The sequence below is a fragment of the Symphalangus syndactylus genome, chromosome 8 (genome assembly GCF_028878055.3).
Source record: "Symphalangus syndactylus isolate Jambi chromosome 8, NHGRI_mSymSyn1-v2.1_pri, whole genome shotgun sequence".
NCBI lineage: Eukaryota > Metazoa > Chordata > Mammalia > Primates > Hylobatidae > Symphalangus > Symphalangus syndactylus.
The window spans coordinates 115,506,620-115,650,798 of record NC_072430.2 but is presented as its reverse complement, the minus strand read 5'-3'; positions in this window follow the sequence as shown (position 1 = coordinate 115,650,798).

Here is a 144,179-nt window from a genome sequence, read left to right as displayed (position 1 = left end):
AACAATTGCAGCATTGTGTGATTAAATATCATTAATACCCAGGTGACCCAAATGCAGTAAAATGTGAATCACTCCAAGTCCTTCCCCCAAAGTATTCACAAGTTTCTCTCTGATATGTATGTGTTTGTATGAGGCTGGTTTGGTTGTGATGAACAAGCAGAGGCTTTTTACTCTCACAATGAGAGCTATCAGTCTCCTGCTTCTGGGTTCAGGTTAAAATGTTCAGAAAAAAAAAATTCATATTTACAAAACGCAAAGTTATGTATTACCTTTCCTAAAGTGGGTTGCAGTATTCAATTTGCGTAATCTATTGGCATATATTTCTACATGTGGCTGTAAAAAGAAACCGAGTCCAAATATCCATAATAGGAATATTATTTTGGCAATGAAGAGCCAACCCAAATGTGATTTATAGTCAGAAGACTGACCTTTAAAGTAGACATTGACAGTTTTCTAGGTTTTTTTTTTCGCTATATACACACACACACACATATATATACACACACACATATATATACACATATATATCTACATATACATACATTATTTGTACCCCAAGGAATTTAAATCTCCACTCCCCAGCCTCCACCTTAAAAATATTTGATAAGTAGAATGTATTAGAGAAATGTCGATTCTTAAATTCATGTAATAGGACAGATTCTTCAAACTGAATTATTTATACTGTAAATATAAACAGTATGAAGTTCATATTTAAGGCAACTGTGGATATTCAAAAAGGAATCAAGAATAAGTACAGCGAAAATAATATTTTTTTTTGTTTCCCAGCTGGCAAGAGTTGAAGGGAATCAAGCCATAATAATCTAATGATAGAGAAAGACAAGGGAGAAGCCAAATCATTCAGGAAGAATTGCCATATGGCCAGAGCTGGGAACAAATGTGGGTGTGACTTACGCATTCAGTTATGCAGAAGGGGAACCATCAATAATTGCAGTCACTGCATCTGAGATCTGTAGATTCTCTCCAAATCCTCTTCTTTTGAATTTATTCTTTCAAGAAGTACTTATTATGCGAGTAAAAAATGTGATTTATGTATAAACAATTGATCGCATCACATACTTTCAGATTGTAATTTTCAGCCAAGTGTACTACATTTTTAACAACTGCATTTTACCATTTATGAATCAATTGGGTCTCTTAACGTAATACAAGTATTCTAAGAATTCCAAAACTGATTCATTTTGACAAAGTACCACAACTTAAGCAAATTCAAACATCACCAATAGCTGTATAGTTAACTAAATTTTCACTTTTAAAATAAATTACACTGCTCTTGTTTGACTGTCATCTGGGATTTCAAACCCACACTTTTGGAATTAAGAGATAGAGATATTTTAAAAATAGTTTATCTGATGAAGAGTTTTATTTTATATATAGCTATGTGTGTATGTCTCAAGCTGTTTTACCCCAAAGTGAAAGGATACTTGTATGAGAAAATAAATTTATAATTTGATGCAATACATAAATATGGACAAAAAGCCTTCTCATATTTTAAAAATAATTTTCAACTTCTTAGAAATATATTTATTAGTGAATAGTGCCATGAGAAAAAAATATATATAAAATCATAAAATTAGATGTGAATTTTATTGCTTATAAAGGTGATTAAAAATTAACAATTAAAAAAATGACATAAAAGAAACATTAGTTTCCATTTCCTGGGAAAGCTCCCAAACAAATAAACTCTATTTATTTTGTCTGTGGCTTATTTGTGAAAGCTGAGTTTGGACATATAATCTTTTCAGTTTCTTGTCGTCTCTAATAGAATATTTTGACACATTTTTCCCTAACACCAGCCTTGCCCAGGAAAGCAGAATATGCATTTTATAATGTAATGGATGAAAATAAAATGATTGGAAAGTAATAATGATAGTGGGCATAATAGTAACTAATATTTATTGAGTACTTATGTGTCATGCATTTTTCTAAATATGTTTGATGAAAAACTTCACTTAGCCTTCCCAAAGGTCCTATAAGATGGATACCATTACAATGATGATCTGACATAGGAGTAAACTGAGGCATAGAGAAGTTAAATAACTTTGCCAGGGTGATATTACTTATAAGCTTGAGAACCTGGAACCCAAAGCCCATGCTCTTGAGAACTAACAATACTGCCTTTTCCATGGTAGTATAATACACTTGCTGATTAAACAAGCTGAAATAGATATGCTTCCCGGTCTTAGCACAGCTTGAGTTTATGGTAAAATAAACAGGCTTGGCATTTATGATCATGCATTCAGTATTTTTGGTAACATTTACTTCCATTCAACATAATTATGACTTAGTTTTAGAAACGAAGGAGGAAAATTAAAATACGGCAAATTTACAGCTTTGGGTACCAATTTCCTATTTTCTTAAGGAGAGCATGTAGACAGTAATGTTGAATCCCCATGAAATGAATACTCTGGTTAAAAAAAAAACCTTCTTGTCTTTTGGGGGAAGAATGTAAGCCAAGAAAACAAAGCCAAGTCTAGTGGGCAAACTATGTTTCCCTTATTGGGCTGTACACAGAAGCAGATTTTTCAACCCCAAAAATGAGATGCTTTTGAAAATCCTCCAAAAAGCCATTGAACTTATGCCAGCAAATATCCCCTAACCCTCTGGAATAAACAAGAGCATCTGGCACTACTCCATGTGAGCTGTCACCTTTACTCTGCCTGTTCATAGACTTTCTGGAAAAGAAAATAGTGCTTCCATCTGGTCACAGCAGCAAAGAAAGCAGAAATCACTAAAGTGCTTCCACTGAAAATCTGAGAATAAATCCAGCAACTTTGAAACCCAAGCAGGGGGGAAATACAGAATTTGATTTTCTTCATAATGAATAGTCCTCAGCATAATGCTTAGGCATGGACTACTGGAGGAATTACAGAAGATTACTAACAATTTTCTCACTTTTACTTCGGCTCAGATTATATAACCATTTGTGTTTTGTTAGTAATAACAAAAAGACGTTTGAAATGTTCTGAAGATGTCCAGGCAAACAGAGGGTTTATTAACTTTATTTGGACAACTGAAGCTTTAGGATTTCCTTTCTAAAATGAATTGCAGACAAGCAAATAAAATTAAGTAATTAATCAGTAAGTAAATAAGAGGAAAAAAGAAAGGTTGGTTTATACCAGAGAACAAAGTGAATTTAACCTTAAGATTGAACTCTATTTTGACGGAAGGTGAGTCAGAGGAAATTTAAAACTTGGGATGACTTGATATAGCTTCTAGAGATAATACACTGAAACGGTTTACTTTATCTGAGGGAAAATAATCCAATTTGCACCTAGGTACTTGCTGACAGAGAAGCGTAACCATGTTTCTTAGAAGAGTAGGCATATGTTAGGCACTGCCTTTTTCTGTTCCACCTCCATCCACTTTCTTTAGTCCAAACATTTAACCTTAGAACTTTGGGCTACCTGAACTTCTTGCATTATGTTTTTTATTCAAGGAGATACTCATGTGTCACTTTTTCAGATTTCAGCTTCACTGTCACTATCATAAATTCTAAAATAAGTTATCTATGCCAATAGTCATTTTTTACTCTATTTAAACACTTTGTAAAAAAGGATCAGGAAAAATAACTAATGGGTACTAGGCTTAATACCTGGGTAATAAAATAATCTGTACAACAAACCCCATGACACGGGTTTGCCTATGTAACAAACCCAAATGTGTACCCCTGTAAAAGTTAAAAATAAAAACCTGTTGTGTTCTACTTAAATGTTTAATAGAAATCTTGACTATTTATTCTAACATCTGTGTATTTAACACCTGATCAGACATTCTGCAAGCAAATTAAAATATAAATAATTCTCATTTGGGTTGAATATTTTACCAGCAGTAAAATTATAATATTTAAGTTAGCTTCTTCCTTTTAGAGGAAATAGAGTTTTAAAAACATACTTTTATTAATATTCAACTGAAGTTCTAATCTTATTTTATATATAATATTGTTGACAGTAACTGTAATGGGTTTAAAACTGCCACAAATTATGAAAATCTCTTCTATCAAGATACAGAATATATTTTCCTACCCCTTGAATCTGAGCTTATTTTAAATGATCAATACAATTAAACAAAAGTGAAGTTATGTTGTATCAAAACATCCACTTAAGTTCTTTGATTTGTACCATTCCTTCAAATAAATTTGGTACTCCCCCCAAAATAAAAAAATAAATAAATACAATTTAGGAACACCCACAGTTCTCAGCTATTTGCCAAGTAGAGCTAACTGTTACCTTCCGTGTCTAATGAGGAATCCAGCTATCTGGGCCCAGGTTACCTAGAAAGAGGTCACAAGACTTCTGAGCAAAACCCAAAACCTTTCAGTTTTTACTTTTTCTTTCTAGGATGCTGCCTTCTTCACCTGAAGAGTCATTCCAGCTATTCTCACTTATTCCTGGGGATTCTCTCAACATATGAATGAGGTCATTCAGGACTACCAGCTAGCAGCTTTTCTGTCTCCTCACTGAAGCTATATAGGTAACCCAGGAGAGTTCTGCCAAAGAATCACACACTTGAGCCCAGACTGAAATGAAGAGCCTGTGTGCAAATAAATTGTTTTTAGCTACTAATTTTTGGGGTGATCTGTTATGCAGCAATAGAAAATTGATCATCGATATGGCTTTGACAAGAAAACATTATTATGATTTTCATTTTAAAGTGGATATTTTAGTAATTCTCTAAAATACATCCAAAAAAAGACTAATGGGAACTATCTATGTGTACCAGAAAAGGAATGTTGGGATTAAGGATAGTTTTTGCATTATTATGACATTTTAAAAATGTCTATGTATACTATGCACAAATTAAATAAAAACCAATTAGTTTAAAATCAGAATAGGTAAGTCTTTTTCAGATTAAAAATAAACTTTTATAAATGCACATCTATTCTTTTGACTTATTTAGTCTCTCTAAATCTTATGATAGATGAAGCTACGGGTATTTTAATGTGGAAATTGCATTTGGTATGGTTGCGTGAATTGGAAATAGGTTTGACAAACAACTCTAGAAACTGAATTGGCATCAAAAAGTAAAAATCTATGTTATTCCAAATGAAAATGGTAAACAGGAAAGATAAGGTTACCATAATTCTATAACAAAGATTCATATACATTCATACTTTTGATGTAAAGATATTTGCTGGACTGATGCTAACCCACTTGCCAAGTTATATGTTTGAACTTCCTTAACTTCACAAAATGGCAAATTGATGGCACAGTCAGACTTTAAATATTATAGTACCAAGTAATAGTGGGTAACCTTATTTATATGTCTTCTGTTAAAATAATACAAAAAGAAAGGGAAGAACATTAAAAGTACTTCTTTTTACTTCTTACTGTAATGTTAAGTGGAGACCACTCAATTGCTACTTATCTTGCTTCCTGAAGCCTCACTTCATGTTACCTGAGATTCAGTCTATCATTGCTTTGTTCTCTTGTAAAGGAAGGCCAAGAATTTTATAAAAGGAACTTCAAATGCTCTTCTATTTTGGACATAAATGAAGTTCACTGGGTTTAAACACATGCTATGATGCTGAATAGATAGGGTGTTGGTTACTAAGGCGGCAGGTATCCAATGATGGAAAAACCACATCTGAAGAGCAGTAGCTTGGTGTTCAAGGACAACTTTAGCAAATAGGACAAGGGTGATAGCTTTCTTTTCTAATTGAAGAAGACAGATAATTGATCATCAGAGTTGTTAGAGATGCTGCAACAATGAAAATGCATATCTATATCTAGAAGGGGATTTTATACACAATAGCAGTGCTTAAAGGGACAGTATATTGTATCCACACTGATTTTTATAAACATAAATATAGCCAATGTGGTATGTTTCATGCTTTTAACCTCCTGATAGCAAATATTTTGGTGAGATTTCCTGAAGTTATTATCATTCAGGTTCACATTCAATGCAAAGCCACCATCCTAGTTGTAGACCATGGAAACTGCACGTGTGCAGAAGCTATTTTTTTTTTTTTTTTTTTTTTTTTGAGACAAGAGTGTTGCTCTGTGGCCCGGGCTAGACTGCAGTGGCATGATCTCTGCTCACTGCAACCTCTGCCTCCTGGGTTCAAGCTATTATCCTGCCTCAGCCTCCTGAGTAGGTGGGATTACAGGTGCCTGCCACCCCACCCCTCTAATTTTTGTATTTTTAGTAGAGAAGGGGGTTTCACCATGTTGACCAGGATGGTCTCGAACTCCTGACCTTGTGATCCACCCGCCTTGGCCTCCCAAAGTGCTAGGATTACAGGCATGAACCACCATGCCCAGCCGCTTTCTTTAAATCAGCTCTACAAGTCTATATTACTTTCTTCCTACATAACTGATGAAAGGAGACCAAGCACACAACATAGCTTTGGCTCTTAGTCCTCCACTCTCTGCTTGCCTGACTTCCAAATTGTCTCATATTTCATCTCAGGTAATATTAAATATTACTGAACTTTATGTACTTTTATTTGAGGCATTTGTCTTACTTTTCCTTGACATGGTTCTCTCATCACTTGTAAATAATGCAAATTGAGTATATTCTTGTATTTTTGATAAAGGAAGAAAAAGTAACTGGTAGATAAGATTATTGCTTACCAAATTAAAGAATTTTATTTCATCGATAGAGTCTTAATAGTATCTGGAGGTAGGGAGGGAATAAAGACAAAATATGAGATTTTTGGATATCTGGCTTAATGTAGTTCATTCATCGTGAAAGCCTGTTTGTACTGGAGGAAAAAAAATGACATAATAAGATAGGATTGTGGACAGAGTGAGGCCAGGGTTCCCTGTCTTGAAAAGTAAATAGCCATTTGATGAGCCTGGTTGAGCTAGCTAAGGTCCTGAGTCCTTTCTTGAAGGCTCGCTGAGTAGTCTAATGCTCAGAAAAATGGACTTTCATAAAGGTCTTAAACAACCAATGTAAGTTATTTGAAATTTCATCTTCCTGGACAAGACAATCCTAGAATGACCAAGTCAAGATGTAGATGGTTAGATGACTGATTAGATTATTTCTCTTCCTACTTACAGAGGTCAGGAAGAATCTATCTCCAAACTTTAGAGAGAAAAGTTGAAAACAGTTAAAAGCTTGGGTCAGAGATATTACATAAAGTTTATTCCGTTTGGAATTTTTGGATGAGCCCAGAAAGGGTTTAAATTTAACTTAGTACCAAAAACAGCAACAGCAAAATTCACAATATCAAGAGTGAAAAGAAAATGTCACTAAGCCATGAAACCTCTTCAAGGGAATCACTTGTTCACTGAGCACTCAAGGCTATATAGCATTATTCGTCACCGATTCTGCAGACAAGGAAAAGATAACAAAATGTTTTCTGAGAAGGCAGTTTGTTCCAAGGTAAGATTGAGTTTAATAACCAACATTGTCCTTGGCCAAAATTTCAAAAGGTTTGTGTTCCACTTCTCTGTAATTGAACTTGTACTGAGCACACAAAGATTAAGAAAAGACTTTGGAAACAAACACACATTTTGAATAAAATTTATCTTAAAAAAACTATTTTGAGAATCACAATTCATTAAGAGAAGCCTCATTATAAATATAATCAATGACAACATAGACTTCATTGAACACAGCTTCTTTCCTAATAGATTTGATTATTGAAACTATTAAAAGTATGTTATGGTAATAAAGTCTAATTGCAATATCATTATATAAAATAATTCTAAGTATAATATTATAGTAAGTTTACATAGTTCTATTGTTACTACTGAGATCCTTCAAGATCCATATTGAAAAAAACAATGGAGTGTCTACATTCTGCTTAACTAATGTTTTTGTTTCCTTTTTTAAATGAGGGTGTTCAAACTAAGGAGAAATGCTACAACAGGAAAGAGAAGGAACTATAGTCTGGTGGAAGAAGAAAATAATGAGAGGTATACTATTATCGGCTGACAGTAGGAATCTTGAGAGAGTGGGGATGGTAGGAGAAGAGAATAGAAAGGTTAAAGATGTTGTCGGCAGCCTATAGAATGTTCTCAAATGATCTCTGACTCCTGGTATTGACACACTTGTGTAATCTCCTCCCCTTGAAAGTGGGCTCATTTATGACTCACTTCTAACAGACTACAATAAGTGATGGGACATCACTTCCAAGACTAGGTTATGGAAAGACTGTGGCTTTCATTTTGAGGGCCTGTCTCTGTCTCGTCTTGGACTTAGGGAATCCAGTTGCATGCTGTAAATAGGCCTATGAAGAGACCTACGTGGCACAGAAATGATGTATCTGGACAGTGGTTAGTAAGAACCTGCCAACAACCACATGACTGAGCTTGGAAGCAGATCCTTCTTGATACAGTTTGAATATTTGTCCCTGCCCATATCTCATGTAGAATTGTAATCTCCAATGCTGGAGGTGGGGTGTAGTGTAAGGTGTTATGGGGGTAGAACCCTCCATGGCTTGGGGCTGTCTTTGCAATAGTAAATTCTCTCAAGATCTGGTTATGTAAAAGTATGTGGCACCTGCCTGCTACTCTCTTGCTCCTGCTTTTGCCATGTGACCTGCCTGTCCCCACTTCACCTTCTGTCATGACTGAAAGCTCCCTGAGGCTTCACTAGAAGTCGAGCAGATGCCAGCGCCATACTTCCTGTACAGCCCTCAGAACCATAAGCGAATCAAACCTCTTTTTAAAAAAATAAATTACCCAATCTTAGGTATTTCTTTATAGCAATGCAAGAATAGCCTAACACGCTTACCTAGTTGAGCATTGAGATTACTGTATCTCAGTCAACATCTTTATTCTAGCCTTATGAGAGACCATAAAACAAAGGCATCACACTAAGCCATATCCAGATTCCTGACTCATAAAAACTACGAGAAAATAAAAGTTAGTTATTTAAGTTAATAGGGTTTTGGAGTAATTTGTTACACAGCAATAAATAATTAACGCATAAGTATTTGGTTGAGCATATCAATGTAGTATTTGATGTGAACTCTCTTTTCCACTTCCTGCAACTATCAAAATTTAAGTAAAATATCCATCTCTCATTAATTATTTCAGGGAATGTAGTGAACACTTCATTGCTCTGGATGAGTGAGAGTCTCCGGAGATCTGGGATACACGTTTCTAATTGGTTGTTATAAATCCCAAAGAGATCTTTTTAGGGACACAAAGAAGGACAAGGTAGGTAAGTAGCAATGTCATTTTTAAAGGAGCTGGCAAGTAAGACGTGGTCTTATCTTGCATAAATCTACATCTGACCTTTTAAGTTCTCAAGTTTAATCACTGTTTTACAGAGGGGCGTTTACTCTTACTAAATAGAGCAAATCACTAGGACAGCAGTGATTTTTTTTTTAAACTTATCTCTCAAGCTTGTAAGTAATGCTCATAGAATGTCATAAACCTAAAGGGAAAGATGACTGGCACCCTGAATTTTCAGAATACAGTAACTGAATTTTATATTGGGTAAATACATTATAAGCATGTATTTAGAGAAGGATACAGCAAGTTTTGCTATCATTTTGAAAATAATTTATAAACTTTGAATTTTGTTTAAAAAATTCTCACAGTATAGAGCTGTATGAGACAAAAAGGTAAAAAAAGGAACCACCCACCCATTCCCTAGGGGTAACTAGTGGACACTAAAGACTGTATCCTAAACACATTCCATGCCAAAGACAGTGACTGCCATAAGGAAGGCACTCAATAAGTATTTGTTAAATTAGCACAAAATATATTTGCTGGATTTTAATTGAGAGTTTTAGTTTATACGTGAATATTATCTGAATTCTAACACCTATAGGAGCAGTAATTTCACAAGCCTAAGAAAAGTTCTGGAAAATCTTCAGGACATGCAATAAATGTTCCCCAATTCATATCTAGAGGATCTGGGGTACAGAGGAGCAAGAGAATCGCCTACTTTTTATTAGGAAGGGCTGTGCCATTGCCCCTTTCATTCCTTGGAGAGAGGAGGAACCTGCTTTCCAACACCCACCACCTCACCTTCTATAGCTCCCAGCCTCCAACCTCATCTCAAGCCCAGAGAGCTCCAAGAAAATCTTAAGTGAAACAAGAGGTTTTTTTTTTTTTTTGCCAAAGGAGAACTTAGTTCTTGATGAGCCTCCTGGCTGGATAGCTGCTAAGCTGCAGGCCATGGAATCAGAGCAGAAGTTTTCAGACTTCTTGGCAGAATTTGAACAATGTACCCTGGAACTTAGGGATCCCAGTGGGTGGACTCACATGGCTCACTTCAGGAAAGTCTGATGGAAAGAGACTAACATGGTAGAGACACTTTTCTCACAACATTATGGAAGAGAGCTGGGTTGGAGTCATCTTAAAGCACTAGCCTGTTAGGATGACTGAGTGACATTTTGTTTCCATTCTTTAGTTTACACTTTGTAAACCTAGGGTAGTTATTCTTCCCACTCCCCCACTGCCATCAGGGAAGGGCGTCTTCATTAAGCTGGTGCAGACTTTGTGCATTTGAGGCACCTGGTACTTCAGGGGCAGGCAGTGAAGATAGAGGGTCAAGTCTACATGCATAGAGCAGGCCACTGAGCAACGCCATGTGCAGGCCAGAGAAGCACATGGGGTGTGGTAAGAAGTAAGCAGTTTGTGGAAGGTGAGGCAGATGCTCTCAAACTGAGCATCTAACAGAGCCTTGCTAATGCTTCTCAGCTCCTGCCTCTCCTTCCTCTATGCAGCCAGCACCTGCTGGGACTCTGCCCCTGGGTGGGTCTGCATGAGCCCGGCAGGTGGGCGGGTGAATATCTGCAGCCTGGTCAGCAAGTGCAGGGACCACTGGGTGTTGATGACGCAGATCTCACGCAGCCTGACATCTGCTGGGTCACAGTAGTGATGATCTCCAAAGAGAGTAGAGAATGGGGAGAAGGGTGCCATTTCCTCTGGTGCAGGAAGGCTAGCATGATCTCCTGTCTGTCTACAGGTGGTGCCCTTTTCCAGGCAGGTGATACGGTCCCTTATCAAATTTTCTGAAAGACTTGGGGTGGTCAGTGAAAAAGTTGGGCTTGTCCTCCCTGATGATAACCACATTTGCAGAGCTGGTGCCAATCAGAGCCCACCACGTGCCACACCCTTTTGTGTGAGAACCCTGAAGCTGAGAGCACTGCCATGATGAGGAACAGCTGTTTCATGGGGGCCACCAGGCGGCTCTGACATTTAATGTCTTTTTCTCTCTTAGGATGTATTTCTCCAGGTTCTGTGAGATCCACCAGTACAAGAGGCTTTTGAGAGATAACCAAGGTGTATTTATTGGCTAAAATATTTTAGAAACATCCTTAATAATTCAGATAAAATAGTCAATGAAACTCTTCATTTATTCTAGGGATCATTCTCAAGGCTTTATTCCTAAACAGTTCTGTGTCCAACCATTAGTTTAGGAAGGCTTCTAGTTGTCTTATGCCCACTATATGATTGACAGAAACCTACTTCTTGAATGTTATTTTGTCTGCCATGAATACACCTTTTTAAGAAGGTGCTTTTAGGAATACTTAAAAATTCAGAGAGCTGGACCATCATTGAACTTTCAGAGAACCTTGTAAGAACTATTTTGTTTGCCTGCTTCTGAATATTTGCTTAATAAATATCTGTGTGCAGTAGAATTTTTCTGTGACTTATTTTCAATAAAATCTGACAGCAAGAGTACAGTAAAATAGAGGTAGGTATAGCAGAGCAGGATAGAGCAGAGATAGTTCTCACATTTCTTTGGGGGATGCACCCATTGTTTACCAAAAATAACTTAAATATTGTGTATGACCACACTGGCTTGTTTAACATTCCCTAATATGATGTCCTGCCAGGAAGAGGTCAACCAGAAGAGAGAGGCTGCAGGGGTGTCAGAGCAGAGGCTAAAGTCGGGGGTGCACTAGTGAGTGCTTATGTCAAAGAACAGTGATACACGATTCACAATGGGTAAGTCTTTGAAGAAGCCACATGATCATTTTATGAGGAAAAGAGCCAGCATTTGGACGTAGGCCAGCATTTGGAGCACTGATACCAAAGTACAACAGAATCAGCCATGGTGATTTTGTTAATTTCTTTCCATTGCCTGCCCATGCTGGAGGAGCCAAAACAGCAGCTAGCTGTGGGGCAGAGAGAGAGAAAAACATAGAAAAGGCAGAACATGCCTCCCTGAGCAGCTGAGTACTGAGGAACAGGAGCAACTTTTAATCTGGTGTGAGATGAAAGTTCTGACTTGGATCACACTGAATATTTTAACACCCCCAAATCAGACTATTCTGATACTTCAGTAGTATAGTAGCATTGACCAAAATAATTTTTTCATGATTGAACTCTGTCAAGTTCAACTAAGTAATTAAACTACACGTAGATACACACTTAAAGAATTTATTATAAATGCTATATCATGAGCTTTGTTCACCAAAAATATCTTGGAGATATTTCAATGTCAAAACATGTAGGATTTACCATTTTCTCTCCAACAGCTTTGTAGTACTCCATGCTACACACACCATACTCAGCAAACCATAATTTATTTGACCACTAATTACTCGTTAGCCAAGTTTATTCAATGTTTTACTATTGCACACAATGCTTCAATAAACTTTGTGTATTAATTCAACATAATATTATGTTCAAATATAGGGAATATTAGGAAAGGTCTATTTCTTGTGAACAAGAGTTTGTTATCTGAGATTGAAATCATCATTATATACTCATGGCATTATCCTGGAATAGTTTATATAAACCTAATGTCTCCAATTTTTCTTTCTCATTCTCTCTTAAAACCACTCCAATCACATTTTCAATCGAACTACTCCACCTAAAGTGTTATCATGAATATCTTCCACATTGCAAAATCTAATAGCCAGCTCCTCATTTTTCTTGCTTATCAGAAGCATTTGACACAGTTGACTCTTCTCTCTTCCTTGAAATATTTTCTCCATTTAGCTTCTGGGACACTTAACTCCCTGGGCTTTATTCATATTCTTCTTGCCTTATCTTATCAATCTCCTCTTTATGTCTACTGCCTCTCAGTGTTTTAATGTTTCGAGATGCAATACTTGGACCTACTCTTTTCTACCTACTCTTATTCTCTTATTGATTTCGTCCTGTATCATAGCTTTAACATAACCTACTTTCTATATACTGATGATTCCCAAATTTGTAGCACCAGCAGAGATATTTTCCTTCGAATCCAAACATATATTTCATCTCCAGCCAACTTCCACTCAATCCATTTGCATTTCTAATAGGGAATTCAATATTCCAGAATCAAACTTCTGACTTTTTTAGCTGCTATCTGTAGTCTCAATATAAGTCCAGTCATATGTCAAATGACATTTTGGTGAATGACAGACCACATGTATGAAAGTGATCCTGTAAGATTATAATACCATATTTTTACCATACCTTTTCTAGGTTTAGATACACAAATACTCAGTGTTGTGTTGAAATTGCCCACAGTATTCAGTACAGTCATAAATATATTGAACAAATGAAAATAATTCATTTATTTCTTGCAAGTGCAATGTGCAAGGGTAATTTGTGATAAATTAACACAAATAGCTGTGGCTTAAGGCAATGTTAATATCTTTTGTTTTCTTTTTGAGGATAATTTTAGTCATGGTTATAAGTTGTATGCTGCTGTATGCCTGAGATTGTCTAGTCTAAAAAATATTTATTGTATCATGATACTTCTAGTTGTTTGTATTGAAGAGATAGACATTACAAACAAATATAAAAAAAAACAGAAAGCAAAACATGATACCTTGGGCTCTTAAACAAAAAGAAATTAAACTTTGATGAAGAAACAGGTGGAAGAGAACCTTGCAAAAAATACTTGTGGGAAGAAGCATAGTTGAAGATGTGCAACTAAATTTATGGCAGTTACATCATAGAATCTAATATATTCATTCCAAGTTTACTCGACCTTGCTTCTCAGCAAGTTAATGATAGAATGCTATTGTTGTATTTTAGCACTAACTGACTTTTTGTTATGAATTATAGTAATCCTCCCATATTTTCAGGAAATACATTCTAAGACCTCCAGTGGGTGCTTGAAACCACAGAGAGTCCTAAGCCCTATATACACTTTTTTCCTATACATACATATAATAAACTTTAATTTATAAATTATGAACAGCAACAGATAAATGGCAATAATAATAAAATAGTAGAACAATATACCATAATAAAATAGGACTCAATATGTGTGCTGGAGTAGACCTGATTGACTTTTAATAAACAAAAAGTTGGTTCATTTTTAAAATGGGTAATACATGCACACAGTACACCATTCAAATATGGTAAGTGATATTCAGTGTAAAAACATTTCCTCTCCCATCCTGTCTCCCAACCAGTCCCTTACCTATGCAGGGAAGTAAAACAGTTCCTTATGTAAATACAGAGATATTCTATGTACAGGCAAATGTATATAAGTGTGTGTATAATCATATAATCCAGAATATATGTTGCCACTGACTCTGCAAACAATTTTACTTATTTTTCTTCATTATATACCTAGAATTAGAGTAGCTGGGTCATAATGTAGATATATGTTTAATGTTTTTAGCAACTGCCCAATGATATTCTAAAGTAGTTGTAACATTTTATTTTTCCACCATTTGTGGTGTGAGAGTTTCAGTTCTTCCTCATCCTCATCAACACTTGGTATGGTCAATCTTTTTAATTTTATCCATTTTTACAGGTGTATAGTGGTACCTCATTGTAATTTTAGTCTTGCATTTTCCTAATAGCATTGCACATCTATTAATATGCTCATTTGCTATCCAAACATCTTTGAGCCATTTTGATAGGTGTTTAGTAGTATATTATGCTTTTAATTAATATATTCCTGATTAATTATATTAAGCACATTTTCACGTTTATTTTCCATTGGGATATTCTCTTTTGGCCATTTTTGGTCTTTTTTCTTATTGTAAGTTTAATATATATTACGTGTGCAGTTCTTTGTCTAAGATGTATTTTCCCCAGTCTGATGCTTACATTTTTACTCTTAATGGTATCTTTTGATGATAAAATGTACAAGTTGGGTAAATTACAATTTACCAGGTTATTTTTTCTTTTCATAGCTAGGGATTTTGTTGCTTTGTATGAGAAATCTTTGTCAATCTAATTCCATCAAGATATTCTCTTATGTTTTATGATAAATTATACTTTTAACTACTACAATTAAATCAACTTAATTTTGCTGTGTAATGTGAAGGAGCATACAGGGTTTATTTATTTATTTATAATTTTTTATGAATATCCCATGGCTCCAATACCATTTATTTTGAAGATATTTATTTTTCCTTTGAAGTGCATTGGTGCTTCTGGTGTAAATCAAGAGGTTGTGTACGTGAGGTCCATTTCTGCACTCTCTTCTGTTCCTTTCATGTGTCTTTTCTCCTCACAAAAATATAAGACATTTGTTATAAGAGGTTAGGTTGTAGCCTCTCTGTGTCTTTTATCTTCTCATATAACTTTTGGAATGGTCTTATATACTCTAACAAAAAATCTGCTGGGATTACACGGACTTTATTTGAAGAAAATTTACATCTATGATATGGTTGGGCTTTGTGTCTCTACCCAAATTTCATCTCAAATTGTAATCCTAATGTGTCAAGGGAGAAAGGTGATTGGATCATAGGGGCAGTTTCCCTCATGCTATTGTGATAGGGAGTGAGTTCTCACGAGATCTGATGGTTTTATAAGGTGCTCTTCCCCGTTAGTTTTCTCTTCTCTCACCTACCGCCATGTAAGACATGCCTGCTTCTCCTTATTCCATGATTTTAAGTTTCCTTAGGCCTCCCCAGCCATATAACACTGTGAGTTAATTAAACCTCTTTTCTTTATAAATTACCCAGTCTTGGGTATTTCTTAATGGCAGTATGAGAACAGACTAATATAATCTAACAGTTTAGAGTCTTTTATTCTATGAACATGGCATATTTTTCTATTTATTTAGATCTTTGATTTATTTAAGCAATGTTCATTTTGTCTATAGTTTGGAAAATTCTTTCATATAGCTTATTATTTTTATTCTTAGATATTTTATGGTTTCAGTGAAATTATTAATACTATTTAAAAATCTTGTATTGTATAATTGTTTGTGGCTAGTTTATAAAAATACAACTGGTCTCGTATTCTGTGACCTGGCTGAATTCACTTACTAGTTCTTGTAGCTTGTAAATTTCTTTGTATTTTTTAAATTCACAATCATGTTGTCAGTGTATAATGGCAGTTATACTTTATCTTTTCACTTCCTCCACTTTAACAATGGCCAGAGTAACCATCTATCTGCTCCACAGCCAACACAGAATAACTCTCCAGAAGGTAATTGTTATAGAGTATAACCCTGAACTCATTTCTCAGCAATACTCTAGAAAAATGATGGTTTTGGAGGGGTACTTGAACGTTAGTAGCCTGCCCATTCCTCTAAATACAGGCATACCTCAGAGATATGGGAAGTTCAGCTCCAGGCCACTGCAATAAAGCAAATATCTCAATACAGTGAGTCACAAATTTTTTGGGTTGTTTATGAATAGAGGACCTGTGTTCTCTAACAGTCAAGCCAATCCTAAGAAAAAGAACAAAGCTGGATGCATCACATTACCCAAATTCAAATTACACTCTAAGTCTGCAGTAACCAAAAAAGCATGGTACTGGTACAAAAACAGACTCATACACCAATGACACAGAATAGAGAGACCAGAAATAGTGCAGTACACCTACAACAATCTGATCTTCAACAAACTCGATAAAAATAAGCAAACGGGAAAGGAACCATTTAATAAATTGTGCTGGGATAACTGGCTAGCAATATGGAGAAGACTGAAACTGGACTCCTTCCTTACACCATATACAGAAATCAACTCAAGATGGATTAAAGATTTAAATATAAAACCTAAAACTACAAAAACCCTGGAAGAAAACCCAGGAAATACCGTTCTGGACATAGGTCCTGGCAAAGATTTCATGACAAAGATGCCAAAAGCAATTACAACAAAAACATAAATGGACAAATGGGGCCTAATTACACTAAAAAGTTTCTGCACAGCAAAAGAAACTATCAACAGAGTAAACAGATAACCTAGAGAATGCGAGAAAATATTTGCAAAGTATGGATCTGACAAAGGTCTAATATCAAGAATCTATAAGAAACTTAAATCAACAAACATGAAACAAACAACCCCATTAAAAAGTGGGCAAAGGGTGGCCGGGCACGGTGGCGCATGCCTGTAATCCCAGCACTTTGGGAGGCCGAGGCAGGCGGATCACAAGGTCAGGAGATCAAGACCATCCTGGCTAACGTGCTGAAACTGTGTCTCTACTAAAAATACAAAAAATTAGCCGGGCGTGGTGGCGGGCGCCTGTAGTCCCAGCTACTCGCGAGACTGTGGCAGGAGAATGGTGTGAACCTGGGAGGCGGAGCTTGCAGTGAGCCAAGATACGGCTTGAAAAGACACTTTTCCAAAGAAGACATGCGTGTGGCCAATAATCATATGACAAAATGCTAAAAGTCACTAATCATTAGAGAAATACAAATCAAAACCACAATGAGATACCATCTCACACTAGTCAGAATGAATATTATTAAAAAATAAAATAACAGATGCTAGTGAGGTTTCAGAGAAAAGGGAACGTTTATACACTGCTAGTGGGAATGTAAATTCATTCAGTCATTGTGGAAAGCAGTATGGTGATTTCTCAAATAACTCAAATCAGAACTACAATTCAACCCAGCAATCCCATTATTGGACATATACTCAAAGGAATATAAATCATTCTACCATAAAGACACATGCATGCATATGTTCATTGCAGGACTACTCACAATAGCAAAAACATGGATTCAACCTATATGCCATCAATGGTAGACTGGATCAAAAAATGTGGTACATACACACTATGCAATACTACACGGCTATAATAAAAAAATGAGATCATATCCTTTGCAGCAACATGGATGGAGCTGGAAGCTGTTAACCTAAGCAAACTAACACAAGTACAGGAAACCAAGTACTGCATTTTCTCACTTATAAATGGGAGTTAAACATTGAATACATATGGACACAAAGAAGGGAACAACAGACACTGGGACTTACTTGTGGGTGGAGGGAGGGAGGGAGGAGGATGAGGATTGAAAAACTACCTATCAAGTACTATACTTATCACCCAGGAGATGAAATAATATGTCCACCAAACTTCCATGACATGAAATTTACCTATATAATAAACCTGCAAATGTACCTCTGAACCTAAAACTTCAAGTAAAGTAAAAAGTTATGTTTACATTATACTGTGGTATATGAAGTGTGCAATAGCATTAAATCTGTAAAAACAACATACATACTTGAATTTAAATATGCTAACAGTCATCCGAGCCTTCAGTTATTCATAATGGTTTTGCTTAAGGGTCCTACCTTCAATGGCTGGCTGCTCACTGACCAGGGTGCTGGTTGCTAAAGGTTGGAGTGGCTGTGGCAATTTCTGAAAATAAGATAACAATGAAGTTTAGTGAATCAATTGACTTCTCTTTTCACAAAAGATTTCTTTATAGCATGCAATGTTGTTTGATAGCATTTTACTGACAATAGAATTTCTTTCCAAATTGAAGTCACTCCTCTCAAACCCTTGTGCTTCTGTGTCAACTAAGTTTATGCAACACTAAAATCTTTTGTTGTTAGTTGGGAGTGGTGGCTCATGCCTGTAATCCCAGCACTTTGAAAGGCCAAGGTGGGTGGATCAATTGAGGTCAGGAGTTCGAAACCAGCCTGGCCAACATGGTGAAACCCTGTCTCTAGTAAAAACACAAAAATTAGCCATGCATAGTGGCGGACACCTGTAATCCCAGATACTTGGGAGGCTGAGGCAGGAGAATTGCTTGAACCTGGGAGGCGGAGGTTGCAGTGAGCCGAGATCGCACCACTGCACTCCAGTCTGGGCAACAGAGTGAGGCTCTGTCTCAAAAAAAAAAAAAAAAAAAAAAAAAAAATTAAAATCTTTTGTTGTCATTTCAACAATGTGATGTTCACAGCATCTTCCCTACACAAGTTTCTACCTCAATAAATAAACTTTTTTTTTTTTGCTCATCAATAAGAAGCAACTCATTTATTCAAGTTTTATCATGAGATTGCAGCAATTTAGTCACATCATTGGGCTCCATCTCTAACTCTAGTTCTCTGTTTCCAGCATCTCTACAGTCTGAAGTCTTGAACCCACCAAAAAAGTTATTCATGAGGATTGAAATCAACTTCTTTCAAACTCCTGTTAATGTTGATATTTTGACTTCATGATTCTTTCATGAATCATGAATGTTGTTAGTGGCATCTAGACTGGTGAATCTTTCCTGCAAGGTTTTTAATTTACTTTGCCCCGATCCATCAGAGGAATTAAATATGGCAGCTATAGCCTTATGAAATGCATTTCTTAAATAGTAAGACTTAAAGTTAAAAATTCTCCTTGATCCATGGGCTGTTAACAGGCAGGAAAACAGCATTAACCTTCTTGTACATCTCCATCAGAAATCTTCAGTGACTAGGTGCATTGTCAATGAGAAGTAATATTTTTTCTGAGATGTAGATCTCAACAGTAGGCTTAAAATATTCAGTAAACCATACAATAAATGTATGTGATGTCAACCAGGTTTTGTTATTCCACTTGTAGAGCACAGGGAGAGTAGATTTAGCATAATTCTGAAGGTCTCTAGGATTTTCAAACAGTAAATGAGCACTGTCTTCAACTTAAACGCACCAGCTGCATTGGCCCCTAACAACAAAGTCAGCCTGTCCTTTGAAGCTTTGAAGCCAGACATTGATTTCTCCCTTCTAGCTATGAAAGTTCCAGATGGCATCTCCTTCTGATAAAAGGCTGTTTTATCTCAATTGAAAATCTGTTTAGTGTGCCACGTTCATCAATTATCTTAGCTAGATCTTCTGTATAACTTGCTTCAGCTTCTATACCAGCTCTTGCAGCTTCTCCTTGCCCTTTTATGTTATGGAGACATCTTTCTTTAAACCCTGAACCAACTCCTGCCAGCTGCAAACTTTTCTTCTGTAGCTTCTTCATTTATCTCATCCTTCATAAAATTGAATAGTCTCGCTGTGGATTAGGTTTTGGCTTAGGTAAATGTTGTGGCTGGTTTGATCTTTTATCCAGACCACTAAAACCATCTCCACATCAGCAAAACGGCTGTTTTGTTTTCTAATCATTCATGTATTCACTGGAGTAATACTTTTAATTTTCTTCAAGAGCTTTTCCTTTGGATTCACAACTTGGCTATTTGGCACAAGCAGGTTAAGCTTTCAGCCTATCTTGGCTTTCAACATGTCTTCTTCACAAGACTATTTCTAGCTTTTAATTTAAAATGAGACAAGTTACTCTTTTTCCTTGAACACTTAGAGGTCAGTAGGCTCATTAATTGGCATAATTTCAATACTATTGTGTCTCAGGGATTAGGGAGGCCCAAGAAGAGGAAGAGAGACGAAGAAATGGCTGGTTGATGGAGCAATCACAACACCCACACCATTTATTAAGTTAGCTATATCGGAATGGTTCATGGCATCCCAAAACAATTACAATAGTAATCTCAAAGATCACTGGTCACAGATACCCATAACAGGTATAATAATCACAAAAGAGCTTTAAATATTGCAAAGATTACTAAAATATGACACAGATACACAAATTGGGCACAGTATTGGAAAAGTGGTGCTGATAGACTTGATTAACGAAAGGTTGCCACAAAACTTTGATTTGTGAAAAAAAAACTACAATTTCTGCAAAGCACAATACAGTGTAAAAACCCTGAAATATGCCGTATTTAAAATCTCTCCATGAATAAAACACAAGACCCAGAGGATTACATACTGAGGTCATATCATTTTTGTCCCCACCAGAACTGCTTTCAGTGAATGTTACTTTGGCATGACGCTATTGACTTACATTGAGGATTATTATTAAAAACAGCTAGTGAACCAAGCTGTAGTATTTCCTCTAGCGGTGCCTTTCCAGATACTATTTGCTGCATTTTGTACAGTTACAACATAAGAGCACAAGAACTATATTTTTTGTCTGTAGACTCAGTACAGGAGTAATTATAAGTCATTTTTATCTTGAGAATCCTCATATGTATGCAACTGACCATGTTTTCTTATTGCACAGACTTCCAGAAAGTTCTTAGTTGAGGTACATTATTTACATATTTACGGCATAAGTTTTGTATAGTAACAATTCCCACCTCTATGCTATCTTTTTTGTTCCCATTTTTTCTATTTTATTCCAAGTTTTTAAAAAGCAATGGAATTTTCTCTGCCGCAAGAAACTAAAAGCATTTCTGCTTTATGTACATACTGTACATTAAATTCAATAAAATTATCTAATACAAAGTTATTTTTTCCAGATCTTGGATTTATTTTTAATACCCACATTTACCTATTTTGAATGGATTAAAGCCGGTAAATGTATTAATGATTAGCGATAATTATATTAATTTGGATTCTTAATTGTGATAGAAATTTAACCTAGCCAACTTTGAAAAGAAAGGTAAGGGTAGTAGCAGTTGACAATCACGTAATCTAAAGGAAGGTTGGTGTTATTTGAAAATTGACAAACCAGCAACGAAACAGGATCTACAATAGTGATTTTTATACCAAACAGTCTGCCATTGAATCACGTGGTCTTCAAATTTGATTTCCATCCCTTGCTCAAATTTCAAAGCTCTAGAGGAAAGCATTTGACTGGCCAATCTTGAGTCACCTGTTCACTCCTTAGCTGTACTAGGGTGGTGGACTGAAGCATTCTGCCACTTCAGCTTCAGTAGTAGGAGGCAAACCCTGGTTTCAACATTTCACTAAGACCACACACAGAAAAAGGGTGGAAATCTTCTGGAAAGAAATGGATATGCTCGTAAGGAGGAGGAATAGAGGCTAGGAGGACTGAAAAAAAGAAGACAAATGTTATTCCTCCGTTCCATCATGAGAGTCAGCAGCGGAGGTTGAAAGGACAAGAGCAAAAGAGAAAAGAATTCTATATTCTCCTCTCTGCAAAACAGGGACTTTTTATACTGGAAAATTGTATCTATGGAAGCAGAGAGACGACGTGGGAAAAGCACACAGCTTGGAGTCAGAAGCTATAGATTTACATTCTGGCTCTGCTTTTTATAAAATATGTGAAGGCTTGGAAGTAACTATTCTCTCTGACCCTCAGCTCCAAAATGTACAGAATGGAAACAATATTCACTTGACAGCCTTGTTGTAAGCATTCAATAAAATTATGTAAATAAACATAAGCTGCTTTCATTCCCTGCCACACATTTGACCTTTATTTTTGCTCGACATGGAAATTCATATATATATATACATACACACACACATACACACACACACACATACATACAGATTGTCCTTTGCTCACGAACTTTGAACTTACCAATGTTCACAAATAAGTGGCAGAATTAAAACCTGTGCAACCTGCCTATCACCAATAGAAGGCATTAGCAGTCACATGTGCTCACTTTTGAGGTTTGCTATTTCTAGTGTATAGTTTTCTTATTTTTGATATTTTAAAAAAGTATTAATTTCATTATGTTCAATGAGTGTAAAACTGTGAAGACCAAATTGTTGACACCTATAGAGTATGACAGGAAATCCTATCTCCATCTTTTCTTAGTTTAAATTCTCCAAAATTATCTGTAAATTTAATAATATTTAGATAACACTTATACTTCTTCTAGCTTCCTACCTAAAAGTGGAGATTTTATTCTTTAAAACTGTTGGATCCCAGTTTCAGTGTCACCACTTCAGGGATTCGATATATTGCTGGATTCTCTGTTGTCAATTTGTCCTGATCGCCAGCTTCTTCTTAGATATGTCTGCGTATCAAGGGAGAAGCTGGGAACTACATTTTCCAGATTCCCCTTCTCTACCTGGTTTCAAGTTAGAGTCAGCTAATGAGAGACACTTGCATGAAATCTAGAAAGTGAAAGACAAGGATAGACCATTAATTCACAGAAACAGATTTGGACAGATATGTGTGCTGGTGTCAGAGGTAACATTTGAAGCAACTTTCAGGTTAATTTCTTAAGAACAAGCTGCTTAGGTGCTGCAGGATAGGGTTGCTGGTAATAGCTTGCCTAATCTTTGTTCCCTGGGTGCTTCCAGTCATGGCATAATTATTTCTACTAATTTTACATTCAAATATAAACCTGTATATTTGAAATACATGGAGGTTTTTCTTGATGCCTCTCTGACTGCAAAGAAAGTTTCCCATTCAATTAAATGGAGGAGCTAACTGTTGATCTGAGTCTGTTGTATAATTTCACAGGTGGAAAACCATACTAAACAAAAAAGAAACAAGCAAACAAAAATTGCTGCCAAACCTAACTGTATCAACCTCTGCTCCAATTCTGTTTCTGATATAGTAAGTCAGAGTGGGACCTAAGAATATGCATTTTACTCATCTCCCCCAGATGATTCTGCTGTAAGTGGCCTAAGATTACAACTTAAGCAAAAACAATGTAAGGCTTTGGGCTCTATTAAAATTCAACTATTTCCATAATATTTTATGCATTTTCATTCATTTATTCCTACAAGTGACTGAAGTGGGTCCTTTGAACAGGTTAACAAGAGACTGCAAGGAGGAGGCATGTGTGCTGGGGAACGCTGGTGGGAAGATAACATTTTAAAAGAAGCTGAGAATTCCAAATACAGACTTGACTCTTTAATCATTCTTTTTCTGTGGCAAACTGGGAGGAAAAGAAGTTGGAAAACTAGTTGCAAGAAACATGAAACAAATATAAATAACAGCTTGGGAACTTCTAGAAGTCTTTGAATTAAACTCAGGGAAAGTAGATGCCTCAACCTACTGCCATATATCAGTGTCCATTGGTTCATTGGAAAGAGATACTTCCAGTTACAAACAATACTCTGGAGCGACAACCACAAAACCTTGATGGCATATAACAATAAATATTAATTTTAGCTCATGGGTCCACACATGGGCTAGGAGGTTCTGCTGATGTAAGCAAAACTCAGCTGATCTTGGCTGGCCAGGCTTATGCATCTGGGTCAGCTGGTGGATTGGCTCAGGGTTGGCTGGTCAAGGAGGATCTCAGCTCTCTGGGCTCTGCTCCTCATGGCTTCTCATCCTCTAGTACTCCAGCAGGGCTTATTTTCTTTGTTGAGGTAGGGGTCTGAGGTAGAGTGGTAGTACATAGAAACTTCAGAGGGCTCTGATCAGAACGGCACGCCAGCATTTCCGTCACATTCTTTAAGCCAAATCAAGTCACTAAACCAGCTCAGATTATAGGATGAGGAAATACCCTCCTTGTTGGGAGATGTTGCAAAGACCTTACAAAAGGCATGGATACAGGAAAGAATTGGGGTTATTTTAGCAATCAATATACTGTAGTCCAGATGGGATCACATCCTGGCAGGCGAAAGAATGTCTTGTCTATACTATTGTCCTTCTCTGCTTTTCATATTACATTTCACTGCCAGTAATCTAGAAAAAATAAATTTTGCCAGGTGTGTGACTGCAATTCAATAAAATGATTTTCCTGTTCAGATAATAAAGAGATGAGAGAGAGCTGCATAACGGCACTCCAAGTCCTCTGCAATATCTAGGGAAAGAAAAAGCATCATCACACTTCCCACACAGGTATAAGTATCAAGTTGGCAACAGCTACAAATACTATCCTCTGCCAATAATTCATGTCAGGTTCTTGGTATCTGTAGTGTTCCTTATCAACACCTAATAGGAAAGAGAACAAGCTTTGTTTTGTTTTTCCCTAAGTTTCAACTTAAAAGGCAAACCTTATTGTCTCACATAAAATACAAAGGTAAAAAAAAAAAAAATAGGAAAGAAAAAGGAAAGAAGAGTAGGAGTGAACGCCTCCACAGATTGATGAAAAGGAAACTTATGATTATACCCAAGTTAGTGGGTTCTTGTTCATACGGTAGGTTGGCCTTTAAAATCATTTGCAGGCCCCTATGAGCCAAGTTAATTTTGTTTTTTATTTCAAGGAAATGAAAAGAAAGTAGGTGATCTGGTAATGATAGCTGTGCAATGCCTAGTCAGGAGTCAAGCACATGATTCCTAACTGCCAGATGATAGTTAGATCCCCAACCTACAGTAAATTTTATAAACAAGTTTAGTGAAACGTTCTCGCCTTCTAAAGCATCAAGAAAGTTTTCAGAGGTCTTGGCTTATACAGCAAAGGTTTATTAACAAGGCACACATGTTGCTCTTTCAGCTTTAGTCTTTTTCTATATAATACAAATTCAGTTCGTATTTTCTTTAAAAAATTTTTGTAATGAACTTTCCTCTCCTAAACCTTAGCATTGATCTGGAAATACAATGCATGCTAAACTAACTCAGGATTTATTTTTAAAATCATGACAATATCCATAACTGGGTTGTGTATACCCAATGTCCATAGCAGCAAAACATTTAAAAATATTAGTCTCTGCTACTATCAATGGTAAATCCTTCTACTTACTCAGTCTTCCTCTTTTATTCTGACGTTTATTATATCCTCCTATGTATGGTACTATTGACTTGTTCTTTTAACTTGGTGAATTAAACAAAGAAAGATATTGACTAGCATGTAATGAGCCACGGTAACAGGAATTACATCTTTGATTCTTCTTTTTACACTATTTCTCCCTGTCTCTGGATTCCCTCACACTTATCCCAAGTTCTCGGTCTATTCTTCATCCTGATATTTTTGCTTCTCATAAGATTTAAAAATAATATTAACGGCCGGGCGCAGTGGCTCACGCTTGTAATCCCAGCACTTTGGTAGGCCGAGTCGGGCGGATCACGAGGTCAGGAGATCGAGACCACGGTGAAACCCCATCTCTACTAAAAAATACAAAAAAATTAGCCGGACGTGGTGGCGGGCGCCTGTAGTGCCAGCTACTCGGAGAGGCTGAGGCAGGAGAATGGCGTGAACCCGGGAGGCGGAGCTTGCAGTGAGCCGAGATTGCGCCACTGCACTCCAGCCTGGGCGACAGAGCCAGACTCCGTCTCAAAAAAAAAATAAATAAATAAATAAATAAATAATAATAATAATATTAAGAAGAAAAAAGCATCACACAAAGTGACATGTAATTGACAAAGCTTAATAAATGCCATCTATACTGACTGTTTATATGCTAAGAGTACAAAAAATCTTTGTAGAAAAAAATAGTAAAATTGCTATTATTCAAAAAGCCTTGCCAGGTTTTTAGCCACTTTCATATGGTGCTATGTTTTAAAATTATGAAAAATGCTTACGTTGTCCCCTCTTCCACATTGCTAGCCACTCTCAATATTTGATTATTTGGCATAAGATACATAGATTAATTATCACTTTATGTGGTTCCTGTCTTGTCCTCCCCTATCCCTACCTGCAGAGAAGAATAGAATGAGAGGAATTGATCCAGTTTTCATTTAGCTATGTAATATTTCAAATTAATAAATATCGTACTTCATGGATCCAAAGCAGTTCACAAAATAAAGGTGTATCTCATAATCAGTGACATGTTAGATTCAATAAAATATATAGTACTAAGCATATCATTTCCCACTCTCTTTTGTTTCCACCAGTATTCCCCCAGTGATATGAACTGTGAAGCAAGATTTTTCATATCAGACCAAGGGGCTATGTAAACAGATTGTGCACTGACTTAAAAAGAATGTATGGTTAAAAAAAAGATACAGGACCATTTAAGTTATGTATAAATAAACAAGTTAGCTTTTCTTTAAATAATAAATTTGCTTGGGATCTAACATGTGATTCTTTAATAAGACCGAGTTCGGTTAACACATAGTCTTGGAATGTTTCTCTGAGTTATATATTTATAAGAGGCACTGGAACATCAATTCAGCCTGTACCTCCAATACAGTGTTACTTCCCTAATATTTGGAGAACTTCAGGGTAAAAGATGAATTATTCTGGGTAATAATGTCCCATAAATATTATTGTAGTATCAGCTACAAGTGAACAGATTTTGGGTCCATATCCATATAAAACATTCCACCTCAGTATAGAGTAATCTTGTGAAACCATGTGAGGTCCTCATCCCTGCAGGCATTTGAAGCAGAAGCTGTCTGTACTTCTGTCAGGATTAAAATAAGCTGATTCTTAATTGGGTGATAAAGGAAGGACTCTGAAAAAACTGTCCCTTCCAAACTCGGAGTCAAAGATCTTATGGCATGACTGTACATAGGCTCATACACTCTATATTTAGAAAGCCAGTCCTAGCTAAAAAAAACTATGTATTTGTCATTTCTTGAAAACCAAGAAAACACAATGAACATTCTTTTAATATCTATGATATTACTCTACTTTCTATTCAAAAGTGGCCTTATTTTTTCCTCTTTCAACCCATGCCTTGTACTCTGTTTTAAAAAGTTGACTATCTAAGATGAATCTAAACATAGCTTTAGGCTACTCTTTGGAAACTGCTGACTTCACTAAAACAAAAATAAAAGTAAAAACTGTAAGTCCTGAAATAGTAGCAACTATTGTTCCGAATACTGCCTTCATATCGTTGGAGAAAAATTTAAAGTGCATATTACTCTGAAAAGAACCTGGTAATATCGAAATATAGAAGAGTGTAACTCTAGTGGGTAATAAAATTCTTCCAAATCCTGACATGCATTTACTGCCTTATTCACAGTTTTCCTATTTCATTTTATACAATATAACACATGAATGGAGCTCTTATAAATCCTTCTTTTCTGGCTTCTATCCTGTTTTGTAATCTCACAGACTCCTTCCCCTGACTCCATGCCTTTAGTTCCTTGTTTACTGCATTTATCAATTGTGCAGAAATACAAACCTCTGAAACCAGATTTGCTCTCAATAATTCTGTCATATCAAACACACTGATTGCTACACATTCAGTTTTTGACCTGACATATTTAAATAGAAACCCGATCCTGTGCAGCATGGGAGAAAGTCACTGGACAAAGAACTGCTGATCATGTCCACGGCCCAAAGTGTCTTCCCCAGAAATTAAGGGGATTTGCAAATCTGAATAGGAGATCTGAATCATACGGGCCAACCTTGGGCAAGACTAGTGTATATGCTCTGATGTGACTGTATGTATGTTGTCATACACAGCTGTAACCTAAATCCCTGCAAAACAGGCTAGGACATACTGTTCCCTAGAGAATGACCAAAAGGACAAAATATCTACTTGGCATGTTTTCGCTTATTTGTTTTTGACAGAATATATAACAAATCTATAATAAATCAACAAACCTATAATATAGATATAACAAACCTGTAACAAATGTAATCAGCTTATTTCATGAATCTCTAGGTCCACTTTACTCGCCTCCTTTTTTCCCAGACTTTTTACTGCTTTTCCAACATCCACATTGAATCTGATTAATTACAGGGTTCTTCCTAGGCCATCTAAGCTTAAATTTCTCTAATTGCAGAAAAAAGGAGTAAAGTCCATCAAAAAGCAGATGCAAACAGCCAAATTCAACTAAATTCCACCCCCAACTCCTACACCAACCACCAATTAGTTCATCCTAAAACTAACTTCTCTATCTTTAAAACAAGTTCTTTAGAATCAGAATGATTTTTCATCAGCCTTAAACCACAAGTATGTACAGGAGGGTTTACAAACCTGTCTTGAAAATCAAACATAGGATACCCACTTGCTTCTGAGTACCTTTAGGAAGTTATCAGATGACTATAAAGCCAAATAAAGTATAACAGATGTCCTAATTCAGCTAAAATCATGACTCTGACAGGCCCAAGCTAAGGAATTGGAAGGTGTTCCATCTTCCAAAGTCTTTTTATTGTCTCTGATTGAATTATGGACTGAAACAAAACAAAAACAAAGTAACGACTGTCCCTAACAGATGAGGAACTTGGGTTTCCACTAGGCTTGAGCTATGGCAAATAAAGCTGTTTAAGTACAGCTGTACTTACAACCCTGTACATACGTCTCCTATACATACAACCCTCCTGGACTATTCAGGGAGATCTTCAAGGAAGAGTTTGCTTCAGGGATAAAGGATCACAGCACAGGAATCCCACTCAGCAACACAGTCTACTGACTGGAGACCAGTGTGAATTGTGGAGTGTGGGAGTTGAATATAAAACTTTCTCCATGCTGTTATTCTTCGGCTTGTGTGGAGTTGCCAGATTTCAAGGTAGTATGTTGCTTGAATAATGAGAATATCACTGGTGACAGTGACAGCATAGAGACTGAAAGCATTTTTCTCAACACTGTATACTTTCACATTTTTCTGTGACTCTGCGAGTAAGTGCTAGCCTCCAAAATGACTAGCATTGCCATCCCTGACCAGCTGTTGACATGTTGACCCCAAGTCTACTATAATGTGACTTAAAAGATAAATAAATGTAGCACTGGTTATGTTGTAAGGTTGAGAAATAAGACTCTTGTTATGGTTCTAATACTCTGAGGTCAGGGAATTCTATGAAACTCTCTTAACCGTGCATCATAAAGGAAAGGAATATTACTCTCCTGAATTTGCATTGAAATGTCCTGAGTCCTGAAAAAATAGTAATAGTTGTTTTAGAGAAGTTAGCAGACTATGGCCCTTAGGCCATACCCAGCCTTCCACCTGTTTTTGTAATAAGCAAACAAAAAACAAAAAACAAAAATCCCCAAGTTTTATTGGAACACAGCCTCGCTCATTTGTTTACCTACTGCCTATGGATGCTCTGGTGCTACAAGAGCAGAGCTGAGTAGTGATAGACATGGTATGGCCCGTAATCTAAAATATTTACTCTGAAGCTCTTTCCAGAAAATTTTACCAACTTCTCTTCTAAAAGTAGGGCACGCAACTCAAACCCCTGGAAGCAGAGTGGGTGACACAAAAGCAGCTGCTAGCCAGCAGAGCTGTCTGAGTTTGCAGCTTAAGAGTCTAGGCTTGGCGAGCATCAGTCCCCAAAACAGCAGCCAATCTTATCCAGATACAGCATCTATTTGGCCTCCGATCATTTGTCACCCTCCATCAGCTATACCCTGTATTGCAGCATCATGCGTTCCCCCTTGTCAGTTCCTATGTCAGCCTGCTTCCAGCTGAATAAAGACAATAAAAAGTACTTGGGGAAAAATGGAAGAAGAGAAAGAAATCTAAGTATTTCTCGACCCTTTCTCTGCTTTTGGCAGCTTCTCATGCAGAGATTGTACCTCTTCCATGAATCCATTCCCTGATAGATTCGCCTTCTGCAGTTTCAACCTCCACCTTATAACCATGATTCCAAATTCTGATTATATCATTTCCGCCTTGTCCTTCCAGTTTAGGGACACACAGACTTGCTGCTATTGCTAATCTTAAGGGTTGCTCAGGATCCCCTGTTGGAATTCTCAGTATTTATATCACTTAAGTTACTACCTCCCTACATTAAATTCCCTTTGTTGTAAATAATTGAGGTGATTTCTACTTTTCTAGTACACAAGGGTCACTCGTATCTCAGATGAGACGAAGCAAAGCAGTTCTGCTTAAGTGGCCCCTTTGTGCTATAGTGGCTACTAGCAGCTTCAAGATCAGCCTCCGCTACCAGGGATTGTGAACAATAATCAGGCTTAGTTTGGAATGCAGTTAAATCACATCTTGAGGATTCTCTGAAGCACTTATGTAGTAATAAAATTCTTACAGGAGCAGGTGAGAGCTTGGCATCAGTGAAATTCAGGCACAGATGTTAATGTGACTTCAGTTATAATTGAAGAGTGGTAAGGAATAGGACATTCAAGTTCCAAAAAGGATTCCATTTTGAACTATAGTGCTATTAATTTGTCATTGTGTGTAATGCCATTCAACATTTTCCTTAAACACTAATTGACAGAGTTACAATTTCTTCTAACAAAAGAAGAAATTGATGAGATTTCAATCTGATGGTTTTAATTACTGTCATTAAAGATACACACGAGCTTTCAGACTTAAATGCCCTCTCCCAGTTCTACTCTGGTAAATTCTTTGGGAGTTATAGAAGCCACTATAATTCAGACTCATAGTTTGATAGGAAAAGTCAGCCCTAGTTAAATGCCATCAATAGCTAATGCAGTTTGGACAGTTTAATTATGTACTTGTCTGAACACTTGTCACACTTCTGGTGACTTCAAAGCAATGTAGTCTTCAGCACTAAAATTTGCAGTGTTTTATAATCAATCTTATTAGTGCTTCTTCACATTACAAGACTATGTGAGATATGAAGAGGTTAAGTAACTTGACCAAGACTATCCTGAACTGACAAGAAAAACTCGAGAGTTGAAACAATTAGCTAAGTGGTTCAAGCAAGATTAACAACCCATCTTTTTTTAGGGGGTGGGAGGAGTTTAAATTACTAAACTAAGTATCTGATAATTACCTAAACTCTCAGATCTCAGATTAAAATCATGGTCCAAATTCAGCATCACAATACTTAGTGCATTTCTTAGTGCTGTGTTTTTTATTGAAATTATGAACCCTTTGTTTCATATTTAAAAATTCTGTCACTGTTTTTGAAGTGTTACATATTTATACCGCCACCTGGTGGATTGATTTGTAATAAAGGCAGGCATATGGCTTGGGGTGGAAAAGGTGAGAACAATCAGCCTGGAGCTATTCATCCTTTTAAAGACACCTTTTCTCTTAGGCGCCTCACTTCTAACGCTGTACTTGAAAATTTTGTTCTGAATATAAACAGCCAGAGAAGGAAATTCAGAATCATGTTATTAACAGACATGTTTTGCTTCCTCAAGGAGAAACAGATAAATGAAGTCCCCAGTAGCCAGGAAAACATGAACATATGTTAAAGTCATTAATGGCCGTGTTGCTTCTGTTTAGCAGCAAGGTATAATGACACAACGGATTTGCTTTTTCCTCATTATGTGATGTTAACAAGGAGAATAATTATGACAGGGAAGATAGGGATGGCTGTATTTTTTAAATTAAAAGTAATGGATAAATTTAGTATAAAATTTATCTTTTTCTAGAAATAATAAATTTTGTAGAAAAGTTGACAGTTCTCTTTTGAGATATATCTGCTATGCCCTTAGAGATTAATTGGGACTCTGTTTTTGTATATTTATTCTCATCTATAACCACTTTAGGACAGAGCTACCTTTACTTAAACAGGTTACTTGTATTGGTCTGTTTCCACATTAAGACAATTTTCCAGGGTCATTTCTGTAGGATTTTTTTTGAAATGTAATATTCCTTGTATGTCCAGGGTACTAAGAGTTCATGCCTTTGTCTTTGGAGACAATGGTGTCCTTGCAACTGACAAAGCTTCTTTAAAAGGAATAAGCTTATTTCTGTTGAATCAGCCTCTTTACTTCTATACGACTCCTTTAGGTTTGTGATAAGAATGACTAGCAGAAAGAATAACTGAAGACATCCTTTATATCATTTAAACTTTTTTCTAGCATTTATGAAAACTAGTAAGGAACCAAATCCTCAACATTTACTTTATAATTGTTGGAATATTCTGGTTATTAAACAATTTTATCTTAAAAATGAATTAATATTCATATTTTACTTCTTTAAACTGGTATTTTACATAAAATTTTTTCTTTTTTTACTCATTTTCTAATTATTATTAATTAATTGGTTAAGCAAATTAAGAAGAAGTACCCAGTGATTACAAATTATACAAAATATTAAATATTTAAAATTAGTTTTGACCCTAGGCAAACATTTCAGACCCAGTATATTTTCTTCATTGTCTTAGCATAAAACAAATACAAAAAGTCTCTTTGTATTTGCAACTACTGGATAGGTGAATGACACTTTAAAACTCTAGGGATCTGACAATGAATGCACTGATACACACCAAATAAGATATATTATAAATTTTGGTCTCATCCATAAAGACAAACATTGGATAATCCAACACTTATTATTCAGAGTAAAAGTAGTACTTTGGAACTTTTAAAAGAAGACACGCACATGTGCACACACACATGCATACACACAAAAACACACACACATCTGTTACGTAGGATTCATTTAAAAGAAGCTTTGTGTACATAAAAATTCATTAATCTTTCTGGTCTTTTCAGTTGGCTTTGGAATATATATTTATATATATGTATGTGTGTCTATATTATTCAATGCTTACATAGTTATAGATATTACTAGTAAGTATTTTAGCTCAGTATCCAATACTATATTTGGCACCCTGTTAGTTGCACTCTGGTGATATTGTTGTCTCTTTGCATCTTTGATCCTTTCCTTTAATTTTACCCTACATGTTACAAGAAATTATAGATCTGTATAATTTAGAAGGTCAAAAATTTCAAAAGGTTTTCTTTTAAACAAAAAGTAACAGTCCACACTTTCTTTCCCCTATTTCCCAGTCCTCAGAAACAACTACTTTGATCTTTTGCCGATGATTATTTTACTAGTTACATTAATGCCTTTAAACAAGGTGGAATGCCTATCCCACTATGAAAGTGAGAAATCTGTTCTCTTTCCTTTCCTCACTTTATCTACAGCCTGAACTTCCTTTCTGTATCTCTTCAGAGAGAGATTACTGATTGCCTTATTTTTTTATTAGCTTAGTTTTCCATTCTTTTTAAAAACATATTCAACCTCAATGCTTTTACCTCATTGCCTATATATTCTCTCAAAACATCCAAAGACTGCAGGTATTCTACTAATGAATCTTCCTGAAGAATTCTGTCCTGGAAGCTTCTGTTCTGCTTCAGTCTGAACTTGTCCTCTGTGCTGGGTATGGAGCTGGCATCTTTATGATCTTTGTTGGTTTTATCATCTTTGTAGGTTTGGATCTTGTACTTTCCCTAATTCGTGCTCACTTATCTTCTGGATTACTGTTTTATATGGTGGAGCATGTTCCGAGAAAGGGTATAAGGAGGGAAAATTTTGAGACCTTGCCTGATGAAATATCTTTATTGTCCTTTCATTCTTGATTAATAGTTTGGTTACATAGATAATTCAAGTTAGGAAAATACCTCCCCTCAGAATATTGACAGCCTTCCTCCACTGCTTTCTAGTTTCCACTGTTCTTGTTGAGAGGTTCAAAGATATGATTCTTACTCTTCTGTAAGTAATTATTATTTTTCTCTTTCTAGAAACTTGTAGGGACCTTGTCTTGAATTATCTGGATTTATATGACAATAGGCTTTGCTGCATGTCTATTTTAATCTATTTGGTGGATATTCACTGAGCTCTTTAAATCTGAAAACTTCCTTCTCTTCTGAAAAACTTTTCTGGAATGAGTTCATTGATTCCCTCCTCATCTCCCTTTTCTCTTTTTTTTTTTTTTGTTTGAGACGGAGTCTCACTCTGTCACCCAGGCTAGAGTACAGTGGCACAATCTTGGCTCACTGCAACCTCCGACTCCCAGGTTCAGGAGACTCTCATGCCTCAGTCTCCTGAGTAGCTGGGATTACAGGCGCATGCCACCACGCCTGGCTAATTTTTGTATTTTTAGTAGACATCGGGTTTCACCATGTTGGCCAGGCTGGTTTCAAACTCCTGACCTCAAGTGATCCACCTGCCTCAGCCTCCCAAAATGCTAGGATTACAGGCATGAGCCACGCGCCTGGCCCCGTTTTCTCTAAAATTCTTATGCCTTGATGTTAGACTTCCTGGATTGATAGGTTAATTTATGTTTCCTCTCCCGAGTACATTCGAGACAAGCTTTTAAAAAATGTTGTCTTTCTCTGCATACTTCCCATTTTCTTTTCTTTTCCTCTATTTTTAATGTTAGAGGATTTCCTCAAGTACCCAGTAGTCATGGGTTTTCTGCTTATATTTAACACCCGGACACTAACAATTGATTTGAAGCTCATAACTGGATCTTGCAAATGTATACTTTGCTGTAGGATGCCTTGGGTGAGCCTTTTAGCGAGGAACTTTGATGTCAAAACCTGGCTCATTTCCCAAAAAGGTATCTCCAGTTCTTTTGCCCACAGGGTAGACTGGTACCTGTGTTCTGTGGGTTAAGGGGAAAAGAGAACTGGGGACTATTAGCACCCAGTATACATATATTTCCTAATGCCTAGTTGCCCTTTCTTACCTTTGATCTCAACTCCGTCAGGTGTTTTGCAGACACAGGAACAGACATTTTACTCTTTCCAGAGAATAAACTGCAGTCTTTTATTGCAGTGAAGGAGGAACAATATCCTACTGTAAGAAAAAAATGGAAGGGTATCTTCTTTGTCTTTTAATGCAATTCCCTCATTTTCACTTTTGGAAGTACTGATAGAGCAATTCTCTCATTGAGAGATGAAGCTTCTGTTCTTCCTTCTGAATCTGAGTGAATTTGTGACTGATTTTTACCAATAGAATACAGCAGATCTCATGTTATGTGATATCAAAAGCTAGGTCATAAAGGGCCAGGCAACTTCCATTTTTCTGGCTGGGAATACTCACTCTTGGTGTCCTGAATCATCACAGAAAAAGCTCAACTGCCTTGAACACCCTAGTTACTCTAGTCAACAATCCATGATGAACCTGTTTTTTGTCTAATCTATCCCAGTCATTAGACTGTAAGTGGAGAAGTAATCCTTAAAGTAGTTTCACCAGCTGTCTTAATGTTTGGGCTATTTTAACAAAAATATAGACTGGGTGCATTATAAACAACAGAAATTTATTTCTCACACTTCTGGAGACTAGGAAGTCCGACATCAAGGTGGTGGCAGGTATAGTGTCTGATGAGGCCCCACTTTCTAGATCACAGATGGCCATCTTGTGTTTTTAACTATCAGAAGGAGGCCAACGGAGCTTTTGGGGCCATCTTTTATCAGACACTAATCCCTTTTATTAGGGCTCCACCCTCATGATCTAATAACTTCCCCAAAGTCATACCTCCAAATACTGTCACACTGGGGAATAGGTTTTAGAATATGAATTTCTGGAGGGATGCTAACATTCAGCCTATTGCACCAGCCCTTGCTGTTCTAGCCCTCTGCCATTCATTTCAAAACCCCGTTTTGCTCCTAGACATCATAACACAGAGGACAGCAACCCTCATTGTGCACTTTTTGAATTACCAATCTACAGAATTTGTGAACGTAATAAAATGGTTTTTTTTACACTACTAAGTTTTGGGATAGTTTGCTATGCAGCCATAGATAACCTGTACACCTGATAATGCTGATTCATGAGCCATTTAGGATTCTGATTCAAGTCAGGTTAGTTCTGGGATTTCTTCTCCACAGGCTTAAGATTGTTTACTCCAATCTGTTAGGTCCTTTGTTACTAGTAAAACTATGGTTTCTATAATCTTTTCCTGCATTCCCAGTTTTTCTACATGTAGGCCTTAAACAAATAAATCCCTTTCATTTCACATTCAAGGAATGCATAGTAGGTACCTACATTCAAGCCACCTTTACCTGAAAGCCTATTGTTATTTGTAAACATCTAATCTTGTTCATGTATACTCCATTGAACTCCATATAGAATGATTGTCATGAGGTGAGGTTTATTATGTTTTGTTAGTGGTGTTGAACACATCTGGGCTAAAGAAACTTTCCACATTCCTGGTAGGTATTGCTGCTGGCGATCCTGATATTCCTTTGTTTACTGCTGTGAATAGCCCAGGATTTCTTCATTTGAACTGTGTCTGATATTTAGAGATTTTTTTTTTTTGCCTCACAGAACTATTTTAATTTCTAAATAACCCACTGAAAAATGTAACCAATAACAATGTCATTGAAGTATGTGCCTCTGCAGCAACTCTTTTTCTATAAGCAGTTAAAACACCTCAAGTGGTGTACATATTGATTTCATTTTAGCAGTCGTGTAAAGGGAAAACTTGAAAGCACTGTGGAAATGCCACCACTCCATTGTTTAGAACTTCCATGAGACCTTGTTCTCTTGGATAAGTCTTAACACTTGGGCCTAATAGCTAAGCCCTCCTTCAGCTAAGCCCACTCATCCGATTTGACCTTAAATTTTATCTACTTCCTACTGGTCTGATGGTGTCTTTTCAACAGTGCCTCATGTAGGATAGTCTTTTGATCATCTTTTGAATCCAGCTCAAGTTTTATTTCTTCAAAGAAACCTTATACAGTGGAATGAAAAGAGAGCTATACTCATCTCAGAAGAGCTACATTCATATACCAGCTCCTTCTCTAAAGTCTTGGTTCGTTTCCTCAGAAGTTTGCGGTAATTTGTTATAATCTCTAAATACAGTGTTCCTCATCTCTCATCTATAAATGAAAATAATAATACTTTCTCAATGTTTTCCTGGGACTGTTAGAAAAGGTAAGGATGTTAAAATATTTGTACACAATTGTAATGAGCTAATGAAAGCAATAAACCACAGGGACAATTACCAACAGCAACTGCCTAGAGTCTTGTACTCCACATATCTAATGCGTATCTGGCTCAATTTTATATTTTCACCCTTGTTTTACTTTCTTGCTCAATGAATTTACATGAACATGCTTTATGTGTTTCTGGAAGAGTTTTGATTAAATACAAATATAAATTTAAAATAAATTAATGAAAGCCTACATATTATGCTTTGAATTCCATTTATTAATATTTATGTTTCTAGACCATATCATGTTAGGTCATACATCATATGAGTATTATATTGCCAAATTAATTATGATCAACTAAAAGATAGGTAACTTGTAACATGTATTCTTTTGTGTCTTTCTTTCAAATCCAACTGGTTTCAGATGGGCAATAAGTGATTTCTAAATGCACACAGAATATATTTGGCAAAACAGTTTCCAGTACAATGCCAGGCAGGGATTTGGAGGTTAAAAAAAAAAAAGTAGTTTATCTTACAGATCTAGGATTTATAACTCAATTTTGTACCAACCAATGGCTTCCTCATTTGCATTTATGCAATTTTTCCAACCTTCCTACTAAAATATATTTTTTCCTAAATATATTCTAGTTTTGTACTCAAATATTTATTCTTACCCCTAATGACTCAATTTCAACTGGTTTTAAGTTGTCTGAAACATTTCCTTGTTTATTCCAAAACAACATTCAACACAACTACCTGATTTTGTCCATATTTGTTTCATTAAACCTTGAGCATTGGTATTGGTCTATAATTTTAAAACAAAATTGTAGGTGGTAGAAGTTTGCAAATAAACCACAAAGTACTAGACAAGGAGTGATCCCATGTCTCAGAAGAGTTAACACCTGGCTGTATTAACTTAATGATACAAATTATCTAGATAGCTTAAAGTAGACTATGGTGAATAATGCATCTATTGAAATTATATTTTACTGAACATTTTCCCTGAAGCCAATTCACACAGTTGACATGAAATGCTTATATAATCTTTATTTGTAGAGAAAATAAACCTCTACAATCTAAATCATCACAGATTCTTAACATATGATGGGCACATTAGTTCGCCTTCTGTTGGGTAGTCCTAAAATTGTTTTCCTCTCACAAAATGTATTTTTTCTGTTCCAACATCCAGAATGGAAAGATTCAAACTTTCCTCAATGGAAAGGCTGTCTGGAAGATTATCTCCAGCAACTATGTGTCCTATGAACGGCCTTATCTACCCGTATTGTAGGAATTCATTTTCAATACTCCCAGGCTTTTTGGCAATAGGTGATATGCAAATGAGAAGCACGAAATCATGGCAAACATCTATTATTAGTGCTCTGCTGCACCACTCATCTTCACTGTGCAGGCCTCTAGGCTTAAGTGAGTAATACAATAATCTAATTCAATTAAAAGTGCATCTAGAGAACCATGTAAATTTATACTTAGTGTTGATAACATGTTTTGTAGCTTTTAATATTTCCTATCATGTACTATTCATAACCATCTTTGTAGTCTCTCTCTCTCAACAGTTTCCTGGTGTTTCTTACCACAGCCTTTCAATTTAAAATTTTAGCCAAAGTGTTTAGCTCATGTTTGTAGTGTTGAATGTGAATAAAACAAATGACACACCTACCTTGTTACACAGATTAAATATAAGCTTCTTCCAGAACAATCCTTTTGTGAGATTAATATCTCATTAGTGAGTGGTATGAATATCTATCAATATTTAACAGAAAAGATTCTGACTTTGAATTCTATTCACTAATAATTAACACCCATACTGACGTTGTAAACGAAAGGATTTTGCATTCATTTTGTTGGCAGAATGATTTGAGGCCAAGGAGGAAATGCCGTTTGACAACCTCTGCACATTCTTCATTCTAGGGAGAAATGCATTCTGCTGGCTGTCCAATCAATTATGCAGACAAAATGAATTTCATCATAATTCTGTCAACAAAATGCTAACTTGGTTAAATTATTCTCTCCACAAAATGAATTAACTTAAAAATCCTTTTGTCCACAAAATAGATTTAAGCATTTAGTGAAGCCTTGTAAATACTATTGTCTGTTAGTTTAGCATGTGTAATGCAAATATGTGGATTGCCTATGTCAGCACATTTAGTTCTTCAGAGGTTATGGACCTGTCTGGTGCAGCTTCCCTTTTTCATTTACAGTCAAGTGGAGAGCAAGGTCGATTATCTAGAGAACAGTGTTTGGTAGATAAATGTGGCATTGTCCGAAAGTACTGTAAGTTGGATCCATCTGAACATCATGCACTTTTATAAAGTACAATTTAATAGGCTTGCCATCTAAATCTTTAATTACGGCTTCAAATTCAACAAGTCATTTTAGAGATAATTTTTTTGTAAAGAAAAGAGACTGTTGGTGTAACTTCTTGACAAGTTGCTGCCAAAGGAAAACTCTTTAAACATACATCATTTAAAAAGTATCCATGACCACCTTCTAGAATATTATTCTCCTATTTGATCATATTAGTGTTTTTAAATAAATGTCTTGGTAAATGCATGAATGGTGAATTATGTAATAATTTAAAAAATTAATTGGACCAAGCTTAGCTTACTTCATAGCATCCTTTTCAAAGGATTGTTCAACAACCTGATATCCAGAAACACACTGTTTGATATTCACTTATTGACTTTACTTGTTTATTAAAATATGAAATAGCAGTTTAAGGGTAATACTTTTCCCTTTGATTACTATATTTATTCAATCCTGTAGACTGGCATGTGTCACCAAATCTAAATCCAACTAGAATAGAGAGTTTTTAAAGTATTAAATATCATCTTTTCTTTCTATGAATACTTTATTGGCTTTATTTAATAGGCTTGCCTATTAAATATTAACTTCTCTTATACTATTAACTACTCTTATTCCAGTAGTTGTCAAATTATTTTATATGAAAGATGATCATGTTTCATATCATACCTTCACAGGATTATTTTTTTGTTCAACTGGAATAGAATAGATTAGGCAGAAAAAGAGAGTTAATAGGAAATTAATTAGATAGCTTTTGTAGAAAATGTTTATGATTGAGAAGCATAAAGTTTAGGAGAATTCCAGTAATGGTAACAACGTGAAAAAGAGGTGCCTTTCCAAAACATTGCCTAAAAACCAATATATATATACTGTTGGGATTTAAAAAATTAAAATGTTGTGACAATTCTGTATCACTTAAAAAAAATGTCTTGAACATACGCCTGCATGTATCCTTTCGGTAGAATGACTGATTTTCCTTTGCGCATATACCCAGTAATGGGATTCTTGGGTCTAATTGTAGTTCAACTCTTAGTTCTTTGGGAAATCTCCAAACTGTTCTCCATAGTGGATAGACTAATATACATTCCCACCAATAATGTATATGTATTCCTTTTCCTCTGCAGTCTCACCAACATCTGCTATGTTTCGACTTTTTAACAAAAGCCATTCTGACTGGTGTGAGATGGTATCTTATTGTGGTTTTGATTTGCATTTCTCTAATGATTAGTAATGATGAGTATTTTTCATATATTCATTGGCTGTGTGTATTATCCTATTTTGGAAGTGTCGTTCCATGTCCTTGCCTACTTTTTAATGGGGTTGATTTTGCTTGTTGATTTAAGTCTCTTATAGATTCTGGATATTAGGCCTTTGTTGGATGCATAGTATGCAAATATTTTCTTCTATTCAATAGGTTGTCTATTTCCTTGACAGTTTCTCTTGCTGTGCAGAAGCTCTTTAATTAGGCCTTACTTTCAATTTTTATTTCTGTTACAATTGCTTTTGAGGACTTGGCCATAAATTCTTTTTCAAGTCCAATATTGAGAAGGATATGTCCTGGGTTTTCTTCTAGCACTATCCACAATAGCAAACATGGAATAAAACCAGGTGCCCATCAACAGTTGATATGGTTTGGCTGTGTTCCTGCCCAAATCTCATCTTGAATTGTAGCTCCTATGATCCACACATGTCACGGGAGGGACCCAGTGGGAGGTAATTTAATCATGGGGGCGGTTACCCTCGTGCTGTTCTCAGGATAGTGAGTGAGTTCTTATGAGATCTGATGGTTTTATAAGGGGCTTTTTCCCCTTTTCCTTGGCACTTCTCCTTCCTTCCATCATGTGAAGAAAGACATGTTTCCTTCCCCTTCTGCTACAATTATAAGTTTTGTAAGGCCTCCCCAGCCATGTGGAACTGTGAGTCAATTACACCTCTTTATAAATTATCCAGTCTTGAGCAGTTCTTGTAGCAACATGAAAACAAACTAATACAACAGTGGACTAGATAAAGAAAATATGGTATATATACAGCATGGAATACTACACAGCCACAAAAAAGAATGAAATCATGTCCTGGAGGCCATTATCTTAAATGAAAGAATGCAGAAACAGAAAACCATATATCAAATGTCATCACTTACAAGTAGGAGCTAAACATTAAGTACACATGGACATAAAGATGGGAACAATAGACACTGAGGACTACTAGAGGTGAAAGAAATGGAAGGGCAAAGGGCTGAAAAATCACCTATTGGCTACTACGCTCCCTAAAAGGGTGATGGGTTCAGTCATACCCCAAACCTTATCATCATTCAATATATCTTTGTAATAAACCTGCCCATGTACTGCCTGATTCTAAAAAGTTGAAAAAGAAAAATAACGACAATAACAATGTCTCCAGTGGTTTTACTGTCAGGGTGAAATAAACACATCAATAAATGTAGAGATCAGCAGATTTTCTTTCCAGATATGAAAAAGATGCAAAAAAACCATTTAAGTGTATATGTGAACTGAATTTTACCACTGGGTTTAGACTTGAAATAAAATGAGAATCAATAATAAAGTTCAGAATTATTTTTTCTTTTTGTTTAGTTTTGTTTCTAATAACTCCATTGCTATATTCCTAACATGAGAGCAGAGACTGGCGGCACTTAGCAGATTTTCAACAAACATTTGTTGAATGATCAAATGAACAATCATAAATTCTCCTTCTCTGAAAGTACACCAGATTTTCTGTAACTTAACCAAGATATACAGCATTTCGCTTTCTCCCTAAAAATGTTAATCTTCTGTCATAAATAACAGCAATGGGTGAAGAAAAGCGGAAACTAAAAAACATTGCTAGACTAGTCTACTTTTGACAACACAGACAAAATTCTCATTTGCAGAAATGAAAACTAGAGTTCTAATGAGATTTGCTCCTGTCTGGGCCAAATATGTGCATAAGAATTGGGTTCCCATTTTTTTCCATAAGATCATTTTCTAATCTGTTATATATGGAAGACACGAACTTTTAAAACTATTGTATTTAAGAGAGTTCCAGATAATATAATCCAAGCCATACTACTAACAAAGTTAAGGACAGCGATGACTAAAAATGGGACGGTTAAGTCCTATGACATACTTCAAAAATTCTAGAAAAAAGAATGACTAGCTGGAAGCTTGTAGATGCCTAAATGCACATGGATTACCATTCTCAAATTTTGAATACTTGAAAACATTGTAATCCAATACTATTATCATGAGTCTCAGAATCTCTGCTAGAGTGACATTTTCTTTTATAATTTTATAGTCACAAATTAAGACTGGCATATATATACATACATGTGTTTATATATGTATGTATATATTTGTTTATACATATGCCTATATTTACCTACATATATTTGCATAATTCTATATCTAAGTCCTGTTTTATTTTAGGATATAAACAAAACTATATATATATTATTGACATCATATATCACACATATATCACAAAGAAAGCACTAATGATTAAATGTTGGTCACATAGTCCATAGGCTGATTCAAAGCACATTATATAAAATGCATAGTATTTATTAATTATGTTAATTTTACACTATAGATGTTTGGCAATATAAAAATGATTATGTGATAATAGCAATTATCTCTGATTCCTTTTTATATTTTACTTTTTTTTGCTTTTTTCAACCATAGCACGTATTGCTTTTTAATAAAAAAGCATTTAAAAATAAAAAATATTTTTATAAACTCAGCTTAAATATATATATATAAATAATACCATAAGGCTGAGCGCGGTGGCTCATGCCTATAATCCCAGCACTTTAGGAGGCTGAGGTGGGTAGATCACTTGAACCCAGGAGTTCAAGACCAGCCTGGCCAACAGGGCAAAACCCTGTCCCCACAAAAAAAATACAAAAATTTGTTGGGCGTGGTAGTGCACACCTGTAATCCTAGCTACATGGGAGGCTGAGGTACAAGAATTGCTTGGACCCAGGAGGCAGAGGTTGCAGTGAGCTGAGATTGCACCACTGCACTTCAGCCTGGGTGACAGCGAGACTCTGTCTCAAAAAATAAAAAATAAAAATAAATAATATAATACATATTTTAATACACTACATTAACAATATTTTTTCAGGCTAACATTATATAGTATATGTGAGTGTGTATGAGTATCTTTGTGAATGTGGTGTGGCAAGGGGAATAAGAAAACATACTCTCGTATTACATGTGATACTAAATACTGATTACCACTTTGTGTAGAAATAATACCAAAATGGGCCAGGCGCGGTGGCTCACGCCTGTAATCCCAGCACTTTGGGAGACCGAGATGGGCGGATCACGAGGTCAGGAGATCAAGACCATCCTGGCTAACAAGGTGAAACCCCGTCTCTACTAAAAATACAAAAATTAGCCAGGCGTGGTGGCGGGCGCCTGTAGTCCCAGCTACTCGGGAGGCTGAGGCAGGAGAATGGCGTGAACCCAGGAGGCAGAGCTTGCAGTGAGCCGAGATCGCACCACTGCACTCCAGCCTGGGTGACAGAGCAAGACTCCGTCTCAAAAAAAAAAGAATACCAAAATGCTTGTAAACTTCAGGGGTCATGTATGTAGTCTTGCCCAATTTTACAGTGTAGAGCCAAGTTTGACCAAGATAAACTCCTTTATAACATGACACCATACTTATACTCCCACACCAATCAGTCATTGGAGATGTACCTCCCAAGGAAGGGACATAACCATGAGCAAGCAGGCTTTCTGAACTTGAGGCAATCCTTGAAGGGGCTGTCTGCTGAAAATATTCCCAGCAGGTGGAGAAAGAAGATTTTCATCAATTAGGGATCTGAAGGGAACATCACAAAATTCACAATGAACCTTTTGCACCAATCCAATCCTTCAGCTCCAGTAACGTACAACAGTACATTTTCTAAGGATCAAGTGGTTTAAAATGACACATACAGTTGTATGTTTATGTGCATAGAAGAAAGTGTGAAAAGTAAGAGACAGGGATCTTTAGACATGCACTCCTGATCAGGCTCAGGCATTCCAAGGTCCCATCTTGTCTAAAGTTTCCTTGCCAAGTTTGAGGTGGAAAAGTTTCTGTTCATTTTTCCTGGACTTCTGAGTTATAATTAGTGGATCCAATGATACAGTCACATATTCATAGAAATAGTGAAGTCTAAATACATACTGAGGAAGGAGAATATTTTTCCTAATTGCAGTATTAGCTACACAGATTTCTGGCCAAAAATAATACAGATTTATAGTACTGCACTGATCAGGATTGGTCCATTTTATTTACTCTTCTTCTTTCAGACTGTATCTTAGACCTGAGACAGAGGAAATTGTCTTCTTACCTTTATTTGCTGGGAGAAATTATATTCTTTTTTCAGGATTAAGCATAGGTGCTATGTTCTCCAGTGAGCTTTTCTTAATTCTCGATATGAATTGAAACGCTCTTTGTGTTCATATAGTATAACTCCAATTATGTATCTTATCATACTAAAATTACCTTTACTTATAGAACGCTTATCCACTGGAGTGAAAATTCCTTAGACTTCAGGGCTGTTTCTTAAAATGTATTTTTGTCTTAGCAGTAATGAAACCACTAGCTGTCACATAGAAGACTTTGCTATTGAATAGGAAAATGGCAGATTCTGCACAACCTCATTGCTGGACAAAAAGTGTGCTCCCAAATAGAGGATTTGGGTGAAAAATGACTTGATTAGTGTCTAGTTTCCATTAGTTGAAAGCCCACTGTATGCTGGGCTGGGAAATAGGCAGTGTTAACGTTACCACTTTGCATCTACATGTTGATTCCATTATAGAGCTATACAACAGATATAGAAACCGAGGCTTAAAGAAGTTGACAAAAAAAAATAAATATGTTACGGGTAACACTGTTAGTGAAGGATAGACATGAGAACCAAGTGATCTGATAGGTTTTTTTTTGTTTTTTTAACATAGACCTCCATAGAACTCAGCTGCCCAAAGTTGGTGAAGTTGGTGAAATGCATTAATTTTTTAGCCAGTAGGGTCAAATGAAATATTGTATGGAAAAGTGGTTAGCAAGTGACAATTTAGTTTTTAAAACTCCTGGTTGTCATAATAATATTTGTTGTTATTTTGTGAAGCTTTTGCGCTTCCAGTTTTTTTTTTTTTACTATTATTAAAAAGGCTCATATAACTAATGCCCTGTTCCACAGGGAAGGCTAATCTTGGTTAGAAAGCTTATTTCTATTATACTTTCCGTCAGCATGAGAAAAAGAAAGAAAAAGTACTTCTATACTGAGGTTTTCTATTTTGTATTATAATTACTATCTATTCCAGCAATTGCATTTTTGAAAGAAATATTACAAAACAAGCAGGCTATGGTAAGCAAAGAAGCGTAATGGTGATAACTTCATGTGAATAGTGACAGCCTTTTGAGTTGCCAGCATTACACAATAAACCGTGTTGGAACTAAAATAACTTGAGATTGGCTACGTTGTATCACTAAATACCATTTCTCATCTACATCTTCTTATACAGGCTGAGAAGTTAATGTTTAGCAGAAGTGAAAGTGAACAATAACAGGAGCAAAATGTTGCATTAATATTTAATGTAATACTTTTTGAGAGTATAAAGGGAATAACACCATTCAAATGCAAATGTAGTCTCTGAGGATGATGTTTTACTGAGAATACCTTTATTTTGCTATAGTTTTCCTTGTGAGAAATAAGAACACTGTAAATAACTGTAAGCTTAGCTCCTAACATTTTTATATGAGCCTGTGATGGTCTTCTCATTTTTTCTGTAGTTCTCTAAAACAGTAGTTCCTAAACTTTGGAATTTCACACATCAGTAAATAAGGATATTTTCTTTTAAAACTACCATATAATGTTAACCATTATTTAATAAAAGTAATTTTAACCCAATAATTACAAAATAAATGATAGTCCTACAATTGAACATATTTGGTTTTATGAAATACTACGCAAATAGTTCTTTTCCTTCTCATTCAAACACACAAAATCTATGCTTGGCATACAAAAATAATTCTTGTTTTCATCTCAATTGAAAAAAATATACACAGATAGTCCTTGGATTCGAAGTGGTGTTTTTTTGTTTGTTTGTTTGTTTTTGAGATGGAGTCTCCCTCTCTTGCCAGGCTGGAGTGCAGCGGCACAATCTCAGCTCACTATAACCTCTGCCTCCCAGATTCAAGTGATTCTCCTGTCTCAGCCTCCCAAGTAGCTGGGACTACAGGCACGTGCCACCACGCCCAGCTAATTTTTTTATTTTTAATAGAGACGGGGTTTCACCATGTTGGCCAAGATGGTCTCAATCTCTTGACCTCGTGATCCACCTGCCGCAGCCTCCCAAAGTGTTGGGATTACCGGCCTAAGCCACTGCCCCCAGCCCTGATGTGTTTTATAAACGAATACACTTCTTATTTAACCTTATTCGATTTCAATGAAAAAGTTAAATACCTGAGAAAGTTCACTCTGCTTGGTGTTCACAGAATTTACTAAATCAAAATGTATTCTAGGCCTCAGTTTACTTGATTGCATATTTCGAAAAGTAGATTCATATTGAAATGCTAAATTTCAATAAGAAACAAATGTTCTATAAAAGAAATCAATCGAACATTTTATAACTTAGGAAAATTGACTATTCTTCTAAGAGATTTGGACCAGAGAGTGTTTCTTTAATGATAAAATCGTTTTATCTTTTTCTTGTTATTTACAGAACAGAATGAAAAAGGCAGCCTAATTCCCTAAGCTATTATATCACAACATCTGAATTTATGCATATGTTCAAAATGGCTTCACAAGCTTGCAGAGAAGGACATTAATGTCAGTGGGAGATATGATTCACTACTTTAATAAGCTCTGTTTATGGATTTCAAGACAAATAAAACATATATGATCTCCAGTAAGCAAGTGGGTAAATAACAGTTGAAATAAATTGGTTAAGAGGGAATTTCTCCCTAATCCCTATGATTCTGATAAACTCATTTCAGGAAACTATATTCATTCCAAGGAAAATAAAGAATAAATAAGAAAGACTTTTAGAGCTGAACAAAAATAATTAAGGATGTTTGTGAGAAAAAAATAAATCACTTGGCTAAATAGCAACCAAATAAAGGTTTACATTAAGCAAATATGAATACTCACCAGGCATAAATACAAAAGAAACAAATTATTTGGCAGACTGCATGGAAACAGTCTAAGTACAAACAGCTAATGCCAAATGATTTTCTCAAAGAAATCTTAGATAAATAATTTTCAGAGATTGAAGAAGTAGACTGTTCAACTCTGAATCCAGCATTTTAAAATTCCAAAACACTATGCTTTCTCATTATTCATATAACTCCAAAGAAAAAGAACACTTGAGTAGTTCCTATCAAAAGTTTTACACTCCAGTGTTCATATATTTACCTACAGGCTGTGTGCAAGACAAATCTGGTGAGACCGTGTATCCAGAAACTCCTCAGGGCAGCCCCCATCCCTGCTGTCTTATTCCGAACCATGCTATGCTAATTAAGTATAGTCAGTAACAGGACTAAACTCTCTTTCCAAGAATGGCTGGGATCCAGAAAGAAGACAGCTGAAGGAAGCTGTCTGAAGGATCAGGTATCAGGAGGGTATCAAGACGGCAAGTCATAAAGAAAGGAAGTTGTGTGTGTGTGTGTGTGTGTATGCGTGTGTGTGTGTGTGTGATAAGCAGCAGATAATGGCAGAACAGTGTCAAATGAGCAGAGTGCAAGATTGTGAGTTTTAGGTCAAAGCAGAAGAGCTGGCATCAGTGAAAAATGAGATTCCAACAAGGACACCCAATTTTTTTCAGAGTATAAGAAAGACCCTGAAACTAGAGGAGCTGAGGCAGTTAATATGGAATCAAATCAGGGAATTGGGCACATGAATAGAGACTGAAACTCCATTGACAGGGATATAGGGAAGAAAACAGGGGCTTAGTCATAGGAGAACAATGAAAATTCCAAAACTCAGAGTACCAAAAGTACAACAAATGCCACAATGACAGTAAAAGACAAGGCTGATTCATAAGCTTTTAAGATATTAGGAGCTTCATTACTTGAAAGCCTTCTTATAATCTGAACAGAGTCCAGATCTGTGGTAAAAATGAAGCAGAAAATAAGACTTAATTTGGCAGTCCTTAAATATTCTAATCTTTTTTGTTTGTTTTTCTTTTTTTTATGAGACGGAATCTCACTCTGTCATCCAGGCTGGAGTGCAGTGGTGCAGTCTCTGCTCACTGCCATCTCCACTACCTGGGTTCAAGTGATTCTCCTGTTTCAGCCCCTCGAGTAGCTGAGACTACAGGCGCCCACCACCATGCCCAGCTATTTTATTTTATTTTATTATTATTATACTTTAAGTTTTAGGGTACATGTGCACAATGTGCAGGTTTGTTACATATGTATACATGTGCCATGTTGCTGTGCTGCACCCATTAACTCGTCATTTAGCATTAGATATATCTCCTAATGCTATCCCTCCCACCTCCTCCCACCCCACAACAGTCCCCGGAGTGTGATGTTCCCCTTCCTGTGTCCATGTGTTCTCATTGTTCAATTCCCTCCTATGAGTGAGAACATGTGGTGTTTGGTTTTTTGTCCTTGCGATAGGTTGCTGAGAATGATGGTTTCCAGCTTCATCCTTGTCCCTACAAAGGACATGAACTCATCATTTTTATGGCTGTGTAGTATTCCATGGTGTATATGTGCCACATTTTCTTAATTCAGTATATCGCTGTTGGACATTTGGGTTGGTTCCAAGTGTTTGCCATTGTGAATAGTGCCGCAATAAACATACGTGTGCATGTGTCTTTATAGCAGCATGATTTATAATCCTTTGGGTATATACCCAGTAATGGGATGGCTGGATCAAATAGTATTTCTAGTTCTAGATCCCTGAGGAATCGCCACACTGACTTCCACAATGGTTGAACTAGTTTACAGTCCCACCAACAGTGTAAAAGTGTTCCTATTTCTCCACATTCTCTCCAGCACCTGTTGTTTCCTGACTTCTTAATGATCACCATTCTAACTGGTGTGAGATGCTATCTCATTGTGGTTTTGATTTGCATTTCTCTGATGGCCAGTGATGATGAGCATTTTTTCATGTGTTCTTTGGCTGCATAAATGTCTTCTACAGAACTCTCCATCTCAAATCAACAGAATATACATTTTTTTCAGCCAAATAGACATCTACAGAACTCTCCACCCCAAATCAATGGAATATACATTCTTTTCAGCACCACACCACACCTATTCCAAAATTGACCACATAGTTGGAAGTAAAGCTCTCCTCAGCAAATGTAAAAGAACAGAAATTACAACAAACTGTCTCTCAGACCACAGTGCAATCAAACTAGAACTCAGGATTAAGAAACTCACTCAAAACCGCTCAACTACATGGAAACTGAACAACCTGCTCCTGAATGACTACTGGGTACATAACGAAATGAAGTCAGAAATAAAGATGTTCTTTGAAACCAATGAGAATAAAGACACAACATACCAGAATCTCTGGGGCACATTGAAAGCAGTGTGTAGAGGGAAATTTATAGCACTAAATGCCCATAAGCAGGAAAGATCCAAAATAGACACCCTAACATCATAATTAAAAGAACTAGAAAAGCAAGAGCAAACACATTCAAAAGCTAGCAGAAGGCAAGAAATAACTAAAATCAGAGTAGAACTGAAGGAAATAGAGACACAAAAAACCCTTCAAAAAATTAATGAATCCATGAGCTGGTTTTTTGAAAAGATCAACAAAATCGATAGACCGCTAGCAAGACTAATAAAGAAGAAAAGAGAGAAGAATCAAATAGACGCAATAAAAAATGATAAAGGGGATATCACCACCGATCCCACAGAAATACAAACTACCATCAGAAAATACTACAAACACCTCTATGCAAATAAACTAGAAAATCTAGAAGAAATGGATAAATTCCTTGACACATACACCCTCACACGACTAAACCAGGAAGAAGTTGAATCTCTTAATAGACCAATAACACACTCTGAAATTGTGGCAATAATCAATAGCTTACCAACCAAAAAAAGTCCAGGACCAGATGGATTCACAGCCGAATTCTACCAGAGGTATAAGGAGGAGCTGGTACCATTCCTTCTGAAACTATTCCAATCAATAGAAAAAGAGGGAATCCTCCCTAACTCATTTTATGAGGCCAGCATCATCCTGATACCAAAGCCTGGCAGAGACACAACCAAAAAAGAGAATTTTAGACCAATATCCTTGATGAACATTGATGCAAAAATCCTCAATTAAATACTGGCAAACCGAATCCAGCAGCACATCAAAAAGCTTATACACCATGATCAAGTAGGCTTCATCCCTGGGATGCAAGGCTGGTTCAACATACACAAATCAATAAATGCAATCCAGCATATAAACAGAACCAAAGACAAAAACCACATGATTATCTCAATAGATGCAGAAAAGGCCTTTGACAAAATTCAACAACCTTCATGCTAAAAACTCTCAATAAATTAGGTATTGATGGGACGTATCTCAAAATAATAAGAGCTATCTATGACAAACCCACAGCCAATATCATACTGAATGGGCAAAAACTGGAAGAATTCCCTTTGAAAACTGGCACAAGACAGGGATGCCCTCTCTCACCACTCCTATTCAACATAGTGTTGGAAGTTCTGGCCAGGGCAATCAGGCAGGAGAAGGAAATAAAGGGTATTCAATTAGGAAAAGAGGAAGTCAAATTGTCCCTGTTTGCAGATGACATGATTGTATATCTAGAGAACCCCATTGTCTCAGCCCAAAATCTCCTTAAGCTGATAAGCAACTTCAGCAAAGTCTCAGGATACAAAATCAATGTACAAAAATCACAAGCATTCTTATACACCAATAACAGACAAACACGGAGACAAATCATGAGTGAACTCCCATTCACAATTGCTTCAAAGAGAATAAAATACCTAGGAATCCAACTTACAAGGGATGTGAAGGACCTCTTCAAGGAGAACTACAAACCACTGCTCAATGAAATAAAAGAGGATACAAACAAATGGAAGAACATTCCATGCTCATGGGTAGGAAGAATCAATATCATGAATACGGCCATACTACCCAAGGTAATTTATAGATTCAATGCCATCCCCATCAAGCTACCAATGACTTTCTTCACAGAATTGAAAAAAACTACTTTAAAGTTCATATGGAACCAAAAAAGAGCCCTCATCGCCAAGTCAATCCTCAGCCAAAAGAACAAAGCCGGATCCATCACACTACCTGACTTCAAACTATACTACAAGGCTACAGTAACCAAAACAGCATGGTACTGGTACCAAAATAGAGATATAGATCAATGGAACAGAACCAAGCCCTCAAAATAATGCCACATATCTACAACCATCTGATCTCTGACAAACCTGACAAAAACAAGCAATGGGGAAAGGATTCCCTATTTAATAAATAGTGCTGGGAAAACTGGCTAGCCATATGTAGAAAGCTGAAACTGGATCCCTTCCTTATACCTTATACAAAAATTAATTCAAGATGGATTAAAGACTTACATGTTAGACCTAAAACCATAAAACCCCTAGAAGAAAACCTAGGCAATACCATTCAGGACATAGGCATGGGCTAGGACTTCATGTCTAAAACACCAAAAGCAATGGCAACAAAAGCCAAAATCGACAAATGAGAGCTAATTAAACTAAAGAGCTTCTGCACAGCAAAAGAAACTACCATCAGAGTGAACAGGCAACCTACAAAATGGGAGAAAATTTTCGCAACCTACTCATCTGACAAAGGGCTAATATCCAGAATCTACAATGAACTCAAACAAATTTACAAGAAAAAAACAAACAACCCCATCAAAAAGTGGGCAAAGGATATGAACAGACACTTCTCAAAAGAAGACATTTATGCCCAGCTAATTTTTATAGTTTCAGTGGAGATGAAGTTTCGCCATGTTGGCCAGGCTGGTCTCCAACTCCTGACCTGAGGGAAAGATTCTAATCTTTGTGACAGGATCCCCAAAGATCTGTACATTTTCTCAGTTTTAGTAACAGCAGTCTTTCAGCTTTCAAGTTATCTCACAACTAAGTCAGCTAAGCATTATACAATTCTTCCCAAGGATCTGTTGGATGAAGAGAAGCTGGTCACAGGAAATACTAGTAGTATGAGGATCGAAAGTACAGTATAGGTAGTATTAGTTTCTAAGTCTTTGGTACTGGCATCCAGTGACATACTGCTACAACTTGCCTAGCAAGTTACTGTTTATCTTGTAAGTTTATTTACCTCAGAGGAAAATGTTAGAGTTCATATCAATTTAACTCATTTTATTCCGTTCACAATTATTTATTGGTTATTATCACGTGGCAGGCATTGTACTAGGGCTTAGAAATACAGACATGAATAAAATTATTGTTTTCAAAACTCAAAGTAGTCTAGCAAAGAAATACACATAATCATCACATACATCTCACAGTAAATTTTTATGACTCCTTTATAAATGCAGCAATAGGACCATGCATACAGTAACAAACTCATTAACAAAGACAAAAGGACAGAGTGTGAGTGATTAACTCTGAGGACCTTTTTTTTCTTTTTTCTTTTTTGAGACAGGTCTTGCTCTGTCACCCAGCTGGTGTGATGACAGCTCACTGAAGCCTCTACCTCCTGGGCTGTTGGAGGGCTATCGGAAAAGGTCAAGGATGAACTCCCCACTGACGTCAAAATTTGTCTAATCTCTTCAAAACACAAAATTGGGTTGTGTCATAATTGGGTTGTTACCAGTTTTTTATGGGGCAGGGAGGAGTCTGGGAAAGAATAGGTTGAATTATTTTGTTAAGTTTTAAAAGTTAAGAATGGTTTACCAGGCGCGGTGTGGTGGCTCACGCCTGTAATGCCAGCACTTTGGGAGGCTGAGGTGGGTGGATCCCCTGAGATCAGGAGTTCAAGACCAGCCTGGCCAACATGGGTTGAAACCCCATCTCTACTAAAATACAAAAATTAGCCAGGAATGGTGGCAGATGCCTATAATCGCAGCTAGTCGGGAGGCTGAGGGAGGATAGTTTCTTGAACCCAGGAGGCAGAGGTTGCAGTGAGCCGAGATCACACCATTGCACTCCAGCCTGGGAAACAAGAGTGAAACTCCATCTCAAAAAACAAACAAACAAACAAACAAACAAAAACAGAAGAATGGTTTACTAGCATTTCCAGACTTGCCTTCTTATTCCCTTTTCCACCTGCTTTGGTGTCACAAGTCATAATACCATTTTATCCAGAGCAAATGCACAGTGTCATAGTCAATTTGTAGTGTCCGATGATAGCCCTCAGCTGTAGGATAAGAAGTTTTAGGAACTGAAAGAGCCATTACATAGACAAAGATAATAAAGTAGGAGAGGGAATCCTAAAATCCCTCAATTCTTAAGCCAACAAAAAGAAAAACAAAAACAAACAAAACGAAACCAAAAAAATCCAAAAACTGATTTGAAGACTGTAAGGCAAAAATGTGATTTTTCCTTTTTGTAATATGTACAATTAAAAACTTCATATATAAGTGATTTAACTTTCTAATAATTTTTAAAGTATAGATCTACAAACCTAACTAGAGCCAAGTGCAGTATTTGATATATATCTTAATAAATATTCATTGAATAAAGTAATGGATGAGTTGGAGAAAGAATTACACTATATAACACTACAAATTGAGATCAAAAGGATTATCTTAATATTTCTAACCTATCCTAATGGGATTATTTTTGACCTTGGAAAGGGAATTAAAGTGGTCTCTGACTATAGCATTTTTACAGCAGGAGATAACCTTATCTAATTCACGGAGGTAGTAGAGCTGATTATGCTGATCAAACTGTACGAATGAGGAGTGCTGAATACAGTCTTCAACATGCTGCTACATTGCATTGTGACCTTGTGCAAATCACTTAATCCTGGTTTCTGCATTGGGAAAAGTACATAGAATTTACAGGCAGGTTAAAAATTTGGGTAACTTTAGACCACAAGTCTTTGCCATGATAATAATAATAATAATGTCAGAGTTTAAGAACCTTTGATAAAAAAATTAATCATGACTAGTTATATTTATTCACTATCATTTTTAGTTGTAAATATGGACTTTCTTTATAAAGCTAATAAGAATGTGAAACAGTCTTAGCGGAATTGGTTTTACCATTTTTGAAATTTTCCTCCACAGAAACTTTAAGGATTCTAACATTCCTAAATTGGTGCAGAGTGGTCTCATTTCAACTAAAAATTACTGACCTTTTTTGGGATTCTGATTGAACTCTGGAGTGAAAAAAGCAAAATTAAGTTACACTGATTATAGATGGGCATTAAAATGTTATTCGTACTTTCTGGAAAGGGACAGTTATAGGCAAAGCATGTGTTCAACTGAAGCTGCAGTGTCTGATGGGGTGATCAGACACAGCAATTCTAATCTCATCTTGCACTCTGCTGTTGATTGCTGTTCTTTGTGTTATGGCTACAAAATCCCAGAATAGCAGTTACAGGATGAAGATGCCATCAGAGATTATAAAAATGAATTTGATTTTATATAGCATCTTTCATGTGCCTTGTGTTTTAAAAATGGAAAAGAAAACTCATGAAAGATATCTGAATGACAGAAACGGAAATGAACATCACTATTTTCAGAGCAGACATAATCCAGTCCAATGGCAATGGAAACTTTTCCCACAAGAACAAGTGAAACACAGTCTACTCTAGAGGCATTTGCAGGCATTGAAGGACCTGTGTCTCTATAAATAGAGCTTTTGGCTACGTTCTGAAACTGCTAATAAGAATACTGAGACCACTTCGGTTTTATTTTTATGTGGGAAAAATTCCATAGAATTGTTTATAAAACACTGTCTTACTGTCTTTCTTATCTTTAACCAGTAGATGAAAATAATATCAAAGCTGGTGTTTCTAGTATTCACAACACAAGAACAAAAAGCACATGGCAGGACTCAGTCTAACTAATTCCAATAGCATTCTTAAGGAGTAAAATTTAATTGCTCACCTTTGAGCCAATTATATTAATATTTTGTAATGCCAAACCAAAACATATTTAATGCTTCATCAATCTAGAGAGGGGATTGAAAAATTCCAATGTAACATAATTTCTCTTGTTCTTGTGTTATAATTAAGCATTTGTTATTAAACCTATCTCAGGAGGTATTTGGGGAACAAAGAAAAACATGATTAGATGCAAAATGCCTTATGCTAAAAATGATGAGATAATAAGATAATATTCACTTACTCAGATGTATATTCTTATGGAAAATCTTCCCTAACCACTGCCACCTCTCCTATGAGATCAGGACACCTGCTGTATGTTCTCATAATGCTGTACTTCTCCTTCATGGTAGTTGAAATGATTACAATACTACCTCTGATTAGAATCTGTCTTGCTGCTAGACCATAACCTTCAGGTTTCGTTTGCCATCATGTTGTCAGTAATAAGTATATTCAGTTAATACTTATTGAAATGAATAATTTCAGAAAGAAGCAATCTGATCTCCTACAAACCACAACAATCATCTAACTCCTATTCCTAAATACACCAATTTCAAAAGGGCATTGGCTTTGTTAGAGATTCCAGAGTTTAACCTTGTTAATTGGAGCAAATAAAGCAAACAAAACTATCTAAAGCGTTAAGAGACAGAATTTTCAGTCAGCTCACTTTCTTCTCCTGTAAAATCTTTATTGGCAATTTCTGCATACCCAACTCAGAAAGGTCAAGTGCTCCTAATCCAGCTGCTTCCTAACGGGAGACACTCTGCTTTACTGAGAGACCATTTTCAGCTCATTTAAAACACTGCTGGACAGAATGGGAAGAAGCAGTGTAACCAGGGGGATTCACCTACTAAAAGATTTCCCTGTAAGTAACAAAAATTTTAGGACAAAACTATGGTAATAGTATTTTAAAGAGGTAATTATATAGTGCTTTTCTGCCTAGGGGTTCAAGACATTATTACATTTGTCCTCCCAAGTAGCTTTCTAAAAATTACAAATGGCTCATCACACAAAAGCCAAGACAAAAAGCACAATATTAACATTCAGGGGCCATTTTCTTGGTTCAAGTAGATTATTTATTCTCCCACTAAACCTTCATCATTCAAAAGATACTGACTGAAAAACCACAATTATGCCTGTTTCTTAAATAAAAATAATCAGAATCTATAGCTCATTTTTCCTAATAGCGATTTTATGTCATTTTTATCGTAGTCTAAGAATCCTGGCCAAAAAAGAAAAAAAGAGGTACTGATAAAAATTATCTGGGGATTTAAGTGTATATATCTTTATATTTTTACTAATAGAAAAATTAGATTGAAATAGGTAGGTAGATAGATGCAGATATGATTAACAGATCTTTTAGAATTCAACTTTAAGGAAACTCCATGCCATAAGGCTTAGAGCAGGACAACAAGGACTTCATTTTTAATACAGTCGTTTACAGTATGGCCACTGAGAAAAGATGACAGAGAAACTCAGGGGTGTTGTTTCAGTTTTCAAATGAAAAAAATTAAGACTTTAAACTTCTTTTGGATCATTCACAAAGAACTTTTTCAACACAGGTAGTACGACCCAGTCCTTCTTATTTGATCTGAAATCTTCATCACTTTTTCAAAGTCAACAGTGTTCTTTGATTGCATCACAAAAGAGATTTCAAGGAATCTTCTGTTCCTGCATCTTGGCCTGTTGTCCCACTCTTCTACTTCTAGAGACCCTAAATATTTTATTCAATTTTTTTTTTTCAGAAAATTTTACTTTTCTGTTTGAAATGAGAGAAAAAATATTGGTCAGGGCAGAATTAGAAATATTTTGACTTATTACTCTCCAGGTGGAAATATTCAGTTTATTTCAGTCTTCACAATAAAGCCCTGTGCCAAGATTTAAAAATTAATATATTGGCTCCTGAAGTCGTTTTTTTCTCCACAAAATTTATAACCATTCACAGTTTTTTTATTACTCAAATCATCAATGCACAAAGCATCTTGTTCTTGCACAAATGAAGGAGCAAGAACATGCGGCCAAAATTGAGAAGTAGGCAAAGTTCATCTTTGTTTCCACAAGATGTCAATTCAGCTGTCTTTTTCTATTCTTTGGAATTCCCATCAAATATTCCTAATTATGTCCTAGTGAGCTAATATTTTCTCTACCATTAATACAGAGAAGTATACAAAACATGTCATCTTCTTTTGATTAAAATGTAGTCAAATGCACTCAAAATTTTAATATTTCATTGTGTGAGCAAAGCAAGGAGTTAATCAAGAATTAGAATGGATGTTTCATTTAACACTGATGAAAAGAGCAATGATGTCTAAGTGACAGCCACTGTTATGAACTTGATGTCCATAATAGTGAATACTTAGCCGTAACCATATGTGATAGGACGATTATCTGTACTTTGCAGATGAGAAAAATGTAATTCAGTGAAGGTAACTCAATTGCCTAAGATTACACTGCTAGCAAATGGTGGGGTATGGTATAGTTTGATGGAAACCTAGTGTTGTGATTTCAAAGCCTTTTAGTCACTGTGTTACACTAGATGACCCAGAGAAAGCAAGACTGCTTGTTGTCAGTTTAGCTGCTGCTTTTTCAGTTAAAAAGAGATCTCTTCAGAGTATAAAGGTCAGAACTATATTAGTACTAAAGAACTAAAGTCCAAAACCAGAGAATAAATCTCCAGAGAGCAGTATTTCTTGAAATAGGCTTGTTCTCCTAGGTCCAGACTATTTACATTTTTAGGAAATCAACTGAATTCCAGCCAAGATTACTGAACTACTTTTTATAATAATGGAAAATCTAGGATAATGAGAGAAGCCTAAAAAAAGATTGGAGATAAACAAATACCCTTTAATTTTTAAAAAGTGGTGAAAAGTTTTTTTGTTTTTTTGTTTTTTGTTTTTTTGTTTTTACAACCTATAGCCTAGTGAACTGGACTTTGATCGTAGGCAGGATTCTCAAACACTAATAAAAACATGGTTTGTGAACAGCAAAGAGAGAAGAATCAGTAATTACCAGGATATAGCAGGGGTCAAATGCATGTCAAACTCCCCTCTCTTGTTTTAAAACACATAAATTGTTAGGCCTAGAACAATATGGTGGGGGAAGGTATATTTGGAACTCAGCTAGATACTTGATAAAATATGTAATATCTTTTCAGCCAAGATGGAGTGATAGAGGCTGTTTGAGGGAAAAAAATCATTAGATAAGTACCTCGGTGAGATAGTATTTGTATGTCATTTGAAATAGTGTCCTATGGCTTGTCAGTCATATGGCTCTCAATGGGCATTGCTGTAATAAAAATTATTTGGGTTTTCTTTGAAGCAACTTATGATTTGTATATACATAACATTTACAGATAATTCTGAGATGGTTAGAAAATTAGTTGAAGGAAACATTTTTTTCAGACTGAACTAATTAAAGGATTTCAATCAAATGAGAATAAAAAGAATAAAATTGAGGCCAGTCCACAATATATACATATTTCAAAACAACAAATATACACATTTTATTTGTTAAATAAAAATTAAAAAGAATAAAATTAGGTCCAAAAATTGAACTCTACAAACATAAGACTGTAGAAGTGTGGCTTAGTAGTAGGACATGTGGGAAAAAGAGCAACTCAAGGATCCTTGTCTATATTAAGCACATCATAAATAAAGAATAAGGTGGGAGGAATATAAAAATGGATAAAATAATTAAAAGAAACATTAAAGGTAGTCAGATAACTAGAATGATCCAAGTGAGAATTTTACTCTTTTCTATGTAATTTCAGATTCACCTGGAATATTTGGTTTAATTCAGGGCACTACACTTTGAGTAGCATTTACATAAATCGGTAAGTCTTAGGAAGAGGCAAAGTAGAATGACAGGAGCCAAATACAATTATGAAAAATAATGATTGCTTAGTTGGGAATAAAGATGATTTACATAGGAATATACAAGCTATGTCTGTATGATGATGAGATGTCATGTATAATGCACAATTAGGAAGCCATGTAGACAAAGATTTGCAGTTAATACAGGTGGGAAAGAAAAATGCTGGAGTTTATTAAATTCATGTGCATCTGACTCTGTGCTTTCCACTCTGCAGTTGTACCTCACTCTGATCATCAGAGCTCTCAAAGGAAGGAACAAGCTTGGAATTAGCATGCCCTCCATCAGAAGGAGTGCTTAGGCCTAGGTCTACAACCTAGAAGGCCACTCTATGGTACTTCAATATAGAGAACTTAAGTATAAGGATGGGTTAGGAATACCTAAGCATTTTTCAACTGGAGTGTTATTGGATTTGTGCAAGAAGTCTTCGTTGTACAGGACTTTGTTACACATTGCAACATATTTAGCATGCTTAGCTTCTGGGGCATTAAATGCTAGCTAGTAGTATCTTCCAGTCATTGTGCTTGAGCAAAACTGACAATACTCATTTCCAAGTGTGCCCTGCTTGAGCACTTCTCTTATGCTTAAGAACCACTATACTATTAACATTGAAAGATCTTTTCGATTTCAAATTTGATTGTAATCAGATCATCTATTGAGATATTAAATGTGTACATTGCTATGAATTCTTCAGACTACCATGACTTCGTGTGTCTGAGTTTTGGCCTTCTTTCTATTCCTCCCTTCCTTCAGATATTTACTGAGTAGCTTATATGTGAAGTCACTGTCCTTGATACTACAGACACAAGAGTGAACAAAAAAAATGGAGAAAATAAAAACTGTCTAATGGAATATGCATTCTAGTTGCTGGTGAGGTAGTACTTCTCCCCACATTCCTATGCCACCAATGCTGAAAACTTCGCTTTGAAAGGTTAAACCTACCAAAATATTAATCTGGCTTCCTGGAAGAGAAGAGTTGAAGATGGTGCAGGTTGTTTGGTTTGAGAGAGTATGACTGGATCCCAGGACACTGAAAGTCAGGGGCAGCTTTTCTAGAATGACACAGATTGAGGTATGGTCCAATTATGAATTAGTGAAAAGAACTGCAGGCATAGAAATGAGTGTATGGAGACTCTAAACTAATTTCTGGGGATCTGAAGCTGTAGGGCTCCCTTGAGTTTAGCACAGAGGTAGCTAGTACTGTCTGGGAGATACCTGTTTTCAAATGGAACATGCAAGTATGAACCAAGTGAGAGAATATAAAGAAGTTGACTAATAACAGAAGACTGGAAGACCTGCTCACTTTCTTCAACTACATATGCTTTCAGTTTCTTTATTTCCCCAAGAATTTGAGGAGAGGCCTGCCAAATGATGTTGGGCCAGCCCCTAAAGGGAAGGAATAAAAATTAAGCCAAATTTTATCTAGATTTTTTAAATGATGCTATTGTGTCAGATTATCTGGAATATATGGACTATCATTTTAACAGATAACTTTAAGTATGCTTTCCTTCCTATTACATGAATTTTATGTTTAAGGTAGAACAATTTAAAGAGAGATATGGTAAACAAAAGAATACTCTCTTTGCCTTTAAATCTTGTAATTATTCAAAATGAACCTGACAATTAACTTTTTAAAATTAATTTGAGTGCCTGGGATGGAGCTGATGAGGGCATTGAAAGACTGAATGACTTGCTAAATGTCTCTGTTTTCTCCCAAAAAGTATGTATTTGTGGGGGAGGTGAGTGAAGATTCACTCTTTATAATGTTATCTTCCTTAAAGATCATACATAAAATGTAAATAACTATGTATTTGCGATAGTTCCTACGTCAGTAAGAAAAACTATATATATATATACATAAAATGCAGAAATAGTCACAACAGAAATTCTGACTTAAATAATTACTATGATTAAACACTAAATTTAGCTCTGCATTCTCTGAAAGTGAAGGTAGGAAGACAAAGAAAACGTAGATGCCAGTTCAGCAAAGAAATTTTTTTGTTTTTCCTTGGCATTATGTAAGTGTTGAGTAAGTGTGTCAACAAGAGGGGGATATATATATATATATATATATGTATGTATATATATGATAAATGATAAATATATATATTTGATATGTATATCAAGTAGAAGTTTAATATATGGACAAGTCTTATATGGAGCTTCCCAATTCAATCTTTAGTAAAATTATCCTACATAAGATGATAAACAGTATAATATTTAGATGTTATTTTTATGTCATGTCTTTCTCTTAAAAATCCCATATTGATTCTGTTATTGATTTAATCTTCTCAGATAAGAAGTTGAAAATTTTACCTGTACTGGATTCCCAGATCTAGCCATACACATGTGTTTTACTCTTCAACCTGATCTCTATGCTTCAGTGAATATGTCTGAATTTTTAAAATTGTATTATAACTAATACTCAATATTTAATATCACCATTAAATATCTTATAAATAGCTAATAGTCAATTATTTTTTCTTTTATCTCTAAAAATAGTTTTATGTTTGTTTCTTCCTCTGCCATGTTTATTTTCAAATTTTGACATACTTCTTTTTAAATCTATTATACCTCCTTCAGAACTAGGTTCAAAGCTGCCTCTTCATGTAAGCTTTCTTGATGTGCCACATATCACTTACCTTTATAACTTTTTAGCTCTTGTGTACTTGTTCTCATAAGTGGTTTTGCATGTTTGATAAAGAGTAAGTTTCTAAAAATGAAAGTCACATATGACATCTCTTTTGAACCTTGTTTCCCATTCCCCCTCTTTCCTGAAGACATCCCATAAATGTTTGTTGATTAAAATTTAGATCAAGCAATTTTAACTTGCACTAGAATAGTAGAACCCACATTTTTACTTCATGAGATTCTCCATTAGGAATGCTAAACTTGCTTCCCCATATAACTAAATGCTTTGCTTTTCAAAGAGGCAGAGAAATAATTGCAGTTAAGTAGAAAAAAGGTTACTGACACAAAGACAAAATTAGTTTCAGAGTGGTCCTCTATCCAGTCAGGCAACAAGCTGCCTTGACATGAAGGTTAAAAAAAAGCTTATGAAGTAAGAGTATTGAATAATCCATCAACTAAATTTCTAAAGTTATCAATTTTTAAGTTAATTTTATTTCTATAATTTATTCAATACTTAACAGTTATTAAATTCTAACTTGTACTCAAGTATATTTTGCTACACTAATGGTTAGCAACCCTGGATTCAAGTTTATCATTTTTTAAGACATAAGAAATACAGTAAGTAATGCTTTTGGTATGCACTTTTTTTTTTTTTTTTTTAAGGATTGGATATCAACCTAACTCCTTGCTAAATGTTATTGGGATAGAAGATAATTACAGTGCTTGATATCAAGAGTGCATCAATATTTGGAGAGGCAAGATTTTCATAAAGTCATTGCATAGAAAACAAATAGAACACATTGATAAATATGATATAAAGCAAGTTTTGGCAAAATTTAAGATGGGTGATGTAAAGCAGTTGCAAAGGGAGTTAGGTACAATCATAGAAGTAAGGTGTCGTAACAATGACAACACTGTACATAAGGCTCTGTTTTGTTAAGTGTTGGAAAAGCAGATGAAAGTGGGTATGTTAGAACTAGGATAATTCCATGAGAAAATACAAGGATCTGAGTGATTGTGGTTGTCTGGGAAAGAGCAAGGAATCTGGAGTAGCTGCTGGAGTAGTGGTTTACCAAGGTGGGTCAGACCACAGGGTCAGAATACCAGGTAGGGAATCATTGCTGTGGTCCATGAGATGCACAGGGGGCAACATGATGCAAATGGAAATATTAAGCACGCCCATCGCCGTCTCAACACCTACTTTACACATATATTTACAAAAACTGCCATCAAAGCTTTAGCTGGATATGTATGTAGCAAAAAGAGCAGCCATAAAGACACATATGGTTTGGAGTCAAATATTTTTCTTTTTCTGAAGAGATCTGAAGTGGGGAGGTAAGTTGAGAGTGATCAGGGGAAAGCAACTGTTCTTGCTATAATGATGTAAAATACTAATGTAAATTGTTTAAGAGATAGCTTTAAACATAATGAAACAATTAAGATAAGGTTTCTGTTTCTTATTGAAAGTTTCCATGTTGTGTCTAAGAATTGGATTTTGCCCTAGTGAGGTGTGTGTTTATGTGTATGAATGTGTTTGTGGGTGTGAAGATAGAGATGAAAAATGGAGAGTAATTTTGGAAACTGAGCTATGTACTAAGAAAGATGATGAAAGTTATTTCTCTCAGTGTCATGTCGGAGCCAACTCCTATTGGCTGGCCGAAAAGCCCATTGCGCACATCTTTTCCCAATTCTGTATTTAGTGATAGCACATCAGTAGAATAAAATTGGTCATGGTGAGAGTACTTACACCAACACTTACAAATGTGGGTTTATTTGGAAATCTATTTGTTAAACGTTTACTATTATAACACTGTTTAATGGGTACTTTTCACTTGGACTAGGCTGATAAAAGTCATATTTAATAGATAAATGTAAAACCATTCCCTTGAATATTGTAATACTGTCATTTTCCTTAACATTCTGTAATATCTAATACCACTGCACAATTGAAAGGCTGTGCTGTGACTAGAAATGGGGAAAAGGGCGATGAAGGGACACGAAGCTCTTGGTAACCAATAATAAGAGACTAAAGGAAACTGTTCATGTATCATATTCATTCTGGTGTATTATCTGGATGCTTCAATGCTAGCATGACTAAATAAACCCTAAGGCAAGCTGCAGAGAGTCCTTTACTCGCATGCCTCTTCTCCCACCAGCTATCAGTGTCTGCTGTTTCAGGGTACAGAAGGAAAGAGACACATATGAAAAAGAAACATAACATTTTTCTTCTTAGAGTTCTTGGTCATGAAAACCAAGACAGTCATTATGTGCTCCACTGCATATTTCTGACTCTTCACCACAGCATTTCATGTTGGGATTGTATTTACTTGTCCCCATGTGATTAGGGGTAAGCAAAGCACCCGTCATGTGACTACTTCTGGCCAATGAGTTGTGAATATAATGGTATGTTTTATTTCTACGTTACTGCATGTAATTTTTAGGATGGTACTCTCCAGAGATTCCTATTCATCTGACAATGTTCGAGATGGTGGATGCTCTATTTCTCTGGATCCCAGAGGCGCTATGATGTGTGGGGTCCCTCTGCTGTGCTGCAGTGGACATGAAGTATGAGTAAGAAGTGAAACGTAATGTTACTGAGATTTCGTGATACTTTATTACTGCCCCATAATCTATCTTATTTAGACTGATGCTATTACCTGGATGTTTACTGCGTATGAGAAGATACCTAGTTCAAATACTGTACTCCAGTCATGTTTAAGGGAAAAATGCTCAGTCCATGACAAAAAAAAAAAAGATTAGCAAAGATAATCTTCTGATAGATATAATTATGTCTCCTGCTTCCTGATGTATGAAACTTTAAACTTTTATTTCATAGAAACTTGGTATTCTATTGTGAAAAATCTCTCTAGTACTTTTAAAATTTAAAAAGTTCCAATATTTTGTACAGATAAAATGTAATAGATCATTTGACCATAAAGTTAAATATACAGAAATAGCTTTAAGATAAATAACTGAAACAGATAGACTATGACTTCCCCTCCCCTTCCTCCTCCCTCTCACCGATCCACCACTCACCAAATAGAACTATAGAATGTAATTTTGGTTTCAATTTCACTACCCATGCTCTGACCATTCCATTTCATATAGGTAAATATGAAATAATACAAAATAAGTGGAAATTTGTGGGGAAATTAACAACTATGCTCAAAAGAAAAAGTGAAGACATATCATTACTCACTATAATCAATGTAAAATCATAATTATTAATTTTATGAGAACATTTATTTCCTGGGTTGCTTTGGTAATAAATTATTACAGGCACTGAATTGGAAGTATCTTGATAAAATACTAGACTTTTAAAAAATATAACCTCAGCAGTTAACTAATTTTAATTATATATAATAATATTTGGACTTGGCAAATTTTCTAAAAGTCAGAATATTCAGTTTTGTGCACTGTGCTGGAGACACAAACAAGATTGATCTGATTGCATTTAACAGATATAGGGGCATATAAATTTATACAAGCATAATGCATTTTTTTAAAGTGAATTTCTTTTCAAGAGCTTTATAAAAACATAAACTTGTTCAGGTGTCTTTAAATTATGCAGTTTATAGCTGATATCTGAGACAGCACATAAACTTAAAAGTTGTTTCGTCAGCCTCAAATATCATAGTGTAAAAATCACAGGTTAATACGGGTTAATAACAGATTCTTTAGAGTAAGAAAGGCATGTAGAATATATACAAAGGAAAAGGAATTTAAGGACCCATGGCTATGGCTCTCACAACTGACAAAAATTAAACGAAATGTAAGTCTTACAATAATAACTCTTGTTTCTGTCAGACCACTGGCTTCAGGGAGTTCCCAGAATTTGACAGAATTTTTACTCAAAAAATCTATGAGTGATATAAAGGACATTTACTTTGTCTTGTAAAAAAAAAAATCGATGTATTTGGTAAAACTACATATGTTATGTGTGCATGTATAAATACAAGAATATTGTGGTTAAAAAAAACAACAAATGTATATAGTATAAGAAATATAAGCTTTCTTTCAATTACACAACAGTCCCACAGCCACTGAGGCAGTAATTCCTGTTGGCAGTTTGGTATGGAACTTTTCCTACTATCATTGTGCCTTTAAAAACACATATAAAGACATATGCTTTTTGTTTTTATACATGTTTAATACATATTTTTATACATTTTATATAAACTACACGTTTTACATATTTTCTGCAACATATTTTAACCTATTTTGAAATAATCGTAGAGTCAGGAAGTTGCAAACAACTTGCTTTTAAAGTTAGTATGATTGGACATTTTTTCATAGAAATATGTAAGATTCCACCTTTCCTTGTAACAGCTCAACACTGGTTAGTATTCATAAAATGAAGTCATAGTATGACTTGGCTACAATTTATTCAAACTTTTCCTTTTTGGTGCTTATTTAGATTGTTTTCAATTTGTCACATAAGAAAGATCTGAGAAACAGCATTCCAGGTAGAACGAACCATAAATGCAACACATTTGAGTATCTTGCACTGGGGAAGTGTGTAGAGCACTCTAGGAACTGACAGAAGGCCAGTGGGGCTGCAGAATAAAATGTGATGGACAGAAGGGTGTAAGAGGAGACAGGGACAGAACACGGAGGGCCTTGGAGATGGTGGGAACCCATTTAGGTATTATTCTAAGGGCAATGAGGGCCCATAAACAAGTCTTAAGCGCATCATGAACACAATCTCCTACAAATTTGTTAGAACATAATATGGTTCAAGTATGGAGAGTGGACTTGGGGACAGGCAAAAGTAAAAAAGGGAAAAAGAATTAAGCAATAAGGGCTTGGACTCACGTGGTCAGGTGGTCCCAAGAAAGACATGAATAGATTGCACATTTATTTTTTGAAGTTGTAGCTGGCATAAATACATGAAATATGAAGGGCTAGGGAAAGACAAAGGTCGAGAATTAATCTTAAACTTCTAACCTTCGTAATGGGTGGTGATGGTGCCATTTATTTGAAATATAGAAACATTGGGAATAGATTGTGTAGAGTGTGAATGGAATGGATGGGTTTTGTTTTCAACACACAAATTTGGAAATTCATCTGAAATATTCAAATAGGAAAGTTGGACATATAAATTTAGAGCTCCAAAAAGAAGTCTGAGTGAGAAATACAAATCTGTGAGTCACCATAATATAAATGAGACATTGAAAGTCATAGAAATGAATGAGATCACTAGACAGAGGTAGAGTAAGTAAAGAAAAGTCAGCCCAGGGCGGAGCTTAGAAGAACTTTAACATGAATAGTTACGAAGATAAGAATATAGCAAAGGAAAATACAAAGAAATAAAGTGGTAAGTAAAGAAGAGCATGCTGTTCCTGAAGCAGAGGAAAGTGTTTCAAGGAGAAAATGGTCATCTGTGTGAGTCATTGTTGAAAACCCAGTAAGGGAATATCAGAAAAACATCCATCATATTTGTCCACAAGTAGCCAATTGATTAACAAAGATTTTAGTTGAAATATGGTTTGGAAACCAATTTTGAAGTAGGTTGAGATAAATTGGGAAACAGAGTAGAAATAGTGTGTGTGTGTGTGTGTGTGTGTGTGTAGTATATATACTTTATGTGTGTGTGTTTAAAATTATGTCTGTATATATTTATATATACAAATATGTAGTGTAATTATATGTAATTATATATAAAGTATATATATAATTATATATATGTACATAATTTATGTAATTCCATTTCTAGATTTTCTTTAAAATTATATATGCACAATATATTATTCATTGTATATATCTACAATATATAAAATATTACAAATACATTTTATATATTATATATGTTATACATACTATATATAGTATTAAATTATACATACTATATATTACTTATATGTATATAGTATGTATTATGTATACATTATATACTATATATTTATATTTATATATTTATATATTATTTGTATTTATAAATATATATAAATATACTATAATATATTATATACACTATAGACTGTTGTATAGTGTAATATACTATATAAAGTAATGTATAGTATATAGTATATAATTTATCTAATCCCATTTCTAGATTTTCTTTAAAATTGTACATATGTACAATAAATTGTATATATTTATACTATCTATTATATATGGTATAAAGATATAGACATACAATTTATATATTTATCTAATGATTTATATAATTACATATATTATATATCTATATATTATATAGTATATATTATATAAATTATACTAGATATATAAATTATTAGGAGAATTAGTAGAAAGGAAAAGATATATATGCATATGAATTTAGGACACTTGCATAACATACGCTCCATAATATATATAATATATAATGTGTGTGTGTGTGTGTGTGTGTATATATATATATATATATGTATAATTTTAAAGAAAATCTAGAAATGGGATTAGATTGTACTTGGCAGGGTGGAAAAGGCATAGGAGGATTTTTTTTTAAACCAGGAAATGTATTACAGCATGTGTTTATGATGATAGGAATGATATAGGGAGGAGGGGTAGGGATTGATTTTGGAGGAAAGAATGAGGCTATCTGGGGAAGTATTTTAGTAGGTAAGAAGGAATTATATTAAATAGGATGACCATACTTTCTATTTTCCCTTTAATAGTCTCAGTTTCCACATACTGAATTGTTATTATTAATAACCTCTCCCCTACTCTCACATACACTTGGAGCGATCACTTTCTCTAGTATACAGGAGGGAAAAAGGAGAAAATGGGTGCAGAAGCAGGTAAGAACATCGTTTTCATGGTGGGAAGATGAGAATGTATCAATCATAACACATATAACAAAAGCTGAATTTAAAATTCAATAACTAAGATCTCTTCACAACATCCCACCCTGTGGAATCCCACAGACTCTATGGGTTCAGTTTGAAAACCAGTGTAAGCATAGAAAACATAGGCTACTAAATTCAGTGGTTGTGGTGACCAGAGGAAAATGATAATTGTATTCTCTGGCCATGATGAAGCTTCAGCACAGTGTGGCAGGAAAAGCCAAATGCTTCTAGGAAAATAGGTACCCCAAGGATTCTGTCGTATTATAGTCTCCCAGGAATAAAGTGCTGATCAAATCTCTACCCCAGAGTTTGAATAAGTTTTACCAGCATATGAATTCATCACAGTGGTTCTTACTATTAAGTCATCATATGTCCTTGAATCTACCTTTAGGGCATATATTTAAACCCATTTGAGCTCTTTTAATATGTCTCTATTGAGGTATAGACAGCATAGCAGGTACTTGTATTTATTTTACCCTCTTGGCAAGAATTCCTTGCATATGTTATAGAAATATAATTTTCTCAATAGATGCTGCTTTAATTTTTGTAATATGAAGTGACACAGTATACTGAGTAAAGCCTTTTCAGCTCATTACAAATAATGTGATTTTTGAGATATACTATTAGGCCACTCCATAGGAAATGCTATCTACAAAACATTCTCTCAACACTTAACATATAATCCAAAAGATCTCCAAATTGCAATGTTGAATATGGGGTACAACTGTTTGTTATAAACAGCATTGTCTTTTTTAGGCTGTTGCTTCCATTTGTGAAAAGCAAATCTCTAAAACATAACTAGGGACTTAGAAAAGTAGAATTTCAAAATTGACAAATGTCTCCTGGTTGCCTTAAGGTAGAAAGGAAAAGGAAGATATAACAAGTTATGACACCGGATAACAGATGTTCCAGTTGTCTATTGCTGTGTAACAAAACCACCACAGAACATAGTGAATTAAAGTGATAATACACTATTATCTCTCATTGTTCTAAGGGTTGACTCAAGTGGTTCTCACTTTTGGTTTTTGATGCAGTAGCTGCCAGATAGCAGCCAGGTCTGGAGCTGACTGAGAGCTTGACTGAGCAGCCAGTCCAGGATAGCTGATTCACATAGTGTACCAGTTATCAATGTATTGACTAAGCTCCAAATTCTCCCTTTTTGCCTGCTTTCTGAAATGCATTTAGGTTTTTAAAGTGTTTTTTTCTGTTTGCCAGGTGGCATTGGAGTTTGGTCAATAGAAGTCATTGGAGAGCTATTACAGGAGAAAAGGGTTTTGCTTTCTAGTTCCAGTGTTGCTCACTCAGTAGTTTTCTACATCAGTGCAGCTTCTCCAGCACCTGATTCCTGCAGTGCATGCTGATCTGCAGCACCCAGCAGCAGCAGCTCTGCCCAGCACACTTCTTGGGCAGCTTTGTAGTAGAGCACCTCTGGTGAGACATCTCCCTGTGAACAGCTTTCCCTGACTCCTTAGTATCAGATTTCTGACAATTTACAGACATTTTCTGTCATTCAGTAGCTATGCTTTATTCAACAAGGACTGGATCTCAGCCCAGGTTCAGGGGGCAGGAGATCTTGTGGGGGCTTGTTGGGGGTGTGGAAACGGAGATCCAGCTCTATTTTTGACACTCTATCTCAATACCAGTGGTAATGATTGTTCTAGATTATACTATATAATATGTGCTATTGTATTTTATATTGTATCTGCTATTCCAATATCTTTATATTTTGTTTCATACTAGTCAATCCCTTACTACTTCAATCCTGTGAAACTTTCCAGGTTCAAATAATTGTAGGGTTTCTCTTTCCTGATTGAACTCATCCTGATACACATGTCCAGAAATTGATGCTGGTTTTCAGCTGGGGGCTAAGCTAGGGCCAAAAAGAGAGCCAGTACATGGTCTATCCATGTGGTTGGAGCTTTCTGTGGCATGGTGGCTGGGCTCTAAGAGAGCCAGGTAGGATATTCAAGGCTTCTTATGACTTAGCTTGAGAAATCCAAGAACATCACTTCAGTGTCCAATTGGTCCAATAAATCACTCATGGTACAAAGTTTCAAAAGAAGAGAGGTAGCAAAGAATTTGACATCACATTAATTGCAGCTACAATAACATATGAGATTATGTATGGTAGATATTTGTATATAAAGACATCAATTTAATAAAATTGTTCATTCATCCTGATTGATTTATTCTTTCAATAAACATTACCAACTATCTTCTCTGTGCCACATCTGTGGAAATTCTTCCTGAAATATGAATGTGTTACAAGACCCAATTTACTTCCACTGAGCTCTCAACATTGTTGGGAAGTAAAATTCCTGCATATTTAGAGATAAATACAAAGTATACCCCAAAGTGTTAAATTGAACATAATAAATTGCCAAAATGCATAAAATTGCAGTAAAGCCAAGAGCAAATCCCAGAGGTCCTGATTTGCAGCCCAGTCTTTGATTTACCAAAAACAAACAAACAAAATACAGTATCTAATTGAAAATAAAAGGTCTGGTTGTAGAAATATTTTAGAATAGGCATCCATCATTTTGCATGTCACAACTATGTCAAGGAGTCCCAAGAGAAATTATTTCTGTGAAAACATTGATTTTCTTTTCTTTGTTAAAAATCGTGTTACCATCTCCATCAAAAAATAAGAAAAATGTGATTAGAAGTTTCTCTTGTATATAACTGGCATCCCAACCATGTCCATTTTTGGCAGAACCATATTTTAATGACTTTATCACCTTCAACTCAAGAGCCTGAAGAAACTAAGATTACTACAGTGGGCATCAGCAGTTTTGGATGTGTAAGAAAAACAAACTGCATTGCATACCTAAAGACAGAATGCCAAGCAACAACAAGCATATTTTTAAGTAACAAAACTAGAACTAAAGCTGACAAAAAAGGCTATTTAGCTTTGCAAAAGCCATTATTTTCTTTACATCTATTCTAGAGAGTAATTAAATACTAAGCAGCATTAGAGTTCTTTCTCACATCATTGATAAAAAGACTTGGGAAAAGTCCTATCATGTGATCTACTTCTAAGTGAGGAAATAAAAGGAAATTGTAAAATGAGTCTCACCTGAGACTCCTGCTAGAAATTAAACTTCTCTGAATGAAGATCATGAAATCATCCTTTAAGGAAGCAACCTGAATTCCACTCAGGGCATTTGCTCTAGGAAACCATTGTAAGGAAGGCAAATTAGCATTTAAAGAAGCCCTTTTGAGTCAGAGTGCAGAATGTCACTAAGAAATTATTAAATTCTTCTGCTGTGAGCCTTGGTTATGAAGAAAAGTGTTTTCCAATAAAATAGGGTAACACACTGAGCTCCCCAAATGCATCCTGAAACATTGGCTAACATCACATTGCTATAAATGTCTGTTCTTTCCTTCTGTCTCTGTTTTCATCTCTAAACACTCTTTAGCTCTCGAATGTCTTAAAATATCAAATTCATTTTGAATTATTACAATACTCATTTATTATGTATTTCCCTTCATCATTAAGGATGGCACTATTTTCAGAAATAAAGGCTGAATGTTGGCTTCAAATAAGCATTCATTCAAATTCTAATTGAATTACTTTGCTGAAACCTATTTGAAACAATTAGTTATCAGAGCCAGCAGTAATCAGAGATTACACATACACTGAATATTTGTGCAGTCCAGAATTTTGAATAGGTTATACATAAAAATGTAATAAAGATGACTACTTAGGAGGTATTAAAACAAGGAATTTTTCCACTTTAAACTGGCGTTTGTGGTGAATGTAACTTCAAATGTGTCCAAATCTCCTGGTGTGTGTGTGTGTTTATGTGTGTGTCGAACATAAGTGGAAAAGGTGTGAATGGGAAGGACAAAATGGGTAAGTAGACTATGTGATATGCTTTTGGGAGCATGGTATATTGAAAGAAAGAATGTGATGGTGGTATAATGGCACTTGTCAAGAGAAAGTCCCTGAAGCAGAAAAGTATCCCCATGCTCCCCCATCAAGATTTAATCAGGCATCTCATTCTATTTTTTTAGAGTCATTTAAGTTCCACATCATGATGGTTGCAGAAGTGAATTGATGATTCATTTTTATTTTAATGTTGATGTTGAAGAAGCTTATCAATTCCTTCCTTCATTCTTTGGGCTGTCCAATTTTTGTCTAGCCCTATTTACTTAGCTATATTAGTTAATACAATATAGGCCAAGCTGGCTGTTTAAATACTGAGAACATTAGAAATCATTTTCTTAATATGATTTTAAATGTGCAAATCTTTCTGGCAAGAATGAGTTTTTAAGCTAGATAGAATTGAAGAATAGAGGAACACTGATAAAAAATTAAGAGGACATTTTCAGGAAGGACATTAAACATGAGTGAAGATGCAAACCACAAGTTTTTTACCAAACTTGTTATGATGTAATTAGCTCATTTATAAAATACTTTATGGTTTTATTTTCAAATATTTTCTCTTCTCTTCTAGATCTAACCTTTTGTTAGAATAACCCCCACAGAATTTGCTTGCATATTTAATGCTTAACAACCACATTAGAAAATATCTCCCCTTCTTGCTTCTGCTTATTGCCTATATGTTTGTCTACCATTGGACCATTTCCTATAGCACTGTAAGCCTCTGAAATTATCCAGACGGATGGATGTCTAATTGAGATCAATTCTGGGTCACTTATTATGGCCTTCAATAATATTCCATAAGAATCAAGTGTCATAATGTGAAATTTTATCATAAAACTTTTTTCTACTTCTTCTCACATTTTTATAAAAATTCTATACGTTAGCTAGTTTGTATTTTCTCCATTCTCTTTTTCCATTCAAAGAGTAGAGGAGCATAGATAAAATTAAGAGGATATTTTCAGGAAGACATAAAATATGACTGAAGATGCAAAACACAGATCTTTTGCCAAAGTATTGTGATATAATTAGCTCTTTTATAAAAGACTTTATATATATATGTGTGTGTGTATATGTTTATATATGTATATACACACACACATATGTATGTGTGTGTGTGTGTGTGTATATATATATATTTAGGAGAGAAAGAACAACTCTCTCTTACATACACAAGAATTCCTTGAGTTAGTTTCCATGAAATGCATTTCTATACATTTTTCATCATGGTTGTCATGTTGTCTGTGTAATACCTGACTATCTTACCAAGTGGTCAAGGACTTCTCTCTACCAAGTGCTTTTCCTTCAGTGAACATCAAAAACATTTTTAATTTAAATACGGTCAGCCATGATGAATTTGGGGATTTTTCTACCTCATTTCCCTGAATTATTCTTCAGTTATAGTCACTCATGGACTTTCTGAGAATTGCCCTTTCTGAATAGGACAACTGTAAACTGAAATCTCCAATCGAAACTTCTGCCTACAATGCAAATTTACAAATGGTGCAAAGTACTACTCCAAAGTTCACAGATAATGTGTGATTAGAGTGATTTATGTGAATGCCTCACACATCCAAACTCTGTTGCAAGTCCAGAAAATGATGAAGACAGTGATTTGAGGGGACGTGGTGATACCTTCAATACAGCTATTTTCACTCATAACCAAATCAATGACCCTCACTCACCATTGTCTCATGAAGTGGTGGCCACTTTCCTTCTTTTAGGCTCACAAGCTAGAATGAAAGCTGACTTAAAAATCAGACTGTTCAAAGCTCAACATTATAAAAATGCACTGAGTCAGCAATTAGTAAACAGATTATGTAAATAGAACTCCTGAACCAAGTGCTGACATTTAAGTACCAAAGCTCACCTAGCCTCAGGCTCTTCAATTTATCACAGCAAACTGAAAGGCAGACTGCTAAATCATTTGTTTTCAGGTTGTATCATGGGTTTATCAGAAACTATATTAGTTTGTCCATGAAAACAATTTTGTCACTGTCATGTTGCCAGAACGACAATGACAAAAAAAAAAAAAAAAAAAACGAGGAAAAGGAAAAGAAAAAAAGGTCTTTCAAACATTAAAATCAGCAGCTCTCTGTAGACACAGTATAAAAAGCAGCAGGCTGCAATGTAAAGGTGAGCTGCTCTTAAAACACTTTTTGCACATTTCATACGCATTTCAAATTCTGCCACCTCAAGAGTTACTTTTTCTGTGGTTATAGTATTCAGCTGTGTCTATGTGTCATCTGGAGCATATACATTCTTTTCCTTAAATTTATTTTGGTTCATGAAAAACTGTAAATCATCCACCAGGAGCCTGCATCATAAAAGGGAAAAAAAAAAAAAGACATTTTACACCATTGAGTCCCCTCACTCCTTTTCTTTCCTTAAAACCCTAAAACAGTCTATATTAACAATGGGAAACATATTCTTTAGCTTGAGAGGAAATGCCTGCTTAACAAATGATGATTTATCATTTTAGAATGGAAAGCTGCATTAGCAAACCAATGAAATGGCTAAAAGTGTAACCACTTTGCCTGGCAATTATATGTGTGACAGATTCATTTATTTACCTGTGTGGAGCCCTAATTTGCACTAGCACTTAACAGTTAATTGTTGAAGGGCACTTTTCTGCAATAAAAGTGGGTTTTTCAGAGTACCCTGAAACAGAAAACACTTCTAAATAAACACCTATGCCATTAATTATCCGATCAAAACAATAATGAAAAATGCCAGAGAAAAAGAGATAACAGAGAAAAAGTAAAATACCATTTGTGTAAATAAATTAAAGCATCAATTACTGAATGATTAAATGATATCATGTTATTTTTCGACCAATGGATGAAGTTTACAAGAAGCTCTTGCAATAAACTTTCTAAAAACCCTTCACAGAAAGATATAATTATACTTGTTTAAACTTAAGAATTGAAATATTATTAAAATACAACCCAAACCTTACCATTGTTTGGAATATTCAATATTCTTCTCTTCTCAGTTTTCTGTCTTATGTATATTTATTGTCATACTTTTCTATATATTTTGGGGTTTCTTTAACTATTACTTGATGAAACTCTCCAACATACATAAATTAGTGATGAGAGCTTGAAATTTCATTGTCATTAGCAGCTTTCATAAAAAGTTGGGGCAAGAATTTCATAAATTCGAAAATTGTTTATATATCAAGTCAATAAAATCATAATTAGAAGAATTTGGGTAAGATAAATTTATATTTTGAAGTTTCATTATATTTTATCAAGATTATTCAAGATGGGGCCTTTATATCACAAGCTTCTTCCGAGTTTTTAGGAAACCGCCTAGCACCTTGCATTTTAAATAGTACTTTTCCTAAGTATTTACTTAGTGACTACCTTAGGGGAAGAGGAGGAATTGTCAAGGTATAAAGGGATAGTTTGGTAAAAACAAAAGAAAATAACAACAATAAAAAACCCAAGGCCATACAATTTGAACATGAATGCTCACTTCAAACGATGTTCTGAATAATCATAGGTAAATAACTTCTACAAGGCTCAATTCTTCAACTTTAAAGAGAGGATAACACTGCTTCCTCAGAGGGGGTGTGTGTGTGTGTGTGTGTATGTTTGTGTGTGGTAAAAAATGAACTGATATCGCAAACCACCCAGCACAGTTAGTTCCTAGTCTCTAGCTATTGCTCAATACATGCAATTATCATGGCTTTCCTCTAACTCTACACATACCTTCCTCAGATTTCCAAGATTTTCCAAATTCAACCATCAGATAAAGTATGGCTTCTATGAGCCAGGAATATATTAAGTTTTACAAAGATTAATAAACCATCACCACTGTATGCTAAAGACTGTCAAATTGTCCTTCTACCTGTCTGCTTTCTTCCCTGCCTTTCTTCCTACTACTTCTAAGTGTATTTTCATAGATCTTTCCAGGAACTGCCAATTATCTCCTACAGTTTTGCCTGTCTGTGAGTGAGAAGTAGCCTCACTGATTTCTCATATATTCTAGGTGCTCTTCTCTTGATCCAGTGCTCTACAAGAGCAGTCTCAACTCTACCATTCAGTTGTTGCCCTTTGTGAGTCATGCTTAGCTCTGATCACTCCTCCTCTGGGGCAGATAGATGTACCAGGTGCTCCAACGATCAGAGATGGATTTTTCTTGCCCAGAGCCATTATATCAAAAGCAGAATCCAAAGTCATATCTAAGGAACATAGGGGAAGGCTGTGAATGTCCACTTGAGGATTTTAAAAAGCACTACATTTTCCTGCTATTGAGATATCTTTTCCTCTAAAGCAACCTATTACTGTAAGTCCTCAAAATGCACTAGGTTTATATTTCCATTCATTCGAGCTTTCTTATTGATCTTATTCTACCACCTCTTGATTAGCAATATGTGTATTTACTAAACTGTGCTTTATTTTTAAAAAAAACAAGATATTCTGACTGGTTAGAACCTACCATATCATCTAGAATAAGATACCCATTTTGTAGTTCTAATTTTACTATGAAGAAATTGAAGATCAGAGAGACAAGTGAGAAATAAAGTATGATTTATTAAATATCTAATTTGTACAAGACAATAGACATTTGTCCTATAGAAATCATGACTTTTCAGATGAGGAACCTGAGGCTCATAGTGTTTCTGGAACCTCTTTAAAGTCATAAAACTTGACAAACTACCAAGCGAAAGTACTTCGAGCAAGGTTCTAATATTAAAATATTTTTGACATTATCTTTTGTTATAGAAAAATATCTTTTACTTAGATGAATTGTCTTCAAATATTCCAACTAGTTAGGACAAGAGGTAACATTTTTAAGTCAAGTCTGCCATTCTTCAATCTACTGCTTATGCCACCATGCCAAAATGCCTAAAACTTTTAATCCTGAGGTAATTCAAAAGCTACAACCACTATAACATATTCTAATTTCTCTTGATTATTACTCTTTTCTGGAAAAGTTATTTTAAATCTTAAAAAGATACATCTATAGAAAATATGTAAGCATGTTCGTTCTGTCTCTCATTCAGCTGGGTATTTTACTAGGTTACAAATAAGTAAAAGTAGTACATCCTGAAAAATATTTTAAATACAAAAATGAACAAAGAGTGAAATGTAATTCCGTACATGTATACTTATCCACTTATACAATAGTATTTTTAGACAATCATAATAATGAACACATATCATTCTCTATGTGCCAAGCACTATTCTTTGCACTTAATATAAAATATATAATTTAATCTGTGACAATTCTGTGAAATATTTACTGTTATTACTTTATTGATGCCAAACTGAGTCAAAGAGAGGTCATGATATATAAATAAGCTTCTGAAAATTGCTCTTTAACTTAACTATATTTTTAAATCATTCTTTCAAGTAATACACTAATGGCTACTTTATTTACAGTATGTTCAGCAGAGACCATCAGCTTCTTACCAGTATCTGTTATCCCTTTGTCTAAAGCAATACAATTTTTAGTTGGTCAAATGACCATTTAGAATAAAGACTACATCCTTGCTGTTAAGCTTGGCCATGTGACTACGTTCTGACCAATACCATGTAAACAGATGTTTTTTCTGCAGCCTCTAGATCAGGGTTGTACAATCTTTTAGCTTCTGTGGGACACATCAGAAGAAGAATTGTCTTGTGCGTGCCACACATTAAATAATCTAACACTAATGATAGCTGATGAGCTAAAAAATAGCAAAAAAAAAATCTCGTAATGTTTTAAGGAAGTTTACAAATTGTGTTGGGCCAGACTCAAAGCTGTCCTGGACCACATGCAGCCCACCCCCATGGGCTGGACAAGCTTGCTCTAGATCTTTTCTTAAGAAATACTAAGACCCCCTTGCCCCTTTTTCTGCATCATACATTGTTCCATTCTATATCTTGAATGTGGTTACTTCCCAGCTGGACCATGAAAATGAGGAGCCATATCATATAGATGGTGGGCCGTGAAATGGATAGTCTGGGTCCCTGAGGGCTTCACGGAATAGAGATGGCATACCGACACTCACATTCACATGAGAGAGAAATATTATTCTATTTTTGTATTATTTGTGTGTATGTGCTTCCTTATAGTTAAATTCAATTTTAATTTAACAGTATGGATGAAGGGAATCTTCCCCAAATATTCCCCTAATCCTGAATATGTAAATTTATCTTCAGGTTTTGTCCTTCTGCTAAAAAAAAAAAAAATACGTTGCAGTGACTGTCCTCATTTTTATACTAATATCATAGCATTCTAGTACTCTGCTATTATAATAGTATTCCTAAAAGCGATTCCCAGAAGCAGAACTGCTAGGTTAAACAGCAGGCAACTTTTAAATTTTAATAGTTCTGCCCTTCAGAAGGTGGCACCAAGTTCCAACAGTATGTGAGATTAAGCTACTTCCTACAGGCTAATACTGCATGCATCTCTTTTTAATTTGCTTTCATTCATATGCCTCTGACAGATAAAAATTCATTCCATTTGTTGTTTTAAATGTATTTGTCTAATCCCTGGTAAAATGCAACACTTTTCTTACGTTTAGATATTTCTACTTCTTAATCTGTGAATTACCTATTGACTTCTTTGGCTGCTTTTATATGAAGTTGGTAACAGCTTTTTTATTGACAGAAAGCTATTTAATTTTCACTAATGTGAGAAATGTTTGTGTTTTTTAACTTTATTTCTTACAATGTTAATTACTTGAATTTGTATTTACATCTTTTTCTGTATAGCTTCTTGTCAAGCTTAGTTAGAAGAGAATTACAAATGATGTTCTCCTATGTTATTTCTGAGTAAATTAAATTTTGTTTGCAAACAGACATAAATATATAATTGTTTTTGGCATAAAGAGTAAGACAGTGTTCTAATTTTTTTGAACGTATAGACATTTGTTCCATCAAAATTTACTGACCACTACACATCTTTTCCTACAGATTTAAAATCCTACCTATAATACATTTCAATATCTAGTAGAAAAAGTTCTATCTGCATTTGTGTTTCAATTTTTTCTATGCTATGCTTGAATAATAATAAAATTTGAATATATTATTTTACATTCTTATCTAAATGTCTTCCTTTTATTTAAAAAACTCACACTAACAAATACCTTATTAAAATCTATTGACTTTACAAGAATGGCCTTGAAAAATGAAGCAAATGCTTATGTAATAAGTGGTTAAAGTTAGTTGTTTTATACAAAATAGGCATTCTTGGGACAGCTACCATAAGGGCCTCTTTTTAAAAAATATATATATATACTTTAAGTTCTAGGGTACATGTGCACAACGTGTAGGTTTGTTATATAGGTATACATGTGCCATGCTGATTTGCTGCACCCATCAACTCGTCATTTACATTAAGTATTTCTCCTAATGCTATTTCTTCCCCCGCCCCCCACCCCACAACAGGCCCTGGTGTGTGATGTTCCCCTTCCTGTGTCCAGGTCTTCTCATTGTTCAATTCCCAACTATGAGTGAGAACATGCAATGTTTGGTTTTATGTCCTTATGATACTTTGCAGAGAATGATGATTTCCAGCTTCATCCATGTCCCTGCAAAGGACATGAACTCGTCCTTCTTTATGGTTGCATAGTATTCCATGGTGTACATATGCCACATTTGCTTAATCTAGTCTATCATTGACGGACATTTGGGTTGGTTCCAAGTCTTTGCTATTGTGAATAGTGCCGCAATAAACATATGTGTGCATGTGTCCTTATAGAAGCATGATTCATAATCCTTTGGGTATATACCCAGTAATGGGATGGCTGGGTCAAATGGTATTTCTAGTTCTGGATCCCTGAGGAATCGCCACACTACTTCCACAATGGTTGAACTAGTTTACAGTCCCACCAACAGTGTAAAAGTGTTCCTATTTCTCCACATCCTCTCCAGCACCTGTTGTTTCCTGACTTTTTAATGATGGCCATTCTAACTGGTGTGAGATGGTATCTCATTGTGGTTTTGATTTGCATTTCTCTGATGGCCAGTGATGATGAGCATTTTTTCATGTGTTTTTTGGCTGCATAAATGTCTTCTTTTGAGAAGTGTCTGTTCATGTCCTTCGCCCACTTTTTGATGGGGTTGTTTTTTTCTTGTAAATTTAAGTTCTTTGTAGATTCTGGATATTAGCCCTTTGTCAGATGGGTAGATTGCAAAAATTTTCTCCCATTCTGCAGGCTGCCTGTTCATTCTGATGGTAGTTTCTTTTGCCACGCAGAAACTCTTTAGTTTAATTAGATCCCATTTGTCTATTTTGGATTTTGTTGCCATTGCTTTTGGTGTTTTAGTCATAAAGTCTTTGCCCATGCCTATGTCCTGAATGGTATTGCCTAGGTTTTTCCTATTAAATAGGGAATCCTTTCCCTATTTCTTGTTTTTGTCAGGTTTATCAAAGATCAGATGGTTGTAGATGTGTGGTGTTGTTTCTGAGGCTCTGTTCTGTTCCATTGGTCTATACATCTGTTTTGGTACCAGTACCATGGGCCTCTTATAGGGCCTCTTTAAAAAAAAATCATCTAATTCATCATTTTACCAGAGTCTAGGGCTTATTCCTCAGTTTTAAACTGTTAATCTTGTTAGTCCCCATCATTTATGGGTACATTTTCTAGATATGCCAAAATATTTGTAAGGGAATCCTTGCAGTTTAAGTCTTGATTGGGCTATGGCAGTTCTTGTAAGTGGGACTATATGTTTAATAAGGAAGCATTTGATCAGAGATTCCCCTTTGCTGTGGCCTCTTTCCTCAGTTTGCAGCTTCACTACCCTTATATAGAGTCTCCACCCAGAAAAAGGGTACTGGGCAACTTCTCTGAAGAAAACTGCAGCTTTATATGGACACTCAATTTCCACAGTGTGTATTAGCCTGATCCTCTAATGCCTCCTTTCACCCCATAGCAGAATAGGTAGTTTTTTCATACTACCTTTCATACTGAAAAGAGTAATATCTGGGTTTGATTCCTTGTTCTGTTATTTACTAGCTGAGTGAACTTGAAAATATTTATGACTCCTTTACAATTTTAGTTTACATATCAATAAAATGGGGATGACAATGTCTACTTTGCCAGGCTGTTGAGAGTATTAAATAAAACAAAACCACACATGCCTCCTATAGTGCCTGACATAGATGACACCCCTAACAGATAGCACACGTTCATATCACTGTTGATTATACGTCTTCCAAATCATCTCTCTTAGAAATTTGGCCATAGACTCCCAATATTAGTCTCCAGAAAACATAAGCTAAACCATTCTATTATTACAATAAGTAAAATACACATAAATAAGGTATAAACCAAATTTTGAGCTTTCAGTAATGTATCTTTGAGTCAAAATTGTTTAATTTTTAAAGAAGGTTTCAAATACTCAAATTTTATACCAGTGTAAACATTTTAAATTCAATAACTAGTCACAAGTAAACCTTACTCACTTCTATAACATGCTACTGATATACCAAATTTTACAAAGAAAAAGTAAAACATATACTTCTTATTTTGATGGCAGAGTGTATTTTTGCCAGAAACTTGTATTGATTTGGAAACAGCATGAGATCCTAAATCGAAAAATGTAGCTTCAGATAAAAAGGTACAAGTTAGAGAATTTGGAACTGAGTCATTTTGAGATTTTAAAAGATGCTTTTAAACAATGTATTTTAATCACACAAAATGATTCTCCTAAGATTTAAATATAAGAAATTTGGAACTTCTAGCTAAATATATACACGCAAGTGACAACTGAGTTATTCAAATTCCATTGTGCACATTGAATAGATAATATACACTTGAATAGATCATAATACTCTATGCAAGTTCACCAGAAACTAAATCAAGTACCAGATGAAGCACTTCAAGCATTTCTTAAAAATAGAGAATATTGGAAATATACCATAGGGACAAGAAAAGAAAGGATAAAACACATTTAGTCCTTAAAGATATAAGTGGAAGGTTTTTTATATGTGAGTAGTACAAACAACTTGGGTTTCCAGATTTTCACAGGAAAAGAAAAAAATTACCCACAAACAAGACAAGCTTGAGAGAAAAGCATCAAAGCTTGTATTTTTCTTTTAGATATTGCATAATAAAATAATTTGCGTATTTCTGAGGAAGTAGGATTTTGTTTCTTGTTTTATCTTGCACAATTTCCTTAGTTGAACAAAAAGCCTTCAAAAATCTTTTCATTTTAACTTACAAAAATTATAATCACCTATAATTTTTGCCCCTGTTCTTCTCATAAAGTTCAGTTCAAACTACTTATATAAGCCAAGTCAGTATTTCATTGTCCAGCTTTTGCCTATAAAATTGACCTGTGTGAGTCCCTTTTGTAATGCATGTCAGAAGAAAAATACCTTATGCCCAAGTTTCTACTTTCAATAAGCACACTGTTTAAAAAACGTCTTCATTTTGCTTTGCAAAACTTCAGTTTGTATTTCAAGTATTTCTATTTGAAGGAAGAATTACCGTATTAACATGTACTTATTTGATCCTAAAACTCCCTTGAGTATTCTCTATCCCTCTACCCTCCACATCTTGGTAAAGCCATTGCCTGGACTGTGCAATGGACACCAAGAGGATTGATTGCCATGGATGTTGCCTACTCCTTTTCTCTTTCCACCCTCACCCCCACCCACTGCTGCCAGATTTTTTTTTTTTTTTTTTTTTTTTTTTGAGATGGAGTTTTGCTGTTGCCCAGGATGAAGTGCAGTGGTACCATCTCGCTCACTGCAACCTTTGGCTCACAGGTTCAAGTGATTCTCCTGCCTCACCCTCCCAAATAGCTGGGATTACAGGCCCGCTACCAAAATTACCAATTACCTGGCTAATTTTGTATTTTTAGTGGAGATGGGGTTTCACCATTTTGACCAGGCTGGTCTCAAACTCCTGATCTCAAATAATCCAACTGCCCCAGCCTCCCAAAGTGCTGGGATTACAGGCATTTGCCACTGCACTTGACCAATCTTGAACCCAGTTCAAACCTTCTCATTGCTGTGGAGTTTTAAAACTCCTGATTCTCTTACCTCCCCTGCTGACACACACACATACACACACACTGCCTAAAGGATGGAGTAAAAACTTCTTAGCATGGCACAAAATGTACTTTTCGCCACATTTCCTATCACTACCTCAGAGACAAGTCTATGCTCAAACTGATCTGCTTATTCTTCCCCAAATACAGCTGGCATTTTCATATCATGTCTTTATCTGTTTACATTTCCTGAAAGGTCCTTTTTAATTTATGCACATAGCTTTCTCTCTGAAAGTTTCACAACCACCAGGAGGCAGTATAGTGTGCCCTTTCCTATCATCTCTAATTGCATTTGCTGATATATCATTGCATTGGTCACACACCATAGATGTTTTTATATCAAAACATTTGTTACATCTCCCTGATGAGATGGTTCTGGAAAGACTTCCTATTCTAATGATGACAGGTTGGGCCATGAGATCTGCTTTATCTAACAAAACGAAACTGGCATGGGCACTTAACACTTCCAGTCAGAAGATCTGGCAGAAGGCAAAGGTATTTTTCTAGTTCTCAATTTCCCTATCAGTAACATAGAACAAATAATAAAATAAAACTGAAGGGCTTGACATAGTTCTTAGAATGTTGTAGTTGCTTAGTAAGCTTTTAAGTATTTTGTTACTTGTAAGAATAATCATTTTCCAAGTTTATTAGAACACAAAAGCATAAGAGCATTATATTCAAAGATTAAGTAGAGTAATAATTCTCTGTGATTGACTACTCATTATTTTCAAAGCAAATTTAGTGCTTCTAATAATTTTTAGTTAGGTGATCTCATCAGATGTTATAGGAAAATTGGCAGGATGAATAGTGGACTGGATCTCTAATAAAATCTGTAAAATAGCAGCACAGAAAAATTGAATTATTTCCTAACACTGCACTCGTGTTCTGTAGGTGAGGATATATGAGATGGGCCATCCTTGAGAGACAACACGATCTGGTTGGCAATTACCTTTACATTAGTTAGTGACATTCATTCACTAAATGCTAACTTTTAAGGTTGAAAAAGGAGACCAAGCCAAGTTGATCAGCTCTGAAATCCACTATTCAAAATAATTTTCAGCTTTAAGACTGGCAGTATGTTCACACAATGATATCATGTGCATTCAACATCTTCCAGAGAGCATGCATTATCTAATCTTCGTAGAGCCAAAGAATGATGGAAAGGAGATAAACAACAGACTTCTTTGGCTCTATAATAGAATTCATCAACTGAACCAAGGTCATGCTAAGAAAGAACAATCTTTGTCCAGAAAACAATAAAGCCAACTTATGAAAAATGTTCTTGAGTTCCAGCATACAATGAACTGTAAATCACTATTTATGAAGTATCCAATTTACACTGGTATTCTATATGATGATCATAGTCAATAACAAAATAGTTTGAGAAAACTCATTTAAGTTTTTAGCACTAAGACACATAATTCCCATTTTAAAATGGAAGAGTCATTGATGGAGTTTTTATATATGTAACTCATTTACAAGATGCATATACATATTTTTGTTTTGTCATATAATAAATTGAAATTTATTTCATGCCATCAAACATGTGTTTAGAACTGATTGGAACCTGGATTCAAAAATTTTGCGTGAAATTAGTTTTTCTCCAAATAGAATGAAAATGCTTACTGGTTATAACAATAAATTTATTGAAAAATCTATTAACCTATACTCCAAATTCAATACAGCATATTGCAATTACAAAAATATTCCCTCTTTCATTCTTCCTATATACAGAACCAACAAATAGTATTTTATTTGTGTATATTTTTAATCTTCACTGTTCTTGACTGAAAGACTAAGGACAAGGATTAATCCAGAAGTATTTCTATTATCTTGAAAGGACATGGGTGGAAAAATTAAGCGATCTGAGCTGAATAGTTTAGGAGAGAAAATGAGATTGTGGTGGTTGTGTCTGTGATAAGAGAACCCTCTTAATGATATTACTCTGAGATTTACTCAGAGAATGCCACTAGAATAGGATTATCCTAGATAGGATAACACACATTACACCATTAGCATTCACTCTCTGCCCTCTTGTGGTAGATATTACCAGCTGACTAGGATGGGATTAAGGTTCTAAATCAATCAGTAATATTGATGATGTATAATGTTTCTATCACAGTGTCTATTAAAATGAATGTATATCAATATTAAAATATTTCATTTTGTTTTAGTGATACTTTAATTTTGCAGTTGTATTACTCAAACCACTAGCATAAAATTGCTTGGTTGGAAATAAACCAGATCTAATTACAGTCCCCAGATGCAGAAACAGTCTTCGACTTCCTAGTAATCTGTTCACTGTAATCAGGTGGCTTTGTTGTGCTTATCTAGAAATACAAAGAATTTGAGAAAATCAGTACGTTACATAATTGCTGCATTTATCTACATTTATCTGTTGTATTCTGAACTACTTAATGCTAGACAATTCTGCTTTGAGGCATTATTTTTCAGACATTGCGTTTGTTCAAGCATTAATTCAATGTCTACATTGCTTTGTGTACCACACATATAATTAGTAGCACTTTGTCACCCCCCTTTAACAAGGAAGGCCTCTTATGAGAGCTTTGTGAAGCTTCTCATGTGATATCATTAGAGGATGGATCAGAACTGTATTTTACAAGCTCCTGTCAAAAAAACACCTTTCTTACTGGTTTGTTGATGAGTGAAATGACACACTGTAGATTAATTTCCCTGATTTACCACCAACATTTCGGTGGGTATATATCTATATATATATAGATATGGCTGGGAAGAATGTGAACAAAATCACACATTTTCTTTTTCTCATGTTCTTTTGCTCTCATCCTCCTTTTGCCTTGTCCCCCAAAACGATGTATGATTCCCTTTGTACACACAATCTGTGCATGAAATGACTCCTCTTTACAATAGACAGGACAGCCTAAGGGCTGTGAATGTCTGTGGAGTTTTCTGCATCCAGAGGCTAAAGAAGCAGCATCTTAATGGGGCATAGAATAACTAATGATGCTTGGAATATATCACAGATACAATTAAAATCAGATTTATTGATTTTTACTAATAATAAAGATCTCTAGCTTAAAGTCGGTGATTTTATTTATTCTTCTTAGTTCTTTTATATTTCCAATCAAGCACTTTAATGCTAGTGGTTTGAATAATATAATTGCAAACAGAATACAGGCATATAATCAGAGATATAATACAGAGATTTAAGTGTATGAAAGTACAAATGGAATGTCTCTATCTCAGAATGGAAGAATATAGAAAGGTTCCAAAAAGGTAATATTTGTACTGAAGTGCAGAGATGAGAGATTATTTCATTAAGAGTAAAGGCATGTTCAAATTGGCTATCCTGTTTCTATTCACTTGGTTTTAGTCAGGAGAAACCAGGATAGGATAGAGTATGCTGTGCTAACAAAGAACTCCAAAATCTCACCTTCTTTCTCAGCACACGTCCATTTTGTGTCTTTTAATCACAGTTACCCAGGTAGAAGGAGGGGCCTCCTCTTCTATCATTGCCAATGCCAAGATAAAAGAAATCCATGAAGGATCCCACTCCCGCAATTACATGCTCTGGCCTAGAAGCATCATAAAAAAGTTCTGTTCAAAACTCTTTGGCCAAAATTACTTGATGCCTAGGAAATACAGTCCTTTCACATACCCAGCAGGGAACAACCTAGAGATAGCTGATAAACAGTATTAATGACTACCAGACATGCTTTCTCCAAAAGTACCTCCCTATCGTGGAAGACAATGGCTATGGTTTGCTGCACTTACTAGAATCCTTTAGCACACTGTATTTTTCTCCATCCTTTTCTTTGTTTTCTTCTAATTTATCTAATTTGCCACGAGTTCATGTTCTTTCTTCAATTCCTTTGTATTTCTATTACCACCTGCTTTCAAGCAGCTAACATTTTTACAGGAGAATATGTGCATAAAGGCAAAAATATAATGCAGAGATTTAAGTGCATAAAATTTAAAATGAAACGTCTCTATCCCAGAATGGCGGAGTTTAAAAAGCTTCCAAAAAGGTAATATTTGCATTGAAGCGTGGAGATGAGAGATTTCATTAAGAATAAAAGCACGCCCAAAGCAAAGAGACATGATTAATGCACAGACATGTTAATTGTTTAACATAGCCATCCAAAATTCAGATTCTAGGGAAGTCTCTGGTTGATCTATCTTACGTCATGTGTTCATGGCTTGGCTAAGAAAGAAAAGAACATTGTGATTGACAGCAACATCAATATTATTGCAGTTATGAAGGATGCATATCTGAGAGAGATAGAACGAAGAATGAGAAGTAATGTTGGAATAGAAAAAAATAAAATATAGTTTTTAGTAAAGTCATACCAAAATGACTAAGGTCTTGTATGTCATATCAGTTGTCTGGCTTTAATTGTCAAATTGATGTAGAACCAACTAAAGGAATTTAAGAATTCAGTGACAGGTGCAGACTGCAGTTTAGAAAAATCTCTTTCCCCCACAGTATCATCGAGGATGGACTCATTAGAACTTGAAGCAGGGACCTCTTAGGGAGCTATTGCTATAATTTAGTTGAAATATGAGGAAGCCACAATAAAAATCAGCAGTCGAGGTTAAGACAAGGAGAGCAGCACTCCCAGATATGTAGAGAACGTATAATAAAGCAGTGTGAAGGGATCACTAGAGTGATAGATGTGAGTACAAAGGAGAAATGCAAGCTGACTTAGGAGCCTGCCTTTGGTGGATGGGTGGATGATGGTGCCGGTGATTAGGGGGCAGAGGAAGGGAAAGCAGGTTTCCATGAAATGGTGAAGGTGGCACTGAGTGAGCTCAGTCCTCAGCCAGCCAGAGCTCTCTCCACTATCTTTGTGTCCTGAAGAGCAATATTTCAAAAAGCAAAACCATTTTTTTTGATTAGAAATACCTGACAAACAGACTGCCACCCAGGGTCACATCATTCCTAGGAGTAAGGTCATCATTGTATATTTGAGTTAAATCAGTTTTAAGAGTGCATAATTAACACACATTGTAAGATTTAACAGGGTATTTTCAAATAAATAACTGTTGGAAATAGTATATCACAAAATTATTGAATAATGATATTTAAAATTGATAGATAAAAAGCATATTTTTTTAAAAAAGGAAAAAAAGATTTTTTTCGTCCAAGCACCTACCATTAAAGGTAGAGCCATGGTTCAATTGCCACAGTATACACCAAGAGTACCTTCAGCCTCCTCTAGTTTCAAACATTTTATTTTTTCTCTTAACTAATTTCCGTAAGTTATCATAAATCCCAAGCTACATGGGCTTCCTAGATTTCATAACCAATTTTCACCTTTCTATTTTACTTGTTTTGCCCAACACTATAAAACAGCATTTAACTCTGTCTGTGCTGAGAGTCACTACATAGCATTTTACATTTTCCTATATGCCATGTCCATATAGCTAATTCTCATAGTCACTTTAAATCCAGTTTAAGGCACTGTAGGATATTCAGAAATAAATAATCATTTTAACAAATTCAAATATAATTACACTTTGTTTTGAGTTTAACTTTCGATTGTGATGATTTAAGCTTACATAGGAAAAAAATACAAATTTTTTATTCATTTATTTATTCATGCATGCTTCGGTTTGGGAAACATTAAGACCTGTATATGTTCAAGACATTAGAAAATGAAACTATGAATAAGTAAAGATAAAGCATACATTCGAGTAACAGTAATATGAGATAAAATGTGAACTGAGTAACAACAATTTGAGATAAAATAATAAATTCTGTTACGTTACTCTTCAAAAAGAGCAAATCACTCCTTCAACTGTTTACTGATAAGCGCCATGCATTTAGATTGGTTTTTGATGTGGGGAAAAATAAAAGAATGGTAGAGGAAATGAGAAACTAACCAAGGCAAGGCCATTTAGGAAATAAATGTAAAATCTGAACAAGCGATTTACATGAAAATGAGTATTACTTGAGTTTTTCTTTTTTAATTAAGCTTAATTTTTAATAACTTTGCACGAGAATGTTTTGAATTAAATTTTAAGATTAAAACTGAGAAAATATCAGACAGGTCATGTCTCTAAAACTGGTTATTATTTCACTCTTAGCAATTTTCTATATAATCCCATTTAATAGATGACAAGCACAATTTTGCCATTTCTCTACTCAGGAAGTCAAGTCATTGTAAACTCCCAAAAGAGAAAAATAAAAATAAATTCCATCTAGTCTTAATACGGAATATGCAAAAGTCTTTAGGGGTCAAGAGAGCTTCGGTTAGATGGGATATAATTTAATCACATCACTCTGTATACCACAAATCATTTTTCATAAATTTTTATTTTAATGTACTTTCAAATTCAAAGAAAAATTTCAAGAATATAAGGAACTTCCATATACGTTTCACCTACATTCACTAATTCTTTAGATGTCCTCCTATTTGTGTTCTCTCTCTCCAACAGATGTGTAAACATATATACTTTCCCTCTTTAGATAGCTAGATGGATGAAAGGATACACACACACACATACACACACACACACACACACACACACACACACACGGACATAGCTTTTTTTAAATCCATTTAGAAAAGTTGGAAATATTGTGGCTCTTATTTCCTAAGAACTTCCATATATATTTTTCAAAACTAGATATTTTCTTAACCATAGTACAATGATCAAAATCAGAATATTTATGATTAATATAATTTCTAATCCATACTCCATATTTGTTTTTTAAATTATTCCAATACTGTCCTATACTATTTTGTTTGCTGGTCAAGATCCACTTCAGATTTGTTTGCATTTATTTGTCATGTTTCATTAGTTCTTTAATATGGAACATTTCCCCAGTCTTTGTCTTTCTGGACCTTGATATTTTTTAGGGGTATAGTGTAATTATCTCAGTGATTGGCAGGCACATAATAGAAGTGATATTGTGTCCCTTTTGGTTCATTGTATCAGGAGGCAGATTCTATGAATTTGTCTGAATATTAATAACTCTCATCACTTGGTTAAAATGGCCTCTACCAGATTTCTGCCCAGTATATTTTTATATATTCTTCTTTTTTTGAAATGGAGTCTCACTGTTTCGCCCAGGCTGGAGTAGTACAGTGGTGCTATCTCAGCTCACTGCAACCTCCGCCTCCCAGTTTCAAGTGATTTTCCTGTCTCAGCCTCCTGAGTAGCTGGGATTACAGGCACGTGCCACCATGCCTGGCTAATTTCTGTATTTTTAGTAGAGATGCAGTTTTGCCATGTTGGTCAGGCTGGTCTCAAACTCCTGACCTCGTGATCCACTTGGCTGAGCCTCCCAAAGTGCTGGGATTACAGGCATGAGTCACCAAATATATATTAAGTTGATTTCCAATGATGAGTTGTTGAAGATTGTTTCTGATTTCCAGATATTTTTAAAAACTTATTTCCACCAAAAGCTGCACATGTATGTTTACAGTGGCTTTATTCATAATTACCAAAACTTGGAAGCAATCAAGATGTTCTTCAGTAGCCGAATGGATAAACTGTGGAATATCCAGACAATAAAATACTATTCAATGCCAAAAAAGAAATGAACTATCAATCCATGAAAAGACAAGGAGGAATCTTAAATACATATTACTAAGCGAAAGAAGACAATCCGAAAAGGCTACATATTGTTTAACTATATGACATTCTGGAAAGGGCAAAACTGTGGAGACAATAAAAGAACAAGTGATTGACAGGGGTAGGGGATTGGGAGGTGGAGGAACAGGAAGAGCACAAAGGATTTTTAGGGCAGTGAAAATATTCCCTATGGTGCTCTAAAGGTGATTACATACCACTATATATTTGCCTAAACCCATACAATGTACAACACCAAGAGTGAACTCTAACAAACTATGGACTTTGGGCAGTTAGGATGTGATAACGTAGGTTCATCAATTGTAACAAATGTACCCCTCTGGTGGGGGATGTTGTTAATGGGGAAGGTTATGCATGTGTTGGAGGAGTGGGTATATGGGAAATCATTGTACCTTTCTCTCAATTTTGCTTTGAACCTAAAACTACTATAAAAATACTCTTTAAAGTAAATATTCTTTACATTAAATAATCTACTGTTGTGACCTTAAGACACATTCTAACAATGAGACAAAGTAGTCAAAATTAGACCATTTTATGTAGCTCAATTCAATTACACAAATATTTATCTGTGGGAAATACTACCAAGTAAAGGACACCTTGAACAAGTTACGATTTAGTAGGGAACCAATCAGGTTAATGGACATCTATTCTGCCTCATATAAGCATCAAGTACCTCAGGAAGTATACAGACAAACTATAGATAATATACAGATTATATAGATAATATATAGATAATATGTAATTATAGATAATAAAAACATACGTAATCAGGTTAGAACAAATTAAGTCATTAAAATATGGAGTGTAGGAAGAAGGTGTTTTCTATTTTTTTTCTTTTTTCTGTTGCCCATGCTGGAGTGCAGTGGCACCAACATGGTTCACTGCAACCTTGACCTCCTGGGGTCAAGAGATCCTTCTGCCTCAGCTTCCTGAGTAGCTGGGACCCCAGGCACATGGAATCATGCCTAGATAATTAAAAAAAAAAATTTTTGTAGAGAGAAGGTTGTTGCTGAGGCTGGTCTCAAACTCCTGGGCTCAAGCAATCCTCCCTCCATCATAAGGCTTCCAAAGTGTTGGGATTACAGGCATGGCCACTCACCATGCCCAACCAGAAATTATTTTCAATATAATAAAATGCAAAAGCAGGAAAAATAAATGAGTAATTATGTAGAATATAGATTTTTTTAAAGTCTTGAAAATATTTAGGAAAGAGGCAATCCTGTTTGAGAAGCACATAAGTTACATGTTTCATAATAAATCTGGAAAGATAAGTTGGATAGAGATAGGTAGAGAACTTTAACTACTACAAGTAGAAATCTATACTTTTTTTTAAATCAAGTAATGGAAAATCATTGAAAGCATTTGGACAGACCAGAACTATGATAAGTGTTGTAATTAGAGATAGGAATGGGCAGATGGATAGAGAAAAATGGCAGATAGGAGGCAGGACTAAATTACAGCTCCCACTCAGTTGGACAGAGCAGTGTGTGGAGACTCACATTGTGAGCTTTTGCTCAAAGAACTACTGCAGGAACATACCAGGAAATTCAAGAGAATCCACAGACCCTTTGAAGGAAGCAGATTGCTCCTGTGGGCCCCAGGAGACAGCCCCAAAACTGTGAGTGCCAAAAGTGTGAAAGTGTGAACGAGGGATTCTCCATCCCCAAATACACACCTTCACTGGGGGACCTGAAGGTCTAGATCACAGGAGAAGGATTTGACCTTAGCTGGAGCTGAGACAAATTTAGATAGCCAAGAAAAATACAGGGGTAGAAGAAGCAGTGGGAAGAGTCTTGTAGGCTCTCTCAGTCCCCAGGGAAGCCATTTCTGACTTTGTCTCACAGGGGTCCTTGAGGAGGGTTGCCAGAGGAACTTGGAAAAGACCACAGGGAGAAGGAAACTTCCAAATGAACTTTGTAACAATTTCCACCTAACACGAAGTTTCCTGGACAAAACTCAGGGAAGGGAGGTGAATCCAGAGTGCAGACACAGCACAGAAGCCCCACAGTAGGTGGGGAGGCACAAAACCTGAAAGTCCTGCTTGCTTTCACAGCTGAGAAGCTGGTAGCCTGGGGCAAGTTCTCAGCCCTGCTTATCTGCTGCCTGGAAACAAACTTAGTGCTGTTGGGGAGGGTGGGCACAGTGGGAATGAGACCAGACTTTTGGGCTGCATGGGAGCTTGGTGAGGCCTGTACCTGCCAGCTTCCCTCACTTCCCTGGTGACCTGCATGACATAGCAGAGGATGCTGTAGTCCATAATCCCCCAGGAATATAACTTCATTGGCCTGAGAATCACACCCCTAACCCCCACAGCAGCCACAGCAAGCTCCACTCAAGGAGAGTCTGAGCTAAGACACACCCAAACCTGCCCTCACCTGATAGTCTTTCTCTACCCACCTTGGTAGCTAAAGACAAAGGACACATTCTCTTGGGAGCTTTAGGGCCCTGCCCACTGATACTACCACAGATGATGCTCTTTTGAAAGTGCCACCTCCTGGCAGGAGGCCAACCAGCACAAAACTAAACCAATAAACAAAATTACAACTAAGGATACTCAAGCTGTGGGAAGTCAGGGACCCTGAACAGAGGGACTGGCTGAAGCCATGGCAGAAGAACCTAAAATTGTGACGATTTCATGGACATTTATTAGTTCCCCAAATTAATACTTTTATAATTTGTTACACCTGTTTTTACTGCAATCTCTGAAAATAAATTGTGAATATTTCATGGACATTTATCACTTCCCCAATCAATACTCTTGTGATTTCCTATGCCTGTCTTTAATCTCTTAATCCCATCATCTTCATAAGCTGAGGATGTATATCACATCAGGACCCTGCGATGATTGTGTTAACTGCACAAATTATTTGTAAAGCATGTGTGTTTAAACAATATGAAATCTGGGCACCTTGAAAAAAGAACAGGATAACAGCGATGTTCAGGGAACAAGGGAGATAACCATTAGGTCTGGCTGCCTGAGAGTCAGGTGGAACAGAGCCATATTTCTCTCTCTTCTTTCAAAAGCAAAAGGAGAAATATCACTGAATTCTTTTTCTTAGCAAGGAACAGCCCTGAGAAAGAGAATGTGTCCCTAGGGAGAGGTCTTTAAAATGGACACTCTAGGAATGTCTGTCTTTTATGGTTGTAGATAAGGGATGAAATAAGCCCTGGTCTCCCATAGCACTCCCAGGCCTATTAGGACAAGGAAATTCCCTCCTAGTAAATTTTAGTCAGACTGGTTGTCCACTCTCAAACCCTGTCTCCTGATAAGATGTTATCAATGACAATGTGTGCCTGAAACTTCATTAGCAATTTTAATTTCACCCCAGTCCTGTGATCTCACCCTGCCTCCATTTGCCTTGTAATACTTTATTACCTTGTGAAGCATGTGATCTCTGTGACCCACACCCTATTTGTACACTCCCTCCCCTTTGAAAATCACTAATAAAAACTTGCTGGTTTTGCAGCTTGGGGGCATCACGGAACCTGACAACATGTGATGTCTTCCCCAGATACCCAGCTTTAAAATTTCTCTCTTTTGTACTCTTTCCCTTTATTTCTCAGACCAGCCGACACTTAGGGAAATAGAAAAGAACCTACGTGAAATAACGTTGAATTATTGGGGGCAGTTTCCCCTGATATACTGACAGAGTCCATTTCACTCCCCTGCCACTTCCACCAAAGCAGGTGCTAGTATCGACAGCTGAGAGACCTGAAGACATTTCATGTCACAGGACTCTGTGCAGATACCTTCCAGTACCAGCCTGGAGCACAGTAGCTCCTCTGGGTGGCTAGATCCATATGAGAAATAACAATTACTGCAGCTTAGCTCTCAAGAAGTCACATAACTAGGAAAAGGGAAAGAGCACTACATCAAGGGAACACCCCATGGGGCAGAAGATTCTAATAGCAGCTCTTGAGACCCAGATCTTCCCTCTAACAAAGACTACCCAAATGAGAAGGATCCAGAAAAACAATTCTAGTAATATGACAAAACAAGGTTCTTTAACGCCACCAAAAGACCACACTAGCTCACCAGCCATGGATCCAAACAAAGAAGAAATCCTGAATTGCTGGAAAAAGAATTCAAAACTTTAATTATCAAGTTAATCAAGGAGGCACCAGAGAAAGGTGAAGTCCAACTTAATGAAATAAAAAATAAAAATGATACAAAATATGAAAGAAAAATCTTCAATGAAATAGCACAAATAAAAGACAACCACAACTTCTGGAAAGGAAGAACATACTTAGAGAAATGTAAAATGCACTTGAAAATCTCAGCAACAGAATCAAATAAGTAGAAGAAATAATTTCAGAGCTTCAAGACAAAGCTTTCAAATTAACCCAATCCTAAAAGAAAAATAAAGAAAAAGAATTAAGAAAAAATAACAAAGGCTCCAAGAAGTTTGGGATTATGTTAAACAACCATACCTAAGAATAATTGGTGTACCTCAGGAAGAAAATAAATCTAAAGGTTGGAAGACATACTTGACGGAATAATTAAGGAAAACTTTCCTGGCCTTGCTAGAGATCTAGACATCCAAATATAAGAAGCTCAAAGAACACCTGGGAAGTTCATTGTAAAAAGATCATTGCCTAGGCACATAGTCATCAGGTTATCTAAAGTCAAGACGAAGGAAATAATCTTAGAAACTGTGAGGCAACAGCACCAGGTAACCTATAAAGGAAAACCCATCACATTAAACAGGAGATTTCTCAGCAGAAACACTGCAAGCTAAATGGTATTGGGGCCTTATCTTCAGCCTCTTTAAAGAAAAAAATTATCAGCCAAGAATTTTGTTTCCAGCAAAACTAAGCATCATAAATAAAAGAAAGATACAGTCTTTTACAGATAAACAAATGGTGAGATAATTTGCCACTAACAAGCTAGCACTACAAGAACTGCTAAAAAAGGCTCTAAATCTTGAAACAAATCCTCAAAACACACCAAAATAGAACCTCCTTAGAGCATAAATTCACAGGACCTATAAAACAAAAATACAATAAATAATTTTTTAAAATAAGGTATTCAGGCAACAAATAGCATGAAGAATAGAATAGTACATCATATCCCAATAATAACATTGAATGTAAATGGCCTAAGTACTCCACTTAAAAGATACAGAATAGCAGAATGGATAAGAATTCATTAACCAAGTATCTGCTCTCTTCAAGAGACTCACGTAACATGTAAGTAATCACAAAAACTTAAGGTAAAGGGGTGGAAAAATACATTTCATCAAAATGGACACCAAACCGAGCAGCATTGGCTATTCTTATATCAGAAAAAAACAAACTTTAAAGCAACAGCACTTAAAAAAGACAAAGAGGAACATTATGATAAAAGGATAGTCCAACAGGAAAATATCACAATCCTAAATATATATGCACCTAACAATGAAGCTCCCAAATTTATAAACAATTACTACTAGAACTAAGAAATGAGATGGACAGTAACACAATAATAGTGAGGGACTACAATACTCCACTGACAGTACTAGACAGCTAATCAAGACAGAAAGTCAACAAATAAACAATAACTATACCCTAGAACAAATGGACTTAACAGAAATTTACAGAACATTCTACCCAACAACTGCAGAATATACATTCTGTTCATCAGCACATGGAACATTCTCCCAGGTAGATAATATGATAGGCCACACAACAAGTCTCAATACATTTTTAAAAACTGAAATTATATCAAGTATTATCAGTGGAATAAAATTGGAAAGAAACTCCAAAAGAAACCCTCAAAACCATGAAAATTAAATAACCTGCTCCTGAATTATCACTGACACAACCTATCAAAACCTCTGGGATACATCAAATTCAGTGCTAAGAGGAAAGTTCATAGCCTTGAATGTCTACATTAAAAAGTTTGAAAGAGCACAAATCTAAGGTCACACCTCAGGGAACTAGAGAAACAAATCAAAACCAAAAACAGCAGAAGAAAAGAAATAACAAAGATCAGAATAGAACTAAGTGAAATTGAAACAAACAAAAAATACAGAATATAAACAAAATAAAAAGGTGACTCTTTGAAAAGATAGATAAAATTGATAGACCATTAGCAAGATTAACCAAGAAGAGAAAAGATCCAAATAATCTCAATTAGAAGCAAAATGGGAGATATTATAACTGATACCATAGAAATACAAAAGATCATTCAATGCTACTATGAACAACTTTACACACATAAACTAGAAAACTTAGAGGAAATGGATAAATTCCTGGAAATACACAATCCTCCAATAACAAGCAGTGAGACTGAAATGGCAATTTAAAAAATGCCAACAAAAAAAAAGACAAAATGAAGGCAGAAATAAAGATGTTCTTCGAAACCAATGAGAACAAAGACACAACATACCAGAATCTCTGACACATTCAAAGCAGTGTGTAGAGGGAAATTTATAGCACTAAATGTCCGCAAGAGAAAGCAGGAAAGATCCAAAATTGACACCCTAACATCACAATTAAAAGAACTAGAAAAGCAAGAGCAAACACATTCAAAAGCTAGCAGAAGGCAAGAAATAACTAAAATCAGAGCAGAACTGAAGGAAATAGAGACACAAAAAACCCTTCAAAAAATTAATGAATCCAGGAGCTGGTTTTTTGAAAAGATCAACAAAATTGATAGACTGCTAGCAAGACTAATAAAGAAGAAAAGAGAGAAGAATCAAATAGATGCAATAAAAAATGATAAAAGGGATATCACCACCGATCCCACAGAAATACAAACTACCATCAGAGAATACTACAAACACCTCTATGCAAATAAACTAGAAAATCTAGAAGAAATGGATAAATTCCTCAACGCATACGCCAGCCCAAGACTAAACCAGGAAGAAGTTGAATCTCTGAATAGACCAATAACACGCTCTGAAATTGTGGTAATAATCAATAGCTTACCAATCAAAAAGAGTCCAGGACCAGATGGATTCACAGCTGAATTCTACCAGAGGTATAAGGAGGAACTGGTATCATTCCTTCTGAAACTATTCCAATCAACAGAAAAAGAGGGAATCCTCCCTAACGCATTTTATGAGGCCAGCATCATCCTGATAACAAAGTCTGGCAGAGACACAACAAAAAAAGAGAATTTCAGACCAATATCCTTGATGAACATTGATGCAAAAATCCTCAATTAAATACTGGCAAACCGAATCCAGCAGCACATCAAAAAGCTTATCCACCATGATCAAGTGGGCTTCATCCCTGGGATGCAAGGCTGGTTCAACATCTGCAAATCAATAAATATAATCCAGCATGTAAACAGAACCAAAGACAAAAACCACACGATTATCTCAATACATACAGAAAAGGCCTTTGACAAAATTCAACAACCTTCATGCTAAAAACTCTCAATAAATTAGGTATTGATGGGATGTATCTCAAAATAATAAGAGCTATCTATGACAAACTCACAGCCAATATCATACTGAATGGGCAAAAACTGGAAGCATTCCCTTTGAAAACTGGCACAAGACAGGGATGCCCTCTCTCACCACTCCTATTCAACATAGTGTTGGAAGTTCTGTCCAGGGCAATTAGGCAGGAGAAGGAAATAAAGGGTATTCAATTAGGAAAAGAGGAAGTCAAATTGTCCCTGTTTGCAGATGACATGATTGTATATTTAGAAAACCCCATTGTCTCAGCCCCAAATTTCAAGCTGATTAGCAACTTCAGCAAAGTCTCAGGATACAAAATCAATGTACAAAAACCACAAGCATTCTTATACACCAATAACAGACAAACAGAGAGCCAAATCATGAGTGAACTCCAATTTACAATTGCTTCAAAGAGGATAAAATACCTAGGAATCCAACTTACAATGGATGTGAAGGACCTCTTCAAGGAGAACTACAAACCACTGCTCAATGAAATAAAAGAGGATACAAACAAATGGAAGAATATTCCATGTTCATGGGTAGGAAGAATCAATATCATGAAAATGGCCATACTGCCCAAGGTAATTTATAGATTCAATGGCATCCCCATCAAGCTACCAATGACTTTCTTCACAGAATTGGAAAAAACTACTTTAAAGTTCATATGGAACCAAAAACGAGCCTGCGTCGCCAAGTCAATCCTAAGCCAAAAGAACAAAGCTGGAGGCATCATGCTACCTGACTTCAAACTATACTACAAGGCTACAGTAACCAAAACAGCATGGTACTGGTACCAAAACAGAGATATATGTCAATGGAACAGAACCGAGCCTTCAGAAATAATGCCACATATCTACAACTATCTGATCTTTGACAAACCTGACAAAAACAAGCAATGGGGAAAGGATTCCCTATTCAATAAATGGTGCTGGGAAAACTGGCTAGCCATATGTAGAAAGCTGAAACTGGATCCCTTCCTTACACCTTATACAAAAATTAATTCAAGATGGATTAAAGACTTACATGTTAGACCTAAAACCATAAAACCCCTAGAAGAAAACCTAGGCATTACCATTCAGGACATAGGCATGGGCAAGGACTTCATGTCTAAAACACCAAAAGCAATGGCAACAAAAAGCCAAAATTGACAAATGGGATCTAATTAAACTAAAGAGCTTCTGCACAGCAAAAGAAACTACCATCAGAGTGAATAGGCAACCTAGAAAATGGGGGAAAATTTTTGCAACCTACTCATCTGACAAAGGGCTAATATCCAGAATCTACAATGAACTCAAATTTACAAGAAAAAAACAAACAACCCCATCAAAAAGGGGGTGAAGGACATGAACAGACAGTTCTCAAAAGACGACATTTATGCAGTCAAAAAACACATGAAAAAATGCTCATCATCACTGGCCATCAGAGAAATGCAAATCAAAACCACAATGAGATACCATCTCACACCAGTTAGAATGGCCATCATTAAAAAGTCAGGAAACAACAGGTGCTGGAGAGGATGTGGAGAAGTAGGAACACTTTTACACTGTTGGTGGGACTGTAAACTAGTTCAACCATTGTGAAAGTCAGTGTGGCGATTCCTCAGGGATCTAGAACTAGAAATACCATTTGACCCAGCCATCCCATTACTGGGTATATACCCAAAGGACTATAAATCATGCTGCTATAAAGACACATGCACACATATGTTTATTGCAGCACTATTCACAATAGCAAAGACTTGGAACCAACCCGAATGTCCAACAACGACAGACTGGATTAAGAAAATGTGGCACCTACACACCATGGAATACTATGCAGCCATAAAAAATGATGAGTTCATGTCCTTTGTAGGGACATGGATGAAACTGGATACCATCATTCTCAGTAAACTATCACAAGGACGAAAAACCAAACACCACATGTTCTCACTCATAGGTGGGAATTGAACAATGAGAACACATGGACACAGGAAGGGGAACATCACACTTTGGGGACTGTTGTGGGTTGGTGTAGGGGGGAGGGATAGCATTAAGAGATATACCTAATGCTAAATGACGAGTTAATGGGTGCAGCACACCAACATGGCACATGTATACATATGTAACAAACCTGCACATTGTGCACATGTACCCTAAAACTTAAAGTATAATAATAATAAAATAAAAAATAAAAAATAAAATAAATTAATTAATTTAAAAATGTCCAGGACCAAATGGATTCACAGCTAAATTCTATCAGACATTCAAAGAAGAATTGGTACCAATCCTATTGACACTATTCCAAAAGATAAAGAAAGAAGAAATCCCCTCTAAATTAGTCTATGAAGCCAGTATTACCCTAATACACAAACCAGGAAAGGACATAACAACAACAACAACAAACAAACAAGAAAATAACAACCAAACAAACAAATAAAAAACCACCAAACAAACCACTACAGACCAATATCCCTGATAAATATAGATGCAAAAATTCTCAACAAAATACTAGCTAACTAAATCCAACAGCATATCAAAAAGATATTCCATTATGATTAAGTCAGTTTCATACCAGGGATTCAGGGATGGTTTAACATCTGCAAGTCAAACAGAATTAAAAATAATCATGGCCAGGCGTGGTGACTCATGCCTATAATCCCAACACTTTGGGAGGCTGAGGCAGGCAGATCACAAGGTCAAGAGAATGAGAGCATCCTGACCAACATGGTGAAACCTCGTCTCAACTAAAAATACAAAATTTAGCTGGGCATGGTGGCACACACCTGTAGTCCCAGTTACTTGGGAGCCTGAGGCAGGAGAATCACTTGAACCCGGGAGGTGGAGGTTGCAGTTAGCCGAGATGACACCACTGCACTCCAGCCTGGTGACAGAGCAAGACTCCATCTCAAACAAAACAAAACAAAATAAAAATCATGTGATCATCTCAATAGATGCAGGAAAAGCATTTGACAAAATCCAGCATCCCTTTATGATTAAAACCCTTAGTCAACTTGGCAGTAAGGGACATACCTTAATGTAATAAAAGCTGTCTATGACAAAACCACAGCCAACATAATATTGAATGGGGAAAAGTTGAAAGCATTCACCCTGAGAACTTGAACAAGACAAAGATGCCCATTCTCACCAATTCTATTCAACATAGTACTAAAAGTCCTAGACAGAGCCACCAGGCAAGAGAAAGAAATAAAGGGCATCCAATTTGGTAACAAGAACATCAAACTGTCACTGTTTGCTGTTGATAACGATTATATACCTAGAAAACCTAGAAAACATTCATCCAAAAAGCTCCAAGAACTGATAATTCAGCAAACTTTCAGGATACAAAATTAATGTACAGAAATCAGTAGCTCTGCTATACACCAAACAGCAACAAAGATGAGAATCAGATCAAGAACCTAACCCCTTATAATAGCTGCAAAAAGGTAAAATACTTAGGAATATACTTAACAAAAGAGGTGAAAGACTTCTACAAGGAAAACTACAAAATATGGCTGAAAGAAACTATAGATGACACAAACAAATGGAAATACATTCCATGCTCATGGAGGGGTAGAATCAGTATTGTGACAATGATGATACTGCCAAAAGCAATCTACAAATTCCATGCAATATCCATCAAAATACCACCATCATTCTTCACAGAACAAAAAAAAACAATCCTAAAACTCATATGGAACCAAAAAAGGGCCGAATAGCCAAAGTAAGACAAAGCAAAAATAACAAATCTAGAGGCACCACATTACCTGACTTGAAACTGTACTATAAGGCCATAGTCACCAAAACAGCATGGTACTGGTATAAAACTAGGCACATATACCAATGGAACAGAATAGAGAACCCAGAAATAAAGCCAAATACTTACAGCCAACTGATCTTTGACAAAGCAAACAAAAACAAAGTGAGGAAAGGACACCCTGTTCAACAAATAGTGCTGGGATAACTGGCAAGCCATATGTAGAAGAATGACACCAGATTCTCACCTCTCACCTCATACAAAAATCAACTCACAATTGATCAAGGACTTAAATCTAAGACCTGAGACAATAGCCATTCTAGAAGATAACATCAGAGAAATCCTTTTAGTCATTGGCTTAGGCCAAGACTTCATGACCAAGAACCCAAAAGCAAATGTAACAAAAACAAATACATGGGACTTAAACTAAAAAGCTTCTACATAGCAAAAGAAACAATCAGCAGAGTAAACAAACAATCTACAGAGTGGGAGAAAATCCTTACAATCTATACTTCTGACAAATGACTAATATCCAGAATCTACAAGGAACTCAAATAAATAAGCAAGAAAAAAAATTCTCATCAAAAAGTGGGCTAGATAGACTATTCTCAAAAGAAGATATGCAAATGGCAAACAAACATATGAAAAATGCTCAATGTCACTAGGAAATGCAAATCAAAACAATGATGTGATACCACCTTATTCCTGCAAGAATGGCCATAATAAAAAAAATAAAAAAATAATAGATGTTGATGGGGGTGTGGAGAAAAGGGAGCACTTTTACACTGCTAGTGGGAATGTAAACTAGTACAACCACTATGGTAAACAGTGTGGAGATTCCTTAAATAACTAAATGTAGAACTACCATTTGAATCAGCAATCCCACTACTGGATTTCTACCCAAAGGAAAAGAAGCCATTACACAAAAACATACTTGCACACACGTTTATGGTGGCACAATTTGCAACTGCAAAATATGGAACTAGCCCAAATGCCCATAAATCAATGAGTGGATAAACAAATTGATACACACACACACACACACACACCATGGAATGCTAGTCAGCCATAGAAAGGAACAAAATAATGGCATTTGCAGCGACCTGGTATGAATTGGAGACCATTATTCTAAGTGAAGTAACTCAAGAATGGAAAACCAAACATTATATATTCTCACTCATAAGTGGGAGCCAAGCTATGAGGACACAAAGGCATAAGAATGACACGATGAACTTTGGGGACTTGGGATGAAAGACTACAAATTGGGTATACTGTATACTCCTTGGTTGATGGGTACACCAAAATCTCAGAAATCACCACTAAAGAAATTATTCATGTAACCAAACACCTCCTATTCCCCCCAAACCTATGAAAATGAAAAAATCAAAACAACAACAACATAAACTATACTATATGGCACAGTAACCAAAACAGCATTGTACTAGTATAAAAACAGACACATAGACCAATGGAAAAGAATAGAGAACCCAGAAATAAGGCCACACACCTACAACTATCTGATCTTGGACATACCTGACAAAAAACAAGCAATGGGGAAAGGATTCTCTGTTCGACAAATGGTGCTGGGATAACTGGCTACCCATATGCAGAAGATTGAAACTGGACCCCTTCGTTGCACCACATACAAAAATCAACTCAAGGTGGATCAAGGCTTTAATGTAAAACCCAAAACTATAAAAACCCTGGAAGATGTTCTAGGCAGTAGCATTCAGGACATAAGAATGGGCAAAAATTTCACAACGAAGACACCAAAAGCGGATGCAACAAAAGCAAAAATAGACAAATGGGATCTAATTGAACTAAAGAGTTTCTGTAAAGCAAAGACCTATCAACAGAGTGAACAGAACCTACAGAATGGGAAAAATTTTTGCAAACTATGCATCTGATAAGGGTTCAATATCTAGCATCTATAAATAACTTAAATTTACAAGATAAAAACAACCCCATTAAAAAGTGAGCCAAGGATATGAAAAGACACTTCTCAAAAGACCTACATGAAGCCAGCAAACATGAAAACAAGCCCAACATCACTGGTCGTTAGAGAAAAGCAAATCAAAATCACAATGAGACACCATCTCACACCAATCATAATGGCTATTATCAAAATGTCAAAAAATAACATGCTGGTGAGGTTGGAGAGACAAAGGAACTCTTGTACAATGTTAGTGGGAGTGTAAATTATCTCAACCATCATGGAAGACAGGGTGGCAATTCCTCAAAGACCTAAAAGCAAAAATACCATTCCACCCAGCAATCCATTACTCAAAGGAATATAAATTGTTGTATTATAAAGATGCATGCATGTATATGTTCATTGCAGCACTGTTCACAATAGGAAAGACATGGAATCAATCTAAATGTCCACCAGTGATAGATTACATAAAGAAAATGTGGTACATATACACTATGGAATACCATGCAGCTACAAAAGTAAATGAGATCATGTCCTTTGCAGGAACATGGATGAAGGTGGAAACCATTATCTTCAGCTAACTAAGGCTAGAACAATAAAACAAGTATGACATGTTCTTTTAAATGGGAGCTAAATGATGAGAACACATGGACACATGGGGAAACAACACACACCTGGGCCTATCATAGGGTGGAGGAAAGGACAAGGGACAAGATGAGGAAAAATAACTAGTGGGTACTAGGCTTAATACCCAAGTGATGAAATAATCTGTACAACAAACTCCCATATCCTAAGTTTACCTATATAACAAACTTGCACATATACCCATGAACTTAAAAAATAGAAATGGATTTAGAAGATTCAGTGCAGAGAGCAATTAGTGTGGTAAAATACAAGCCCACGTGACAAATAATAAAAGTCATTACTTTGGTGATAGCACTGAGAATGATACATTTCATGTCTATCACGGGAGTAGACAATTGAGACAGGATAAGTGTGTATGTGGTTGCAGCAGACATTGTGGTGCTCATTCATATTCCATTTATGTGACCAGTACACACATCCATCAGCTACCATGAGCATTATCCCCTAAAGGCTCAAAGCTGCCTCATGTCACAGGAAATTCGCCTTCCACTGAATTGAGTGAACTAGCATGGGAAGTTACCCACCCCATCTTTAAAGGTGCCTATAGTCAGTTAATAGTTAATAATAAGGCACAAATGACCAGTCCTGTGTTAAAGGGAAAACAATTCTATGGTTTAGTTTATGCTCCAAAACCATATCCATTCCTCCTCTTTACCTAGTATCACATTCTTACTACACTCCTTTCCCTTCTCTCATGTCTTTACAGGTATTTCCTGACAAGCTCTCCTCCAGTAAGTCACAATATCAAATTCCTGGCTCAGCCTTTGCTTCTCAGAAGCCCAATCCAATACAGCAGGTATGTGTCGTTTGGGGGTTGAGGGGCTGATATCTTGGTCATGAGACATTCAAATAGTATCTGTTTTTAATAGAACTGTAAGGAAGATAAGCTAGTTTTAAAAGGAAAAACATTAGTTTAGTGAGGATATTTTGCTTTGCAAGTACCCATTTGACATTTAAAAATACTTGAGAAACAAAAGACCTAGATCTTGTAAGGGGGATTAAAAATACAGAGAGGTGGTTAAAATAAAGAAGCAGGGAGAGAGACAAAGAGCCAGAGGGAGAGAGAGGAAAAGAGGCAGGGGTAGGAGAGAGGAGAAAAGAGAGAAAGAGAGATCTCAAGAACAAGACCACAAAAAGAAAACAGAGTAGGCCCATGGACCTACAATTTGGAAATGTCAAGATGAAGAGGAGCCCATGGAGGTAATTCAGAAGAATCAGTCTCCAAAGGCAGTGAGATTTTCAGAAAGGAACAACATAATATATCTTCAAGAGGAGTAGAAAAGAATAAAAACTAAAATAAAAAAAAAAAGGTTTTGGGCAAAGCAGAGGATGTTGAGTTGGCTGATAGAGTTACTTCTGTGTGTTTGTGGAGAAAGAAACCAAGGCTTCATAGAATCGCACGCATTATCAAGATGTAAGGCAACCATAGTTAGTGATCACTTTCACCAGAAATATACTAGGTTGCACAGTTCAGAAAACGCTGCTGTGTGTCTCTAGAATTCTCAGTATAGGAGAACTTGAAGTTAAGCAGCATATGAGCTGTTGATAGAAATATTGGAAAGCTCATACTGATTCATTTTCTGGGGCTTCAGAGAAAAGCTTTCAGAATCATTTTTCTCTGAAGGGTTTGCCTTTCTGATTTATTTTTACCATCCTCATTCCCATAGTCTGCTCTTAATTTTCTTTTGTTTTTGACTGAACAAAACTGTCTTAGCTCAGGCTGCTGTAACAGACTATCATAAACTAAGTAGCTTATAAACAATAGAAATTTATTTTCCATAGTTCGAAAGGCTGGAAAGTTCTTGATCAAAGCACCGAATCCAAGCATATTTTCTCTGGGGCTTTTTTTAAAAAACGGGCATTAATGCCATTCATGAGAACTCTGCCTTCATGACCCGATAACCTCTCAAAGGCCCCACCTGCAAATACCCTTACATTGAGGATTCAGTTTTAACATATAAATTTGAAGAGGTGGGGCAGGGGAAGCAAACATTCAGTCTATAGCAAGAACCAAAAAGAGGACACTGTAAAATCTTGCCTTGTTAATCATTTCCCATATCCTTCATGTATAAGAAATTCATATATTCATTTTGTTCTTTGAACTCCCCAATACTCATAACTTAACATTAACTGAGCAAAAATGGTCCATTTTAAAATAGTCTATAACATGAACTTGAAACATTAAAATAACTTAATCTTAAAGCATTAGTCCCTCTTAACGAGTGTATTTTCAAAAAGGTCAAAGCAGAGATAGTAACATGTTAAATTATCAGCAACACAAAGGATTTCCCAGATGGACACTTATGAAAACTATCCAAAATATTTGCATATGGTATACAGGTAAACTAATTTGCCTCAACATTCTATTTTTAAATGCACACTCTTCTTTGTCTCTTCTCTAACATTAATAGCTTTACCCTATCTATGGCCCAGGATTTTTACAGCATCAGTATAGCTTTTAAATAACGGTTAAACACATTTCAAACTGCCCAAGCCTTCAGCAAAACCATATTTTGTTGTTGTTTTAAGAATTGTGATAGTAATATAAGCAAAATCCCATATTCATTTTTTAAGAGTAAATGGGGAAGTACCAGAGTGCACTGAAGTGGCAGGTGCCATAACAGGACCTTACTCAGACCAGGATTTCAGTACATATTTCTCCTGAGAAGGCATAATAGAGAAAAAATACAATGTGAATCTGAATACCTGGGTTTGTTCACCTTTAAAAACTGATAGTTATAGATAAAAAAAATAAACTTCTTTTTCTATAAACAAGAGCACAGTTTTACTCCCCCAGGATCAATATTAATCATGCTGTATAACTAACCCAGAGCCCTTAGTAACAAGGAGGAGACAGCGAAATCATTTTTGTGACAGAGGTGCAAATAAATATGTTTGAAGAAAAATTTTTTAAAGGATCTAATTTTTAGGCAATACTATGATGAGAACTCATTTATAAACATCACTTTCAATACTTGTACACAGGTATTGCATGGGTCTAGTTAATGTTAAAATGTTATACTTATCACGGTCAAATATAACTTCTCACTCTTGAGAGTTATCACTCTATCTGGCACATTATTCCAAAACATGTTTCCATTGCCTTAGTGTGTGTGGGAGAATACCTGAGTTTTGAAAGGTTAAAGGGCTGCAAGATTTCTTCGTAAAAACAGCAAGGTCACATGTAATTGGCAGACACAGTAGAGAGAACAACAGGGAAGTGGTGGAGGTGGAAGGAAATACAATGCAATTTAATAAGACAAGTCCAGTTGGAGGAGAACACAGAGTGAGCGCCAAATTGATTTTACAAAAGAGCATAGGTCAGCTCCCAGTGCACACTTTTAGTACAATGGACTCGATATTTATTGTTTTCCTTTCCACGTGGAATGTAGGAAGACACGCTCATTAAACTGTGTGAGCTTTCAGGAGAGTGTCAGTCACACAATGTCAGCCAGCAAACTTTGAGCACTGTATGACTTGCAGAATTTCCCTTCAGTTTGATGTTTAATAGGTACATGCAAATTTTATTCCTCTTTAATACAAACTGTGCTTAAACTTATATTGACCTAATGAGTCTCCTTTCTTCAAGATACAAATAAAAACTGAGAATAAATCATCTCCTGGCCTCATTGTCCTCAAAGCAGTAAATCACGAACCTTTTCAGATTTTCCTCTAGACCTTAAGGGTCCACATCCATTTGCAGTTTTAATCTCCTTTGGTGTCACCACTTGGTCATTTAAAAGCTCTTTTACTTTGTTTCAGCAGGCTCAGCTGTTTTCAACTCTCTTCTATCTCGGTATCTCCTCTGTGAGGTCCTCTAAAATCCCATTAAAACTAACTTTTGGTTTTTTTTTGCATTTACAGATTATAGGGGATGATTGGAAAAAAAGCATTATACATTTTAGTATTTCCTGTTGTGTTTCAGATACTGGTCCTGGATTTTTTAGGAGGCAATCATTTGCCTTGTGAATGAGTGTCAGGGTAGGGATGAGGAATGGGAAAATCTATCGCAGGGAAAACAGATCAGTTGAAAGCAATTGTGCAAAAGGTTCGCCACAGCATTCGGGACCAAGAGTAATGGTAATCACCTACTTGAAGTTGCTTCAGCACCGTCCATATTACCTTTAATGCTAGCCTAAAGTTGACCCCTTACTAACTTGTCTAGAAATATAGAAGCATAGAATTTTAGAACCGGAGTGAATACAATGATATTGAGATAAGGAGGTTTATAAAATCTCAATAACAAGATTCATAATGAGATATTAACAATACAGCGAAATTCATAGAACATTAAAGAAAACGGAAGAAATTTCTAGGGAAGAGAAAGATATTGCTTACTCTTAAAATACTGGCATCATTTATGAATATTTTGAAAAATAAGCCAGTCAAATTTGGTTTAGAAAATGTCATCTTGTTTTGTATGAAGAACTCTTGTTTTATGTGTTCCAGAGCTTTATATAAATTTATCATTTATATGACATAAACACAAATAATGGCCACAACACAACTAAGCATATTGATTTTTTTAATATTGACCCTGCTCTGTTCTTTGGAAAGATCCCCTGAATTAAGGTTATCAGATGTATTCGATCTGAATGATAATCTAGGTTGAATTCATATCCCATGCAAATCCCTGCCCCACATGTGTACCTTATCACATCAAAATGAAAAGAGAAATTATGTTCATTCTGCTCTATTCACTAAGACAAGAAAGTAGATGTATGAATTTTGTGAAGATTGTCGACAATAAGGAATAAAATAAAAGAGGCTTCTGATTTATTCTGATTTAACTAGAAAATAAGCTTAATCAGAGCACCTGTTCCACAAGCAGGCTAGCTAATTCATGTTTTACTCGATTACCTGGGATTTCAGTAGTTACTCAGTGGATAGAAGAGATACTAAAGACAGGTAATTCTAGAAGGAAAGCAAAGCTTGCAGATTAGGTACTTGTTTCAAAGAGAAATATAAAAATAAATGAGTTCACCTTGGAATTTTACAATATTTTGTTTCTGTTACATGATAAATCTATTTTTTATCTTGTAAAACTATACAAAGCCCCCCAAAATAGCCAAATTGATTGCAAAGATCACTAATGACCAATAACCATGCTTTAACAAACTAAATGGAATTATCTCACATACTTCTGTTCCCTAAAGCTACTTCTGACTATCCTGTTCTTAAAATCAGGTTCTTTAGCAATACACTAACTATATTGGTCCATTTTCACACTGCTATAAAGAAATACCTGAGACTGGGTGATTTATAAAGGGAAGAGGTTTAATTCACTTACAGTTCCGCTGAGATGGTTGGGGAGGCCTCAGGAAACTTAAAATCACAGTGGAAACGAGAGGAAATACATCTCTCTTCACAAGGAGGCAAGAGAAAGAAGCGCAAAGGGGGAAGAGCCCCTTATAAAACTATCAGATCTCGTGAGAACTCACTCACTAGCACAAGAAGAGCATGGGGAACCACCCCCATGATCCAATCACCTCCCAAGAGGTTCCTCCCCCAGCACGTGGGGATTACAATTCAAGAGGAGACACAGAGCCAGATGGTATCACTAAGGTAAATTTCCTAAGTATGTAACGTTGGCAATCTTTCACACTCAGTATTTGATTTATCTATTAACAGGGCCTAATCTCTTTATTGCCATTCTTACCATGTCAGTTCAAGAGTAAATCATTTATTTCTGGATTATCAAAATGTCTTCTGTTTATTTTTATTATGTTTATTCTTTCTCCAACTCCACTTTATCCTATATAAACTAAATATTTTCCAGGCTCCCTCTTGATCTCTGTGAATAAAGTCAGTCACATCTGAAGAAGCAGGGCTCATAGCAGAAACTACTTTAACAATCATTTCAGTTTAGTATGTACTCCTTTTCTCTCTTTTCCAAAATCTTGCATCCCAAAACTCTTCCTCCAATTTCTTTTCAGCATATAGCTACATTGCCCTATCTCTCTGAAATCTTTATTATGTTTATATCTCCAACATCTATTTAAGTTTCCTTTCTCTTCTGCTGTAGAGTTTTCTATTGCTACCGAAACAAATTAACAAAAATTTCTTAGCTTATAATAAAATGCATTTATTATCTTGCAGTTCTGTCAGTCAGATGTCCATGATGAGCTCAATGGGTCCTTTGCTTGGGGTTTTAGAAAGATGAAATCAAGGTGTCAGCCAGATAGGCACTTATAGGTATGCTCTGGAAGAAAATCCACTTCCAAACTTACTTAGCTGGCTGGTTAAATCCCATTTCTTGCTGTTGTTAAGACTGAATTCTCTCGTTTTCTTGCTGGCTGTGAACCAGGGATCATTCTCAGTTTTGGAGGCTTTAGCATTCTTTGGATTGTGGCCCCTTTATCATCAAAGCCAACAAAAATAGACTCTTGCTTATGGAACAAGGGAAGACAAATGTAAGCTCCCTGAATCATTTTCATGCTTTGAATCCTTCTGAATTCTTCTGCTTCCTCCACATGGCAGATTTCTTAGGCTTTTAAAGGCTCATGTAATTACATGGGGCCCACGCTGGTAATCCATGATAGTCTTCCTGTATTGAGAGCACCTGATTACTAACACCTGCAATTACACCTGCAAAGTCCCTTTTGCATAAAACCTTATATAACCATGCAGGTGTAACAGAATGCAAAGGTCATGAGGACCAAAAATCTGCCTCCCATATCTTCCATTGCTAGAAAATATCATAAAAGAGGATTGAGTCAGCAAAGAGTTTTTCCTTTTCTTTTTGTCTCTCTAATTATTTTTCTCTCTGCCCATTCTTTTAATTCTGATCACCAAATGTGTAGGACCAGGACTGCTTAGAGAATGAGGAAAAGCAGATGTAAATTGGTAATTACATATTTCACCATAGATGCTGGAGACATAGGAAACAAGAATCTCTTTTGTTAACATTCATATATTGCTCATTTTTTCACAATAATTATGCTAGCATTATTTTCCTAAACTATTTTTTTCTCTCCTTCTAACATTAGTGTTTTTCGATCATGACAATTACCTATTCATAAAGCTCTGCCTATGAATTAAAATCCAATCCAACTCTGTCTGCACCAGATTGTCAAGTGACCTTGTCTTCACTGAAAGTGACAAATTTATCTGTCATAATTTAAGACTCATGCATCAGGCAATATGGTACCGTTGTAGCAACATAAGGCAGATAGGACATGGAAAGGAATCAAAACCTGGACAGAGACCCATCAGCAGAGCAAAACAGAAGTGGAAAAAAAAAATCTCATTAAATGGCATACAAGTAGCTTCATCATTATATATGGGACATAGTAGTAATCAATAAATGTTTAATAAATAAAAGTGAAAAAAGTATATAACTATAAATATTAGTCTGAAATTTCCACAGATAAGAAAAACTCGTCTGGAGGCCATGGAAAGTTTAGTAATAAATATTTGAGAGGCCAGGGTGAACAGCAAAAAGACGACAGAGTTTTGAGTCTGAGTCTCCGTATCTACCTTACCCGAATGACTTATTTTCTGCACATCTAACTTTTTTAACTTGCAAAATGAAAATAACTGCATTGGTCAGATGTCTATTGCAATGATGCATTTTAGGAAACAATGCAAAAATCTCAATGGCTTTCTACAATAAGTGTACATTTCTCAGTCTGCAAGTCCTCTTGGGTAGTATTCTTTCAGCTGCTGATTATGCTCAGGAGTGTTCTGTGTCTCGTATTCTGAGATGATGTTTTGAGGGGCATCAACTAATGGGGTACTTTTTTCTTATAGTGGACAACAGAAGCTCTACAATGGGCCATTAGAAAAATGTGACATCTTTTAATTCCTAAGAACTGGTATACCAACATACACTTCGCCAGAGAAAGTCACATGGCAAACTCAGCATTCATGGAGTCCTAATGAATACTTCTCCCTTGGAGATTGAACGAGAAAGTCATTAGTTGCAGAACAGTAATCTAATCACTACAGACACTGACCTTGAAAGTTTGTTAACAAAGACAGCCCTTACATTTAATCAAGTAAGTACAAAACATCAGTCTCCAATATGTTCCCTTTCTAAGGAATTTTCACAAATACTTGTAACAATATAATTTTTACTTTATGTGATGACTTTAGAGCCAATATAAAATCCAAGGCTAGTATACAGTTCCTAACCCATTCAGAACATCAATTTTATGTAACTTACTCACCATCTTCATCACTACCACTGTAGCTAAGTCTCCTATAATCTCCTTCTCAACATCCAAAAAAACCAGAAATTCTGTTGGCTCTACCTACAGATTGTATCAAATTAACCTCCAACATAGGATATCCAAACCCTTAATCATTTGCCAAGCCCAGGCTACTGAAAGGGCCTTCTACCTGGTCTACGACTTCCATCATTTTTCTCCTAAAAATCTTCTTAACACACCAACCGAGGATCACTTTTTAATAAAATCTCTTTTCACCTCAAGATACTCCAATGGGTCCCTATTTTAGTAGAATAAATTCCTTACAATGGCCTATAAAGCCTATGTCATAGGGCTAGCCTATGTCTAGCCCTAGGTCATCTCTCTGATTTTGTTTCCTGCTCTTTTCCACTCACTTGCTCTGCTCCAAACACACAGTATTCAGTTGTTCTTTGCATGTACCAGAGATGCTTCTCCTTTAAGAGACTTTGTGTCTCTTTCTAGTGGTTTGTTAACATTATTGGTGTTTTCAAAGAAAAAATAACTTCGTTTTAATCCTCTTTATTAATTTTTGCCTATTAATGTAACTTTCTTTACCTTACTTTATTTGATTCTATAAATTATTATTTCCTATCTTCTTATATGGGTGCTTAGCTCACTTTCATCTTTTCTTCTTTTCCAATTCATGAATAAGGCTATAAATTCTTTCGAAGAGCTACTTTGTTATAGTCCATAATTTGGCTGAGAGGTATTTTCATTATCATTCAATTCTAAGGGTAATTATCATTGAGAATTTTTTCTTCAGCCTATTAGGTATTTAGAGGATTTTTTGTCTTTTTAGTATGAGGTGTATAGTTTTAAAAATACTCTTTTTGGTATTGATTTCTAAGTGAATAGCATCGTGCTCAGAGAATGTGTCCATATCATACGCGGTCATGAAAAATTTTTGAAACTTGATTTATGGCTAGAATGTGATCAATTTTTGAAATGTCCCATAAGTGCTTGAAAAGTTGTTGGGTGGTAATGTTAGTTAGATGTCTTATTTGAATAAGCTTGTTATATGCATTGTTCAAATCTTCTAATTATCATTGATTTACTTTGTCTGCTTATCAATAAGAGAAATGTATTAAAATCATTTTTTTTGCAGTTTCTTCTTTTAACTTCTTCAATTTTACTTGATCTATTTAAAAACTATATTAGGGTCTTTCTAGTGCCTAGGATGCTACCTTGCACAGAGTACAGGTTTTATACCTATTTGCTGAATGAATGCATGAATGGTTATGGTTCCTTTGGATTTATTTTTTCCCTGTCTTTTTCTATGCAGAGAGAATGGTATTTGGTGGTCAAGAGCTTATATTCTGGAGCTCAACTGCATGGCTTCAAATTTCACCTTCGATACTCAAAGTCCTATGATTCTGTGCAACTTTCTTAGTCTTTCTGTGTCTCATTACTTCATTTGACAACAGGGATGACAGCAATACTCTCCCCCTAAGGTTGTTGTGAGCACTAAATAATTTAAAACACAGAAAGCATTTAGAACAGTATATTGCACACAGTAAGTATCATATAAGCACTCTTATTCCCCCTTTTCCACACCTCATTAATTTAGAAGTTTTACTCTTTGTAGATATTATAAAATTTTAATTTACCTACTTAACTACACAAAGTCTAAAATTAATGCCAAAGAATCATGAAACACTTGAGCTCTTTTTACCATCTCTTGATATATCTGCAGTTTAGGCCAAGATCATACATTTAACATTTTTAACCTTAATTAGACATAATAGCTGATGATTTATACTGCTACTGCTTACTTAGATATGAACTTATTTTTGTTAATTTTAAAAATGCATCTTTCTCTCTTTTTCTTCTCTCTCCAAATTTTTTTTGAAAATCCTTTTAATTATTTTGTTCTTAAATTTTTTTACTTGATGAATCTAAGTTTCTTTTTAATGTTTTTGTGGTTGGCTTTCATTGTGCCTCTTGAATGTGAAGATTCATGTCTTTCTCCTGCTCTGGAAAATTCTAGGTTATTATTCTAAATATTGCCTTTCTTTCTCTTTATTCTCACCCAAGACACCAATTAATTTCAGTTTTACATTTCCTACTCAATCTTTGAACTTTGTTTATCCATATTTAATATATACTTTCTTCTTGTATATCTGTGCAACCTCATTAAATCTTTCTCTGAGTTCACTATTACTCTTAATGCTCTATTCAGCTATTTTCAAAGTGTTCACTTATTTCTTTTGATTTTTATTTCTGAGAATCTGTTTCCTTTTAAATCTATGTATTTGCCTTTTTTTATGTTTCTTGTTCCTTCTTTATACGTTTTAAATTCTCTTTTACTTCTGTAATAAAACAGGCAAGTGTCCTCACAACTTTATAATCTTTAAATTCTCTTTTACTTCTGTAATAAAACAGGCAAGTGTACTACTACAGAGTAGTGCTCTCCTCACAGCCCCACCCCTAGTTTACTCAATAAAAGTATTTATTGTCTTTTAGTATAAAAGATGTCTCTAATTCAGCTCAATCCTCTGTCTCTGGGCCCATGGTCCTGGTCTCTGCACCCAAGGGTCTGCCCTAAGAGTAATTTCTCTTTTTTCTTTAAGGATAACAGATGTTTGCAACTGAATAACTCTATCGGCCTTTTTCTTGCATGTAGAATTTTGGGAGTCTGATAACTTTGTCTCATTTCATTCAGTCTTAGTCCCTTTCAGTCTAATCTGATAGCATTTTTGCCAGTATAACATTTCGCAAAAACCTTGTGGAGTTCCCATGTATGTCATAAGTATCTCCATGGTTAGACAAGAGGCTTCACCACAGATTTTTCCTGGATAATCTCATCTTTATTTATGGCTTCAGCTGAGATGGTTGAATGGATATATGAGTCTCATACCTCATCTCCTCAGTAAAATATTGTCCAGTCACAACCTAGGACCTCTCTGTAGGGTACACTTTCCCAACAGATAATATCTTCATTTTAGCATTCTTAGAAACCAAGATAGGCTGAGAAGCTTCCAAACCATCAAGTGCTGGTTCTTTTTTGCTTAATAATTACTTCTTCAATTTATTTCCTTCCACTCTCATATTACTATAAGCAGCAAGGAGAAAGCTTGCTGTAACTTCAATACTTTGCATGTAAAGACCCTCAGCTAAATATCCAAGTTTATCACTTACACATTCAACCTTTTACCCAACAGCCGAATGTGATTTAGCTAAGTTTTCTGCCACTATATAACAAAGGTTGCCTTTCCTCCAATTTCCTATAACATGTTCCTCATTTCCTTCTGAGATCTCACCAGAAACACCTTTAATGTTTATATTTCTATGAATATTCTCCTCATGATTATATATATATTTATATATTCTTTAAAATGATAGACTTTTTTCTGTCATGTTCTTTATTTCCTTGTAAACCTATACCAGAATAAATTTTAATTTCTACATTTCTACCAAAAGTCACTTCATGGCAATCTAGGCTTTTTCTATTACATGCCTCAAAGTTCTTCCAGCATCAGCATCTACCCATTATGCAATTCCAAGCCATTTCCACATTTAGATATTTCTTACAGCAGCACCTCAATGTTCAGTATAAAAATTCGTGTGAGTTTCACGTGTCTGCCAGAGCAAATAACCAAAACATGATGGCAGGAAACAACTAAAATTTATCTTGTCATTCTGGAGCCAAAACTCTGAAATCGAGGTATTGGCAGGACCATAGTATCTGAAATTTTAAAGAAGCCTCCTTCTTTGTGTCTTCCGCTGCTAGTTGCTCTAGGTGTTGTTTAGCTTGTGGTAGCATAATGCCAATCTCTGCCTCTATTGTCATATGGCAGTCTTGCCTGTGTGTCTGTATTGTCCTTTTCATTGTGTTACAAGGACATCCTGGATTGGATTTAGGTCACACCCTCGTCCAGAATGATTTCATCTTGAAATTCTTACTTTACTTTTATCTGCAAGGGCTATTATCCCAAATGAGGTCGTATTCTGAGATTCTGGGTGGATATAGCTTCTGGGTGACACCATTCAACCCGCCTTAAATATTTTTAAATAATGCACCTATTTTAGATAGATATAAACTCATTGTTATTGATATAATTGAAGTCAAACCTATCTACAACATTTGTTTCTTATCTTTCCCTATAACAGTATAAGAAAAAGATCAAGGATTAAAATTTAATAACAAACAATACATAAAAATCCAGGTCTGAAAATTGAAACTAAATAAAATAAAAGGTGAGGGGCTTTTATGATTTTTGTTTTCTTTCTTATGTTGCAATAACATTTTAAATTACATTCCCAAGGGCACAGATATAAAAATATCCTAACAATATACCAAGGCATGGTAAACACAAATGTTTAAGGTCTAATAGTGTGACCACTTGAGGACACTGAACACAACAAATCCTATGTCACCTATTCACACTGAGGTAAAACATTCTTTAAAGTAACTTATAACAACAAGCTGCTGCTGCTTCAAAGTACTCAAAAGGATTTCACAGCCAAGACAAAAAGGATTTTGTTGGTTGTCTTTTCCTTGAAATAATGAAAAATTAAATGGAACTCCCTTTTACTATCACTTCAGTGCTATGCTATGTGAATATAAAATGGCCATCATAGTGTATTCAATATTATAAACTCTTAAAGCTTTATCTGGCATATGTGTCCATGAAATTCTTGCATTGTTGATGGGGAATCCCTAATGGGAATTAACTATGTTGTGGCTGATTCAAGGAGAACACAAAAAGTTAGGAGGGCAGGAGAACTTGTCTGTGAATTGATTATTTTCATCCTCATTAGTAGCTTTGAAACACAGCAAGAGAATCACGCAAAAAATAAATCAGGATACACATTTCTCAATACTGATAACTGCCAGCTGTAATGACCTAAAGACACATATCTAATTTTGACCACAACAATGCATGGATGAGAAAATCAGAACCAGTTCTAGGAAAATGAAGAGTTTGTCTTTGATATTCAATAATAGGTAATGGCCTCCTTTCCCCATTTTATGTCTTTTTTACAGAATTGATTACACTAACCCAATTTTTTCATGCTATTCTACAATAATCCATGGCTACTAGTATAATAGTCTAACAAATATTCTTCCTTTTTGACTTCTATTATTATTCTTGTCTCCCATTATAGGCTTCTCTTTTGTCTCCTTCATATAGAGAAACCTTATGTCTACTATCAATGTCCAATGACTAATTTACCATAAGATAGTAAACATTTGCTAATTTGATAATTTTATAGTCAAAAGCACAGTTTTCCTTGTTGTTTTGTTTGATTTTGTTTTAAATAGGAGGAAGGAATTATCACGAGGTATAAGTACACTTCAGGGGAATGACAAATATGTTCACAATTTTGATTGTGGTAATGGTTTCACTAATGTAGACATATGTTCAAACTTTTATAAAAAATTAATCTCTAGAAGTTAGAGACTAATTTTACCTTGATATCATGCAGAACTTCGGAGCACAAATTGTTCCATAGTATTAGCCTTATCTTGAAACAAGTTGTTAATCATTTGTTGGCTGTAGGCTGTCGCAGCTAAGGGCCTCTGGCACACCTAAGGACAATCCTTCATCTAAGAGAGCAGTTGTGAGCATTAGGAACCAATATGTACAGCAACTGAGGAACAGGTACGAAGGTGTACTTGAGGAGATCTGAGTGGGAAACCAACAGGATCCATGACATCAATCTCGCCATAGTGTTAGTAATTTTATTAGCATTTTCAAAAACCAACTTTTGGCTTCACAGATTATTTTTTATTGTGTGTTTGTTTTCTACTTCTTTTGTTCTCTGTTCTTTTAAAATTAATTTATAATTGATAAATAAAATTGTATATATTTGTGGTACACAATGTGATATTCTGTAATATGTATTCATTCTGAAATATGTATTCATTCTGAAATGGTTAAATCAAGCTAATTAACATGTCTTTCATCTCAAATATTTATCTTTTTTGTGGTGAGAACATTGCAGATCTACTCTCTTAGCAATCTTCAAGCATTATTCCCTGTTGTTTATTATTTTTGTCTACATTTGTAAGGTTTAATTGGCTATACCATTTCTAGATTCTTAAGTCTATTTTTAAAAAACAGGGAAGAAGAAAGGCAGACAGATACAGGATATTAAAAAAATACAAGGAAGAAACTAAGTAAAGTAATTGGTAGAACAAGAGATAAAGTGTACATATGAAAACAACTAGAATAAGGTTTGGCATATGGTAGTACCAAAAGATACACTTTAAAAATACAATATATATCTATATACTGAGAACTACTATAAATAAATATTTAATTACTTTTAGAGGAGCTAACAAAATGTATAAGATACAGTTTCTCCCATAAGAACTCAAAATCTAACTGACGTAGGCAGAAATATTTGGAAAGTTCTATAATAATGCTGGTGTTAAAAGTAATTCTATAATATGTGTATATCTTGTCATAAGGCAGGGTATGATTATGATCAAAACAAGCATATGACAAATAATATACAATTTTTAAAAGCAAATAATTCTAGACATTCATGACAAATGACTGACCCCTTAATTTCTGCCCTGCACATTTCCTAGTATACCTTAATGTGTGAAACAAAGCCAAAACTTGAATCCTAGATAGACACTGTATTTCGCTGTCACAAAATGTTTTTTTTAATAATGGAACAAGCATTAAAGTAACCTAATTTTCTGATGGATTTTTTACCTTATAAAATATTAACTCAAGTTCAAAGATTGGACTTACAACTGAAAAGATATGGGAAGCAGAGAGACCAATGTCATAAAAGAGAGCAATGGTATCAAAATAATCTTTTCATGGGGAAAGTTTCAGAAATCTTTATCATAGGATTTAGCCATTTAGGATTAAAAATCAGAACTGTTATAGTCGGTATATAATATGCACTGTGATAAAAAAAGCATCAAGTTTGAAATCAATGAACTAATCACATCCTTGTAGGATTATCCCCCAGTATTTTAACCCTTCAATTGGCATTCAATGGTCGCTGTACTATAATTTCAATTGTATTTAAAATGTGGGTAACTATAGGTGAAATAATAACATCTTGGATTTGCATGAAATTAATACACAAACTGCTTTCACATATTCTTTCTTACATTCTTAGTAAAAAGAAAAAAAGTCTTTTGTTCAGTTCATTTTCCCATGTTCTGCTCCCTCCGACTTCCCCTATTCCTGCTTGTTTTCTTTTCTCCCTTGCTCTCTCTCATACACTCATGTTCACACACACTTACATAGACATATAGTACATAAAGACACAGTCTGAAACAATTATTTTCATATCTGTGGTTCTAAAATAGCTTCCTCACATGTGATTTCCTTTTTGGTTGTTGTTTTAAGAATGATTGCATTACTTATAATTGGGAAATGTTTGTTTTGGTAAGGTAAACCAGAGACCTAGTCTGCTATCTGGAGGACTTCAGTTTTTAAAAAAGAAACAAAACATATCTGCTGTATTTACTCATTTATCTATATATAATTCAACTAGCATTTATTAGGTATATATGATGACCCTAGCACTATACATTTTTCCCATTTGCACAAAGAAAGGAGAGTGATGGATTCTGACATCAAAAATTTCATAATCTTGGTCTTTAAAAGCACAAACATTACTATATTGGGCCAAAGCAAACACTTAGGGATATTGTATTTCTTATTGGTCACCAATTATTGTTCTGTGGAATCTAATAGTACATATATGAAAAACTTTTATAATGTTAGAGGACAATATATGTGTGAACAAACATTAAAGAATTTTATATGTTTCTTTAAATTACTATAAAATCCTTAACATATAGAAATGATTTAATGATAACTTTAATAAAAATATATATATTTAGAAACTCCTTGGTTGTTAGTGAATCTATTGGTTAAAGGGGCATTTAACTAACAACGGAAACAATAGCAGCAGAAGAAAAAACAAGAATAATTAATAATGAATGAAATACATTAGTTACTAGATAACCACAATGCGTGTATTATTATATTTAGAGAAAAAGTCAATAAACTTTAGCTTTACCAATTTTGCTTTTAATTTTTGGTAATTTATTAGCTAAATCATACTAGATACAGATAAATAGATAATCTGTATCTATAGAAACAGGTAAATAGATAATTTGTAAAAATGAATCTGGGAGAAAACACCCATGATCAGAGATGTTTTGAACATAAATACATAAAGAATAGGCTTATTACATTAATAAATTATTGATTCAAACTTATATATGAATTTATCTTTGAACACAATGAAGAAACAGGGAACATATTTACCCTCAGTCTTCAATAACTAAGAAAAACTAGATAAAACTAATAAAATAATGACTTTCAGGCATTGTACAACAGGCAACAGAGGGCAACAACTCCAGAGAAAATAAAGTGAGTCATATAGTTGAACCAATTTACGGTATACAGATAATTTCCAGGACACAAAGTAGGAGAAGAAACCCAAACAGATCCCAGCAGTTAATGCTGAGCATTTGAAGAAGTCAAGAGAGCTAGCATTCACAACGCAGGGCACTGGAGTAAAGAGTTTCACAAATAGAGGGCTCTGGACATATTCAGAGGGTCCCACTTTAGATTTCACTGAATCTCTTTTTAACATTTTTTATCAATACATAATATTTGTACATTTTATGGGGTATTTGTGATATTTTGCTATATCCATAGAATATGTAATGATCAAGTCAGTGTATTTAAAGATATCTATCACTTCAAGCACTTATTATTTCTATGTGTTGGGAACATTTCAAATCCCTACTTACAGCTATTTTGAAATATACAATACACTGTTTTTAACTACAGTCATCCTACTCTGCTATCAAACATTAGAACTTATTTCTTCTATCTAGCTGTATTGATTAGTGCATGCATTAAAAAAAGCCTAACTGAGGCCAGGGAACAATAAACAATGTAGCATGCAAAACAACTCCTAGTTCTAATGCAGGGATAGGCATATTTTATGCTTTAATGGTCAGGGAGGAGAAGATTCATAAGAGGGCATTTGATTGAGTAATAAGGGTACTGCTATGGTGATAAGACTAATTTATACTAGAATAAAGACTGTTCTTGATCAAAATAACAAAAACTAAAAGCAAGCCTGAAAAGTTAAAGCTGTCTTCAAATAATTTTACTGTGTCTGGGATCAACTATGAAAACATCCAAATGAATATAAAATTCCAGTGTCTAACTATATAACATTTATAATGTCTAACATCTGTTCAAAACTTAGTAGGTGTGCAATAAATAGTAAAATATGACTGATAATGAGGGGACAAAATTAATGAAAGAAAGACCCAGAAATGTCAGAGACAATACAACTATTAGAAAAAGACATTAACACAGCCATTATTTAATTTATATATATATATGTGTATATTTATTTCTTTCAATAATGTAGATAAAAACATGAGCTCATTAAAGATACATGGGAGATATAAAAAAGTCAAAAATTAAACTTCTGGATATAAAGACATTTAATGTCTAAAGTAAAAATACACTGGATAGGATTAACAGTAGCTGAGATTGTGCAGAAAAAAGATTATTGAGTTTAAAGAGAACCATGGTCACTATCCGAAACAAAACACAGGGAAAAAACAACTCAATGATGTGAATTGATGAGTGAGCTGTAAGAAAACTTTATGTGGCCTCAAATATATGTAATTGAAGTTACAGAAAGAGTAGAGAGGGGTAAACAAAAGATAAATTATGAAATAATTATGGAAAGTTTTAAAATTTGATGAACACTATACTCATACTAAAAATAAGCAGAATGAACTTCAAGCAGAGACAACAATGCACAGCATAATCAAATGACAAAATCCAATAATAGAGAAAATATTAAAAGCATCAAGAAGGAAAAGATACATTACCTAGAAAGGCATAATGAGAAAGATGACAACAGACTTCTTATAGGAAACAACAAAGCCAGAAGACAATGTAGCAGCAATTTTTTTCTAAATTTGTGTGATGTTTTCTTTTTTTTTCTTTTTTTTATTATACTTTAAGTTTTAGGGTACATGTGTACAACGTGCAGGTTAGTTACATACATAGCAGCACTTTTAAAAGCCTGAATGAAAAAAAAATCGACCTAGAATTTTATAACTAATGAAAATATCTTTCAGACATAAAGGCTAATATTTTCAGCACCAGTAGAACAAAACTATAAGAAATACTAAATAAATTTCTTCAAACAGAAGGAAAATGATGCCAGAGTAATATTTGGATGCAATAAAAAAATAAAGAGTAGCAGAAATCATATATAGAGAGACAAATACATAAGACATTTTTCTTATTTTAAAAGTGCCTTTAAAAGACAATTGACAATTTAATGCAAAAATAATAATATATTGTGACATTTATAACAGACAGAAGTAAAATGCATGTCAATAGGAGAAAGTTTTAAGGAGAGAAAAATGGAAGTATATTGTAAAATTTTCATACTATATGTAAAGTTGCATATTATTTGAAGGGAGACTTTAATTTAAATGTGTATACTATAAACTCAAAATTATAATAATAGCCAGAAAACAAAACTAGCAACAAGAACAAAAAATATAGAGCAATAAGAAAAATACATGAGACAAAATGAAATTATAAAAATACTCAATCCAAAAGTAGGCAGAAAAAGAGGAAAAGGAACAGAGAAGAGAAATAGAAAACAAATAGAAGTATGATGGATTCAAACCTATGTCAATAATCACATTAAATATAAATGGCCTAAACACCCTAATTAAAAAGCAGAGATCATCAGATTAGGAACACAAAAAGAAGATCCAAATACATACTGTCTACAGAATCCAACCTTAACTATAAAGGCACAAATACATTTAAAGTAAAAGGGAGTAATAAGAAAATACTATGCTAGCCCTAATTAAAAAAAAAACTGGATTGACTATATTAAGCTCACAGAAAATAGTCTTCAGACCAAAGAACATTAGCAGGTATAAACAGGGTAATGTTATAACAAAATTACAATGACAGAGGTAAACTTATCAAAAAGACATATAATTTCAAATGGTTATGTTTCCAATAATAAAGTTTCCAAACAAATAAAGCAAATCTGATAGAACTAAAAGGAGAAAAAGATAAATCCACAAGTATAATTTAAAGTATGTTTAAAGTTAAAAGATGGAACAAGATATACTATAATTGTGGATCTGCCTCTTTCTTCCTTTATTTTTCAGTCTCTCTCAATAATTGATGAAGCAAGTTGAGAAAAATTCATTAATTAGATAAAAGTCTTAAACAACTTTATCAGTAAATGTTACATTACTGACATTTACAGAATACTTTTCCCTCAAACAGTAGAATGTACATTCTTTTCAAGTGCACCCATAATATTTATTTTTATAGATCATCTTCTAGGGCATAATATATATTTTCATAAACTTAAAGGGATTAAAACTATAGAACATATGATCTGTCACCCCAGAGAATAACATGAAAAATCAGCAACAGAATATCATCTAGAAATCCTGAAGTATTTGAAAACTAAACACACTTCTCAGATGTCAGAGTAACCCATGGGACAGATAAATTATCACAAGAGAACGTAGAAAGTTTTTTTTTTTTAAATGAATGAAAATAAAAATGCAACATACCAAAATTTGTATAGAACTGAAGCAGGACATGTATAGAATTAAACACATATTAGAAAAGAAAAAAGTTCTAATTTAAATTATCTAAGCTCCAATCCTAGGAAACTAGAAAAGGAAAAGCAAATTAAAGTCCAAGTAAGCAAAAGAAAGAGAATAATAAATATTAGAGTAGAAATCAACGAAACAGAAAAATAATTGGGAATATCAATTAACCTCAAAACTGGGTCTTTGGGATGTAAAAATGAAGGCACAAATATATTTAATGCAAAAGGAAGCAACAAGGTATACTATGCTGGAACTTTCTTTAAAAAGACAACTGAAATGACTATATTAATATCACGCAAAATAGGTTTCAGGGCGAAGTATATTAGCTCTAGCCAGACTAATCCAGAAAAAAGGAGAGAAGACACAAATTACTAATCACAGGAATGAGAGAGGAATGTTGCTATAGATTCTCAGATATACAAAATTTTCTTACCAAGTAGTAACACCATATAAATCTGATTTTGCAGTTCAGTTTCAGTTTCTAGTCAGAAAGGAAAATTCAGAGGAAAAAAAGAAGATGGGAAGCAATTCAGTGGGTTTTGTTTTTGTGAAGAGATAAAATAAAGCAGCCAAGTATTTTTTCTTCTTTCTTCTTCTCTTACATTTTTAAACAACAGCAATGAGTTATGACATATAGTTGCTGAAAGGACATTTGTTTTCCTGACTCAGTGCCTCTTCTGCAATCCTACTCATTGATAAATATCTGAACAGAGTGAACCAGAACATTGTATATAAACTTACAATTTTTTCATGGATCCAGGACTGCATAAGCTCCAATGCCAGACTAGACTAATCTCTGCTGGTGCCTTGTTTCAGCCAGTAACTACTGCCAAAGACTTCAAAAAGATAACTATCCTTGCCTGTTCTGGATCAAATTGTCCCACACTTTGACATTCCGGAAAGAATCTCTGTTTTCAGATAGTGACAAATACATATAAGGTTCTATACCCATGTTAATTGATACTTTGGCACTATAGAATTATTTTTTCATCTGAGATATTATAAATATATTTTCTGTTCTTAATAAAAGTCAAACAACTATTTTTATGACTTTTAAAAATGCATTTCTCTAACATGTTGAAATTTTAAATATAAAGTTTGTGGATGAGAGAAAAAAAGTAATGGAATCTAAGGAAGCACGGCAAAATCATTCCCTTGAATTACTAATATAACAATAACACTTGTTTTGACTAAGTACTTACTACATTCCAGGAAGTAGGTTAACCACTTTACATGTAATATTTTATTTAATCTTCAAACAATAACCCATTGAGGAAGCTATTATTCTAATTTTGCTTGTAAAAACATATTAGGCATGGTGAGATTAAGCTACTTGCCGATAGTTGCACAGCAAATAGCAGTCTGTTTGGCTCTACAGGCATGGCTCTTAACCATTAGACTGTGCTGCCTTTTTAAGAGGACACCTAATCCATGTGCATTGAGCATTAAAAATACAAATGTTAAAGACAAAGGCAAGTTAGCATGACTGAGGACACACAAGGCTTTAAATGATTGCAAATAAAATGATCCTGACTAATGAATAACTTACATGTTTTTCCTATCACATCCAGACTAATAATTAATCATCATTTAAAGTAAATTATAAACAATTAACTTATAAAAATGACATTATAAGATTCTTAAGGTTCTACTATATTGTTTATCACTTACGCTTTATTCATTGTATGACTTCTACTCTAAACATTTCTATTAACTTCCTAAAACACCACCTAATTTATTCACCTAAAAGTTTAATATAACTTCAGATTCCGTGAAAGTTTGCAGATAATTTAAATAGAAATTTTCTTTGGGAAACATTCCACACTTTTCTGTGTTAAATTAACTGCCTAATTTCCAAGATTTCTTGTTTCATTATATCTCTTTTTTTTTAAAGTACTTCTGGTGAGTGTATGTGTGTATTATAGAGATCTTATCTTTAATATAAACAACTCAGGAATGAACTCTTTTGTTAGAACTCTGTTTATTTTACCACAATCATATTTGATATAAAAATATTATTATTATATCTAAAAGCATTTCTGTTTGGTGGCACCAAATAGAAATTTATGGGTTGTAAGCAAATAACTATTTTTTTTTATCTCAGGGAGCAAGATTCCTGTGGATTGGCAGACAGTAATGCTCAATGGTGCCATTAAGAAAACAAGCTGCTTCTAGCTTGCTACTCTCCATCCTTAGCACCAACATCTGGATGTCTAAGAATTGCATTTGTTTTAGAGAAGAAGGAGTAAGTTTTAGAAACAGCACAAAGTATTTCCATCTTATGGGCCAAAAGTAGGTAATACGGCTATGACCACACCCAGCTGCAATGGAGACTGAGATATTTAGTTTCCATTTTGTTTTGCTTAGCTTATCAGTTTTCAAGTAGAGAAAAGCAAGCAAGAAGGGAGAAAAAATGGATGTTGAATGAACAAATCTACATCACTTGCTTGATTTTTATAGCAATATAATTGCAGGTAGTTGAGAAAGAGTACTATCCCAGCTGGATAAGAAGTCTCACCTGTTGAAGTCTTTATGCCAGTAGCTGCTGTGATGGAAATGCTAGTTTCTCTCAAAGTGATTTCATAAAAGGGTTTGAAATATAAATACCGATGACAAATAATTTATACTTGGTGCTATTGCTATACTCCTGTAGTTAGTTAACTTAAAACAGAAAATAATATGTTGATTGGTTTATCATTCACCTTATTTCAGACCTTAAGCACGTGTCCAATATATTTTTTCTATTGCATGATTTTGGGGATATATTTAAAGTAATCATTGGGTCCTTCAAATATCCAGTACAGGCTTCACATATTTTCTTTTATTTTTTATTTATTTTATTTTATTTTTTTTTTTTTTTTGAGATGGAGTCTCTCTCTATTGCCCAGGCTGGTGTGCAGTGGCGTTATCTCAGCCCACTGCAAGCTCTGCCTCCCAGGTTCATGCTATTCTCCTGCCTCAGCCTCCTGAGTAGCTGGGACTACAGGCACCGGCCACCACGCCCAGCTAATTTTTTGTATTTTTTAGTAGAGACGGGGTTTCACCGTGTTAGCCAGGATGGTCTCGATCTCCTGACCTCGTGATCTGCCTGCCTCGGCCTCCCAAAGTGCTGGGATTACAGGCATGAGCCACTGAGCCCAGCCAGCTTCACATATTTTCTAAAGCAATATTTTTTGAAATATTTAAAATGACATTACTGGCCAGGCATGGTGGCTCATGCCTCTAATCCCAGTACTTTGGGAGGCTGAGGTAGGCAAATCACTTGAAGTCAGGGAGTTTGAGACCAGCCTGGCCAACATGGTGAAACTCTGTCTCTACTGAAAAAATACAAAAATTAACTGGGCATAGTGGCACACGTTTATAATCCCAGCTACTCAAGAGGCTGAGACAGGAGAATCATTTGAACCCTGGATGCTGGAGGTTGCAGTGAGCCAAGATTGGGCCTTGCACTCCAATCCGGGTGACAACGGAGCAAGACTCCATATAACTATAACTATAAACTACATTACTCATGTGAGATAATTTCAAATGAACTAAAACACTTATTTTAGTTCTAAAATAATAACTAAAATAAAACTAAATGATCTTTAGTAACTACTAGTTACTACTAGCAACTAGTAACTATATAACTAAGTTAATAAGAAGAACTAAAATAAAACTAAATTATCTTTAGTAACTAGTAATACCTGGCCACTGCTTCAGAGAGGCAAGCCCTAAGTTTTGGTTTTTGAGCCATGGCTGGGGCTGGAGCAGCCGGGATAGGTGTTGCAGTGTCCCAAGGCTGCACAGAGCAGTGAGGTCCTGGTTTTGGCCCAGGAAACCAGTCTTCTCTCCAAGGCCTCCAGGCCTGTGATGGGAGGGGTTGCCATGAAGGTCTCTGAAATGCCTTTGAGGCCTTTTTCCCATTTTCTTGGCTATCAGCATTTGCCTTGCTTTTAGTTATGCAAATTTATGCAGCCTTCTTGAATTACCCCCCTGAAAATGAGCTTTTCTACCACATGGCCATGCTGCAAATTTTTCAAACATTTATACTCTGCTTCCATTTTAAATATAATTTCCAGTTTCAGAACATTTCTTTGCTTATGTATAGGAGGATAGTTGTTAGAAGCAGTCAGGTCCCATTTTGAATGTTTTGCTGCTTAGAAATTTCTTCCTGCAGATACCCTAAATCATCACTCTCAAGTTCAAAGTTCTGCAGATCTCTAGGGCAGGGGCACAATGGCCTCTAACTTCATTGGTAATGCATAGCAAAAGCAACCTTTGCTCAGTTTCCAATAAGTTCCTCACCTCCATCTGTGACCTCATCAGCCTAGACTTTATTGTCCATATCACCATCAGCATTTTGGTCAAAACAATTTAACAAGTCTCTGGAAGTTCCAAACTTTCCTCATCTCCTTGTCTTCTTCTGAGCCCTCCACATCTTCCAACTCTGCCCGTTACCCAGTTTCAAAGCCACTTCTACATTTTCAGGTATCTTTGTAGTAATACCCCACTCCCTAGTACCAATTTTCTGTATTAGTTATTAGTTCACTCTTGCACTGCTAAAAAGAAATACCTGAGACTGGTTAATTTATAAAGAAGAAAGGTTTAATTGGCTCATGGTTCTACAGACTTTACAAAAAGCATGATGGCTTCTGGAGAGGGCTCCGGGAATTTTTAATCATGGCAGAAGACAAAGGAGAATCAGACATGTGCTACATGGCCAGAGCAGGAGGCAGAGAGAGGAGTGAGGTGCTACATACTTTTAAACAACAAGATATCATGAGAATTCACTCTGTATCATAAGAAGAGCACCTGGGGGATGGTATTAAATCATTAGAAACCACTTCATGATCCAATCACCTCCCACCAGGCCCCACCTTCAATACTGGGGATTACAATTCAACATGAGATTTTGACATGGACACAGATCCAAACCATACCAAATAGTTTAGGAGAATAGGAGAGTAAATTCAAAAGGCAAATATAGCATGACTATGAGATAGCATTAAGAATCTCTTGACAGAGGTCATAGTTTTAAAATGAGACTATTTCATTTTGGTTGATTTTTATTGTTCATCTCTTCCACTCAAATGCAGACACTATTACAAAAGAGATTTTTTATTTGTGTGTTTTTCTAATTGTCATAGTCTTGGTGCGAAAAAGATTCTGTGGCATGGTGGGAACACAATAAATATTTGTTGATATTTTTTCTGACTTTTATAAGTAATTTTTCATTTTAAAATTTTTACTGACAGTAATCCATACTTACGTACAATACTCTTACAGGTTTATTCATTTAAGACCATAAAATTTAAAGAATAGTGTCTGATAAATTAAAACCCTCATATACTACTTACATGATCTCACACATACCTGCTGGATTAGCACTGAAGAATCCTTTGTTTTTTGTTGTTTTTAAGTCCAAACATCAGAGAAAAAAAATTGTAATATTTCTCCAGGTGGTTAATTTCTTGGGACTTCATTTTAGGATACTTGTTAACTCCTAAATGATTAATCTACTTACTGGCAAATGTAATCACTTTGTAAGAGTGGTATCTTTTGTGAGGGAACAATGATCATGTAGTTCCTAACACATTTCCAGTTAGAATCATCTAGGATGCTTTAAGAATATATGAATTCCAAGGCCTCACCCCTTAACAATTGAACTAGACTTTCCAGGGCTGTCCAGATGTCAGGTCCAGAGCACCTGGGGGAAGGGGTGGCTATGGGTGCAGCTTCAGCAGACTTAAACGTCCCTGTCTTACAGCTCTTAAGAGAGCAGCGGTTCTCCCGGCACAGTGTTCGAGCTCTGATAAGGGACAGGCTGCCTCCTCAAGTGGGTCCCTGACCCCCTATATCCTGACTGGAAGAAACCTCCCAGTAGGAGACTACAGACACCTCATACAGGAGAGCTCTCGCTGGCATCTGGCAGGTGCCCCTCTGGGATGAAGCTTCCAGAGAAAAGAACAGGCAGCAATCTTTGCTGTCCTGGAGTCTCCACTGGTGATACCAAGGCAAACAGGGTCTGGAGTGGACCTCTAGCAAACTCCAGCAGACCTGCAGAAGAGGGGCCTACCTGTTAGAAGGAAAACTAACAAACAGAAAGGAATAGTAGCAACATCAACAAAAAGGACATCCACTCAGAGACCCCATCCGAAGATCACCAACATCAAACACCAAAGTTAGATAAATTCATGAAGATGGGGAAAAACCAGTGCGCAAAGCCTGAAAACTCCAAAAACCAGAACACCCCTTCTCCTCCAAAGGATCACAACTCCTTGCCAGCAAGGAAACAAAACTGGACGGAGAATGAGTTTCATGAATTGACAGAAGTAGGCATCAGAAAGTGGGTAATAACACACTCTTCCAAGCTAAAGGAGAATGTTCTAATCCAAAGCAAGGAAGCTAAGAACCTTGAAAAAAGGTTAGATGAATTGCTAACTAGAATAACCAGTTTAGAGAAGAGCATTAATGAACTCATGGAGCTGAAAAACACAGCAGGAGAACTTCATGAAACATACGCAAGTATCAATAGCCAAACAGATCAAGCAGAAGAAAGGCTACAAGAGATTGAAGATCAACTCAACGAAATAAAGTGAGAAGACAAGATTAGAGAAAAAGAGTGAAAAGAAATGAACAAAGCCTCCAGGAAATATGGGACTATGTGAAAAGTCCAAATCTACGTTTGATTGGTGTACCTGAAAGTGATGGGGAGAATGGAACCAAGTTGGAAAACACACTTCAGGATATTAATCAGGAGAACTTCCCCAACCTAGCAAGGCAGGCCAACATTCAAATTCAGGAAATACAGAGAACGCCACAAAGATACTCCTTGAGAAGAGCAACTCCAAGAAACACAATTGTCAGATTCACCAAAGTTGAAATGAAGGAAAAAATGTTAAGGGCAGCCAGAGAGAAAGGTCGTGTTACCCACAAAGGGAAGCCCATCAGACTAACAGCAGATCTCTCAGCAGAAACTCTACAAGCCAGAGGAGAGTGGGGACCAATATTCAACATTCTTAAAGAAAAGAATTTTCAACCCAGAATTTCATATCCAGCCAAACTAAGGTTCACAAGTGAAGGAGAAATAAAATCCTTTACAGACAAGCAAATGCTGAGAGATTTTGTCACCACCAGGCCTGCCTTACAAGAGCTCCTAAAGGAAGCACCAGACATGGAAAGGAACAACCAGTACCAGCCACTGCAAAAACATACCAAATTGTAAAGACCATCAATGCTATGATGAAACTGCATCAACTAATGGGCAACATAGCCAGCTAGCATCATAATGACAGGATCAAATTCACACATAACAATATTAACCTTAAATGTAAATGGGCTAAATGCCCCAATTAAAAGACACAGACTGGCAAGTTGGATAAAGAGTTAAGACCCATCAGTGTGCTATATTCAGGAGACCCATCTCATGGGCAAAGACACATATAGGCTCAAAATAAATGGATAGAGGAATATTTATCAAGTGAATGGAAAGCAAAAAAAAGCAGGGGTTGCAATCCTAGTCTCTGATAAAACAGACTTTAAACCAACAAAGATCAAAAGAAGCAAAGAAGGGATTATATAATGGTAAAGGGATCAATGCAACAAGAAGTGCTAGCTATCCTAAATAAATATGCACCCACTATGGGAGCACCCAGATTCATAAAGCAAGTTCTTAGAGACCTACAAAGAGACTTAGACTGCCACACAATAATAGTGGGAGATTTTAACACCCCACTATCAACACTAGACAGATCAATGAGAGAGAAAATTAACAAAAATATCCAGGACTTGAACTCAGCTCTGGAACAAGTAGACCTAATAGACATTTACAGAACTCTCCACCCCAAATCAACAGAATATACATTCTTCTCAGCATCACATCACACTTATTCTAAAATTGACCACATAATTGGAAGTGAAACACTCCTCAACAAATGCAACAGAACAGAAATCATAACAAACACTCTCTCAGACCACAGTGCAATCAAATTAGAATTTAGGATTAATAAACTCACTCAAAACCGCACATCTACTGGAAACTGAACAACCTGCTTCTGAAAGACTACTGGGTAAATAACGAAACGAAGACAGAAATAAAGATGTTCTTTGAAACCAATAAGAACAAAGACACAATGTACCAGAATCTCTGGGACACAGCTAAAGCAGTGTTAACAGGGAAATTTATAGCACTAAATGCCCACAAGAGAAAGCAGGAAAGATCTAAAATTGACACCCTAACATCACAACTAAAAGAACTAGAGAAACAAGAGCAAACAAATTCAAAAGCTAGCAGAAGACAAGAAATAACTACGATCAGAGCAGAACTGAAGGAGATAGAGACATGAAAAACCCTTCAAAAAAAGTCAGTGCATCCAAGAGCTGGTTTTTGAAAAGATCAACAAAATAGACCACTAGCCAGACTAATAAGGAAGAAAAAAAAAGAAGAATCAAATAGATGCAACAATAAATGATAAGGGGGATATCACCACTGGTCCCACAGAAATACAAACTACCATCAGAGAATACAATAAACACCTCTATGCAAATAAACTAGAAAATCTAGAAGAAATGGATAAATTCCTGGACACATAAACCCTCCCAAGACTAAACCAGGATGGTGCTAAATCCCTGAGTAGACCAATAACAAGTTCTGAAATTGAAGCAGTAATTAATAGCCTACCAACCAAAAAAAGTCCAGGACCAGACAGATTCACAGCTGAATTCTACCAGAGGTACAAGGAGGAGCTGGTACCATTCCTTCTGAAACTATTCCAAACAATAGAAAAAGAGGGAATCCTCCCTAGCTCATTTTATGAGCTCGTAATAATCCTGATACCAAAAACTGGCAGAGACACAACAAAAAAAGAAAATTTTAGGCCAATATCCCTAATGAACATCGATGAATATGGATGCAAAAATCCTCAATAAAATCCTGGCAAACCAAATCCAGAAGCACATCAAAAAGCTTATCCACCATGATCAACTTGGCTTCATCCCTGGGATGCAAGGCTGGTTCAACATATGCAAATCAATAAATGTAATCCATCACATAAACAGAACCAATGACAAAAACCACATGATTATCTCAATAGATGCAGAAAAGGCATTAGACAAAATTCAACAGCGCTTTATGTTAAAAACTCTCAATAAACTAGGTATGATGGAACGTATCTCAAACTAATAAGAGCTATTTATGACAAACCCACAGCCAATATCATAGTGAATGGGCAAAAACTGGAAGCATTCCCTTTGAAAGCTGGCACAAGACAAGCATGCCCTCTCTAACCACTCCTGTTCAACATAGTATTGGAAGTTCTGACCAGGGCAATCAGGCAAGAGAAAGAAATAAAGATATTCAACTGGGAAGAGAGGAAGTCAAACTGTCTCTGTTTGCAGATGACATGATTGTATATTTAGAAAACCCCACTGTCTCAGCCCCAAATCTCCTTAATCTGATAAGCAACCTCAGCAAAGTCTCAGGATACAAAATCAATCTGCATAAATTACAAGCATTTCTATACACCAATAACAGACAAACAGAGAACCAAATCGTGAGTGAACTCCCATTCGTTATTGCTACAAGAATAAAATACCTAGAAATACAACTTATAAGGGATGTGAAGGACCTCTTCAAGGAGAACTACAAGTTACTGCTCAAGGAAATAAGAGGGGACACAAACCAATGGAAATCACTCCATGCTCATGGATAGGAAGAATCAATATCGTGAAAATGGCCATACTTCCCGAAGTAATTTATTTATTCAATGCTATCCCCATCAAACTACCATTGACTTTCTTCACAGAATAGGAAAAACTACTTTAAATGTTATATGAAACCAAAAAAGTGCCCACATAGTCAAGACAATTCTAAGCAAAAAGAACAAAGCTGGAGGCATCACGTTACCTGACTTCAAGCCATACTACAAGGCTACAGTAATAAAAACAGCATGGTACTGGTACCACAACAGATATATACACCAGTGGAACAGAACAGAGGCCTCAGAAATAATACCACACATCTACAACTATCTGATCTTTGACAAACCTGACAAAAACAAGCAATGGGGAAAGGATTTCCTATTTAATAAATGGCGTTGGGAAAAGTAGCTAGCGATATGCAGAAAAGAGAAACTGGACCCCGTCCTTATACCTTATACAAAAATTAACTCAAGATAGATTAAAGACTTAAACGTAAGACCTAAAACCATAAAAACCCTAGAATAAAACCTAGGTTATACTGTTCAGGACATAGGCATGGGCAAAGACTTCATGACTAAAACACCAAAAGCAGTGGCAACAAAAGCCAAAATTGACAAATGGGATCTAATTAAACTAAAGGGCCTCTGCACAGCAAAAGAAACTATCATCAGAGTGAACAGGCAATCTATCTATCTGGGAGAAAATTTTTGCAATCTATCTATCTGACAAAGGGCTAATATCCAGAATCTACAATGAACTTAAACAAATTTACAAGAAAAAACAAACAACTCCATAAAAATGTGGGTGAAGGGTACGAATAGACACTTCTCAAAAGAAGACATTTATGCAGCCAACAAACTTATTAAAAAATGCTCATCATCACTGGTCATTAGAGAAATGCAAATCAAAACCACTTTGAGATACCATCTCATGCCAATTAGAATGGTGATCATTAAAAAGTCAGGAAACAACAGATGCTGGAGAGGATGTGGGGAAATAGGAACACTTTTACACTATTGGTGGGAGTGAAAATTAGTTAAACCCTTGTGGAAAAAAGTGTGGCTATTCCTCAGGGATCTAGAACTAGAAATACCATTTGACCCAGTAATCCTATTACTGGGTATATACCCAAAGGATTATAAATCATTCTACTATAAAGACACATGCACAAATATGTTTATTGTGGCACTGTTCACAATAGCAAAGACTTGGAACCAACCCAAATGCCCATCAATGATAGACTGGATAAAGAAAATGTGGCACATATATACCATGGAATACTATGCAGCCATGAAAAGGATGAGTTCATGTCCTTTGCAGGGACATGGATGAAGCTGGAAACCATCATTCTCAGCACACTAACACAAGAATATAAAACCAAACACCACATGTTCTCACTCATAAGTGGGAGTTGAACAATGAGAACACATGGACACCGGGAGGGGAACATCACACACCAGGGCCCTTTGGGGATTGGGGGGCTAGGGGAGCAATAGAAGAAATGCCTAATGTAGATGACAGGTTGATGGGTGCAGGAAACCACCATGGCACATATATACCTACGTAACAAACTTCCATGTTCTGCGCATGTACCCCAGAACTTAAAGTATAATAAAAAAAAAAAAAAAAAGGAAGATGAAGAAGAAAAAAAAAGCTACCACTGGTGATCTTCGCCCTTTGTCTAGTCTAAAAGGCCCTGCAAACTTTTTGAAGCCCAAACTTCCAGGACATGGGTCTCAAATGTCTCTCTTTGCACTACTATCCTAATTATAAGAATGTGTGTTGTTTGGTGTTATCCCTACCTTTCTTTGAGGGTCATAGCCTCAGAATTATGGCAAGAATTATTACCTTGTAATGCTACAATCTGTGAGTCAGAATAGTTGGGTTTAATATAGATGAAGAATTAAATCCAGATCTCAGATTTTTTTTTTTGGAGGAACTTTAAAGCAATGTGCTTTTGCTCATTAGTTTTTTGAAGAATCGATTCTCCCAGGTTAAATTGGGAGCTCTTTACAGAAGGGTGCTACTTCCTTAGTGTCATATTTCCCCAAATCTGCAAATGAACAAACAAATGAGAACTTCATCCTGAATGAGGGTGTGGGTGTGAAACTGTTTGTGAGCCTGAATGGAAATGTGGGTGTAAGACTATCTGATAGAGTTTTGTTAAAAACTTCTATATGGGCCGGGCGCGGTGGGCTCACGCCTGTAGTCCCCGCACTTTGGTAGGCCGAGGCGGGTGGATCACGGGGTGAGGAGATCAAGACCATCCTGGCTAACACCGTGAAACCCTGTCTTTACTGAAAACACAAAAAATTAGCTGGGCGCGGTGGCAGGCGCCTGTAGTCCCAGCTACGTGGGAGGCTGAGGCGGGAGAATGGCATGAACCCAGGAAGCAGAGCTTGCAGTGAGCTGAGATCGTTCCACTGCACTCCAGCCTGGGTGACAGAGCGAGACTCCATCTCAAAAAAACAAACAAACAAACAAACAAACAAAAAAAAACAAACAAAAAACAACAACAACAAAACACAACACTTCTATATATGTATGGCCATTCCATGATGAAAACCATCTCAAATTTGTATTGAGCATTATATTAAATTCTAGGTTAGTAACAATCCATCTGCTTCTAAGTCCATGTCATGAAATGCTAATTGATCATGGTACTAACAGTACTGAACCTCAGTGCAGAACTTCACAAAACCAGTCACTGCTATTTGATTGAAGTTAGCCATTAAATCAATGTGCAGTCTCAATATCAGAGGGATTTACATAAATGATGAGACACAAGAAAATGATAACCATTATCACCACAAGTAATTAATATTCTCAGGACACTTTAGGCAATGCAATACAAGAAAAATAAGAAAGAAGCAGTATAAATATTGGGAAAAAATTAAAATACATATTCTCAGAGAAAGAATTGTCTAAAAATAGAAGAAAATCCAATTAAAAATTTTGTAATATATAAGTAAGTTGGGTGGAGGTCAGTTACGATTATCTGTCTACACACACACACGTGTGTATTAGCTTTTCTATATACCAGAATGAATTAAGAAAATGTAAGAAAAAAATACCATTCCACAGAAGTAATATGCATGTGAACATTCTACAGTTAAATTTAATAATAAATTTAGAGAAAATGTATAGAGAAAACAATAAAATTCTTCCAAGAAAGCTAAAATAACTCTTGAATAAGAACATAGAACTAGCACAGTGTGTATGAGAATCAATAGTGTTATAAAGAGTCCCCTAAAATTTATCTATAGATATAATTTAATTCCAAACAAAATCCTAATAATGCTGTTGAGATAAAAGTATTTCCAAATATTACCTGGAAAAAAATGTGTGAAACCAGACAATACAATTTTTGAAAAGACTAATGAAGAAAAATTTGTCTTACTAAATAAAATATAAATCATGGATTATTAAACTGTGAGGTAAAGGAATAAGCATTAAAGCTATTAGCCAGAATGCAACATCAGAGATAGGACCAAGTATATATATGCTAAATAGTCAAAATGATGCTTTTCAAACCTAATCAGTATATCATTACTCTGCTCAGAACCTTCTAATGCCTTCCTAAATCACTCTGAGTAAATGCCAGTCTTCAGAATGCCTGCAGCATGCTACAGAACCTGGTCCTTTTCCTAGCACACCCCCTTCACTCATTGTTCCAGCTGAGAATGCCTCAGGCTTTTGCACTTATTGTTCTACCAAGGATACTTCCACAAAATCACACCGCTAGGTCCTCTATTTTATTTTTTGCTCAAAAGTCACCACAAGAGTATGGAGGTCTCTAATTCACTCTTATAAGATGTATCCTATATCCATCTCCCTCATTCTGCTTTATTTTTCCTTGGCACTTATTGACTGAAATGCATATTTATTTGTGCATTGTTTTTCTCTCCTCACTGGGATGTAAACTTCATGAGGCAGGAAACTAGTCTTTTTTCTTCACTGCCTATGACAGCACATAAAATCATGCTGGAGTATTCGAGGCACATAATCCTTATTTTTGGAATAAGCGAATGAATGAAAAATGAATGAATTGAAACAACTAACTTAATTCAAAATGCAATCAGCTCCCTAGCTTACAATGTCACCACTTTTGGGAAAGCATTAGATTAGGGCCATAGTCTCACCAAGCAGTCTTAGTGGCCCTGAAGGGTTTGAGGCTCGCCCAAAGAAGAATCCAGCTGTTCCATAAATACACAGCTTTCATATGGTAGAAGATACCACCTTCTTTAATTCCTCGTAGTCTACTATCGTCTACTATCAGATTTGTTTTTCAAGCCATACAGGACTGTCGAAGGTACTCCGTGCTGGAAGAATAATATTAACTTTGGCTACTTCCTGTATAGTGGAATGTCCCCATTGAACATTCATAAAATGTATTTCCCCAAACTGTTAAACATCTACACACCTCCTTCGAGGAATACCCTTGGTTTTATTTTAACTGTGAATGTCCCCATTGAACATTCATAAAATGTATTTCCCCAACCTGTTAAACAGCTACACACCTCCTTCGAGGATTACCCTTGGTTTTATTTTAACTGTGATTCATCCCTTTATAGCTCCATTATATGTATCTCTAAATGTGAAAAGTGATCATCCCTGGGTAAAAAAATTAAAAGTAATTTTTATATGTTTGCCTCATATTTGTGTTTTATACACCAAATATATATTGCATTTATAATAAGAATGAAATTAGAAGCTATAAAATCAACTGAAAAATAATACAAGAATACAATACTTAGAACCAAAGCAGGGAAGTATCACTTCAATATTAATCTCCTATCACAAAGGCCTCTCTTACTTTATATTGTGTAGAAAGGAAGAACAGGACGATGAAAAAATGAGTTTATGAATTATACCAAAAGGGCTTGTGCTGTAATAACAGAGACCAGAAAGGATTATTTGATGTTCATTTAGCAAGCAACATAGTAAAATAATTTATTCCACTGTTGTATGTATCCTTGACTGTTTCTAACAAGTGACCCATTCTTTCTTAATATGGTTATTCCAAAGATCTGTTTCTTAATTTTTCATCTTGCCTTCTCTAAAATGCATCATTCTCCACCATTATATTTTGTAACAAAATGATCCAACAATATTATTAATATTATATGGCCCCTACCCTGTTTTCTATGGTGGACAAAAGGGACTCAGGGTACAAGGGGGTTCAAAGGAAATTTATGCAAAAAAAAAGAACCAGGAACACCAGACCAAAGATGAAAAGAATTGAAAGTAGAAACTTCACATTCAGAAAGAGTGATCCAGATTATAAAGATATATCTCTAAAGTGAGAAGAAAATGCTATAACAAACCAGAAAATAACTCAATTTCCATCCCTCTGAATATTAGAAAAAGTATTTTAATCTAGCTGATTTTTAGTTTGTTTTAAAACTTTATCTTAAACTTTTTTTGCCTATCTCTACCCTATTTTTTTTCCTCTTCTATGGCTACCATCAGTAGAAATACCATTAGAAAATGTCATAGGAAGTGTGTAAGTGTGTGCTCATTTGAGGGAACTGATGAGGGGAAGAACAGCCAGGTGTGCACTTTTCAGCTATTTCTGCTGTAGTCTCCTGCATGACAACAGAAGCCCTGATTTGCATAATCTCTTGGTTGGCTACCAGAATAGCAGTTATCATGTTCTCAAGGCTAACAGAGAAAAAGACATGGGTCTAGCAAGGGAAGGGGGAGTTCTAAATAGATTTCTAAACAATATATACATTTTTTTCATTATAAAAGTAGTACACATTTTATTTTTCCACTATTGAGTAATTCATTTAGTTCCATATCTTGGTTACTATGAATAATCTTGCAGTGAACATGGGAATGCATGTATCTCTTCGACTTGATCATTTCATATTTTTTGTATATATCCCTAGTACATTTTCCAATATTGGGATTTTAATATTCCATTGTATATATATGTGGTATATATACCCAATGAAATATTATTCAGCATTTAAAAAGAAGGGAATTTTGTCATTTCCAGCAACATGGATGAACCTGGAGGATGTTGTGTTAAATGAAATAAGCCAGGCACAGAAAGACAATTACCACATAATCTCACTTATATGTGAAGTATAAATACGTGAAACTCATAAAAACAGAGTAAACTGGTGGTTATCATAGGCTTGGGGTAGAAGGATTGGGCAATGTTAGTCAAAGGACATAAAATATTAGACAAAAAATAAGTTCAAAAGATATTGTATGTCATGGTGACTACAGTTACTAACAATGTATTATATATTTGAAAATTGCTAATAGAATAGATTTAAAATGATCTCAAACCAAAAAATGATATGTGAAGCCATGTATATGTTAAATTCCTTGATTTAGCCATTCTACAATGCATACATATATTAAAACATGTTGTGTACCATAAATATACACAATTTTTTCTTGTCAATTAAAATTGATTAACCAAAATTTTTTTGAAATGAAAGTGATTAATGTTTATAGTGGAGCAATTGGAAATATATAATGAAAAAGAAAAGAAATATATTCATAATCTTAATATCCATAGAAAATCACTGTTAACGTTTTAGTATAATTTCTATTTTCTTTTCTCACAAGCAGAGACACATATACAGTTGGAATATTATCACTATAGAGTTGCATATCTCACATTTCTCACTTAATATTTTTATAATAATATTTCTATTAAATGCCTGATTTAGGCACTGTCAAATTTAGCTGTTACTTCCTTTCAGGGGTGAATTGTGGCTTAATTTTTATTTTCTTTTTTAAATACAACTGAAACGAAAGTTTCCAATGACCAAAAGACACAGACCAGTAAAATTACATAAGAAGCACTCTGAATATTTTGATTACATATAAAATACTCTGTCAGAGATGAAATTCTTTGATAACCCAGACATTCTTCAAACACTAGAACTGTAGGACTACATCTTCAGCCCACAGACAAGATCCTTCAAAGACAACCTAGCCAATAGTCAAGCTTTATTACCTTCCTTACAGAAGAAATTGTGCGTCATGTGACATCTATGAATTTTTTTAAGTTATTGATCTACAAGGGAACCAGTTTTAACTCAATTTACTTATAAAGACATAAAAATGGAAATAATAAGCAAGGCAGATTTCTGAACAAAGGAACATTAAACAGTAGTTGCAAATTCTCCTCTGTCATCTTCACAATGCATCCTATATTTATTGGAAGAGGTAAAGAAACATAAGACCCATTGCTCAAGAAGAATTTTTAAAACCATAGTTGATTAATTATTTCTGCTTCCCATAAAAATAAAAAAGAAAACAATGATTGCATGGCGTTTTCAAGGGACATCCTATTACAAATTCCTTGAAAACACATTGCCATGAATATGTGATAATTTGTCATGCAGATGGTCATAACTTATTCACCCATTTTTCTATTTAGTTAGGTTATAAATTTTGTCACAAGTCTGCAAATACAATACTGTGTGGGAGAAGAGTGATATATTGCCTCATCCATTGCTGGGTTCATGGCTGGGACCCTAAAACAATAGACAGATTACAAAACAAAAACGTACACATTTATTTAAAATCAGTTTCACAAGACACAGAAGCTTTCAGAAATAATGACCTCCCCAAACAGGACACACTGTATTTTTATGCACAGTCTTGCAGGGTATTATTGGAGGACAAAAGGATATAGTATAAAGGTAATAAACTGGGAGGACATAAATAAGATCTGTTTGTTCAGACTCTTTGTGCTCTGTGTGACACTTCTTTCCTCTAGGTATAGGAAGGACCCCTCTGGAATGAGCATCTTATGGCTCACTTTACAGGAAGGTCAGAAAATTCTTTTATGGCCTACTTCAGGGAATAAGGGTGGGGGAAAGTCAGACTTTCTTGTTTCTGCTGGTTTTCCAAATGCTGAGGTACCGTATTTCGAAGTGGTATGTCCTGAACATCAACATTCTCCTGTCTGAAACTTTCCTAAGAAATTTTATAGTCCAGAAACTGAGTTGGTGGATTGTCCCATAGGCTATTCAACCAGTTTCTCAGACCCCAGAATAGATCATTCCGGTTAAACAGTTAAATGTTATGTCTCAGTTCAAGAAATGATGTTGCAGGTTGGCTTCCACCTAAGTTAGGCCTCTATATGGTGTGATCAGCCAGTTACTTAATAAGTAGCATTTCTATAAAAACAAAAGGAAAACAAATGTTGATGGTTAGAACAAACTACAAATTCAGATTTTTTTTTTTTTTTTTTTTTTTTTAGTCTAGAAAGCAGCCAGTGGGGAACATTTCTATATTTGAGCCTGAAGTATCTTAAATGGAGTGAGGGCAGGCAGTTTCAAGCTGACAGATTTTCCTGGTTTGCAGTTTGCATCAGATGTTTCAGTGAACTTTTTTGAGTAGCTTATTTAGCAACAGTACAAAGATTGTCTGTACATAAGCTATTGTGATGTTCTCTCTGAAGTCTGTAACTAGAGTTTATTTCATGCTTACTATGTCCGAGCACTGTTATAAGTACTTATATTTTAATATTTACATATCTTAACTCACCAAATCATCACAACAGCCCTATATGGTAAGAACTATCGTTCATCCTCATTTTATAGTTGAAAACATTGAAGCACAGAGTAATTTGCCCAAGGTCACAGGGTAGCATGGCATGAAGAAAAGGATTTGCATATACTAATAACTATTTAAAAAATTAAAAGTTTTATTGTTCAATTCCCACCTATGAGTGAGAACATGCGGTGTTTGGTTTTTTGTCCTTGCGATAGGTTGCTGAGAATGATGGTTTCCAGTTTCATCCATGTCCCTACAAAGGACATGAACTCATCATTTTTTATGGCTGTATAGTATTCCATGGTAGGTAGGTGCCACATTTTCTTAATCCAGTCTATCGTTGTTGGACATTTGGGTTGGTTCCAAGTGTTTGCTATTGTGAATAGTGCCGCAATAAACATACGTGTGCATGTGTCTTTATAGCAGCATGATTTAGAGTCCTTTGGGTATATACCCAGTAATGGGATGGCTGGGTCAAATGGTATTTCTAGTTCTAGATCCCTGAGGAATGGCCACACTGACTTCTACAATGGTTGAACTAGTTTACAGTCCCACCAACAGTGTGAAAGTGTTTCTATTTCTCCACATCCTCTCCAGCATCTGTTGTTTCCTGACTTTTTAATGATTGCCATTCTAACTGGTGTGAGATGGTATCTTATTGTGGTTTTGATTGGCATTTCTCTGATGGCCAGTGATGATGAGCACTTTTTCATGTGATTTTTGGCTGCATAAATGTGGGGTGGGGGGAGGGGGGAGGGGGGAGGGGGGAGGGATAGCGTTAGGAGATACACCTAATGCTAAATGACGAGTTAATAGGTGCAGCACAGCAACATGGCACATGTATACATATGTAACAAACCTGCACATTGTGCACATGTACCCTAAAACTTAAAAGTATAATAATTAAGAAAAGAAAAAAAAGTTTTAATAGCATTAACTCCAAATAGCTCTAGTTTGGTGAACTATATTTGAACTGTTTATGCAAGCTTAGGCCAATATTACATAATTAGCTCTAAAACATTGGATAAAAATATATAAAAAAATTATACTTGCATTCTATAAATCTACTATGATCATATTTCCAAAATCTAATAAAAGAAAGGGAAAGCTGTGGTTTAATATTTACTTTAAATGTACAGGCAAAAACACCAAATATAAGCAAATTGAAATAAACCACTAATAAATAAAGGTTTATCTGCCAATTGACAAAGATGACTTACGTTACTCAT